Source organism: Athene cunicularia (genome assembly GCF_003259725.1).
Source record: "Athene cunicularia isolate RWA chromosome 5 unlocalized genomic scaffold, athCun1 chr5_part1, whole genome shotgun sequence".
NCBI classification, from domain to species: domain Eukaryota; kingdom Metazoa; phylum Chordata; class Aves; order Strigiformes; family Strigidae; genus Athene; species Athene cunicularia.
The window spans coordinates 44,586,263-44,708,745 of NW_020799101.1; the positions used below are offsets into that span (position 1 = coordinate 44,586,263).

Sequence of the window (122,483 nt, forward strand, 5' to 3'; positions counted from 1 at the left end):
CAGTTCTTGGACCTCATCTGTTGTTCTGGTTAGAAAAAAAAGGCTAGCAAGAGCTTTGCTGTATAATACATTAATCAAAGGGTCCTTATGCTTTACCATTAATAGATAATATCTGGGATGTGCCTTACTAGGTTCATTTTGGTTTCCCCAGTGGATATCTGGAGGTGAAAATGGCTTTCGTGTTAGCACAAGTCCGTAGCAAACTGTAGCGTGGGTCTCCCATCACCTGCGTAAGGCAGCCCTCACTCGAGAGACCATGAGAGCAGGTACTGCACGGCCAGCCACCCAGCCCCTGCATTACAGCTGAGGTGTATGCAGAGCCTTTAATGGGAACTGATAATGTTTTATAAACAGGGCTGTCATGGGCTGGAACCCAGAGCAAGGCGATCTGTAGAAGAGAAATGCCCAGCCAGGGGCGATGGGGCAGTGCTTCCCTGATGCGAGGGAGGGGAGCTGTCAGCCTGCCTGGCTTCGCAGGGCACCCATCCTGCTGCTGAGGGCTCAGCTGCAGACTTGCCAGGATTACAAAAGCTCCACATACTCCTTGTGAGAAGAAAAAGCTACCGTGGTGGCCGGAGGAGAATGGCTGGGCATTTTCAGAGCTGAAGCAGTTTCCGTTGAACACAGCTGGGGATGCCTGTGGGGTGGGGACGGCACTGACACAAGACCACAGTCACCAAAGGCTAGTTCTGCCAACGCCTTGTTCAAATGCCTTTTTTGGGGCAGGCACCTCCCATAGCAGGACAGCAAGAAAAGATTGAGACTGCATCCCTTTTTTTTTTTTTTCTCCTTTTTTTCACAGTCTGCAGGAATGAAAACAGTCCTGCTTCATCCAGTAGATGTAGATTTACAAGAGAAGAGTTCAGGGAGCTCAAATTGTCCCTCAAAAAGGTTCCTGATATCAAAACAAGGTGTGGTTGGAAAAAAAAAACCCAAAACCTCATTTGGCAACTATGTCTGCTTTTGAGTATAGTCTCTCTTCAGAGTAGCAGGGCAAAAGCTCTCTGGTCATGGTGGGAAAGCTTGGAATTTAAAGATGAAATGTTGTATAGGAGATGGGGAAATAAAACAATGGGTGATGAGTATTCATGAGAGCTCATTACACCCAAAACACTCAAAAAGGAGGTTCTGAGGTTTTGTTATGATGTCAAAACCGCTGGACATCTTGAGTTCGCAAAACCTTTAGTCAAGCCAAGAAAGAACTGGTTTTGAGGAAAATGCAGACAGATGATGGAAAAGTGCCACAGGAAATGTGATGCATTTCTTGCATATGTTGTGTTTCAAAAGTGGGTCCCCAAAGATGGGGAGAAACCCTACTGAGTAGTGGCTCCTGCGGACCTTACTGCCATTCATTGCTGTTGATGTTGTTGGGCCTTTGCCTGAGAGGGAATCTGCCAGACAATATTTGTTGGTAGCTATGGATTTCTTTAGAAAACGACCTGAAGCTTACCCAAAAAGGAACCAAGAGGCTATGATAGCAACCAAGCTTCTAAGGGATGAATTCTTCACCATATTTGGGGACCTAGACATGAAGAGCATGCAGTAAGGCAGAGGCTTTGAAGCCAAAGTATTTCGGCAGGTTTGTCGGATGTTAGTAAATACAACAGGAGGTACCCAGCATCCTATGGATGGTGGAGCGGGGAAGCTTGGCTGGTGCTGGGAGGAGGCATTGAGCCAACTGCATGGCACTCAGTCCCATTTACACTGCCTGGTCTCCCAGAGCTGCTCCTCTTGGTCTTGGCATCTGCCTGCCCCATGTTGGCATCTGAGAGACCTCAGTGTGTCTTGCACAGCACCAGAAACCTTTGAGAGGGCAACTGAATCACCCCCCAGATACTTTACAAGAGAATCACAAAAGGACCAGGACTAATCTAGCCCTTTGTCTATTCTGATGATTTTAATACCTTTCGGAGGCAGTGCAGTCTGACCCCATTTCTCCTTTTCAGACATCAGCCAGACACACTCCTTGAAAGAAGTTCATAAATTTGGGCCATTTGGCAAGCACTGGTCTGGCCTATCTGGACTCTGCAAAAATCAAGCGGAGCGACTCAGGTTTTTCTAGAAGAAAACAAATGTGAATATTGCCTCAGGCAACATGCACCTTCTCTGATGGAGGCTTCTGTGTGGAAACACAGCTGATTCCACAGCCCATGGAGATGGAGGGATTAGGAGCCCAAGGCAGATAAACCATGGTGTGTAACAGTGACCACATACATGCGTTAACACGTAAGAGGCCAGTGGGTCCTGGCCCAGGAGGAGTTAAGAGGGGAACTGAGAAGGTCCCGAAAGCTAAGAATACAGCTGTGGATGTTGAGTCTGATGGAAATTAGTTCCCTACAGGGCAAAAATAGGGAATAGCATGAGTTAGCTCACAGATTTCATTAAAACCAAAAACTTTGCTGAGAACTGCTTCTCAGGGAGTCAAAAGGAAAGGGAGCAGCAGCCGAAAGCCTCGAGTGGCATCCCAGTGGGAGCAGAGTCAGTCTGAACTGGCCCGACGGGAAAACAAGATATGAGTATGTAAATAGCTAAATTGGTTGCTCTCACGCTCTTCCTCCCCATATATTTGAGATGAAGCAGGTCCATGGGTCCGAGTTCTTCTGGCCTGTGTGGTTTTTCAGGGGTGCCCGGCAGTGGTGAGCGAAGCAGTTCCCTTTTGCTCAGCCCCATGCCAGAAGTACTGACTGTGGGCAATGAAAGCAGCAGATGAAGGCACTGAGGGCTGCTCAAAGCACACCCCAGAGCCAGCTAGGTACACCTGGAGCAGGGGGAAGGAGGGGAAAGTGGGGCACCCAGCAGTGTGGCAGGGACAGCACCGTGGTTGGCCCCAGCAGGGCTGTCCCTGCCAGCTCCTCACCCTGTTGTGTCCTGCATGAAGGGACGCCACACCAGGCCACCCCCTCTCCAGGCAAGCAGCTCTGCTCTGCAGCCCCCAGCTCTTCTGACAGAGCTTTCTCCTGGGGGCAAGACCCGTTAAATAAAGAGATGACACACGAGCTTCTAGACTGTCCCTGCCTGGTGATAACCTATAGAGCTTCTTACTGTAGTGTCTGAACTTCACGATCCATCTACTGACAGGAGGTGGAGCACCAAAGTTTTCTGTTTATGTCAGATAATGTTCTTGACAAAGTTACACATACATCCCCATCCCTCTCAGCTGGGAGTTATTTTACAAGGAGTTACTTTACAGGGGAAAGCTATTTAGTCCGGTGTGTACTACATACCGGACTAAATACTACATTTGAAGCAAATTGGACTGTATAGCAGTCGTGCTATCCCTGTTTAAAAGCCTCAGCTTCATCAGCTGCTGGAGGTGTCAGTTGGGAAGAACGGTATGATTTTAAGCTTATTTGGGAAGTTGCATCTTTGCTTTGGAAAACAGAGGGCATGAGCTGCAAATACTTAGAGTCCTTAATTCCAGGCAAGCCTCTCAGTTCCAGCAGGCACAGCACAGGGGATCTCTAACCCCTTCTCCAGGATGGAGACCTTACACAGCTTCCCCTAGCACTAAAACCTTGTCTCTGAAACCCTGACATCTTGGAAGCTACAGCCTCATAACTGAAGTTTCTTTGTAGTTTGGAGCCCCATTATCCTGACTATATCTTCCGAAAGCAAAATGAATTGCAGCAGAAAACACACATTCCCATATAGGCATGTTTGACTCTCGTGAAGTCTGCAAAATTAGGACCCAGATGTACAGTGAGGTAGTAAATCTGAGAAGACAGCGTGTGGGAAGCCTCGTCTGAGATGAGAAGGAAGGAGAAAGCAACCCACTGTGGCCCCGGCAGCTTCCTTGGCAGTCGCCCTGACCCTGGGAGCTGGGGATGCTTTGGCATGCAGAGGCCAGCTGGTGCCTAGTGACCCCACTAATGCTGGGAGTCCTCAGACATTGGAAACTGAAGTCTTTATCTGGTCTTTCCAAATTCCGTTCTCTGCAGACTGTTGAAGATAGGCTGATTTCTAAAGAGTGGGGGAAGACAGAGCAGTTGAAAAGGGGTCTTGCCTACTCTCAGCTAGAAAACTCTGAAACAGTACATACCGTGCAGACTGGTGCCTTCAACATGTATTCATTCCAGCCCATGTTTACGATTCTGTATTTTATTCTCCTCTCTAATCCATCCTGCCTGCAATTGCCCTTTCCACATGCTGTTAAGGCCTCACACTGCTTCCCACCCTGATAGAAAAGACAACTTTTAAACACGGAAGCTCTGGTTGTGGCACTGGCGTGGGGATGGTGCCTCCTTTAGGCAGAGCCCTTCTGAGCTGGGGGCAGTGTCAGCACACAGACACCCACACGTAGATCAGAACCCTCCCAAAACATGGGCTCTCCTAAGGGAGTGTTTTGGGAGACAGGGGGCATGAATGCCCCTTGCATTATATTTGGAAATTATGAACCAGGTATGATTTTTCGATGTCTGTCTGGGACCCAGGATTGCTGTTGGGATGACGTTTGCGAGTCGGCTTTGGTCAGCAGATTGTGTGTGTGTGTGTGTGTGTGTGTGTGTGTGTGTGTGTGAGTGTGTGAACTGGTGCAAGGAGTGTGCAGCTGAAAGGTGATCTGTGGCAGTGAGTGGAAGGTAGGTACGCGGCAGACACGTGAGATAAGTCTTTCCTCTTCCTTTGTTGGATGAGCATCAGCAGCAGAAATAGGTTTCTGGGGTAAATACTCATTTTCACAAGTTCCTAAAGATGATTCCTGTAAATATTTGCTAATGTTTACCTGACAGTTGCAGTCACCCATGTCAATATGATCCCATCCTAGAACATTAACTGGAAACAAAACCAAAAATGAGCATAAGCCCAGATGATGTGGATAGTTTTTAATTTAGGCTGATTTTCATGGTAATCATCTTTCAGATAATCATCCAGTTCTTCTGAGTATTAGTGGTGCTCCAGGAGCTTCACTGTGTCCAAGAGTCATGATTTTCTTGTTCTCTGTTAGGAAGTGTGTTACCAGAGTCACCGTTGTTTGTGTCTACTGTCTGATGCTCCCTACCAAAATTCTGCCTCCAGTTGCTTCTAACTTAATCAAAACATAATGATTTGGCATAAAAGCTCCCACAGCAGTTGTTTGCCTCTGGCTGGTTTTATAATACTAATTTTTTTAAACTTCATCTGAATCAATTAAGCTGTTTCCAAGAATGTAGCTAAAACTAAGCACATTTTTGATTTCTTCATGTCAGAAAAAAATCTACTGATGTTTTTTTCATAAGTTCTGGTGCATTGTGCTGTGGAGGAAGATCGTCAAACTTGCAGTGGAGCTGGGCTTTGGGTAGGAAATGTGCTTTGTGCCTTTCCTCTGAAAAATTACCTAAGACCAAGCCTTAAGGAGCTGTGGCTCTCACTCGCTCAGTAACGACAGCTTTGATTTTCACACCTAAACACACTGCAGATTTCCCATGTTCTGGGCATGTTTCCAGCCAGGTCTGAGCTCACCTTTCTTGCAGTTGCCGTTTATCCCAGTAGATGGTCCAGCCTTGCTTGGACCCAGGCAAAGTAGGGGAGCACATTGTTGGATGTAACTACAGGCACAAGGAAAGCTGTATCAGGGGAAGCAGCAGAAGGCTGGGATAGGAAATCTGGATGTGGCAGAAACTTGATCTAAAGACTGGGGAGTGTGTCGGATTGAACTAGGGCTTAGGACTGGGTGACCAAGATACAAAGGTATTGCATGATTCAAGGCACCTGCTGAGGCCAACAGTACAGAATCACAGAATCATCTCGGTTGGAAAAGACCTTGAAGTTCATCCAGTCCAACCATTAATCTTACACTGACCGTTCTCACTGACCTTTGTCTCCAAGCTGCAAAAATATTAGACAATGATAAGTACTCTCTAAAACTCAAGCTTGGAAATCTCAGAGTGGTTGTTGTACACTTGGTGGCTCTCTGTCTCAGTTTGCCACCCATACAACCTCCCCCCAGGCTCACTGTGGCTCAGGCATCTCTGTGCAACCTTCCCAGTATCGAATGCTGTGGGAAGCCCAGAGGACGCTGCTGAACAGGGTGTGGATGCCATGCAGTAAGGATTGCCTTCTCACACTGGATGATGAGAAGAAAATGGAGAACTGTTCACCAGGGGTATGGGTCCAGTATATACAATCTGAAGACCCACAAAGCAAGAAGTATGTTAGAAAAGAAATAAGAGAAAAGGCACAAAAGCCCTGCACACAGTGCTCTCTCTCTCATTCCCCTGGGTCCAGTAGATATGTTTGGTCCAGGTGTTGGGTGTAATCGTGGTGCTGAGCAGCCAGTGCCACCCCCAGCTAGCAGAAGCCAACCATCAGTGCTGGTGGAGCCACACCACACTGGGTGTCTTCTGCAGCCACACCAGCACATGGGGCAAATGTCTTCTTCGGTTCAGTCAGTCCCCAGAAAAATTTGATCCTGAAGTAGCTTTATAAAGGAACTGCAGGTGATGGTGAGAGATCCACATCTTGGGCTGGTTCGGTCACCACCAAGTGCAGTGGACAGACCCCAGTAACTTCAGTGGTCAGGGTCAAGTGGCCGGAGAGCATGTGCAGGATGGGAGGATGCTCTGGGAGTGTGGCTTACTGGGCATAGGCTGTCTGGGGGAGAAGTGAACCACAGAGGTGGAAAAGAAAGTATAAAGGCCAAATTCTCTCAGCTCATGCAAATCTACTTCTGTTTTTTTTTTCATTGTTTTGTTTTTGGGTTTAGTTTGTTTTTTTTTTTCTCCTGGTGACAATTAAGTGTGTTGCAAGGTGAAGTAGTCCTTGCTTGAAATGAAATCCCCCTTTCCTTTCCAACCTCGGCGTGCGTAGTGCTCTGAATTACTTGACAAGCACAGTTTACCCTTTGAGCAAGTCACGACTCTGCTTTCACAAGTAAGAGCTCACTTTTGTGGATGTTTTCCTTGCTCAGTACTACCTAATGGATTTTTCTTAATAACTGTCATTTACCCTGCATCCCTCTATTCTCGACTCCAAAGGAAAAACATAAGTTGCTGGCTGTGAATATTATTCATTATTCATTTACTAGAGGAATCTTACACACACTAATCTCATTTCCTCGTAGTGCCTCATTATCAATAAACCTTTGCCTCACTGCTTCTGTAAATCATTTTCATCCCTTTCCTTTGTGATCCATGTGCCTGGGCTCTTGCACAGATGTCTCATGAGAGCAACTGGCCAAGTCATACAGTATCGTTTTTACTCCTTGATAAGCTGGCAAAACTTCATTAAGAGGAGATATATTCCTCTTAATGTGATAAATACACATATATGTTTTTTTGGTTGAAGAAAGCACTGCACTTAAACCATGAGGCAAGCAGTGTTTCCCAGTGCCTTCCTGAGCACAGCGGCTTGCATCAGCAATTGGTATCATTCAAAAGATTTAGATTACCCTGGCCCCCACGGGGAAAATGCACCTTCTCTCTGCTGTGACAGGAAGGATCTGGAGCTAACCTTCCAGAGATAGAAATGCAGTAAGCTGGGGGTTAAATTTTGGGACCAAGGAGAAATGGGGGAGATTTTCAAACATCCTTTCCCTCCCTGTCATGGCCCCAACAGAAAACAATCCCAGGCGTGAGAGTGTAGCACCCCCGGTTGATGATGGGCTCCCGTCGGAGGCAGGAGCAGCGCTGGCACTTCCCCACCGTGGTGGCGGCTCTTCATGGCAAATTCCAGTGGTGGACGTAGACCCAGAGCCAGACTGGGGCAGCGGAGGACTGTCTGCCACAGAAGCTGGAGGGATCCTAGAGAGGCCAAGAGTTTATTAAACTTCAGTTTAACTGGAGCTGAAATATGTGCCTCTAATGCAGGGCAGCAGAGGTTAATGGAGTCCTTTTTACAGACATTTTATGACACTCTTTTGGGACACATATAAGAAGACTGGGGCGTTCAGAGTAATTTAAATAAATATTTGTTTAGACTGTGTAAGGGGCAATTGGAGTTTCCAGGCAAGTCAGATTTTTCTTTCTTTGCCCTTTCTCCCCAGATATAGCGTAGACAAGCTGTGGTTCACGGCCAGGCCACGCAGCACAGCTATGTCCCCCCATATCTGGAAACAATGTGGTCAGTGAGACCTTGAGGCTGCCGTGCACCCCCTGTACAGCATGGGGGGCTCATGGGGACCGAGGACGACAGCCCCTGGCTAGCAGGGGTGTCCACTGCCCTCAGACCCTGTCGGGAGTCCAGGCTCCCCCTTCTCCCTCAGCACCAGAATCTCCTCAGCAGGAAGCCCCTGCAGGGCTGAAGCACCATCTCCATCTTGTGACCCTACGGCAGGGAGATATTTTTTGCAGCGGGTGACCTGAGCAATGGTGAGAGGAGGGGTGTAGAGGTTGGGGGAAACAATCTGCTGCCCTCAGGTTTGCTGTTAGTTGTTTTGTCTTCCTTCTTGGTTGGCAAGTTCCCAGTTTGGTTGTGCTGATTCTTGCTTCAGTTTGTGATTTTCCTGCCCTCTTTCTCTCTGCCAGTAAAAGCTGATGCCAGTCTGTCGCCCAGCCCCAGTGACTGTGAAATGCTGGGACTGGTAGCCAGAAACCTAATTTCTTTCTGGAATGCTTCTAAAAGTCTAGTGCTCGTAGGAACATTAGCAATTCCCAGACCTGGCTGGCCTTTAGTTTTGCAGTGTGCAGTCAGAATGGAAATAAGTTTGAGCTGTGCTTCCAACAATGGGCAGGTTCGGGGAAGGCTGAATGTTTTTCTTCCTTCGTCTGGGCCTTTCTTTACTAATCAGCTGTATAAAACTGAAGAATAGCAGAACTATTTTGTTAAAGAACCTGGCCCAAACTTTGGCCCAATGTTTAAAGGCAACCCTTTCTGTGGTTCAGTGAGGTTCAGCCAACTTAGGGTGTTTTCTGTTTTTACTCCAGCTTTCCCGTCACTCCTGCTTTCAAGTCTCCACACAAAAATGCTAGCACCCCAATCCCCCTGAGATGCATTGCACTTGGGTAGCGATGGGGCTGCCTCAGCACCTCATCCAGACTCAGAGTCCCCAGCTCTTCTCCACGGGGGCACCGGGGGGCCCAGACTGGGAAGCACGAGGAGCAGCACAGGAGCGTTGCTGGGAGAATTTGCTGGGGCTTGTCTGACTGCCCATCTGAAGTACATAACGCTTTACTTTAAACCTAAGGGTAGTCCAGGACACACATATGCTGCAGTGCTTTGCTGGATTAGAGCCGCAGGCTGCTGCTTCAGCTGGGCAGAGCCCGCTCAGACGCCTCTCCGGCCGGTGCCTGCGAGCCTTTTGAAGTTTGTCTGTCACTAATTTGAACCAGGACTCCATAATGCAGAGGCAGCTGAGCTCTTGCTCAACTTGTGACAAAATGGCTCTAACCTCCCTCCTCCTGCCCCTCTGCTCTGCCGGTTATTTCAGGTTGCAGTTCCAGCCCTGTTACCAGCAGCACAAAACAGGCAACTGGAAGTCACCTCTGGGAGGCAGCTGAACTTCAGCAATGCATTGCTGCCTCTGCTGCGAAGAGGTTGCTTTGGCAAAGCAGACAGAAGAATGCAGAGAGACAGACTGACGGACCCACCAACCGACCGACAGCATGCGCACTGTCCGGGCAGGCACAGGCACATAGGATGGGCTGAATCACTCTCCAAGCTGGCAGCAGGGAATTAAACTGTGCCATAACCAGACATCAGAGCAAGGCTCAACTCACTTCAGGCAGTTTTGCCTCACCCGCCTTTCCCACCAGCTGGAAGAAACGTCCCCCTGCTCTCCTCTAATTAGATGGCTCATTGATACCCACTGTCACGCACGAGGGCCAGTGGGTCCTCGCTTGGCAGGCAGTTATACATGGAAGCCAACCACACACTGAGACCACAGAAGGTGGCACCAGAAATTCATGCCCCCCTCTCACCCTGACAGAGCGGGTGCCCTGCTCACCCAGCGCCCAGCTCTGGATGGAAATTGTAGGGAGAACATCCAGAACATGTTGTGGGGGAGAGGGAAGTGCTGACTGGTTGTGGGTGAAAGCTCTGGAGGAGATAACTTGCAGTGAAAAATCCCCTTTTGTCTTGCAGTGCTTAAGCAAGGTATCTTGGCCAAAGGGCAAGGGTGAGGTTAAGAGGAATACATAAATCTGCATCCGATGGGGAGGCTTATGCTTTTCCTTTCAGAGTGAGAGCTTAGCTCTAAGCCCTGCATCACCCTCCTCTGTCATTCACATCTGAACAACCCTTAGTGTTTCCACAGGCACTGAAGGGCATCGCTTGTCATCAGCCCCAGAGCTCCCCAGTGCTTACCTTTCCCCGCTGCAGGTAAGCCTGACTGCACAACACCTCGGAGCAGGGAGCAGGGCTGAATCCTGGCTGCCTTAAACACTACCGTCATGTAACTTGGCTGGAGATAACTTCCAAACATGGGAGAAGTGACATTGCCTGCCTGCCTTACTTCAGGATCTTCCAGTTCTCTCAGGGTTGTGTTTCCTTTAGAAAAATCTAGATACATCAAGGTTGCAGAGGAGGCAGGTGCTGTAGTAACACTCAGCTCAGACGGGAGCAGGACAGAGCCCCCACCTTGGGTCAGTGCATCGAGGGGTGCAAAACCCTGTGCTGCCTGTTTGCGGAGAACAAGGACTTCAGCAAACAGCAGGGGGACCTGCCTGTTCTGTCTTTCATCTACCCAAAGGGTCTGTGGACCGTTTTGGCCTTAGCTCCCAATAAACAACTACTGGCCTGCCTGTAGGTATGAGTCTATGACTGAGACAATCCCATTCAGTACTTTGCCCTATAGTAGTGATACTGTTTCTTTTTCTTTATGAGCTCCCATGTTTTGTCTTATTCAGCACTGAGCCCTGTCTTCAGAGCAGTTAGGTGCTCACATCTGGTTCTGAGGAACATGAGAAAAGCCAAGACCCTCAGGCGACCACAGCCATGGCAAGGCAATGCAGGTTTTTGCTTTGGAAGGAGGAGACTACTTATCCAGAAGGTATCAAATTCAGAGCCAAAAGGAAACTGAAAGCCCTTTCAAGCCCCCTTCCAATCCTTGTCCGCCTCATCCATCCTCCTTGGCAGGCAAGCACTGGCAATATATCAGAGGTACCAGGTGACTTCTGCTTCACATGCACTGTTTTAGGCAGACACACGAGTAGGACATAGCAGGAATCCACGATTATTTCCCAGCTGTTTGTGACATGCTCACAATGGGAAATAAAAAGAGATTTTAAAATGCAGTAGCTGACCCATCTTGACTGTCATAGTTTCAAGCAGGACTTTGCATGTAGCCTGGCATGCTGAAAACCCGCAGCCCTGTGCCTGGGGCTGCCTGCGTGGGATCTGCTGAGGGTCTGGCTGCCACTGAGCTGTACAGAGGTGAGTGTCGGCTCCCTCCACTGTCACTTAAAAACCCATCTTGTGGCTGGTCCTGGCACAGCGGAGCACATCCCCAAGGCAGTGTGTCATCCCCTGCAGCCACTGGAGACTTTCAGGTGTCAAGAGAGGAGAGTCAGGTCACGAAGAAATTCATGATTTTGTCAGAGAGAACCAAGATGCCCAGCTCCAGAATATTTGGCCTAAACAATAATCTCCTCTCACATTCGGTAGTGAGCAAGCCCTGGTACACAACTGAGCTGTTTCATTTTCTCCCCATGGAGACAATGGCAGTACATTTTCTTGCTCTTTCTCTTTTCCTGTATCGCGTTCTGGGAGCAGGAAGTCAGCTGCAATTACAGCAGGTTGCTAGAAGCATTTTTGTGCCTTCAAAATTTACTTGTCAGCTCTTTCTTGCTGTTCAAATGAATGTGCCATATGAAGAAGGACTTTGGACATAAACTGCGCCTTTATACTCTAGCCACAGCTTCTATGTGGAGTTTTCAGAACCGATTTGTTTATATAAAAGCCAGTTCTGTTAGTGTCCTTTAAATAACATGAAAGAGGAGCAAGTAGTTCATGTTGCGTTTGTACACATGATGCCAGTCTCTCCCCAAGTAGCCACAGGGTGTGTGAATTCAGCTAATCAGACAATAAAGCAATGCGTGCCCTCGAAAGCAGATGTTTACACTGGGAAAAAAAAAAAAAAAAGCAAGTTCAGAAAAAAAGCAAGTGGAACAGCAACTTCCACAAACAAATAATACACACATCCACACATTCCCCGGGGCATGCTGTGATGTAAACTTCTCAGCAGCACTAGAGTTAATATTTATCGAGCTGTCTGTTCCCAAACGTCACCAGCCAGGCACAAGAGGGTTTAAGTGCAGTCAGGACTGAGACAGTTTTGACTCGCAGGGAAGCATCTCCGAGGCACACAGAGTGGAGACAGAGTCAGTGACTTAAGTTATACACTGGCTGCGGTGCCATCAAAAGCCTACGGACCCACCAGTGCTGTGTGGCAACTTTGGCACGGTCCCCAGACAGCCTTTCTGGAACAGAAGGAGTTTTTGAGACCTTTCTGCTCTAGGCCTTAGGCTTGCTCCTGCTGTATGCTCTGCTCAGAAAAATAAGTCTCTTCTTGAAGAGAGGAACCCTTGGTGTGGTCAGGAGGAGCACAGCAGACACGCTCCTCTCCCCCTTTCATCCTTATACAAGTAGGCTTTTCTGTAGGAATTTGCTGTCTGTAATTAGCTCCCCAAGGTGGCCAGGTATTTCACAGCTGTTTTTAGTCTGCGGGTTTCATTATGTCCGCTCTTCGCTGTAGAGCCTCAGGAGGCTGCAGGCAGCAGCGCCAGCAGCTTTGGTGGGGCTCAGCAGAGGTGGATGGTGTCCGTGCGGATGGGCACATTCATGTGGTGATCTCCTCAGCACAACGGGAGGGTGGCGCATGCCATGCTGTGAGCAGAGGAGCTGCCTGGAGCACATCCCAGCCTTCCGGCAGGTTCTGCAGGGTCAACCAAATGAGCTCCCTGGCTGGGATAGATGGACAGATGTGCTTTCATACAGGAACCAGCTCTGCTTTATGCAAACTTAAAAGGGAGCTGCTGGTGGGTTGGACACGAGGTAATGTGTTCATCCTTATCCAGAGCTGAAATGGAGATGCCCCAACCAGTTTGTGCCTAGCAGCAAGGTGAACTGCAGCTTCCAGAACAATGCCAATGGCTTGTGTCTTATGTAGACTTCTACCACCTGCATTTAAGAGATCAATGCTGCTCAGTTTTACACTTCAGTGAGCCCAAGAGTGAAGGTATATTAAATATGTGATCATTGCTAATAAAATCAATGATGCCACATTCAGCTAAAATATTCTAGGTCTTCTCTCCATTTTAAACTCTTCTCTACATCTGCAGGCTGAAAGAGCCCTGACTCCCTGAACAGAAATAAACCTAGAGATTTGAGCCTTTTTATGTCTAAAATCTAGCCTCTCCATTTTATCCTATATAATGCAAAATGTGAATATTTTTGAAATGGTAGCCTTGTGCTGACTTCTAGACTGCAATGACAGACAGAAGGTAGAAGGCTGCAACAGATAACTTGGGAACAAGTTATAATGGCTTCAGCATGTGTTAAGGCAAGATCACAAGGACTGGATAAGGTTACTACAGTCAGCCAAGTCCTGGAGGTGTGCTGGCTGGGCTGTGGTGCAAATCTTCCTCGGTAAGAAGTGTAGAATACACTGCCCAAACCCTATCTAGGCAAAATTTTTAGCACTGATATTTAAGCAGGAGTTGAGAGAATGACATTAAGAGCCAGAACTGGATTTAAAAAGTCTTCTTAAACATCTGCACTAAGGTTTGTGAGGTTTGGGGTGGTTTTTTTTTAAAAAAGCATTGTTGCTATGAAAAGTAAGAGCCAGACGAGGGCTGTGCAGGCAGGGAAAGGCAGCATGAAATGGCCAGCATAGGAGGCCATAAGGATCTGGGGATGGGCAGGGGAGAAAACCCCCATGCCTACACGTGGGCAGGAAGGCAGCAGGTCCCTGCGTCATTTAACATGAGAGCAGAGAGGCAGCCTAGTGCAGCCACATGCTGCCCATGCCACATGCTTTGGCTGTGAGCCATCGTGTGCTGGTAGGTGTCCAGGTGGCCCAGGTTACACTCGGAGCCCCCCAGGGCTGGGATAGCATGGGGCTCCTCACTGAGACCATAATAGCTTGGATGAGATCCAAAGAAGGGCAACGGAGCTGGTGCAGGGTCTGGAGCACAGGTCTGATGGGGAGCGGCTGAGGGAACTGGGGGGGCTTAGTCTGGAGAAGAGGAGGCTGAGGGGAGACCTCATCGCCCTCTACAGCTCCCTGAAAGGAGGGTGCAGAGAGCTGGGGATGAGTCTCTTGAGCCAAGGAACCAGTGCCAGAACAAGAGGGAATGGCCTCAAGTTGCACCAGGGCAGGGTCAGGCTGGCTCTGAGGAAGGATTTCTTTGCAGAAGGGGCTGTTGGGCGTTGGAATGGGCTGCCCAGGGCAGGGGGGGAGTCCCCATCCTTGGAGGGGTTGAAGAGTCGGGTTGACCCAGTGCTGAGGGATCTGGTGGAGTTGGGAACGGTCAGTGTGGGGTTCATGGTTGGACTGGAGGAGCTTCAAGGTGTTTTCCAACTGAGATGATTCTGTGATTCTGAGATGGTGCCACAGCAGTGCATGAACAATGCCAAGATCCTGCAGGGTTCTTTGCCTGGAGCCTGGGGAAAACATTCCTTTGCTGGCTGTATCCTTGGGTTTTGCTGGCTGTGTAGTTGTCTTGGAACCTTGTAATCAGTGGGGCTGCAATCACAGGATCTATGTGAAGGAGTCTGTCAATAAGGATCTGTGGCTTGTCATGCATGTACTGTGCAAAGGAGACCTATCATTTCAAGTTGGGCCCTAAGGCATGTATTTGACATTTCCCAGTCTCCGTTGCCATGTAGATGCACCAAGCTGACTTTGCTCTAAATTAAATTTCATGGATACGATTGTGCATGGCAAAGATTTACTTTATCACTCTCCCAAAATAACACACTTCAGGAAAAGAAACAGATAGGAGTTGTGAAGCCAAACATTGTGATGGCATGGTGAAAACGGCTGTTCCCTCCAGGAAGGTGTCAGCAGAGCAGTGTGATGCCTGGCCATCCCGGGGGATCACCGCATGGCCATGCATGCAGCACAGACTGTCTCCTGCACCCCCTTCCTCCTCCGTGTGGTTCCCAGGACAGACACGGTGAGATCAGAAAGATGTAACCCCCCCTCCAGATGAACTGGGGATGCAGGCAGCCATCCTGCCCAAAAGGGAGAGAGCAGTCTGATGCTTGGGGCCTGTGTGTCCAGCTGTCCTGGGCTGTCCCTGCCCACTGGCAATGGACACAGGATGACTCAGGGAAGGTCTTGGAAGTGCTGATGGTCTAGCAGGCAGCCAAGGCTCTGGGAGAGCAGGGTCTAAGCATGGGAAGCCAGAAAATATTCTCATTCTACTGCTATGATGGCAAGGATGGAGTTGAGAGCAGTGGAGGAGGCACCAAGTGGTCCTGTCGGGCTTGTAAGGGTGCAGTGATGCTCACATTACCTTCTTGTCATGGAGATCTTCACAATATGTAATTCAAGGTCTCTTTAAGTTTGATTAGAAACAGACACCCCAAACTTTGTGCTGAAACTTTGAGGCCATCTCCAGTTACAGGAAGTCTGGGCATATCCATATGCAGATGTATGCAATTTGTTTCACTTCAGCAGTTACCATGACTGTTTGGAGGTCAGGGAGCCTGTTCCTAGGGAATGAGCATTACTTTTTGGGATGCTCAGCTGAGGGCAGATGCACACCATCCCCTCCCTACGCTGCCATCCGTGCTCCCTGCCTCCTGCCCTCCCTCCCACTATTGCTGCCCCTCTCACAGAGACAGCTCATCCCTGCCAGTGCCCCCAGGGGTTGGAAGGAAAGGAATTATAGAATCATAGAATCATGACCCTGTGTCTGCTGCAGCGTGGGAGCATGCGAGCAGCATGGCTGTGACACCACCGAGGGCTCTGGGCTGGCAGCAGGTCGCTTGCTCTTCAGGGCTGATGGCTTGTGGTAGAGACAACTATTGCTGCTGAAAGCCCAGCTCCCAGCTGCAGTTTGAGCCATGCAGCCGAGGAAATTAGATGAGAGCCAGAGCTTTTGTGTGTGTGTGTGTGTGTGTGTGTGTGTGTGTAGACCCTTCCCCAGCTAGCTGAGCCGCTCGAGCAGATAAGAGACGGCAGAGGGGTTCCCAAGGAAAGGCCTCAGGTCTTGCGTTTGCTGCTGCTGGAGTTGCAGGGGACCTGGGAGTTAGGGAGGCAGCCAGCACAAAGGCACAGGGGAAAATGTACTGAGCTTCCTGACATTATAAATAATAAAAAAAAACAAACAAAGGAGGAAAAAATTTCCTGGCATACTTTTATTTATTTATTACTCTGACTCTATTGACTCATAGGCAATAGTCCACTGCTGCAGACTTTCTGGACTGTTTTATTATCATTAGTTTTGAAAGTAATAAATATCACAGCTGTATCTTATGACTTACCCAGGTTGTGAGGCAGGGCACTGTCCCAGCCCATTTTGGATGGGTCTGCCCACCTGCATCCCCTGGAAGCAGCGGATGGTGCAGCTGTGAAGAAGAGGAGGCAGGGTGGCGGTCACTGGCCTGGACACCAGTCCTGGCACCCAGGGAGCATACATCTTGGCAAAATGTTCCTAAGGATCAAAGCAAAGAGAGTTGAGATAGACACCATCAGAATTTGCTGAGCTGTACACGGAGCTCCTCAAAAGCCTGAGGGCACAGTATTAGAGAAAGCAATAAACCTGAAAACGCAGTGGGGTGGTAGTGGCAGATGATAGCTCCTGCACCTCCGCTGCCTTCATCCCAGGTCTGCCTTCCACTCCTCCCTACTAACTGGGCAATTTTTTTCTCAAATCCCTTTCACAGCTCATCCTCCCAAGCTTAAACCTGGGCCTTCCTTGTCCTCGCCCAAAGGTGACGTGTACATTTCATCTCCTCTTTACATCCCAGTGCAGTCTTTCAGCTGCAAAAATGAGAAATGGGAGAGGATATGTGTACCTCCTCACAAGCCCACTCATGGGCTTTTGGCTGCAAAGCCATGACAGAGCCATTCACAGAAGGGCTAAGCTGTAAATATACAGGGAATTAGGTGGGAGGGTGTTGTAACAAGCCATGAGCGCTGGAAAAAATGGGGATTTCCAAAGGCATGGGCTAAGATGCTTGAGCTGGCATTTATGACCCTGGATATGAAAGTGCTGGGGAAAAGGTCCCTGTGGGGACATCACTTGATGGTGGAGCTATTTCCCAGAAAAACTGATCCTGGACTGAGAACACTTAAAAATAGGCTAATGCGAAATTAAAAAAAAAAAAAAAAAAAAAAAAAAAAAAAAAAAAAAAAAAAGATTAGCCAGTTAGTATGATCACGGCTTGCTAAGGAGAGCATGGATAGGAAGTACCACTGCACCCTTTCCTTCCTGGACCTTCAGGAGCCTGGCAGAGTGGCTCAAGGTTAAACCCTGCAGTAGGGCTACTGTGCTTTTTTGTCCAAAGAGCCCAGCCAGAAACGTGAGTGGGTGTGACACTGGGCTGGGCAGTATATGCTGGGTGGGCCAGTCACTCACGCCAGTCCCTCTTTTTCTGGTCTGGGACAGCTTGCTGCACAAAGCAGTGGCAGCAGGCAAGTAAGAACCACGGCCACTTGCCACGGGTCCCCGCCAGGGTCCTGCTGGCATGGCAGCACACTTGTGAATGAAAGGGACACCATTGTCACTGGGGGGCAGGAGGTGGGCAGGAGAGAGCGCTTTGCCCGTGCCTGAGGATACATATGCCCGGTTACAGAAGCTCAAAGGTGGTTTTACTCACAGCTGCTCAGCCTTAGAGAGGAACCAGCTCACTGCAGTGGTTGAAATGTTCGCCTCCTGCTTCACCATACTGCTCTCGTGCATCATGGCCCATTAGTTATTAATTGCTCGGAGCAGTCAGGCAGGAACAGCCTCCCAGGATGCTGTCAGACTCCTCTCTCATTTTTCCTTGCCCTGTGCACAGGTTGGGGTGTTTCTGTAGGTGTCTCACACCAACCTTTTCTGTGGCACTAAGCGCCACTCATTTCCTCTTTGCCAAAAGCAGTGCAAGTCGCAGAAGGCTGTGGGGGTGACCGTGAGGGGTCAGTCAGGAACACCTCTGCTGACACACCACCATCGCCTGGGGATGCCCAAGCAGAAGACAGATCCCATCGAGCGCCATGCATGGCTGCGTGGTTTTCAACTGTGTGTTTTGTGCCTCTGGTTTCCTACCGCGTGTTATTCAGTAGAGGAGCAGAGATGGGCTGGTGACTGGGAACCATCGTCTGAGGCCTGGGTTTGGATGCCTCTGTCCTCTTTTGTGGCCAGGACCAAGGAATGCAGTGCTCTGTGGGGTTCAGTCCCACTGTGGGTGGTGGGATGGTGAAGGAGGGTCTTGCTGGGCATGTGAGCGTGTTGGATTCGTCCTGGAGTGGGACTGGGACGAGCTGGCAGAGCTCACCCCAACCTCTCATTCCCTGGCTGTGCTGGCATTTGCGGGCTGTGCCATAACAGCCACCTCCTCCCTTGAATACAGCCCAGCCAGGTGCCCATGCCACCCCTGAGCTGAGCTCCAGCACCTGCCGAGGCTGAGGGCAGCAGCTTTCCTGCACCCGGGGCAGCCCTCTGCCTCACCTCCCTCCTCTTCCTCTGCCCAGGGTGCTGTAGTCTCTCTGCCTGCATTTGGGGACCAGCTGCCATGGCTAGCTTGAATTGGTTGAAGCAATCAGTTAGTCAAAAGGTTTACATCTGTTTCCTTCCCTCTCACTCCCCCACTCCTGACCCTGTTCAAACCTGCCCTTCTGTCCCCACCCGAACAGGTAAGGAGAGCAGTTTGGGAGAGGCTGACTTGCAGCCGAGCTCTGACCCTTCGGGAATGGACAGCAGCTACCTCAGCGTGAAGGAGGCCGGGGTGAAAGTGCCCCAGGACCGAGCCAGCACGGACCTCCCCAGCCCCATGGACAAGGCCGACTCGGAGAGCAACAAGGGCAAAAAGCGGAGGAACCGCACCACCTTCACCAGTTACCAGCTGGAGGAGCTGGAGAAGGTCTTCCAGAAGACCCACTACCCAGATGTCTATGCCAGGGAGCAGCTAGCCATGAGGACAGACCTCACCGAGGCTCGTGTACAGGTAACAGAGGATGTGGGGCTGGGTGAGGGGTGGGTGAGCTGCAAACGAGCCCCCACTCTCTGGGGAATGAAACCACAAACGCTGCAAATTTGTTGTCCCTTGCTGTGCCACAGGCTGGCACACCTCTGCAGTGGGGATGGACGGGGAGGGATGCCCATGTCTGACACTAGTGTCAGCTCCTTTATTGGGGCCGGTGTCCCGAGCTTCAGTGTTCACAGAGACGCCTCTTCTCCTTGAACTAATGGGATGGCAGGCTAGTAAACCTCACTGTCACCCTAAACAAAGCTATTACAAAAAATACTTCCTTCAGGAGAGTCAGCAGGGGACACAGGTTCATTGATCTGAGTGGGAGCAAGGTTTCCCACAGTATGGGCTCTGTCTGGCAAGATGGGGCTGCAGAGGTGACAGGGTGTTCAGTACCAGTGAGTGTGAGGTGATAGAGGAGAGGCAGCCCTTGTCGCCTGCTCAGCTGAGTGGGTGCTGAGACTGCACAGAGCCTGGTGATCTGGAGCAAAAAGGTGCTCCCACCACCTCGAGAGGAGCAGGAGAGTCAAACAGCCGCACTGCGGTCGCACCCACGTGAACTGACCCACGTGAACTGGCTCCCCCAAACTAACCTGGGGGTCCAGCAGAGCCAAACTCTGCATTGAAGGAGTGACTGATTCTATGAGTGCTGCTCTCTCCTCTGAGTCAAGGTTAAACCGAGGGCCTAGCAGAGCTCAGATGCATGTGAAAAAGGAGCACCATCACTTGGAGCAGACATCTGCAGCTCATGCTTTGATGGCCATCAAAGGTTCCCCTGAAGCTTAGGCTCTCATTCTCCAGTCCAGCTAATCCCGTGACTTCCATCTGCAGGCATTTATCAGCTCACCACCCACAGAACCTGCATTACCATCAAGAATAGCTGGCCTGTGGGGACATCTGATTGTACCTCTTCTACCAGGAAGATTCCCAGGTGCCAGGCAGCCTGGCTTGCCCTCTGCTCTGACCTCTACAAGTAGTTGTTGCAAACAGTGGAAGCAGTCAGGCCTTGCCTAAATCCATTTTAGTCTGCACATTTACTTCCAGTTTCAACTGGCTGCAGGATTTTTCTTTTCTTGCCTAAGTTGGTTTGCAGGACTGGTGTGCTCTTCTTCCCCACAGTTTATTTCTCTTCAGGCCGGACATGGCTGAATTTCAGTAGAAAGGAGTGTGATTCCTGCTGGTCCCGCATGCGGTGTGCTGAGCACTGCAGGATGGGCAGGGGAAGGCAGCGCTGCAAATGTCAGCTCTTTCTTTCTGCCACTGGACGCAGCCCTTGATTTCCCAGGGCCACATCACAAATGCTGATGGGGTCTCCTGGAAAGCTGGTTACCAACTGCACAGCGCATGAAATCCCTTTCACTCCGGAATGAGAATGAGGTGCTGGAGGGCAGTGAGCTCCTCCTGCTCACCTCTGAGCCAGGGTGTGCAGCTAGCATGTCACAGCTAGTGCTCAGGGCCGGCTAGCAGAGCCAGGGCAGGCAAGGCAGATGCAAGACACAAATTGTGGGGCATATGCCCCACAACTTCAGCTTTGTTTTTTTTCCGCTGGGTAACACTGCAGCTGAGGGTAGAAGCACCTCCCCAGGCAGCTGGGAGGAAATCTGGCAGAGGGTAGGGGGTGGCCTGGGGGTTTCAGCCTGCCCTGAGATAAGCAGCCCGGCAGTCACCCACCATGAGCAGCCAAGAAGAGCCTCAGTCCTTGAAGAGAAGCCTGAGGGGAGACCTCCTGGCCCTCTACAGCTCCCTGACAGGAGGGTGCAGAGAGCTGGGGATGAGTCTCTTTAACCAAGTAACAAGCGCCAGGACAAGAGGGAATGGCCTCAAGCTGCACCAGGGCAGGGTTAGACTGGATATTAGGAAGCATTTCTCTGCAGAAGGGGTTGTTGGCGCTGGAATGGGCTGCTCAGGGCAGGGGGGGAGTCCCCATCCCTGGAGGGGTTGAAGAGTCGGGTTGACCCAGCGCTGAGGGATCTGGTGGAGTTGGGAACGGTCAGTGTGGGGTTCATGGTTGGACTGGAGGAGCTTCAAGGTCCATTCCAACCAAGAGGATTCTGTGATTCTGCATTTCACTCATGCATTTTGCTCACTCCCCCAGCCCTGCCAGGAAGGACCTCATCCCTTGGGCTGTGGGCTGGCACCTAGCACCCAGCCTTGTGATGCAGGGCTGCCATGCCACCAGTGGAAATACAGACTCTCTGGCACTGGAGAGCGAGAACCAAGCAGGCTCATGTCACAGTGCTCGGCACTGTGTGTGCTGGTTGGCAGGTCCAGGGGCACCCCCAGGGTGCCCAGGGAGCTGGAGCTGCTGGCTAGCGAGCTGCTCAGCCTCGGCACGGCGGTGGCAGTCTCTGGGAGGCGTGAGGACACAGCCTGGGGCAGCACAGGGCTCTTCACTGATGGCATGGGGCTGCGCTTCCCACGAGGGAGGCTTTTGGGGCCAGAGCCTCAGTGAATCAACCTAGTGCCTGTCTCCAGCTCTGGGTTGTGTTACAGCATGTTTAGGCTTGGCTTTGGCCTTCCCACCCCTCTGAGCAGCTCTGCTCTGCTGGGGCCTCCCCTTGCCAGCACTGCAGCACCGAGAGCCATCAGCTCACAGCTGAAAAGCGGGCATGGGTACAAGGTAGCAGCCCAGGAGACCGATGGTGAAGCAAATGTCTATTCCAAGGCCCAAGGGCCTAACAAGGGCCATGGCAGAGGGTGGAAATCATAAAAAAGCCACAAGCCCCTTACTTCTTTCCTCCTGCAAGCCAAACAGCCACTGTGCACCCGGACACCCTCCGCCAAGCTGGCAGGGGCTCTGGCTGCTCAGCAGTCCCTCTCCCAAGGAAGGTACAGCTCTCTAAGGGATGGCGAGTGTCCTGGGATGATTTCAGGGAGGCCAGCTCCAGCTGCCTGCAAGGCTGAGTGAAGCCAAGCGGAGCGGCAGGAAGGCGAGGCGCCCAGCCGGTTTGAGGTGTGATGCTCCCTCCCACGGCTGAGCCAGCTTTTGGCTGGAGGTCGTCCCCTCCGGCCAGGCCCGGCTCCCTGAGGAGCGCAACCAGCCGCCACGCTGCAGGCGGGAGCAGATGCGGAGCCCAGACAGGCAAGTGGCAGCTCTGGTTTTTTCCATCCCTTTCCCAAGCTCACGCTTCATTAGTGAAATAGCTGCTGGAGATCTCGGTGCCTGGAGAAGAGCTCATGCCAGCAGCGGGCATGGGGCGGGCCACGCTGTCTGTGGAGCAGTGGCATCCCACAGCCTGGCCCCTCTCCTGCTCCATGGCTCTGCTTGGTTTCCAGCTGTCGGTGCTGGAATGTCCGACAATGTCAAAGTCCCCCTGCGATGCAACACAACGTTTTCCCCATCTGTCCCCCACAACCTGGCCCCTTGTTGCCAAGTTAAACTACTGCATGGCCCCGTTTTCCAAAGTGGGATCCACATGTAAGCCCTGTGCAGAGACAGGAACCACCCAGCCAGCAAGAGGCTGCTAGGGCTCCGAAACAAACCTGCAAGGTGATGCTTTCATGTAGGTCCTACACAGAGTTCGTATCCCATTCCTTTCTCCTCCTCTTCCAGGTCTGGGGCTGCAGAGCCCCAGAAAGAGCTCCTGCTCCATACCAGCAACTGCCTGAGCCCACCCAGGGCTGCGGCAGATGTCTGAGGCGGTGGCACTAGAGAAACATGGTAGAGACACACGTGTGTTATTCACACATGGCTCCCTCCCCTTTCATGCACACACACACACACACACCCAACCCAAGTCCACGCCAGCGTCGCTCCGGCTGCTCATGTCCCTCGGGCTGTGAGTATCTCTGCCTCCTGGCCTGCCCTGTGGCAGAGAGGAAAGAGATGGGGCTGGAAGGAGACTTCACAGCCAGGGAATATAACCCCTCAGCCAGCCCCCCTCAGAGCCAGCCTTATGATTGCTGAGACCGTTAATGAAATGTTTTCAGCGGTGACCCTGTGATGAGGCGGGGGCTTGAAAGTGAGAGGGAAATGTCAAACTCCGCTGTAGCAAAATCACCGCCTTGGAAAGAAAAGAAAAGAAAAAAAAGCAAAGCAAAGCAAGAAGTAATATATCTTGATCCCTTTTCCCCCATAAAACCCTGGGAGGCTGGTGGAAGGAGCGGAAAGACTGAGCTAAGCCTGCAGGAAATTAAACATGAAATGAAAACAAGCTCGAGTTATTCAATTCTCTCATCCCAGGCTCCAATTTCCCATTCCAGGCCACTGATAAAATGGTGTCCAGTTTCAGTGCACAAGGATGAATTCTGGCTCTGTTCTTGCAGGCTGGAAAGCAAAGGACTGGTGGCCATCTCTGGGAAGAGGGGAGACAGCCTGGCCTTTCGCAAAGGGATGGGGTCCTGGAGACAGACAGACAGACAGACAGACAGACAGACAGACAGAGGGAGGGAGGAGGGCAGCAGGGCCAGAGGACAGGGATGGGGAGAATGGCTGCTGCGAGGCTGCCAGGGGAGAGCCGGAGCACAAGAGGCTTGAACGCAGCAGGCAGCTCTCATCTGCATCGGGGCAGCGATGCTGCTGGCGGGGTTTGAGCACAGGGCGTGGGGCACTGGGCTGGATCTGGCCCCGTGGCTGCCACTGGCCCACCACCACACATGCAGAGGCCAACCTCACCCTGCACCACTGCACCAGGGCAGGTAAGAAGGAGGGGAAAAAAAATCACCTTTTCCTTAACTTGGAGGAAAGACAAACTCAGCAATGCATTTCCCAACTATCCAGCCGTGGCCAGAGGGGCGTGGTTGAGGACCCAGCTCAGCCCACCCACCTGTGCCCCGTGCAGGGCACCTGGGGCTTGGTGGCAGGGGCAGACCAGCAGCACCAGCTGGGTGCCAGGGTAGCGGCCACAGCGAGCAGGAGCCTCCTGCCTTCTTTGTCTCAGGCTGTCCCCAGCCTCTCCACCCCCCGCAGCACGTCAGTTGTGTATGCATATGGATTTAGGTACCAGCATATGGCTGAATGTTTATGGAGACATGAAACATTTTCTGTTCTGTAGATTTTTATAGGGCTGATTTGGTACGTCAGGGCTTATCAAAGCACTGTCTGCAGGAGTCAGATATATGACATTACCTTACACTCCCACTCTAATTGTTAACACTGAGATGCAGCCCACAGCAACTGCTTATCCCTGCACGAAGTACCCTGTCCTGACCCCAGAGGACACGCTGCACCGAGTGCTGCAGCCTCCACTGTCACATCCCCATCCCGTAGCAGCCTCTCTTGACAAAAGGTGACAGACAATGAAAGGAAAATGAGCTTTTGTTGGGTTTTTAATTTGCTTTTTTAAAAGCAGGTGTCTTCTAAGATTGAGGAAATACTTAGGATTAGTTGTTTTTCTGCTGACGTCTTTGCATTACGCATTGCCTCGCCTGCCCTGCTTTCCCTGGAGCACTGTGGAGGTCTGGAGAAACCCGACTGCAAGGTACCAAGCAGCCTAAAAGGACTTGGAACGGAGGAGAAAGGAGAACTTCAAAAAGTGGTCCAAACTTTGTCACAAGTATTTTGGAGCAGTGGCTCTCTGCCAGCCCTTGGAGTACCTCCAGCATGCCGAGCACCAGCACTTGAACTGAAGACACTTCTTTTTCAGCCTAATGTGATAGTTTGCCACAGCCTCCTGGCCCACCAGCTGAGCAGGGACTGCAATTCAGGAACTGCCAGTTTAAACCATTTTGCTCTGCCAGCACCAGTTCAATCAGCCTAAATGAGGAGCAGCAGAACAAAACCCTGCACTGTGGAGACCCCGCTCCGCCTCAGCCAGCCCCAGGAAACCTCCCTGCAGCTCTGGTGCTGTGCTGGGGAAGCCAAGCGCACAGACCCCGCGCTGATGGCTTCGGAGGTCACGCTGCGGGGTGGGATGCTCAGGCAAGCTGCCCTGTGTGGCCGCGCAGGTGTGCGGGCAGGCCAGCCGGTGCCTTCGGCGGGCAGCGGGACAGCCGCATATGCCTGGCATATGTTTGCCCTGGCCTCATGCACAGCCAGCGCTCTGCTCCCTACCTGCTCTGCACCCCTCTGTGCACAGCGGGGCCTCCTCCGCCTGAGGAGGAACCGGGTCACCACCGCTAACTTTGAATCTGTAGATCAAAGCGGCATGATCTGGGCCAGCCCTGGGACTGGCCTGCAGCTGGGCTGGAGCGCCTGTGCCAAGAAGAGGTAGAAGAAAAACAGACAGATGCCTGGGGCATCAAACCTGCTCCAGTAGGACACTCTTCATGTGCAGCATGAGCTCAGCTGGGATAACGTTAAGACCTTTCTGCTGGCTCTTTTTGCACCTGCTGAAAATCCTCACAGGGTTTTTGATTCGGGGTGGGGGGTTAATACCAGGTTGCTGCTTTGGGTATGTCTAGTCGGGTTGGCTTGTGAATGGCTCGGTGGCGCTGCCATGGGCACTAACCCCCACACCATCCCCAGCCCACACGGGGAGGAGGGGCCTGGGCAGGCCACAGCACACGGCTGGACCCTCAGCTGCCCACACGCACCACGGGGCTGGCGGCGGTGGGGAGCTGCGAGAGAACAGCATGAGGCTGCCGCCATGGCAGGGAGGGGCAAACTCAACCAGGAGAGCCTGAAACAACTCTTCCAGCACAAGCAAGAAGGTCAGCTCAGACCAGAAACCACAGACCCTCGGGCCTGTCTCTCGCTGGAGCAGTTCCTAGCTTTGCTGATGCAGGCTGCAAATGCCACCACTCTCCTGCCCTCCCCAAAAGCCGGCCCGCTGCCCCACCCTGTGCCCAGTGCCTGGCTCACCCCCCTGTCCTCCAAAGATGTGAGCTTCCCACCTGACATCTGGTTTCTCCAGCCGCCTGCCAAGCAGTGGATCTGCCCCACGGCCAGGCACAGGCAGGGCCAAGCTGTCGGTTAGCGATGTCCCCCCCCTCCGCAAGTCACCGTGTAAAACTCGAAGCAGAAGCGAGCGGCTCTAGGACTGCTCCTTTCATGCACTGGCGTGACCTGCACAACCCAGCCCCTGGTGATCGCCTGCATCTCTCAGTGCCTTCAAAGCGGCTCTTGATTGATGTGTTTCCCTGACTCACAAGCTTCAAGAGGCTTTGAAGACACTGGGCCAGGCTCTGATCTCTCTTAGGCTGATGCAAATCAGGAACAGTGGTGCTGACAACAGTGCAATAATCCACACTGATGTCAAGCCAGTAAAAATAAGAGCAGAAACAGAGTTTTGGTCTTTCCTCTGCCTTGAAGGCATCTGAGCAGCACTGTGAAGCAGAGCTGCAAACAAAACGTGGTGTAAAGCAAAGGGCACGCAACGCCGTAGAAGGGCACTTGTCCTTTCCTGCAGCTAAGGAGGGAAGGGGTGTTATGCTTTTTTTTTTTTTTTTTCACAGTTAAGAAAAATAAGACTGAGTGTTCATTGAGAATTGCAAGCTCTCAGCCAGTGGCATTGTCACAGCCAGGATTAGGCCCGGGGAAAGCCCCAGCACTGCTGGTTTCAGCCTGGCAGCAGCACATGGGGATGTATTCACACTTCTCGTCCAAGCCTGTCCAACAGCATGAGAGCTATGGGCAGCACCCGGGTAACACTGACTTAGGGGTGTGAGGAAGATGGGCAGCCCAGGGCAAACCAGGCTGTGACCATCCCCAGACAGGCAGGACACCGAACAATGGGCAGCACCTTTTGCCTGGGGTGGTCCCAGTGTGGGAGTGCAGGCTGGCCCCAAACCTCCAAGGGATGCAGGGCAGGATGCTGCTCCCCCTCAGGGCTTGTGTTCGGAGCCAGTGGGCTCCCTGGGGCTGCAGGGCTCCCAGCCACAGCCAGCAGCTCTCCTTTTGTTCACAGCTCCCCTGTCGCCCTCTCCCCAGGTGTGGTTTCAGAACCGGCGAGCGAAATGGCGCAAACGGGAGCGGTTCGGTCAGATGCAGCAGGTCCGGACCCATTTCTCCACCGCCTACGAGCTGCCCCTGCTCACCCGTGCTGAGAACTACGCCCAGGTGAGTGCATCCTCCCCTCCTGGTCTGACGGTTCCAGTGGCTGCTGGACACACCGCCTCTGCTCCCAGTCCCCCCAAGTGATGCTTCGCTTTTCAGGTTCATCCTCCTCCCCTCAGGAAGACTGTAAAAGTGCCGGGGCTGGGGCTATATGGCCAAGCACTGAAGGGCCAGGAGTTATTAAGCTGGGTGTCCTGCCTGGCTCCCTCATGCACACTGGCCTGAAGCAGCCATCTGAAAAGCAGGCACCAACCCCAGCCCTGAGTGACACTGTGCAGCCACCCTTTGGGCACAGCTCACCCTGATCACGTTCTGCTGTCCTTCTCCCATCATGTGTGCTGCTACCCACTAACTTCCTCGTGGTTTGGAAGAGGTCCAAAAGGCTATTTCATGCCTAAAACCCAGCAGTTCCCAGAAAGGCTCCCTGTTGCCATGCCTGGGTTTCCATGTCCCTTCTTTAGGCAGTTGGACAAAAGGTTTTTTTTCCCTTGGCAAATTCCCACAGAAGTCTCCCAGCCCTGGGCTGCGGTGCCCACAGCGTACTCAGTGACGTCTAGGGATGCTTCCCAAGGGACTCGTGGGTTTCTGCTCCAAAGGAAGGGTGGGATCAGCCTTGTTGGGATATCTGGGGCTGCTCCTGGGGCCTGTGGAAACCATTCCTGCCCAGGCCCAGGAGGCAGGTGACACAGCCGCCTCCCTGCCTTAGCTTTCTCTCCTGGGAAACCTGTTACCACAGTAGCCTCCTAAGCTTTGGGCCACCCCCCGTTTCACAACACTGCCTTCAGACCATGCCAGGGCAGACAAGAGTTCATTAGCTGGAGGGCTGGGCTCTGCCCCCACAAAGCGCTCCCTCCGCCCTGCCGATTCCTTTTCCCGCCACCCAGAATTTGCTTGAGGGTGCAGTTCTGCAGGCATGATGCTCTGAACCCGACTTGTCCTCACAGATCGGCTGGGAGCCCTCCCCGCCCTGACGCCCCGGCTGTCAGCCACCTCCCCAGCCAGCGCTGCACCAAAGCTCCCCCGCAGCCAAGTCAAGAGTGTTTGACCTCTCTCCTGCTTGGCGTCTCCCCCGAACTGAACAAGGAGCCCTTATGAAACAGCTGAGAGATGCCAAAGCAGCTTTTCAAGCAGAGGACACTCTCAGCAGCCTTTTCAGCGCTCCCTCCTCTTGCCTTTGTAATTTATACTGCTCCCTTCTCTCCCAGCCCTACAGATCAAAAAAACGCAAAATTTGCGAAGGTAAGAGATCAGAGAGGGCCCAAGGGTGAGCGGTGCAGCAGGGCACTGGGGTGAAGGGCCCTTTGCTCTCACTCCAGCTAGCTACTTGCCTTCTCCCTGCTTTTGTCCTGGGTGCTCCTGTCCCCACTGCCACCAGCAGATGCTGAGCCCCCCTGCTCTTCTGCAATATCATGCCATGAGCGACGCTGTAGGAGCCCAGATGGCCCCGCAGGGCTCTGCTCTGCAGCAGGGTGGGTGATGCTTCCTCAATGGGCAACGAGGGGCAGGGAATCTGACTGCGTTGGGGGCTGTCAGCAGTTCAGCTCCGACAGGCATGTCTGAGCGGCATGAAAAAGCCCCAAGCTGGGGCAGGAGGGCAGTTCAGCAGTCTCGCAGCATCCCGTTCTGCCTGTTCCCTCTGGAGTGGGTAGGCCCATGGAAACACTGCGGATAACACTGGGTTTTCTGTGCTGATCCCTGCTCCAGAAAGTGCTCATGGTGCAAAAAAAAAAAAAAATTGGCTGGGAGAGGGAACTGAGAGTCACTGTGGCAGAGAAGGGGCTCTGCTCCCCTATGAGTTAGTCTCCCGCACCCCCTGCCCTTGTGTGGGCTGGCATACAGATTTGGGAAGGGAGCTGCTGGCTCTGGGGGTTTCAGTGGGTCCCATTGTTGGCGGGGGCCAAAATGCCCCACCCCGTCACACCGGCTGCCCCTGGCGCAGCAGGGCCGGGGCTGAACACGCTGTATCCCCCCCCAAGGCCAGCCACCTGCTGCGTCCTGCGCAGGGCAGCCCTGACATTTCTCTTCCCACCCCCAGATTCAGAACCCCTCCTGGATTGGCAACAACGGAGCCGCCTCTCCCGTGCCCGCCTGCGTCGTCCCCTGCGAGACGGTGCCCTCCTGCATGTCCCCCCATGCTCATCCCCACGCAGCTGGCGGCGTCTCCGAGTTCCTCGGTGTCTCCGGCCCCGGCAGCCACGTGGGACAGACTCACATGGGCGGCCTCTTCGGCACGGCTGGCATGAGCCCCGGCCTCAATGGCTACGAGCTGAACAGCGAGCCGGACCGCAAGACCTCCAGCATCGCTGCCCTGAGGATGAAAGCGAAGGAGCACAGCGCCGCGATCTCCTGGGCGACATGACAGGGTTGCAGCCCAGCGCCCACGCGACACGGAGAGAGCACATGGGGACAGCCGAATAAATCCATCCGCTTGGACTCCAGACAGCAGTTGCCTCCTCGGGGATCTGAATGCAGCACTTTTAGCTACCCTAGGCATATAAAGTACATATGTTAACGTAAGTGGAGTGTTTCCAGCATGAACGTGGCAGCTCCCAGCTTCCTGGGATCAGGCAGGGAGAGGGTGGCTGTGGAGCAGCACCTTTTCCAGTGAGAGCTGGGTTGGGATGCATCCCCTCTCACCACCACCTCCCCAATAACCTGGGCATTTTTTCTACCCCGCTCCTTTTTCTGACACCAGATCTGCCTTTCCAAAGAGCAAGAGCCCGCTGGCATTGCAGTGGTTTCTCCCATCCCACCACCCCCCATACACGCACACACATACGTCTTCCTCTCCGTTGCTCAGATCTGTTCTGCCCCGGGCAGGGGACTGGATGGGGACTCTGGCACCAGCAAAGAGGCACCTCTCAGGCTGCTCCCATCCTCTTAGCGGGAGCCACAACTTCCCACAGCTGAGTGGGGAACAAGGCTAGGGAGATACCCGAGGCCAGAAAGAAGGCAACATTAGCCCACCTCCTTCCACCCTGCTTCCTCTCCATCTTGCAGTCGGAGATGAAGCACAGAGCCGTAGAGGCCTGTGAAGGGGATGCCTCTCTTCCCAACGTGGCATGGTGCTACCACGCTGGGAGTCTCTGCCAGCCCTCTGGTCACCCAGCTGGAGATGCACCCCGGCAGACGTTCGCTACCCAGCACGGCTCGCTGCCCCCTGGAGTGCCTGGGCTTTGCTTCACCGCGGTCATGGTTGATGTTGAGGCTCATGTGTGTGGTGGGGCAGCAAAGCATTTCCCCTATGTTGGGAATTACTACCCTCAATATAGAGGCAGCACCTATGGGAGGGGAGTATAGCTGCTGTGTAAATCCACAGGTCCCCAAGGAGACTGCTCTGAGAAACAGCCCAAGCACTAACACGCAGCCACGGCTGTGTGAGGCCACTGAGTTCCTCACACGCCTTGTCCTGGGGTCAGATCCATGCAGTGACAGCCCCTCCCGGCAGCCCTGCGGCCCCAGGGCCCTGCTGCACACAGCTGCTGTGGGCATCTCGGCCTGGGGATGGCCCGGGGAGCAGGTGGGGAAGGGACCTGAGTCTGGAGGAGGCAACACTGCCCTATCTCCAGCCACCTCAGATCCTCTTCACCTTGCACAGAGGGAGCAGGAGACACCAGAACTTGCCTGGTTTGCCTGAGCCAATGTGCCTCCTTGCTTTTCCCTCCCAGTGCTCTTCCCTGCACAGTGCTAACTGTTAAGACCTCCTTTGCAAGGCTAAAATCTTTTACAAGCTTTTCAGTGATCTCACAGTGCTAGGAATAATTTTGGAACATCCTTTTACCCCACTGAACTATCACCGAGTAGAAGCTGAAGGTCAGCTGAGCACTATCACCCACACCGTGCAGCTATGCAGGCTGAGCTTGAGCTGGGGCAGCCATCTCCAAGATTCACAAGGGAACTCCACGATTTTACTCCCATAAAAATTTGCGTGTCACCCTACCCTTCTCCCTCATGCTCAGTGTTAGGGGATCTTGTAGTTCAAGGTCCAGGAATATTTAGGGGTCTTGGAAAAGGCTCCAAATAAGCTACAACCAAATGTCAGGTTTCAGGTTAACAAGATAGCCAAGTATTTCTATAGTGCCTAGACTGCCATACACGACCTAAACGAGACACCGTTGCTCAGTTCAATGTAATACATATTTATTGGATTAAGGAAAGACCAGCAGTACTGTCTCTTTCCTCAGAAATGCTAAGATCTGCCTTCCTTGCTACTCACAGGGAACCAGCACGCATTTAACACCACCAGGTGTACGACCAAGGCCTCTCCCATCACAAGTAGCCAAGACTTAGGTCCCAGCTTAAACATTCAGCTGAGCCATTGGGCTTGATGGCTTAGGTGCTAAAAGCAATGCTGAGCACTGAACCAGACACCATCATGCTGACAAGTCGGAGGTGTATGTCACCCCCACCAGGCACCCCAGAAGCCACTGAGGGTCCCAAGCCACCCAGGGACCAGGGGCAGGAGGTGGTTTCTCCGGCAGATTTTGTGCAGGCGGCAGAGCACAGTGTCGAGAGCCTTTTCCCAGGTAGGCTGGGGAGCGTGACGCTTCCCAGGGTCAGCGAGCAACCCCGTGAAGGGCTGAGGCAAGCCAGCAGCAGGCAGAGCCCAGTGGGGTGGTCGGGACGGGTCCTGCATGGCCTGCAGGTACCAAAGGCAGCTCCAACAGTGCTGCAGCCATTCAAGAGCTTAGCTGCATTCCCAACTGAAGCTAAAGGGTAGCTTTTCCTCACGGACTTCCACGGGGCCAGGATTTCAACCGAGCTGTTTAACAGCCCAGAGGATTAAGTGCTGTATCCCCCATCTTGTTAGAGAGGAGCATCTCCTGGCAGCAGACTTGGCATTTACAGAGGCTTGTCCCTCGCTTTCCCTCACCTTAAAATCCACGTGCAAAGCACATGTTGGACTCACTCAATCTATTTTAAACGCCACTGCGTGTGCCTGGCCCTGGGCCTGCCTAGAAGCATCATGACGCGAGGTGGGGGGATGCTGTTCCCTACAGCCCCTTTGCCACAGGGCTGCCCTCCCAGCCCCTGCAGCCAGCAGCCCCGCTCGTCGCTGGGCTCTGCCTCCCCTCACTGGGTGCTGCCCCAGGGAGCACCCGCACCCATGGGTCACGCTGGAAGGCGCTCCCCTCAGAAGCCTCCCAAAGCAGTTATTCAGGCAGATTTAAGCTATGTGCATCTGTATTTACACACGTCTTTTTAATTAATTTAAAAGGGTTTTTAAAACTAGCTGTTAAATTAACAGGAAAACTGTATAAATATATATATATACTTTTATATATATATATATGTATCTTAATCTAGCCAACCTGCGGCTACTGCATTTCTTAAGGGTCACAGGGTCAGTGCTGTTCTTGCAATCTCAAATTACCATGATGATGCCTTTTTTAATTATTATTATTATTTTAATACCTTTCAACTCTATTTATGACTTTCTTCTCTATTTATTTCTTATTTAGTACTTTACTCCTGTCCATACATTGAGTTGCAATTCCCTGGCTTGGACTTGCCTTTGAAGCTGTGAGCTTCATCCCCGGCCACCACCAAAATGTCTCACAAGTCCCAGTCGCCCTGACACCAGCCATGCCCTGTGGTGGCATCCCCTGTGGGCGCAGCACCCACGGCACCCAGCTAGCTGGGCTCACCCAGCTGCCCTCTCCAGCCTCATGGAGGTAGCAAAATGTTCTCCTGAGCAGTCCTGGCCTTGGCTGAGCAGCAGGCACCCTACAAGGAGGCTGTCCTATGCTGCCTGTCGTTAGAAACACCAGAGACATCCCGGAGCATTGAGACGAGGAGGATATAAATAGTGAAAGAGACACAGGTTTCCAGCACTGGCTTAAAAGCAGTTGGGTACCACTCGCTGCTGAGTACTCAGAGGCACTTCTTGCCTACAAGCGGTAGTTAGTGCTTTGGTAGCAACTGCAAACCAGTGGTGAGCCAAGCTTGAGTTTGCTGGGCCCTGCAGGGCTGAAACTCTTAAGAGCTCTCAAGTGTCTGAACAAGCTCATGGAGAGGAGCGAGACAAGGGCCAGGTCAGCCCCTCCGGCACATCGCCCACAGCCAGCCTGCCCATGCTCCTGGCAAGCTCTCCAGCCAGCAGCCTCCTCTTGAATAGGCTACTCAGTTTGGGGCTCGCTGCCCCAGCACCTAGAGCACAAGGGGAAGAGACCCGAAACAGCAACGTGAAGGAGAACCAGCCTCCCTCTCCTCTAGAGCCCACGGCAGTGTGTGAATGAGTGCACATCCATTCCCTGCTGGAGCGCTCCTGGCCCGAGCTGTGAGTGTGGGCAGGGTGTTTGGGGAAGGCCACGTGTAGTGACAGACCCACGCGAGGTCGCAGAGATGTGGCACACGTGGTTTTACCTGCGCTCGGGACACAGCGCCGACCGGGACAGGCGTACCCGGTGTGCTGCCCAGGCGGGGCCGCCGGCTGGGTTTCTCCGGTGGTGGAGGTGTTTTGGGGCGGGGAGGGGCATTTCCCTGATTCCCAGAGTACACCCAGACCAGGCAGCACGTTGTAAAACACTCTCCAAACAAACAAAGGCAAAAAAAGGTAGTTTCCTGGAAAAGGTCTGAAAAATAATCAAGCAGAGGCAGAGCCCCGTGTTTATTTTGCTGCTCTGACTGACACAGCAAAAAGCAAACAGAGCGAAGGAGAAATTAAACCCAAATGGGAATGGGGGCAGAATTGGATGGAAAGTCATTCAGCCCTTTGCAGCTTCCCAAAGGGAGCTGGGAAGAGGCGACGGAGTGGCCTTGCACCCCCTTAACTCTTTGCTGGTAACACGGTTCCCCACTCCCCCCACATAGCTAGGTAGGTAGGTAGAGCTAGGACTTTTATACTACTGATTTTGAAGGACAGTTTTCAATGTATAATAATATATCGGTTTAGGTGTGCAGTGTTTGAAAGAGACTGGGAGAAAGAAAGAAAACAAACCTCAATCAATATTATTGTTTTTTTGTTGTAAAATATTGTAACCTTGTATAAACGCAACCTTTTTTTTTTTTTTTTTTTTTCTTTAGCTTAACAGCCTGGGGTAGAACATATTAAAAAAAAATTAAAAAGTTTTTTAAAAGTTCAGGAAAAAAAGAATAAAAAAAATCATTTAAAATGTTGCCATGTGAGGTTTGTGCGATGCAATGTTATTGCCTATGCAGCCATGTATTACCAGTTCATTACAGTGGAATATTAAAAAAGAACAAACAGTCTTGCAGCTTGATTCCTTTTAACTTCTTCTGAAGTTATTGCACTTGCAGCTTTTTTTTTTTTTTCCCTCTTTTTGGGGGGGTAGGGGTGGGTAGGGCTGGAATTTTTGGGCCCCAATTTTTATTTTTCCAGTTTTTGCAAGGAGTGGCATCACTGGGAAGGACCCTGTTTCCCAGCCACCCTGGCTGAGGGGGCACAAACACTGTTGTTGTTGTTTTGGTTTGCAATAAACTCCTTCTCTTCTCTCCTCTCAACTGCAATCTGGCTGGTTTGTTCCTGACTCATGACAGATGAAATGTGATCAGAGGGGCCTCCAAAATCTCACGTTAATTGAAGTTGGCAAAAAATACTAACAGTGCCCTTTTGAACTGCTGACGCAGTGCAGAATGGATTAGCCGGGGGTAGATTAACAACAGGTGGCAGCTCACGGGCCGCTGCCTCTCCCGGTACAAAGGAGATGGTTAACAGCCAGCAGCCAGGCGCGGGAACATCCTGCCAGCCAGCCCCCAGCTAACCAGGGCCTCTCTGCCTCCAAGTGTGCCACTAGGCATCGACTAGGCACGGCCATTGTCTGGCATGGCCACTGGCCACAAGGAAGAGAGGAGGATGGAGCCACCCGGCTCCCCATGCCATGGCACCGCTCCTTTGACACAGCACAGTCACGCTCAGGGCACGGCAGCACGAGGTCTCCTGAAGTCCCAAGAGCAGCCACCCGGGGCTGACAGTGGGGGGACCTTCCCCCCAAAAAGCGCTCCTTTCGCCCATGCCTCTAAGCCTCACCCACCCTCTCTTTGGCCATGGCTCCGCCGGGTGCCCGGGGGGGAGCAGCCAGACGCTGTTCACCAGGGGATGGGGCAGAACGGGCCCTCCAGGCTTCAGTTCTCCCTGCTGCGAGGAGAAGGGCTTGTCTCAGGCCCACGGGGTCCCAGGGCACAGCTCTTGCCCCATCTCAACATGGGGAAAATTTGGCTCTGGGAGGGCCCTTTCTGCTGCTTTCAATCTGTGAATAAACTCAGCTGTGAGCCCGTTTCCTTCAGACTCTACAGACCCACCAGCATGAGCACAAGGGAAGAGCTCAAGGCCCTGTACTGAGGTGCTGGGTGAATGGGAAAGTGCCATCCCTTCATGTCAAGGCAGAGCTGAGAAGGTGCCCAGCAGCTGTCAACAACCCGCCAAGACCCACAGTGCCTCTGGCCTTTCCATCAGTTGGCTGGGAGCATCAGCTCGGTTCAGATGGAGCGTGGCTGTTTTCCATCTCACAAAGAAATGGATAATGCAGGTGCTGTTGCAAGCTTATCCATTCCTCTCACTTGTAGGAGAAAAATTCCTTCTCTCCCCAAGCACTCAAAGCCAGAATCTCCAGATGTTGGCAGAGTTCAGACTGTTGAGAGCCTAAAGCCAGTTTCAGTAACATCCTGGCTGTATGGGTTTACATCAGAAATCGCTCCTAGCCTGAACATTGCCAAAGAGCTAAAAAATCTATAAACTCCCAATAGTGGCAGGGCCCAGATTAGAAATGTGCATTCTTCTCTTGAAGCTGCACTTTCCTACTGGCATTACAGGAGTTGTTTAAAACACATGGAAAAATTTCTCTCCAGGAGATGTGGCTACAGCACCTAGGTTAACACGTTCCTTCTCTGTTGGAGAATACAACTTTGAGGCAGGGCAAAGTTCGGGCAGTTTTAATGAAAAACAATTTTTTCTTCCTGTAAACTAAACAGATTTGTCTTTTTTCTTCCTCTTTTTTAAAAGCAGGTTATTAACCTTTAAGCAGATGGATGTACAATGATCTTCTCATTGGCAGGGAAGGTAACAGCCACGCAAGGTGCATCTACTTATGGCCAGCTGGAGCCCACATGTAAAGGTGTTGCATTTAATCTGAGACAAACAAGTGTTTATTATTTGTGAAAGGATCTTCCACTTTCTCTTGCTTTTCAGTTCGTAACTTACTCACAGGGCAAAGACAGATGCTCCGAGTTAGCAATCTGCTCCCTTTGCTGTAGCCTTGCTGAATTCCTGGATCTCATTTTACGGTCCTTTCTGCTTCGAACCTTTTCGTCTGCCTCCTAGTATGAAGCGTGGCAAAGGGGGCATTGTTCCACCAGCCCTCTGTCGCAGGCATCCAGCACTAACTGTGCCTAGCACCCGGCTGAGACCTGGCCCTCCCTTTGACAGAAAGGTTTTGTAAAAGAAGGACCAGTAAGTTTTCAAGCAGCCAGACCACCAGGTGAGAAATGGTGTTTTTCTTGAGTGTAGGGCTACACAGACATGCAGCAGTGAACATAAAGCATTCGGCCTGAAAACCTCAGATATTTTTCCAAGGCTTATCTACTGGATAAGCACGAGGTGTTCACACTGGGCAGGTAGATATCCCCACCCCAAGTGGCACTTTTCAGTCAGTCCCAAGCTCTGGCTTTTAGTTTTACAAGTTCCCACCGCAGCACAGAATGGGGGCCAGGAGTATAAGAGATGAGCTTCATCCTTAAAAGCACAGGGTGTAGCAGCAACCACGTCTCACCTTATGTGGGTCTGGATATATCAAGTTCTTCACACCTTAGTTGGCTTTGTTGGTCCAGCTTTCACCTTTTTCAAGTTCCCTGCCAACTAAAATTTAGGTTAAAAATCCAGTAGATGTGCCTTAATAATTAAGCTGGCATTTTCTTTTTCTCACAACTCTGTAGAAATAGTCACAACATGGATTGTTTCTCTTTATAGACACCTGAATCCTCCCCTTGCCCACCTTATCTGTTGTCTTCCCCCCTGCATACAGCCTCGTACTGAGCACTGATTCAAGTTCACAGACCTAATGAAATCATGACCAGGTTGCATTGATCTCAGTCCACAATCACTGCAGAGTTGTCAGGCTTGTCTGGTGCGGGAGAACTTCCTATTCATGCTAGCAAACAGGCATTCAGAATGAGTAAAGGAAATTTGAAGGAGAATTACTGGATCCTTTTCCAGACAAATGAAGACAGCAAACAGGCAGCCTTGCAGGGAGAACCTCTGAGCTGCACTGTTTCCAGTCGGAAACCTCCCTGCGTGCTGCTAGCTCCATGCCACTCCACTTAATTACCTCAATTGTCGCTGTTATCCTTTAATGGGAAACATAACTCGCTTTCAAAGCAACCACAAGAAGCTGCAGACAGGGGAATCCTGAAGATCAGCAGAGGTGGGACTGCATTACAGCCACTTCCATCAGGCTGAAATTACACAGAGTGCACCAGGAATGTCACTAAATGGCTTCAAGCCAGGGCAGGCTGAAGCATGCTGACACTTAAAGTCAAGGCTAACGGTCCTCTACCTTGGTGCTGAGCTACTCCAAACTCCAAACAACAGTTCAGACAAAAGTGTGGCCATTCTGCTAAAACACACACTTGTGATGCTGGTGTTCAGACCCGGTTTAACCCACACAACCCCTAAAGCCTTGCGTGTACGACAGCTTCTCTCCATTTCCTTATTTGCAGCTACAGGCAAGGAGCTGATCTTACCCAAGCAAGAAGACTGTGAAGCTCAATTTTTTGTGCTCAGATACAGCAGTTACAGGCATCATAAAAAGAATTTAAACCACCCTACATGCACTCCTAACAGCATCAGATACAACTGAAAGATCCATGACTCAAAAGTAAAGCAAAAGTGTTCCAGCTGATTTTTCTGCTAAGCAAATGCCATCTCTGTCTACATACCAATGTCAGCAAGAGGTCTGAAGTGACTACTTGCTCATGGGATAACTTTCAGATCCTACTGAAAGATGCAAAGAATACTGTGTTCAGTTTTCTGGCACTTTTGGACAGAAATTATGTCTTCCAGCCTAAAAACTAAAGAGAAAAGGCAATCTAGGCAGAACACTTGCCTAGGATTTGCTCTGCTCCTCTCAACTCTTCAGGATCTGACTGAAGTTAGCAATTGGATGCTCACTTTCTAGCATATATTTAATCCAATACAACCTTGCAGAATTATTTTTTTTCTTGCTTTAAGTACATGGATGAGACTACCCACAATTCCAAGAACTACTTGTAGTTTACATTTCAGTTTACAAAAGAACACGCTTTGCAACAGTCCTAGTAAAAATTTAATCATGCAAGCCTTTAAGAACAACGATGAAAAAACTCATACTCACTCCGTCTGATCTCTGGCTAGAGCATTTCAAGTCCATTTTCTCATCAGCACCATCAATTTAGTTTTTCTTTCCTGTACTGCAGCCCTGTTACAAGAGCAGCTTCCATGTGAAAGGGCTGGACGTAAGATTTATGCAGCACTGATTAACCATTCTGAGATCCTTCCTGATCAAAAGATGCTCTACCCGTGAGAAGTACCCAGAGTACCAGAGACACATTATGGAGAGCATCCATGCCAAATCTTGAAGGCATTTTTAACATTAAAATTGCCCACCTAAATCTGTTTTTCATGTGTCTCAGTATAGTATTTTTCCAGAGTGCTCATCACTCACCAGTACAGCCTAAAAGCAAAATGAGTCAGAAGTACTGAGCATCTCTTAAATCCCACCTCACAATTATTTTGATATCTGTGTCTCCAAGGCCCTTGAGTTTAAAAGGCTCTTGAATTGATAATTAATAGGGATAAACTAGCTGCTGCAGTAAAGCATATTTGAACCGGAGCAGCGGAAGCACTATGGATGGCAAGAGGATCAAGAGCAGGAGCTGGAGATGGCAGGAGAGAGGAAATTCAGAACATCAGGGCTCGAATTGGCATGTCCTGTAATGAGATAGCGGAGCTGCAAGGAAGGAAAGAGTCAAGATGCTGCAGGGTGAGTTGGTGATGCTAAAAATGTATCCCTAAGACTCACCATGACTGGCCGGGCAAGCACTGTGGCACACCACAGCTCCTGGCACACACAAGGAGCGAGGTGCACCACGTGCAGCCACTGCCCTTCTGCAGCAGAACCTGTGGCGCTTCTGCAAACAAAGAGCTGCCACCACGCTGGATTCCACAAGCTCCATGACTCAGCCGAAGCTCGTTTCTCAAAAGCACAGGTCTTCAATATTTGCTGTCTCTCTTCACAAAAAGAGAAAAGATCTGTTCCCTATTTCTCCAAGATAAATGCTATTGTCAAATCTTGGCAGAAAATTAGAGTAACAACTACTCTCCCCAAAAAGGTGACTGGGATGAATTCGTGCAGAACAAACTTCTACTTCAAAGACAACCATCCAACTCCAGTTATGAGAAAGACAAAATATCAACAGATCTTTCTTAGGTACACTGTGGATATTCAAGTTTAACACAGATTTATGTAGTAAACCAGCCTGTCACTGCAATTCTCCCTTCTAAATACATCCATGTTTCCTTGTGCTGCGCCAGAAGTGAAATACAACAAACAGTCCTTGGATTTACTTTTTAATATTCCAACATTAACCTCTTTTTAATAACATATATACAATGAAAGGTTAAAAACTATCTTAATTTAAAGACAGACACAAGCCCGTTCCAAATCAGACACACAGGTACATCTTACCTTTACAGATTTTGCATCAAGAACATCCCAATTATAAACTTAAGAGAAGTAGGCCTTTTTTCTTTTTTTTTAATTTTTTTTTTCCAGTCAATTGCCCGATTTTCTCCATGGCACAAACCAGAGACAAATTACTACCTAAAAGAGATGGCCCTATAAAAGCAACTGTAAAATGCCAAAGGACAAAACACGACTGACAGGGGTCACTGGGCATTCTGTGGAAGGGGAATCCACCCGGATGCTTCAGGATGCAGGCACAAGGACCTGTTGCCTTTTTACTGACCCGAGACTATAAAATCAGTTTAGGAGGGTTGGTTAGACTGTCCCCACCTAAAAACATTCCACCGACTATTTCAAATCCTCTGTGTCTTTTAAGACTCTGTGCAAAGCGTGCATTTTTTACTGGCTTACTGAGAAAGAACGAAGAAATCACAGCAGCTTCACAACTCTGTAAGGAAGATGTTATAACTCAGTTAAACTGCTGCAGCCTGCAAAAGCTGAGATCAGCCAAAACTGAAGAGACTACCACACTGTCACAGCTACTCTTTCTTTTAAAGCAAACTTCTCAAGGGAAACATGCTGGCCTCTCCCAATGCTCAAGTACCAGGACATAAATCAACAGGAAGATTCAGAAAGAAAAGTTCCCATGAGTGAACCTGAGTGGCTGCAAAGGAGAAATAGCGAGTGACAAACCTTCCTCTATCTTGTGATACCCACTGTGCAGACAGCAGTTGTTGTCACTGCAACAGCTATCCTCCTAGTTCCCCAACGCCCCCTCCCACAGCAACACAGGAATGAAACAAAGACTGCAGCGAAAAACATTTACTAGTAATTAAATGTTCCCAGAGAATCAGACGATACAGTTTACAGGCACATCCCAGGGGATTTATGAAGTGAAGCATCCCCTCAGAGCTATTGTTCCAATATGATTTTCATTCACAGCACATCCACTGCATTGGGCAATAAGATAAGTCTTAGTGGGGGTGAGACAAATAGGAGCAGATGTTTCCTGTTTCGAGCCTGACTTTCATTTGGTTTCTGTCATTGCTGCGTATCCAGCTTAGGAGAGGGGGTGAACCGTGATGCCTAACACTTGTCCTATTGTTTGGGGTCTGGCAAAATCTGAGGAATAAGGTTGCTTGCAGTGTAACAGAAAAACAGCCCATCAAGTAGGATGTCTCCGTAACTGGCAGCAATGGAAGTTTCAAAAGACAGTGAAATCATCTGGTAACAAACATTTTATCAGTGGAGCTGGAAAAGAGATTCCTTTCTCTGCACAACTTGGGATCATCTTTAATATCAAAGGACAAGAGTAACAGTCCAGGCAATTTTATTTCTAATTTTGTTGCATTTAGTTTTCTCATTCAGGTTAATTTCAGTATTGAGAAATAATTCCGATGCTCATAAGAAATGTAAAGCTTCTCCAAAAGCCTTCCTAAGCTGTATGTTTCAGTGGCAGCCTGTGGCAATGGGTTCCTTAAATTACAAGCAAAGACCCAACAGTTTTTCCAACAATGGTACTTTACAGGAGTTTGTACGTGTGCATTAATAGGGTCTCGTACATACAAATATCCCTGCACATTAAAGCGGTTAATTGGGAAATTTCTGTATATTTAAGTTTTACAAATCATTACTATAACACACTGCTTGCTAATAAAGATTCAGTTGTGAAAAACTTACTTCACATAGTTGTTGTTCCCAAACACGGCTACGATGTAACACTGCAACCTGACCGCTGCTTTGATAAGTGAAAATAAAAAAAATAGTAAGACAGAAAGATACATATTTTTCTGTATAGTACAACTAGTTTTGACAGTCACAGTCTCTTGCACGGATGCAGCAGAAAACCTGAGATTTATGCAGCAAGAAGAGGTGCAGCAATTGGAGTTCTGTCCTACAGGTCTCTGCTTTGAAGGAGACCATCCTCCCAGCTGCTGTGTGTCTCAATTTGCAGCAGAATAATTTAAGTAACATAAAATGCTTTGCCCTTTAAACCATCTCACAACACAGATTTTTTTTTGTTGCTGATGATGTAAAAAAATAAACATTTGTCTCACCATTCAGAAGAAAATGTTTGTTACACAGTTACTTAAGCCAAAAATTAAGCTCAAAAGACAGAGGCTCACCAACCACACAGGCAGTAAGTAAGCTCCTCCCAAAAGAGAGCAGCTATACACTGCAGACGGTTGCTTTGAATGGATGGATGCTTACAAACCAGAGAGCTGCAGCACATTTGATAGAAGAGGTCAGACCACAGAGAGGGAGATTCTGTTTAATTCTTCCAGGTGTGTAGCCTTCTGTGGAGACAGGCATGTGTGTGACATTTCTGGGAGGACTCGTGAATAGATTCAATCCTCTGTGAGCAACAGAGCAGGAGTTGTTCAGCTTTCCGTTACATCTTTGTGCAATGTAAAGGGAAGACAACATACCAGAATACAACATTAATTCCCATCTCCCTCAGATGTAACCCACTCTCTACCAATTTTTCTTCAGGGCCTTGTATTCCTCATAGCACCTTTTCAGTTGTCGTTTTCATCACTCAGGGTTGTCTCACAGCTGCCTTTACAAGCTGCCGATATTGGGAAAGCTCTTCAGTTTCTCAGGAAAGTCATCTTTGTACAGGACAGGGTCAGCACGGTGCTCCACCACTTTTAGAGGCATGGTCCCAAAGACAGAGGCAAACTTATTGATGCATTCCGATCTGGTGAAAGGGAAAGCAGTGTAATTAAGAACCCCAACAACTGGGCTGGCTACCAGCTCCCACACCAACATAACTGGTAGAAGAAACCTTCCCTCTTGCTCTTGGAAGTATTTCAGCCGTGCTGGCTACTAATAAATAAAAAGAGAGCCTCACTGCAGAGAGAACTGAAAAGAAGCTGGTGTTCTTTGATTTATCCATTTAATCACAGAGACGAGCAAGGGGATGCTGGCAGCAGCACATGTGCACATGGAGGTCAAAGCTTCCCTTCTCCCTCCCCCTAGAATTCCAGTCATTCTTAAAGCAATGTACATGCTGTAAACCAGAACAGATTAACTGCCAACATGTCTCTTAAAGGGCCACTGTTGGGTCAATTTGGCTCATAACAAAGGTTTTGCAAAAAACAAGCCTTTGTGAAAATGGAGTTCTTAAAAAAAAAAAAAAAAAAAGACTGGGGTTTTTCAGGCTTCTTCAGAAGCTCTATCTTCTCCCACAAAAATAAACATGCCTCAGCGTATAGGCACCACTGATTATACCATAACTTAAAAGTGAAGCTGAATTAAAACTATAAAATGAAACCAACTAGTTTATTTTCCTTGTCTAAATAAAGAGATATTGAATGGTAAGGTATCACATTAGCACAAAAAAGACTGGACCACTGATGACTCTTTCAGTTTTAATAATCTCAGGTGTCAGTAATGCTGTGAAAGGGAAGAGCTATGTGCTTCAAAAAACAAGCAAACAGATGTTTAACCTTACATCGCTCCTTTAACTCTTTCACTGAAAAGCACGGTACCTGTGGAAGCAAGGCAGGGAAAACTTGGCTCATCTCACCTCAGCCAGCACTCAGCTAAGGCCAGCTGTGTACTTTATACAGCAGCTTCTAAGAACTTCAGACACCAAGAGTCATGACAACAGTCCCCAGCATGTAACAGAGACAGCTACAAGAAAACAGGTCACGTTTCTTTTGCCATTCAAAAGGGAAAACAAAAAAGAAACGAGTACTTTGACCGGCTATAAAGGCTGACGTGCTGCAGGCGGTCCCAGAGCAGGTCTCTCACTCTCCAACCACTGCACCCTCTCCCGACCCCTTCAAAGGGTTAGGGGGTCACTATGGCTCCAGGATAATTTTCCTCAACAGACCCGGTCAATCACACCAACTGAGTGTGACAGTTTTGTGATGGGGACTGCTCAACACTGCCCCAAAACACTCTTTTGAAGTAGATGGGACAGCAAGACTGGTTTTCAAAATTAATTTCTCAGCCTCTGAGCCATCCCATGGCTCCCTCCTTAACTAGAGTAAACGACTGGAAAACACAAAGCCCAGGTTGTTAAAGTGCTACATCTTTACGCAGCTGTTTCAAGCTATAGCGGTCATATTTCAGGCCATTTTCTGGCCTGAGAAAAGTGTCAGAGAACTACTTCATATGGGGTGATGCTTGAATAAAATATTTATGCAGGTAAACGGCAGATATTTCACTTTCTGCTACCTTCTCATCCCTTCATACTACCTCCTACCTCCAGATTCAAAGCTTTGGACTAGGAAACAAATGTAAAGGAATTTAGAGTGTAAGAGGAAACCGTGTGCAGTGGGAAGCAACCTCTAGACCTGGCACAAGCACCATTTGCTCCAGGGTAGCACAAATCCGAAACAGCAAAGGAGTCATCAGCCAGGACTGAAGTAAAGAGACCCAAGTAGCTGTACAGTGCCTGCAGTAAGAAGGTGAGAAATCGGGAGGGTGAGCTTTGGGCCCTAGGCACAGAAAGGCTACAGTAACACCAAGAGCAGGAACCAAGCATTTTCTCCAGGAACAATAAGCAGTTTCTGTTGCCTCCATGAGATGCCCAACATGAGATACCTTAAATGTATCTAATTTTCAGATAAAGTCAGACTTCCAAATCATCTGTTACTTCTGAGAAAGGTGGCTAATTGTAATCCAAGTTGAATGTATTGGAGAAACCTCGTGGCAGGAAAACCACAAACTTCACAAGCGAGGAGGTAGATGCAATGGGAGATGTGCATGTGAGAAGTTTGCACAGCTGCTGGCCCTCACTGGTTTCTGGGATACAAGAATACTTCCAGTCTACTGGGTCAAATCCTGCCTCTGCCAGTGATGACTGAAGGACATTGTAATGTAACAGCTGCTTGGTGGCCGGTGTGAAATGAATTAGTTATCTCAGCCTGCTGCTGGGTAGGCAGGTGTCCACATCAGATCAGCCATTGTCACAAGCAGAACTAAGTGGCACCCTCAGAGCAAAAGACAAAACTAAATGGATAATGGAGACAAAATTGACCTCTTCTATCCAGAGGTTATACTCCCAAATTAAAGATGAGGTTGTATGAGAAAATATCAAGATGGAATCCTTCTGCAGCCAAATTTATTCTGGTGACAAGACCAATTCAAGCATACCAGTACACTATCTTTAACCACCAAGAAACCACTTCATAGTTAAAGAAATGAAAAAATGAAAAATGAAATAATCAGTTACATTCTAATCACTCTGGCTGAATGAGAAAAGTTAGTCCTCAGGAAATATCAAATTCAAAGATCAGAAACAGGCTTTTTTAGATGAAAGAAATGTCATACACAAGTCACAAAATGTGTTCGAAGGAAAGTCACCTCTTTCCAAAAATGTCATCTCCTGCACTGAACTAAATCACTTGAATTCCAAAGCCTTTGCCGCTTTCAGACAATATAAACCAGAAAGGATATCCAGAACATTAAACGTTCAAAGCTAGGTAGCCGTGAGACTGTAACGTGTCACCTTAATATGGAGGGAAGGTATTTTTCTTGGCTGTGTCGACGGTTTTGCAGATTTGTACTAACAGAAGCATGTTTGCTTCCAAGAATTATTCTTCATTTTCCTTGCTGTGCCAACAACATGCGGTTGTGCTCAACACGGAATTAAGATTGTGTGAACTCAGAAACTGAGATCCCTGTTGCCCCTGGCAGACTGGGTGAACTTCAGGTCTGTTAAGGTCTCTTAATCAGTTTCCTCTCCCTTATAAACCTAGTATTTTTTGGCAGGGTGACTCTGCACCTGCAGCCTTTGGCCAACTGTTACCTGGTCAGTTTGTCTCTAAAGGGAATGGCTTCTTATTTTGACTCTAACAAATACTTACATGTCCTAAATAAGACACTGCTGTTAATGTTGCTGCAGAAGCAGCTCAGTCCTTTGTTGTATTTACTGTACAGGCAGTTGCCCTCTAGGCTGCATTTTATGGAGTTCTCCATTTTTGAGAGCCAGATGCAAAGATGCTAAAGGCAGAAAACTTGTTGCTACTTAAACAGCACCTGTAAATACAGGGATTATGAGATCTTCCTACAGCTTCTTCCGTGACCTGATATAAAGGCTAACCTAGGGCAAGAAGGGGATTCTTGGTGCAAAGCTTTCTTTAGTTAATGTATTTTAATGATGGAGCTCGATAACCCTGGGGACTGAAGTCTTTTATTTATCTCAGAGAGATTACACAGCAGGAAGAATGGCAGTGTTGGCTTTCCCATGATTTGCTATAAATATCCTTCAGTATTGGTCAAAAAAATCTCTTAATAAGAGACAGAGCACAACTGTACCATCTTTCCTTTGTCTCTGCTGAAAGTGCCAAAAGGCTCAAGAGAACTGGTTAGTTACATGTCCCTCCTGGACAGATCTCCGCAACTGACTTCTCAAGACTTCCACGCTTACAAAACAATCATCAGGCAGTTGCTGGGCACCTCTCTGCTATTTCTGAACCAGAAACCTAACACCAAATGTTGTGCATGCCCATAACAACCCTGATAACCTGTTTGTTTCACAAACAGTAGGCTGATCCCTGGATATCTGGGCAAGTAATTAGCTCACACTACCTGCTCACTATTTCTGAATGCTAAAAACCAAGAAGTCTGGCACATCAGGAAGCTGCAGGTAAAGCTGATAATGGCTCTTTTCCTGATACCCAAGGCATTGTTCTCAGTACTCAACACTGTGAAGTTATCTGTACAGAAAGTTTTATAGTAAGATTCCTTGATGTATGCACTTTTTCCACTGAACTTCTCTCCTGACCCTGAAAACACCCAGTGTGTGTGTATACATACAAATATAGATAGATAGATAGATAGATAGATAGATAGATAGATAGATAGATAGATAGATACACACACACATATATATAGGAGCAATAAGAGCCTTGTTTACTGCTATGTTACGAAAATTTGCTCCAGGAGTTGCTATCATTTATTATCCACTTAAAATTTATAGCTATCTTAGAAGATTTCAAAAAAAGAAACCCTTTCAGATTTTCAAATAACTCCCTTATATTGAAGGTAGATAATAACAACACAGGGAAAGAAGGTATCAGGTGTAGCATGCAGTTTCAGTATGATATTAATGAACTTCAGAACGAAGACTACACCCAAAGTGTATATTCCCCTAGATTTTCTCCTTCACTCAGACTCTACCCCACCATGTACTCCTTTGGCTGGGCATATAAAAGTATGTGCATTTGCAGTCAATCTAACATTTCCCACAACCTAGTTATCTCCACTGTTGGAAACTACAGAGAAGAAAAGCAACAATTTAAACATGTTCTCAATAAACTGTCAATGAGATTTTACTCTGAGGATTCAAGAATTGGTATAGACATGGAAACATGACCTTTGCCCTACGTCATAATGCACTTTGGAGCAAAAAGCACTTTTTTATCTTCTGTTTTTACAGTGTTTACATTAATGAGAACCTAGTTCATGACTGAAATTCCTATGTGCTGTTGTAATGCTACTAGTATGATCATAGGGGAGCTCCACTGGCTTCAGGTAGTCCATCCTGTAAGCCAGTGCAGAATTACTAGACACAGGACAACCTCTTGTGCTTGCCCTTCAGCTAATATTTAAGATCTACAAAGCTTCCAGCCCCTTTCTTAAGAAGTTTTCTGCAGAGTACTTTTTACCATCTTAATGGGGTACATTTCTGCCTTACATACATACTCCATTTTTTTAATCAAGCCTTATACATCCAGTCTAAACACTTTGTCACTAACCTTGGTGATCATGCTCTTCAACACCTGGCATGATCCTTAGTTAATAATCAATCAGCCAAGCTAGACATGTGTTTGTGTGTGTTGTATAATGTGTATTTACACACTGGGCACACTTACGCACTCTTCTTGTGAATAAGCCCCCAACCTGCTAATCAGTTTTGCATTAGTCCACCGCATATATTACAATACATAAATTTACATTGCTAAAGGCCAGTAAATGGAAACAACACTTTAAGTTGCCTGAGTACTATGGAGAAGAACAGAAAAAAAGCTCACTATTAAGATGATAATTGGTAAGATAGCCATTTTATGTCTTAGTGTAAATCTGAAATGGCCTATTTTAAATGCAGGTCAGATTTTTTAAATTTTTGCACCTCTTCTGGTAGTCTCTTCCAGCACTATGGCTACCCCTGCTTGCCTACCCCATCAATTCTATGGCTGCAAATTATTTTTCCCAAAGTTTGCAGGAGAGATGCAACAGTCCAAGAAGTCTAAGGTGTAATGCCTTTGTCAGTCCTAGATCTCAGGTTAATTCCACCTAATAACTAGTATGTACATTTATTGTCAGATGGTCCTTTTCAAACCCGAGTGTTGAACAACTTTGTGAAAGTGATGAAGCTTTTCCTTAATTTTACACATTCAGAAGCCAAGGCAGAGGGAAGTGTAGTGTCTCGGTCAAGGCTGGGAAGCCATTTTACTGTAAAGCAGGGAATGCAACTATTACACTTACCACCTCTGAGTATTTCACTCTAAATGTTCACTGCCTTTCCAAATACATACTTAATTTCAAAATTAAATTCTCATAAAAATATAATAATGCTGCCACTGTTAAAAAATGTGACATACAATCATTCAGGCAAATGTCCTTCATTAGTGAAAGCAATGTGCTTCACAATCTTTGGAGGAAAGACAATGTACAAACACCAAATAATTTTATTAATAATTTATATCCTTGTTACTCTTTGGTAAGATAGCAACTGTCTGGTTTAAAAAAAATAAATCTCATACTCATTGCAGTCAATTTCCACAGTAAAACAGAAACGTGGTATTACTGAAAGTACTGCCAACAACCTGAATTCCAGATATGTGTCCTATATGCTTCGCAGCAAAGCTGCTAAGAATTGTGCCCTTCTGAAGTCCTTTCTTGCAGTAGTTCCCTTGTCAATGTCACATCATCCATTGTAGGAATGACTTATGCTGATCAAATCCACACAACTCTCAAAATTAGTAATTTACAGAAATACAGTGAGCATTTTTGATTCTAACAATGAGACACAGGATAAGATTCTAGGGATGTAGAACAAGGCAGTCAGAAGAATAAAGGGTGGTCACTCACCTTTCCACCATGTGTGTCTGGTCCAGTGATAACCCATCAATTGCTGTGCATTCTGGACATTTGAACTTCTTTCGTGGGGTCACCTGCAGGAAGGCACGCCAGATATCATCAAATATCAACAGAAGGGACATTAATCTCCTTGCACAGAGAGCAGCGCAATACCTCTGAACATGCCTGCAGTGTAAGCTGAGCTGTCAAAAAAAAAAAAAAAAAAAAAAGCAAAAAAAAAAGCCACTCCATTCCTCCATTCAGCTCCATCTGGCCCATCTGACTGCGAAATTCACAGGGGCCCAATAAAAACGGCTTGGAGGGGTTTTTCCTTCTGTAACTGAAAAGAAGCAGCGATGACAAGCTCCTTAATTCCTGTTTAATGACTGTTTTCTCACTGCCAAGGTCCCTGTATAAACACCATTTGTTCTTGCAGCCATAACAGCGATGAAATATAGCTTCCCATACTTCACCGTAACGTTAATCCAACAGACGCTCTTTTGCTCGCTCCAGTTAATAGCTGACTGGCAAACTCTGCAAGGCTCTCCGAATCGCACAGAGGTGCCAAATTACTCTGCTGTGCCCTCATACAGCTCAAAAACGTTTTCAGCAAAAACACACACTTTATCTTCTAAAGACTTTTCTAGGAAACGCAGCCACCAGTCCTAGTAAATGATGATGGACAGATGGGAAAATGGACCTTGCTAATTGAGGTAACGCCTGGTGGCCTCTAAATCTCATTCCAAGTTGACACACTTTGAAATGAATGTACAGAGTGAATGTCCAGACCTGAAAACGTGTCGAAACATGTCAGGAAATTAATTCAGGGATAAAAAGTTCATTTAAAGCTGATCTTGCAATTAACATTCTTGCAATTAACATTCCTATAAATCAGCTGTTGCCAAGCCATGACAGAGCAAGCTGTGGACAGTTGGCAATTTCTTTCCACTAGTGATCTCAAATAGTTAAAATATATGTATGTGGGCGTGTGTGTGTATATATATACACACACACATATATCTCTATATCTATAATCTAAATTACCCTTTTTAATACCTCATCTAGATGGCTAAAATAACTACCAGAAGCAACTGCTAAAAGACAATTCTCTGTTTCCAGTTAGCGTAAAAGTTTTACTAAAAGGGCCTTTCTATCATGGAAGGAGAACAAGACACCCTACCACCGGTACATGAGAGAAAAAGAAAGATTGAGTAATATATTGAAGACTACGAAATAATTTTATATCAGTATGTACATCCTGTTTTTAAAGTCTGTAAAGCTAAACTGCTGAAAAGTCCCACCTTAATAACTGATTTGCCAGTGACATTTGCTACTAGAAAATTCATGGCAATATCTTCACAATTCATATGAGCATCCACCCAATTCTTGATGTCTCCAGGCATTTTGTAGGTGTAAAGATAGTTGAAATACTGCAGGATAGAGGGAAAGAGAGAAAAGGTCATTTTAAATACAGATGCAGTAACTATAAGACTATTTTGGTCACTGAACAGCAGGCAGCTAAGGATGGATTATGTACAAACTGTGATACTGCCTTCAGCCAAGGACTACTTAGCAGATAGAAAATAATTTTTGGGTGCTGAAGTGCATAATTACTCCTTTCCTGACCAGCACACAAATTTCTTTACAGTGAGTTTTCTTTTCTTAAACTGCTAGCTACAAAGCTACCTTCACTGCAGAATTTGCTATGTAGTTACAGGTCATGCAAACTGGCAAGAGTTCTTCTGTAAGTTCATGAAGGTAATGGTTTAATTTTACAGAGAGACAAGCCAGTAGTTTTCACAGCAACTGAAAGAGGCTTAATGTATTCACACAGAACAATGACAGAAGCACATACAGCTCTTTAAAAAGGTTCATGTTGTATACTGGTATACTAGAAATTACATCACCTTGTGGTAGAACGCTGCCCCAGTGAGCACCATTGAAACTTCATTGGTCCATTCTGATTCATATTTCCATTTGTTCATCTCATGGTCCCAGAGATGCAGGCGGCCTGGATATCCAACCAACCTGTCAGGGAACTCCCTCCAAACCTGAAGAGAAAAAGACGTGACACGCTGCTATCCAGGCCTGCAGCGCAAACACAAATGTGCAGATACAACACATCTGCTTTGGGAGGTTAGAGTTACAGTGGTGAAAAGATCACATCAATTCTTCTAAGTCCCAATTCTTGGAATAGGAAACTGCCTGGAATAAGAACAAAGAAGCCCAAATTTGCTTTGGGAGGACCCTACAACGGAGGGAAGCCATACCCCACAGCAAAAGGCCACTAAAGCAATACCAAATTCCTTGTTGTAGAGAAATACAACCGACCATTCAAAAAAATTTTAACACTAACTAAAACCAAGCATGATTAAAATGGAACTTTTGATGTTAACTTCAGTAGATATGGCTACAACCTAACTACTTTCACAGCTGGCTTTGGATCTAACCAACCTGCTTTCTTTGATAGGAACAGGCTTAAAACAGGCTTATATTTTAATATTTCTGGTATTCTTTAGTGGGTGCTTGGATGGATCTACTGCTACATGGAAGGCCTCTTTGCCCTTGACTTGTTCCAGACAGCTGGATACAATCAAGATACCATCCTTGTCACTCCATACATTATTTTGTAGCTAACTATAGGATCAAACACAGTAGACAAGAACAAGGAGAAGGGCATCATTAACGCAACCCCAGTTCTCCACACTGCTGGCCACATTAAATAATGGACAATTTTTGCATTAGGTAAAAAGGGAGAAAGGATTATAATTAGAAGGGTCTGAATGCTATTTGCTTGCTAAATAAACAGTCTGTCTTTTTGCTGATCAGTAAAGAAATTAGTATTTATCTGCATTATTTGCAGACAAATTACTCAAAATTTGTCCTTTAATTCAAATAACTGCTAGGTTTGTTAGAAGAATACGAGTCTTGACTCTCCAATGCAATGTTAGGTCACAAGAGTTTCTTTCAGGTTTGGTAGTATATAAATAAACACACACAACCCCAAATTTCATTGTGTATGCAAGATCAAGAACAACATATCTCATAAATTCCTGGCGATCACTTCACTAGCAAACCTCTTTTCTCTGTACAAAAGGCAAGAGAATCATACAGTTGAATTTGCAGTAAAGAAAGGTGTTATCTGGTATTCCATTATCCTGCAAACCTCACCTGGTCAGCAGTTCACTTTGGGCACTTTTTATGTGCCAGTATATTTCAGTTGGGAGGCCTGGACTATAAGGGCTCTATGCAAGTATTTTGTCAAAGTAAATATGATAAAACAATCAACTTAAAGTTACTGCTTCTATATCTATATTTCTGTGATTCTGCATTACTATATACCTTTTCATCTGTACATCTCAACACATTTTATTGCTGTCAGTTAATATAGCTTCAGAATCCCATGATGAGAGCAGTTATTATTTCAAATGTACAGATGAGGAAACTTGCCAAAAATCATACAGGAAACAAGAATGGGAACCAGATCTTCTCACTCCCTGACTCATACTTTACCCAGAAATCAATCTTTCTAGACAGTTCTAGGGCACAAGTACTGGGATCGTATTTAGATATGACAGCGCTCTAACACAGAGGGCTCTTGAAAGCAGAGATGATTTGGAATTCAAGGAAGAGAATTCACAGGACATTGTTACAAGTTAGTGCCATCAGCTAATTTAAAAAATACAGATTTTTTGGCAGGAAAGCCAGTGAGGGCTTGAGATACCTATTTTGACATGATGTCAAAAACATTACTAAAGAACACAAAACCAAAGGTACAGTCACACCCTCTTCCAAAATTTTATTCTTCACTCTCAAAGACTCAAAAAATTAATGATTTAATTTTAATATTTTTTTAAGCCTATTAAAATGCCCATGTCCCAGCTGTTGGAAGGCAGCACCACATAAGCTACTGAGGCTCAACAAAGGATTTGACAGAACACTACAGATCTGCAGCATACTGGGCTAAGAATTCTTGTAGAGGGAATGCCATGCGTATTAAAGGCAGCTGAAAGAAAGATTAAACTCAGCTACTGCCTTCCCAAGGGACTTCAATGCCTTCAAAATACAGAACTGTGGACTCATACCCCTTCTAGTTTTTGCCCTCAGTGTCATCTTCCAAGAATGCAAATGACATAAAAGCCAACTATAAGGCATGTTACTCATTAATTTGTATCACTATCAAGCTCAACCCTATCCTATTTCTGGCCTCCAAAAATTGTCAGTTTGATGCACTGAAAAAATAACTTGTTTGCTTTAAACAAAGATTCCTTTTAAAAGTAATGATATCAAAGTCAGTGGAAAAGCTTGGCTTTTCATTATGTTCAGCACTAGCTCGTTCAATGGTAATTCTGGAAAGGCTCCAAAGAGCTGCATCCAGCTCATTGCCCAAATCCATACATACGTTTTGTGCCAAAAGTAATATATACAGCTACTGCTTATAAGGAAGCTTTCAGAATAAAAATAGTAGCAATGATTCTTATACTATGCTATTTTGTACTACTGTCCATTTTCCTGTTTGATGGTTGCCTATAATTTATTAGTCTGTTAGGAATACATTCCATTTTAGCCAGTGATCTTATTAGTTTTCTCAGACTAAAGAAGAATAGCCTGATTTAATACTGGTAAGGGACACATCCAAGGAAAAACATATTGCCAAGTGAAGAGGAGGTACGCTTCTTTACGGACAATACTATTCCAATGACTCTGCTAGACAGCCCTGAAGATAAATATTTTTGGACGAAGCATCTCCCAGATGAAAAGTCAAACAGAAGTTCTGACTTGGTAGTTTCACTAAAAATCTTCTAAGAGACACCAAGAGAAAATGTCAGTAATTTTGTTTCCAAGCTGAGTTCCCCAAGTGAACAGCTGAGCTATAACATCCTCCAGTCTCACCTCTCCACAGCAATTTTTGCCTCCCAGGCTCAACTACTCTGTGCTGCTTAGCTGTGCCATCAGCACAGCTGCCACAACTCATTCTCCATGTAGCCAGGAGGACAGAGAAGCACTTCCTTTTTCAGAATACCCTCCACCATTTATTCATCATATTTATTAGACTATATTAAGTCACATGACACTTCAGGAACTGGCTCATTACAACTAGAAAATGTTCTAATTTAATAAACAAAAAATAATCAGTGTTTCCAAAGCTATCATGCCAATGTTGACCATCCTCTACTAATGAAAGAAAACCTAACCAATTGTATTCCTTCTCTCCTCCCAGAGCCCCATCCACTTCTAATTATTCACTGGTCCTCAAAGGGATGGCTCCTGCTATTACTAAACAAAAAATAAAATGTAAACACCAAGCCCATTAAAAGGTAAATGATGCTTCACATGCACATAATTTGTAAAACAACTTCAATTTGAAGAAAAGCTTTGAATGTGGCCAACATTTACACATGGGTAAGTCTTTTGGTAAGCGGAGTTAAGATCATTCCTCCTACAAAGGAATGCTGAAAAATACACGGGTACAGAAGAATTCTTCTAAAGAAGGTGTTTAAACTTTATGATGATTTAAGTCTAGTGAAATATGTAATTCATCAGAGAGTTGATTTTTTTTTTTTTAAAAGAATGACAGAGACATGAAGCACTGAAAACCAGCTCTGAAACAGAATAAGATCATCTACTAGCAGAAGGCAAAAAGCTTCCAACAGAAAACACACAAACTTAGCAATGCACCTGATAATATTTTCTGTGACAAACCCCATAGATTCAGACAATAATCCCAATTTAGATTATTTCTATTATTGCTGTAATAAAAATACTACATCTTTGTAATGACAAAGTGCTGCACAAGTATGTAGTAAGAAATCCTTATGACCTTCATACTTGGAAATTGTTATCCCCACTTTTCAGGGCGATAGAAATGCTAAGCCATCTGCCCCGAGGCCATCTGAGACAGAGGTGGGAACACTATAACCCGTGCTTTCAGTCTCAAACACCAAACACTTCAGGAGCAGCCACTGGTTTTGCTTTAATTTTTTAAGATTATGATAATCTAAATACTCGCTCCTTTTCTTGGGTCTCTCTGATACTCCCTCTGTGAACAACAAAGATCAATAAGTGGGGAAAAAGCTGTCTAGCCTAACAGGTTTTTTTCCAGCGTCCCAAGTCACGCCTGTGATTTCATCATGTAACTTAACAGAAATACTTTTTTCAAAGTCAGAATGTCATGAGCATTCTTCTGCTACCTTAATACAGCAGCACACAGGGACTATTTTTCTGCTTGCTCCAACAGATTTACACAATGTCATAAATCACTGTACCATAATAGTTCACTTTTAACAAGTAAAAAATGTCTGACACTTTGAGTGTTACTATAATTTTTTATGGCTGAAAGTGTACAGAGATCAAAGTTTTCTGGTTTTTTTTAGGCTTGCTCTATACATTCAGACAAGTCTGTGACAGAGGGAGTTTTGCCACATGTTTAAATGTAAAGTCTCAAGGATGTTAGGAGGAGAAAAGAAAATGACTGAATGTCACGTTTCCAGCCCTTCTTATGACCAAAGCAGAAGCAGACATACTTTTAAAAGAAAACTTTCTAGTAACATTATATGCTGCTACTGTTCCCTCTGGATTCCCCTGCAAATGAGTCAAGAGCTTGAGAGATACTTTCCTGGTAACACACATAAACAGATAAATAAATTATCACAGGCTGAAGACAATTTAAACATCTGGGAGCCAGCTCAGGCTTGTCAAGCAAGTCACAGACACTCAGGGACAGGAAAGATCAATCTTCAGACCTTCATTTCTGTGCCAAAGAATAGGAACCACATCACCCACCCTCTATGAGGAGAAAATTGTGTATTTATAAAATAATCTGCTGTGCTTCTGTATTCAAAGACATTTCTATTCATTTATTTAAGGAAAAAAACCTCATCTCAAAATATAAGGATTCAAATAACCCACAGGTTTCTCTCAAATCTCTGCTCAATAAGGCATTTTAATTTTCCAATAATGTGGCTGTGCAGTAAGCTGAATTCACAGACCCCCCCCAAAATAGGATTTATAATAAAATGCAAAAAACTGCAAATGCAATAGTTTTTAGTTTGCCAGACTAAACAATCTCGCGTCCAGTTACATTCACACACGGACTGTAAGGACTGTTACTCAGTCACTGCAATCAATGCATACGGTCCGCAGAAAGCCAATAAATTAGCCAGCACAGTCCAACAGCTAGACCTGGGGATGAGGAGTTGTAAGTCCCAACTGCCACCTAATCACACTGACTGCAGGGGAATTCATGTCAACTTTCCTTTGTCTTATTTTTTTTTTCATGAGGATAAATAACCCTTTCCTGCCTCAGTGACCAGACTCAGTATATGTGAAGTTACAGATATTCTCCATTGAGGATGTTTATATTAATGCTTCAGACACACGAGCACCACAGTTCTACTTCTCATGACTTCTGGCTGACACAGCTGAAACTCAGCTGCAGTTTGAATCTCTGCTTCAAAGCCTGCTTTGCCAGTCGCAGAGATTCATTTGAAACTACTTACACTGTCACTTAGGTTTTTATAAAACTTCTTTTTATTTACTTTGAGACAGCTCAATGAAAATGAAAATCAAACTGCAGATGAAGCCAGGCTTTACACCACATGCACGTTAAGCATTTGCTATCTTTCATCCCATCAGTTCACCCTCAAAACTAGTAGTTATAAGAACCAACACAGACAAAAGTAAGTCAACCTGCAGAACTGCCAACACATAGATTGCTCTGCTGTTGCAGCGCAGTGCTTATAACATTCTGTGTAGACAACGGAGTATAGAGAAGGCGTATGTGGCCAAAAAACACCCCTTCCTTTGCTTGTCTTCTCTTCATTCCATCTTTCACACTTCATGTACTAACCCGTTACTCTTAACCTGGCAAGGGAAGTATTTCCTTTCTGGAGACACACATGATAGATTAAACCTCCGTCTCCACTACTTAACATCTTTGTTATTACATCAGCATACCTACATTACCACAAGCCATTCGTTGAGTCCAAAAGCTCGTTACTTGCTAACATTCTCTTTCACTTGAGGGGGAGAAAGAGTATTTACCACGTATGTATTGACATTAAAGAAATACTTCCAACATCTAAAAAATACCATCTTCTGTTAACAACTACATTTAAGATCGTTAAAAATGAGACAACTGACATATTTAGTTTACTTTCTACCTTTTAGAAAAGTCATTGTTTCACTCAGTTTAAATAACAGGTTCATGTTCTAGATCTCATGTATGAAGCCCAGTGTTGTTTTGCTCTTAATATTGCAGGTACAGGTGTGACTCAACTATTCAAACCTTTCTTAAAATATGGTATTACATTTTCTAATGTTTCTGATTTATTTACAAATATAGTGTGTTTGTCTTAAATACACACATAACAGTAACATCAGATTATGGACTGTGTCATATACTCAAATACAAACGGAAGACAAAAATTAACACATTCAAACCAATGTTCTGGAAGGAAGACAACAGTGTTGCTTTAAAAAAACAACTCAAATGCCCATGAAGACTGCCACCTCTTTGTACTGCCATGGGTAACTGATTTGGACAAACTCTCTTTTTGTTGATACCCTCATTACAACAGCAGCTGTTGAAGCTTTGCCATTTCAGGCATATGATACAGGCATCCCCTCCTTGACATTCTTCAGTTCCTCTTTTCATTGCACTCCACCGTACTTCAGCTTGTCCTCAAGAGGCCTCCTCTGTTCCCAACACTTAATCTCTGAAACTTGTCTTGTCCATCAAGACACATTAACTTGGATAGCACTTCTGATTTGTCTGAAAACTGTTTGAAACTGTTAAGAAGAATGCAATTCAGTCTCCAAACTGCTTCCATTACACCCATTACACAACATTTTCTGGAGTCTCTTGGCATTACTGTGGCAGTTGCTGAAAATTTTCTGTTAGCTGGCAGGTTTTTTCCATAAAGTAGTGACTGTCTGTAAAAATATTTCAGTCCTCATTGAACTGTTACGGTAAAGAGAGATGCAACGATCTGAATCAACAGACTATGCAGTGATTCCTCCACTTCATATACACATGCATTGTTGAAGTGGTCAGCCTAAGAGACAGGAAAAACCCAGTTCTCTTACCTCATAGCCAAACTGGAGTTCATCTGAAGTAAGCATAATGATATCATCATCAATAGCCAACACTGCTTCTGTTTCAATCTCATCATAGGGGAAGAAGCGGTTACTAAGTTTGTTTTCTGCAGTCCTAACAACTTTCAGGGGAACACGAATCTTTGGCCAGAGGGAATCTAAAGAGAAAAAGTAAAAGAAATAGAATTCAATAGTATACTGTATTTCTGAACAGGTCTGCACATCTGTTTTAGCTTCTCTTTACTCTTTTTTTTCTTCACATATTAAACAGAAGCTTCTTAATGGTCAATTTACATCTGATTTTCAGTTAGGCAAACGTGAGCATATGAAGGCAAGAGACAGAAGTTCAGCTACAATTTCCCTCTTTTGCTCTCTACAGGGAGTCTCACAGACAGCTATATGGGGGATAGCTTGCTCAAAACAGCAGTCTGCAATAATCACAGAACAAGAGTCATCGACACTGTGTATTTACTGATTTAGGACACAGCAAGAAAAGACACTTTAATCAACTGCAACTATTTAAAAGAAATTGAAGCAGCAGTATACAATCACTGACTGTAAGTCTAGTTGCAAAGAATTTGAATGTTAGTTCTATCAAGTGCTGAGAAAAATAAATTTTATTATATCAATTAAAAATCTAGATACACCTAAAATGTTAATTGCTGTTGACAGTTAAGGAGTAGATTCTGCGGATGAGTAATTTCTTTCATCTTCAAAGTCCTAAATCACAGTGATAATTTAAGCAAGATAAATGCAAAAGGATTATTCTACTTGTGCCCTACAGCATCCTTACAGGTACAATGCACTAGAGTACATGATCATGAAAATTCACAAGCCAAACGATGTTTTAACTAGCAACAAAAAACCCTGTAGATACAAAACTAGATCCAATTCACTTTACAATGGGATTAGATTTCCATTTCTTGCTATGTGTTTATCATGTAGCACCTTAATTTCACATTAACAGTTTCTGCACGCTTCTGCATGTATTTGAAAATTTTCAAAATCATATTCTATTACTACAAAAGTATAGAGCACCAAACTAAAAGAAATACACCTAAGGACCAAATATGAGACATTGATTCTAAATTCACATATTCAAACATATACATTTTCTAGCACAAAGCTTAACAGTAGCCATTATTACAGTATGATACATGCCAAAGTACCAATTCATCAAAAAGTAGTTTAATTAATAGCTAAACAAAGATAAATGTGATGCGTTGGTTTCTTCCGGCTTTCACATAAACATATATTTTAATGAAAATCTGAGGGAAAAGAGAGCATTGTAAGATCGCCCTTGTTCTTGTGGGCGACTTTAACTTCCCAGACATCTGCTGGAAATACAACATGGCAGAATGAGACCAGTCCTAGAATGTGTGGGAGACAACTTCCTGACTCAGCTGGTGAGTAAACGGACCAGAGAAGGTGCCCTGCTGGATCTCCTCTTTGTGAGCAGAGAAGGGCTGATGGAGGACGTGGAGGCTGGAGGCTGACTAGGGCACAGTGATCATGAAATAATAGTGTTCTCTGTTCTTAGAGAGGCCAGGAGAGAGATAAGCAAGACTGACATCCTGGATTTCAGAAGGGCTGACTTTGTCTTGTTTAGGCACCTGCTTGAAAGGATCCCCTGAGAGACTCTCCTGAAGGGTACAGGCCCCAGGAAGGCTGGGCACTATTTAAGAAGGAAGTGTTAATGGCACAGGAGCAGGCGGTGCCCAGGTGCTCTAAGGGAAGCCAATGCCAGAGAAGACCACCCTGGCTGAACAGGGAGCTTTGGCTTCAACTCAGGGAGAAAAGGAGAGTTTGTGGCCTTTGGAAGAAGGGGCTAGCCACATACAGTGATTACAGAGAGGCTGTGAGGCTATGCAGGGTGGAAATCAGAAGGGCTAAAGCCCAACTGGAAATTAATTTGGCCTCTGCAATCAAGGATAACAAAAAAAGTTTCTATAAGTATGCAAAAGAAAGCCCAAGAAAAGTCTCCATTCCCTGCTAAATGCAGGAGGAAATTTGGTAACAAGTGATGAGGAGAAGGCTGAGGTGCTTAATGCCTCCTTTGCCTCAGTCTTTAATAGCAAGGTTAGTTGTATTGATGAAATCCAGCCTCCACAGCCAGAATACAGAGACTGGGAGAACGACCCCCCTGCAATCCAGGAGTCAGTCAGTGACCTACTGCATCACACAGACACACACAAGTTTGTGGGACCGGATGGGATACACCCGAGGGTGCTGAAGGAGCTGGCTGGAGTGCTCACCAGGCCACTTTCTATCATTTCCCAGCAGCCCTGGATGCCTGGCTGACCAGGGAGGTCCTGACTGACTGGAAATTAGTCAATGTGACGCCCATCTATAAGAAGGGTCAGAAGGACGATCTGGGAAATTATAGGCCTGTCAGCTTGACTTCAGTGCCCGGGAAGCTGATGGAGCAGCTCATCCTAAACACCATCATGCAACACATGAGGGACAACCAGATGCTCAGGCCCAGTCAGCATGGGTTTAGGAAAGGCAGGTCCTGTTTGACAAACCTGATCTCCTATGACAGAGCAACCTGCTTATTGGATGAGGGAAAGGCTGTGGATGTAATCTACCTTGACTTAGCAAGGCTTTTGACACTGTTTCCCACAGCATTCTCCTGGCAAAAATAGCTGCTCGAGGTTTGGACAATCGCACACTTCGCTGGGTTAAAAAAAAACTGGATGGCCGGCCCAAAGAGTTGTGGTGAATGGAGTTAAATCCGGTCAGTGGCCCATCACGAGTGGTGTCCCCCAGGGCTGGGTGTTGGGGCAACTCCTGTTTAACATCTTTATTGATGATCTGGACAAGGGGATCGAGTACACCCTCAGTAAGTTTGCAGATGACATCCAGTTGGGTGGGAGTGTTGATCTGCTCGAGGGTAGGGAGGCTCTGCAGAGAGACCTGGACAGGCTGGAGCCATGGACTGAGCCCAACTGGAGGAGTTTCAATAAGGCCAAATGCCGGGGGCTGCCCTTGGGCCACAACAACCCCCAGCAGCGCTACAGGCTTGGGGAGGAGTGGCTGGAGAGCTGCCAGGCAGAGAGGGACCTGGGGGTGCTGATTGACAGCTGGCTGAACAGGAACCAGCAGTGTGCCCAGGTGGCCAAGAAGGCCAATGGCATCCTGGCTTGTGTCAGCAATAGTGTGGCCAGCAGGGACAGGGAAGGGATCTGACCCCTGTACTTGGCGCTGGTGAGGCCGCCCCTCGATTCCTGTGTTCAGTTTTGGGCCCCTCACTACAAAAAGGACATAGGGTTACTCGAACATGTCCAGAGAAGGGCTACAAAGCTGGTCAAGGGTCTGGAACACATGTTCTATGAGGAATGGCTGAGGGAACTGGGATTGTTTAGTCTGGAGAAGAGGAGGCTGAGGGGAGACCTTATCACCCTTTACAGCTACCTGAAAGGAGGGTGCAGAGAGCTGGGTTTGAGTCTCTTTAGCCTAGTAGTAAGCGACAGGACAAGAGGAAATGGCCTCAAGTTGCGCCAGGGAAAGTTCAGACTAGATTTCTTTACAGAACAGGTTGTGAGGCATTGGAATGGGCTGCCCAGGGAGGTGGTGGAGTCCCCATCCCTGGAGGTGTTTAAGAGTAGGGTCGATTTAGAGCTTAAGGATATGCTGTAGGTGAGAACTGTGCTAGGAGAATGGTTGGACTAGATCTCCAAGGTCCTTTCCAACCTAGATGATTCTGTGTACGAGACTGAATACCTTGTGAACAGCAGAGATGAACACTTGAGTTTCTTACACTGGTGAAATGGAGAGGATGACAATGGTAAATGATAAGAAAAATAAGGAAAAATACATTAAATCTACAAAGTGACTGCTCATAGAATTTGTAAGTAGTTCTCTGTGTCAAATGAAAATGTGTAGAAGGATACACCTTGAGGGAAGCATCACTTCCCCTCTGCTCAGCACTGGTGTGGCCACACCTGGAGTGCTGTGTCCAGCTCTGGGCTCCCCAGTGCAGGAGAGACATGGATAGGCTGGAGAGAGTCCAGCAAAGAGCCGCAAAGATGGTGAAGGAGCTGGAGCATCTCTCCTGTGGGGAAAGGCTGAGAGACCTGGGACTGTTCAGCCTGCAGAAGAGAAGGCGCAGGGAAGGTCTCATCAGTATGTACAAATACCTGAAGGGAAGGTGTAAAGAAGACTGAGCCAGGCTCCTTTCAGTGGTGCCCAGTGACAGGATCAGAGGCTATGGGCACAAACCAAACCACCAGAGCTTCCCCATGAACCCGAGGAAACTATTTTTCACTGTGATGGTGACCGAACACTGGCACAGGTTGCCCAGCAAGGTGGTGAAGTCTCCACCCTTTGAAATATTCAAAAGCCATTTGGAGATCATCCTGTGCAATCTGCTTGAGGTGACCCTGCTCAAGCAAGAGGGCTGGACAGGAAGATCACCCAAGGCCCCTTCCAAGCTCAGTCACTCTGTGATTCTGTGGCAAGAGTCTGTAAGAACTGTCCCTGGGCCTGAAGGCACTGAAATTTGCATCAGTGGTCTGAAACATATAAATTGCCAGTGCAATTTGCAAGTGACACAAAGCCTGGAGATCTGAAAAATAATGAGGACGATACAGTCATACAGAGTACTTTGGACTGCTTCATAGAGTAGGGGCATTTGAACAAAAGACTGACATAAGTTGACACACAGTTAAGCACCAGGACCAAGGCAACTTTTTCCCTAAAAGTAGCTGCTGAAAAGGATTAAGGGATCAGAGTGGACATCAGTTCTCAGCATGCTGCTGAGGCAAAATGGATTAATGCAATTTTTGCATATGTAGATAGGTTAGCAGTAAGAAACGGGCAATTTTCCCTATATACAAACACAGACAGATGCTAAAACACTGATTCTGGCTTTTGTATTTTTGAAACCATGTTAAAACACTGAAAATGGTGCAGGAAAGAACCACAAGTTATTTGAGGGCAGGAGAAAATGCCTATGGTAGAACTTGGAGATCAATCTGTTTAGCTTACTAAAAGGAGGAACCAAAAGTGGATTTGATTAACATGTACAAGTGTCTACACAGGAAGAAAAATGCCACATATCTTCAACCAACTGGAGAAAGACATAACAAAAAACAATGACCGAAATCTGAAGCCAGGCAAATTCAAAGTATAAATAAGGCAGACATTTTTAATAGCAACAGTGGTTAACCTCTGGAAGAAGTTAACAAGGACTACAGCTGATTCTGTACATCTTGTCTTTCAACAAGATTGGGCAATGTTACAGAAGATGCACTCAAGTTAGAAATCACTGGACTGAAAGGAAAGGTAATGTGGTGACTCATGATTTACAGGTCAACCCAGATGACCTTACTGCCCCTTCTGCCTCAAACTGTGAACCAATGACCAGTGAGATTGCTGACTGTCGTCAGGATGAGAACAGGCAGCTTGAATGTAAACTACTAGGACATGGGGAGCGAATACAGAAATTCAGAGAATAGCACAAGGAAATAAGATCCTTGCTTGTGTGTTTTGAGAGTGAAAAGAGGAAGGTAAAATGGGTGTCAATGAAAAAAGCCACTGTAACAGCCAAGATAAGAGAAATCCTGAGAAAATTGTTTTAGTTTGTAAATAACAACATATAATCAAATTCTGGAAGTGTTCTCAACAGAAGGATCTGAAGAACACTGGATGACAAACACCAAAAATAAATGGGTTCAACATGATACAATTAGGCACACACACTTCCAATTCCATAATGACCCAAAATTAGGTCTGCTTCCTAGACAGCTTCACCCTCTTTCCACTGTGAGTCTGTTGCACTAGGAAGATAGTTACTACCGGAAAAGAAGTCGCTCCACTCTATCATGTATAAGTAGAACTTGCTCACTGGAATGAGTGTCCACGTCCTCATTGCCACTGGGCCTCTCAGATTTAACAGCTCACACAACACTCAAATAAAACAGTTTCACACTGCTTAAAGACACCAGAGTCCAAACACTGCTTCACTGGGAAAACAAAGCAGTACTTCCAAACCACAGTACGAGTCTTCAAAAGTCAGTTTTTCTTGGAGCTGTATTTTAGAAAGAAGGGTTGGCATGCATGGGTGGCCAAAAGAAAGGATAAGAAATACAGAGTAATATTTACTGGCAAAATTTGTATTCAGTTTCCTACCCTGAGGTTTTTCCTGTGAGATTGAAAGAGTGACTGTAAAAATCTACCTTCATCTGGGTGGTCTTGTAAATCATGGCCTGTATTTGACAAGTACGCAGGTTCTTGTCCAGTTTTACTCACCTCTTTTCCTTCTAATAGAAGGCAAGAGGCATCAGACCAAACACTGATGCACACTTGAATGGCTTGTGATACTGATTAGTAGCCAGTCAGAAGGATTCAGCCATGCTCCTGATGGGCTTCAATGGAAGTCACAGTCAGCCAGCAGCTGGGGAGATACAGCAAGTGCCTTGGGGCCACAACAAAAGCATTCAAGAGCCATGGACTCTAGTTACAGTGCAATGAGCTCATTTTATTCTCAGCTTTGTAAGGTCTTTGAAATCCCCTGCTTGAACCATAATCTGAACTATGATTCCAGTAGGCCACAACTGAAATTCCAAAAATTTTAGTCTTACTAGTCATTCTAACCTCAGGAGGCAGTAACACTGAACGACTGGAACCGTTTACTGCAAATTAGTACTCTCAAGTCAACTCACAGCTTTCTTACTGGTTTACCATACAACATGCAAGTATCCGTATTTACAAGACAGTTTCAGGCACCTCACAAAGTCACAAATCATGGCCTCATACAGACTGTAGACTGCTTAATGCTTGCAAGCTACTTAAAGACCTTTGGCTAATTTACTATAACTATCCAATCATAATCCCAGTATTGGCATCAAATAATTTTAAGCAGCCTGCTAGATCCCCAAAACACTCTTGCTGTCACAAGTGTTTCAGCAGCAATCAGAATTGCCATAGGTATGTACCCATTTCTAAATTTGTATTTATAAGTATCAACAAAGTTCACATTCTATACATGTCAAATACTCTTTTACTGGGGCTTTTCTTCCTCTCACATCTGCTACACAAGACAAAAAAAAAGACAACCCAATTTCAACAAAGATCTTATTTCAGTGCAGGAATACACTGAAAGAAAAATTAAAATTAAAATTAAAAAGTCACTAGGATTGAAAAATAATTCTTCAGAAAAGAAAGCAAGCATGGATGCTTTAAACTTCTAGCTCTTCAGAAAAATCAACCATTTGATAACCTACTAACACATGCCACTTGCATAAAAATGCAGTAACAGAAGAAAAAGTAATGAAAATTATATGAAAAATAAAGGTGTAATCTTAAATTATAATCAGCATGCATCTCAGATATCAGCAAACCCTGTTAAATACACATAATTTACTAAAGTCTTGGAAAGTGTCTCAAAATGACCAATTCTCAAAGAGAGCTTTGTGACTGCAAAGTATCTGTGCTTCAAGAAACATGATATAAAGCTTCTGAATTTGGACTTAAATTAATGAACGGAAAATACGAACATTTTGGAGAAACTCTGAATAAGACACTAGGGTATCAGTTACTCTGCAGCACATGAAATGAAAGCAAGCTACTTGGTGCCTAGAGGCTGATCTGATACTGAAGGCTGCTGCACCTTCAGAGATGGAAGTGCTCAGGGGAAGTCATGACAACACCTGGGTAACCACTTTGACAGCCTGGCCAGAAATGACTATCACAAGGAACAGCAGACTACAACCAGATCTAAGCATTCAAAACCAGTCCTGCAGCAGGAACTCCAAAAGAAATATATAGTCAATAAAAAAAGACAACAGCTACTTCAGAAGTCAAAGTTTCAGAATCTATCAGGAAGGTTAAAACTGTCTATATTTAAGACCACAAGAGTATTTGTACTTTTCTTTTTTTATGCACAGGAGGAATGTGGCTTAAAGAGAAGTCAGAGACAGGGTCTGCCACTTCTGTTAATACCATGTTCCAAATTTTCAGATACTGCTTGGAAAGTTATGAGAAGCCTCAGAACTAGCAAAACATATATGGAGGAAATTCTCAGTTTAGTAAACTTTATTCTAACCAAGGTAAAAACGCATGCTTTATTCTTACAGTAAGAGGACACAGCATCATTTAACAGAGTATATATAAATATAGCCCAAGACAAAAAGGCAAATGACATCTTATGTGACAGCATGAGAACTTTTAAGCATACAGAAGTAAAAGTGCATGTTTGGACTGGGAATTATTCTTACTACTTTTAAAACCAGTGAGGACTTTCTGTGATGCAGCAGAAGACAGTTGTAAAATATAAAAATAAAGCTCTCTGGAGTGTATATAAAACCCCCATGTATATACGGAGTCTGAAGAGAATTACAAGCATCTCCTATTGCACATCATACTGAAATAATTATGAGAGAAGCCTGAACACCACTTACACTTGCTCTCTGGCAACAAGACTCAGGGTATTCTTGGCACTTCATCCTATTTAGGACTACTGATGCACTGATTGCAGGAGCTGCCCATAGAAAACAGCATGTGGTCTTCTAAACACAAAATCAGCAGTCTCACAATTTTGCCAAGAGCAGCTTCTACTTCCAATGGGCTTCCAATCCCTAACCACCGCATACATGGCTGTATTTCTGAGCAGCCCACAATCCCACCATTAAGTCCTGCAAGTCTCCATCTCGCAGTAAGTTTTTCAAGCATGATTTCAGGATGATTTCCACAAACTTCAGGATGAAAAAAGTGCTGTAATTACATTCCCATTTAAAACACTCACATAAGTGCAGCGAAAGAACCCATCCACTAAATATGCATTTCTCAGCTACAACTCCCAGTGAATTACATGAAAGACATAAGGAAGAGAAGGGAGGACAATCATGAGAGAGTCAACTTCATTATAGCCTAAAGGAATACCCTCTCACACCAAAAAAACCTTTAAATTTCCACACACCCCTAGGCTTGCCATCAGATGTCTGTAACAAAAACGTCAGTAACATAAGCTTGCAAAATGCTTATATATAAAAATGAATTCTTAGTCTGAAATCCATCCCTGTTTCTCAGCTCTTAATGAACTGTTACACCATACATAAAAGAGGGATCATTAAAAATAACAGAGTTAATAATTCTGCGGAGCCTATTACCTCTTTTCAAAGAGAAATGGCACCATCAAGTTGTTAAATAGCATCATTCTTTGTATCCTTGCTTCTAAGAAACTGAAAAGTTAGTAATATCTGAAGGGGTCCTTTAGCAACAGATGCATTGTCATCTATCTAGCCAGCAGACAAAAATGTGTTACTTGCTCTGATTAGTAATCATCCATCTCCAGTTTCAGCATTCAACCTAAAGAAAGTGAGAAATCAATAGAGCTGCTGTACAGAGCTAACCAGTATTGTTGGGACACCCATTCTGAGTAGTATCGAGCTCAGAAATGATACTTGAATATCTTGAGCTCAGCAAGTGATACTTGAATGTGGATGGTTTGTTGCATTTGCAATTGGAAGCAGCAGGTAAAGATAAAGAGGAGGAGATGGAAATACAGTGTACACTCTTGATGGAAAGAACTGAATGCTTGCCAGTATTAAAAGTAGTATGACAAATTAAAATTAGAAAGAGATCCACTTATTGGCTTAAATAAAGGCATTTTGATGACTCATACAACGATGCTTTTCCTGTTTTACTTCCTCAGTAACAACAGCTAGGAATATCTTATGACTGCTGATAACCTAGCACCAGAGTACTTACTCATTAAGCTCAGCCTTCCCACAACTTATGTGGAGCCCATTTGGAACTATAAAAAGGAAAAACCTTTCCAGAAGTTGTGCAAGGTAGACTAAGATCAATAAAAAATTGGCAGGAAACACCTCTAAACACATTCCTCTATGTACTTGCAGTTGCACAGAATCCCATATTCACTATGCTCAACTCTCATACCTGATCTTTTATAAAATCTTTTATTTGATGCTCATTCTAATTTGTCTATAGTAGTCTTTATGAATTCAACTCATTGAACATGTATGATGGAAGCCTAGCAAGTACTTTTTCAGTCTCCAAGACTGAAAGGCAGAACTTAGCTGGAATCTGAAGTTTGAAAAAACTGTCAGAAACAACATCATCTCTTTGTTACATCTATTTATTACCAGAATTCCTTCAAATTATGGCTGACTGAAAAGGTCTCTCCAGGCATTTCAACTGCTTCAACTTAGAACTATCTTTTCAAAACAGGTGTTTTCTACTTACATTACAATGTTTATATTGGTCTACAGCAATGCACAGAATTCCTTTTATATATAACAGAATATTGGTTTCTAGGACATTATTTAGAGCCCAGTTTTGTTAAGCTAGATTTCAGACTTCTTGGGAAACAACATTGCAAAATGTTTGTTAAGATGATTCATGGAAGACTAAAACCATCATGAAATAGTTCTCTAGCTAATCAAGGAAAATGGTCATTTTCCAAGTCCATGGTCAAGAAGCCAAATTCAAAACTGAAAGGGAAGTTAAAACAAACATTTCCACCAGTGCTGACTATTAAAGGCACAGTATGCAAAAAAATCTGCCACTGAAGATTTTTTAGGTTTTTTTTTTTTAATTAACACTTTAAGATACAGTAATCCATAGGATATTCAGGTTCCTTATCCCCAGTGCTCTATATCAATATTGTCCATTAATAGCACCAAACTGAAATACAAAGATGATTACTGCAGTAATACCCATACACCTTATAGTCTGTATCTTGTTCCAAGTTTATCAGCACCTTAGCTTCAGGAACCACAGACACAACCACACAAAGTACACGTTCTTTAAAATACGCTTTTCATTTTTATAAAACTGAACCTAAAAAGGAATCAAGCTATCACATATGATTTGTAGCTTGTTGCCTATTTATTAGCAGTAATGCATTTATACATTCTAATACCGTTTATGTGGTGGACAAAATAGTTTCTTCAATTGTCTGAAACAAACATAATGAAATGTCGCTGAAAATCTCTATCACAGAGTATTTTCTTGAATTTCAGAACTAGCAATTTAGACAAATATAAATGAAAGGGCAAAAGTATTTGGCTGATGGAGAAAATGAAAAAACACCCTGTCTACACAAATATTCCCAGCAGCAGGCACTTGGACCACAATGTTTATTTTAATGGACGTGGAGTAAGTGATTAAAAAAATATTCTTTTTTTCCTGTAATATTTCAAAGCTTTTAATCTTTTTAATAGTATACATGCAGTCATGAGCCAGCTGACAGTACTGATGGGTTGACAGGCTTCTTGCATGCCCTGCATGGCTGAGAATATATGCAAAATTCAGCCAAACACAGAGCAGAGATCACATCCCCTAAATCCAGAGAGTGCTTAAGATCAGCAAGATGATTCTATAAAGCTCTAAGGTTCCAGATTAAAATCATAATCGTGATATTTTCTCTGTTATTTCACACATAAGATCCAACATCTTTACCATCATAAGCCCTCTGAAAACTTCAAAATGTTTGCATCAAACAGCTGTGTTGATCATCTGTTGCAGTTCTTTTTTTTTTTCCTAAGACACTGCTCATACTTTGGGTTCAAAACCAAGAGATTAGACCCTTGGTTTCCAGCCTCACCCAAAGCACTGTGCTCCTACTTTGGCGCACAGATTCTGCAATGACCTTAAAATGCACAGTAAAGCTTCCACCCCTTTATCCATACCTACGTCTATGATATCTCTCAAATAAAACGTGTGGGAAGGCAGTGTGTTCAACTAGGTGAAATGAAGGCCAAAGCACAGGACCTTCCTGAATCAATTCCTTGCCCTGAAGCTGAATTATGGAGTGATGGTGAACACTCTCTGTACCTGTTTGTAGAGCTGTAAAATGGTAATAACCAGTTAATCTGCTGGTCATATAGCCACAATACGTACATATTTGTAAATGTTTTGAAGGTACTCAGATTAACTTAAACCTATAAAAAGCAGTTTCTTTTATTATTTATATTTTACTTTGATTTCAAAGAGACATTAACTTTCTAATTAGAAATCTCGGCACCTATCTAATAATATCGTGAATAATGATACTTACATAACAGTTTTAGACTATACGTCTCAAAGCATTTTATCTAAGACAGTATCGTTGTATTCATTTTATAGACACAGAAACAGGATCAGTAAGAAATTAGTTCCCACTCAACAGGCAGAAGTTGTGTCTGGTCAGTGTCCCACCTACAAGTACTATCTGCCCAAGAAAAATAATTGAAACATTGTTTTTAATGCTCATTAATTTTTATTTGTCAAGAACCTTGTGGCACAGCCCATGTGTCCTTCACTATGTTCAGGTACCAGTATGGCAAAACAAGTAGGAACTCAGGGCAGACAGTTATGTGACTAAAGATCAGTCATTTAAGCTTGTACTAGTCACCTCGTGTTTCCTTCACACTCAGTAGAGGAAAAAAGGCTATTTCTGGAAGGATGATACAGTTTCCCCAAAATAAATACCTAATGCAGGTTAGATGGAGGTGTTTGTTGCTCTTCACTGGTTCTACAGGAAATGCAGAGTGATGAGCTCAGACTACACATGTAGTTCTCAACCCCCCCCCCTTACACATACAAAACAAAAACACACAAAGGGTTGAAGCAACAAAAGCCAAGATTTGCTTCTGTACCAAAACACGTTCCTTACACGGAAAGGACCAGAAAATACAGCACTTGATGCTCTAGGAGGTTAAGCACCTCAGCTTTACTATAACCAATTAAAAGTGAATAGCCATAAAAGTGCAGATACTACTGTAGGGTAGTAAACCAGACTTTATCAGTGACAGTGGTGCACATTACAAACTTCAAACTCATTCCTTGCTCTAATCCATCAGAAACTTCCTGGCTTTAACAGGCTATAAACAGCAAAAGCTTTGAAGTCCAAGGATTAGAATCACTAATAGACAGACTGAATGAGAGACTGGCTGAAGAGCCAAGTGGAATGCCCTGCATGGATCTGGAATAAAACAAGTTAATTTAATCAAACTGACCTCTCTCTAGCCATAGGCCAAAAGATTACAATGGTTATAACAGCAGTAAAGGGACAAGAAACTCTAGAATCAAATAGTTATTTGCTCCAGTGTGATGCTTAGGCCAATGTAAGGGCAAAACCGCCAATGTTTTCAACTGTGCTCTCAAACCCACAATTTTAAGCTCTACGGGTAAAAAAAAATTAAACACACTTTAATTTTCAAGAATTTATAAATGTAAGATTAATAGAATGGTTTAACAAAAAAGACCATTCTAATGATTGGTTTGCTTTCACTCTCCTGTATCTCAGACTCACTCAAAGGAAATGTGGAAACAACCCATCTGGTTAAATCCACCTGCATTCAGTGCTCACATAACTGAATATTTAAGACTAAGCATTTTTGCTTTTAGAAGAAGCTTCTTACTGCAAAAATTCCAATTGCCATCAATTTATATGTAACAATTCTCACTCTGAAGGATTGCAAAACATTTAATAAAGCATTAAACTTGAGGTGTTTAGCACAGTAATATTACAGAACACTTTTTAAAGCAAACAGTAAAGCTACTCTGCTTTAAACTGGAGCAAGTTGCCAAAATGGCAAATGAGCCAAGTGAATGGTAGCAATAGCTTGGCCCTAAGAAGTTTTTAGAAGATGGTAAATTGAGACAAGTGGTCAGGGATTAATTTTTACATTGTATCTTGCCGCTATGCAGAGCAGCTAACTTTGAGGAGTGGAAAACTGCAGCAGCTGAAGCCTCTGAAAAGAGAACTACAAAGCAAGGAGTCCTAACAACACGCTTCATTCACTACAGAATACAAAAGAATCCACAATATAGCGTTGGTTTATGAGCACATATTCCTACAAGGCAACTCTTCTTGTCCCACAAAATCACCACATTTTCAGATGAGAATGACAAGATTTATACGTACAGCATACAGGAAACAAACTCATTTACAGCTACTTATCTACAGTATTTAATCAAGATTGACAAGAGGCAGCTTTAATTGCCCAGAACAATGCTCAGGATTTTAGTACTAGTGTACTTGGAAGAAACACAAGATAGGAAGCAATAAGCATGGAAATAAAATGACTGGCATTGCAGTGGCTGTCTGGCACTGGAGAGGATTACCACAGGCCAAGCCTAGCTGCCTTCTTTACATGGGGCAATGCCTTCTGCCTCTCCCATTTACTCCATGATGACTTTGTAAAGGAATTCACCAGTGTCAGGACCTGTGCTTCCAGCTGAGGACCTGGGAGAAGAGTAAGAGCAGCATGGTGTTATGAGGCAGACAGCCCAGGACTGGGAAAAAAGGGAGCTGGTGAGAGACAGAGCAGCCATGGTGCGTGCACTGGCATTACATGGAAGGAGACAGAGAAATTTGGGATTAGGATCCTGGGTTTGAAAACATAGGCAGCAAGTAACAAGGACTGGGCAGCTGGAGACTGAGGTCCTGGCACGAGGGGATACAGTATGGCAACATGCCAGGCCAGCAGGTACCCCTGCCAGCAAAGCACACCTCAGCTACTGAAAATTAAACAAATTAATTCAGAGATTTACAGCACTGAGTTCACACTGGAGTCATTAATATACTCTTGAAACCACATCTTCTTCCAAAACCTACACATTTAAATCATTTGGGAAATGGTCTGTGAATGTGCCCTCATTTTACAATAACCATGAAGTAAAAAAATTTAAAATATCATGTAGACTTCACCAGACTCACTCATAAAGACTATAAAGAGCAACAGAGTACCACATGTGTTGGAAACAGAAACATCTTTAAAAAGTCTTCCTGGGCTAGCTGTAGCATTTTCAAAACATATTCTGGTGGTGTGGGAACTTCTTTTCAGACACCCAAAATATCCCAAGTTTTCATTTCATTAGTCAAAATATTCACTTATTTTATAGTTCCAAGCATTCAAACTACTTTGCTGCTTTGAACTACATTTGCCCTAGAAAACAGTCTAGCAAAAGTCGTATTCACTGCTATGAGAGTGTCTACAGAGAAATAAAACCAAGCACTTACAAATCAAAGATGGGTCTCTCCTTACCACTCCCCAAAATAAAGTTAAGGACAGAAATGTTTCTGTAACTACTGCATCTGTCATCTTCGATTCAGAAGTTAGCAGCACAACCACTGACAAGGTTTTTTCTTTTAATCTATTTTGGCTTTACTCATTTCACTTTCAAAAATACTGCCAAAAAAATCCAAATTTATTATTTCAAAAGTAACCATTAAATGCTTTTCAAAGATAAATTAATGAAGTAGAAGAGAGGTCATTCTGTAACATCCTACCACCAGTTTCACCCTCCTCCACCTCACCTACCAGGGGGTCTTACCTTCTGGTGGACTCTTATTCTGGTTGTTCCAAACAACTAACAATTTGGATAGACTAGGCACTTTAGACACCTCTGTGATGACTCGGAAAAGGCTCTCCACCCGGTCATAGGTCAGAACTATGGCTGTGAAACCTTGGGACTGAGGTGGGATCAGTGGAAGGAAGAGTGGGTTGCTTACACTGCTCCATTTCTGTGAAGGCAAACAAGAAAACAGGAAAACAATTTGATTAAAGTTACTTGTCACAGTAAGGAGTAATTATTACAGTAGGGAGTAATTCACATAGCCAGGACCTAACCGACAGGTTTGGAATTTGCTCAATGAAGCACTTTGACTCTTCAATTCTGGCAATGGTGGACTTCAGTAATTTCTCAAGACCTTCCTTCCCCTATCTTTCTTAATTCAATTTTCATTTTTACCTAGCTGTAATGTTGCAAACGAGCTGCTTTAGGTAAAAAATAGTGGAAGAGGCAGACAGATTTGTGGAGAAGGAAAACCAAAGTGAATTTTGAACCCAGCTAGCGTGATTCAATTCTCATATACTAATCACTATTTCAAGACATTTATATTTATAGTCGGGATTCAATAAACAAAGAGAAACTTAATCAGCACTACAATTTTAGAAGCAAAAAAGAGTTAACAGTAAAATCAAAGCAGCAAAACCATAAACCTGGCATAAAATGAATACCCAAACAAAAAAGGCAAAAATGGGCACTAAGAGGAATAATGTACTAGCTTCCACAAAACTGTGTTTGTTCAATGGTGAAAAAAACACCTACTGCATTAAAAAATATAAGACGTGTGACATGCAAAGATGAATTTCAGAGAGTTATCTACTCCTTGTGAATTTTAACTAGGGCATCCCTTTTAAGACTTTAAAGGTCTTACTTCAATACATTGCCAGCATAAGGCAGCCAACTCAGCTGGCAAAAGACAAGACAGACAACTAAATTCTCACTGAATGTGTCAGCCTTCTTTGGAGCCGACAACATGGGGGAGGGAGCAGCGAAGGGACCCTTCAACAGGAATGAAAGTGCCAGCACTTCAGTCTCAACTTTTCCATTCCAGCTGATGTTCCAAGCAGAGGTCGGACACAGAAGCAAAGGGAAAAACAAGACCTTTTGGGATGAGGTGAAAAGGGGAAGAGTTGGGAAAGCGAGGTGAAAAGGGGAGTTGGGAAAGCAGAAACTGAGTGATGCTGTTTTGCAGGGAAATCTTGAATCCTAGCCTGTAAAAACCATGAACACTCATAAGAAGTTAATAACTGTCAGCAGTTTACAGAAATACTGCGAGAATCTCCAGCTAAATTCATACCATGAGTCTGCTTGTATCAGGAGGAAAGCAAGTTTTACACACTCAAAAGTTATCAGCTCATATTTGCAGGAAATAAACTCTGCAATTTTCCATTTTCTTTTTTAGTCTTTGGGTTACTTTATACACCCAGCAATCACATTCCTCATGTTTAGTGGTTAGACACCTCTAACTAGAATAACTTCAAGGAGGGGGAGAATAGAGAGCCTATTTACTAGAAGAGATCAGAACATTTCAACTATTTTAGTAAAGGAGAAAAGAGCATGATGTGAATATGATACAAATGTATCAACACTGAAGGGAGGATAAATATGTGAGGTGGAAAAGAGACACTTAAAGTTAAGCACAGCACTGGCACACTATTTTATCCAGGATGGTCTAAGGAGATGTTCCAGGCAAGGATTTGTCAGTAGAAGTAATAACTTTAAGGAGACTTCCTGAAATAGTTGGAAAGGCAGACTAATTTTCAACTACACATCCTTTATTGGGTCTGGTACAAGAAGCATTCAACACAAACTGTTGGTGAGGTTCCTAATGGAAAGCATGAAGTTCCAGTTTTTACCCAACAGGAGTAATAGGATAATGTAGAAATAGTAACAGTATAACACGGAGCTTAGATTCATGAATGAGACATGGTTACCTGTGATAGCAGAGGACTGCACTCAGTAATTCAGAAAATATACATTACTTCAGCAACTGATATGTGCAGAGACAAATCTGCTTTCAGATTATTACGTTTTCTAAAATTAAAGTTTTTAAGTATACTTCTGTTAATTTTACAAGACAACTGGTGGCAGATGGGGACAGAGTTCTGATTTTGCTCCAGCTTCAGTAATTCCTACAGCAAATCACAATATAAATGTTACCAGAGCATAATCTTTCTCATTAAAGCTTTACAAACTTGTTTCCACACAACTCCCACTCCAAGACTGCTATTACCCAAATGACCCTTGTAATGTCGAGCAGCTTCTTAGAACAACTTTCAGAACCCTCTTTTCATTAATACTTGAAGCAGAGGTTTAACATCATACTCAGTAGTATACCAAGAAAATTTTATGTTTCTGCCCTACAAGAAGAAATATCTGGTAATCTATAGATAGTGTTGTATTTACTAGTTACGGGTCAGTATTGCCACCTAAATTAATGGCTCGCACTTGAAGCTTTTCCAGCAATTTTTTTCTCTCTAGCCACAACATTTCACAATAAATTACTTGCTATATCATCCTTGGAAAAGTATTATTCCTTTTCTATCATCTAAGACTATTTTAGGTACTTAAAGAAAAAAAAAACAGATACACATGTGTGAGCACATCCATACATGCCTAAAAAATCATCACATTTTCTCTTAAAAACCTAAGATTTAGGTACAATACTTAAATTCCAACTTTTATTACTTTCAAAGGCATGAAAATTCTCCCCTGCTGGTTACAACTTAGGAAAAATAAGGCAACTTTTGAGGTGGTTTTGCTCATGCATCTACTAAAGGATGATGGAGCAAGGGAAAAGCCTGTAGATACACACTAATGGATGGGAGAACCATGCCTCTCATTTGAGAAAAACATTTCAAAAAGGCAATTAAGCATCTCTCAAGTGCCATTAAGAGCCAACCCCCTGCTGCCTGCCTGAAGAGTGTGTCTACAGTCTGAGACCTATTGACCCCACTTTCTGCAGGAAATCGGGCAAATTCAAGCCTCCATAATTTGCTAAAGTCTTCCAGATTTCTGCTTGGAAAAAGCAAACCATACAGGCAATTAATTCAACAGCAACCTAATTAAATCTCCATTATGGCAGCAAAGCATGAAATGGATAATGACACAGGGATGGGTTCTCCCAGTCACTGCTCAAGACACCAAGTGGTGAAGGAACATTTGCTCCAGTCCCATTTTTATTAACATTCTTGATGGAAATTCACAGGAACTTTCACTCTTCGAGAGAAGAGCAAACTGCAACAGTGGATTGATCATCCATCACCTTTCCTTAACAACGTGATGACACTCAGCTATGGATAAGACAAGCTTCACTCTCGCCCTCCCAGCTAATATCATTAGAAGAGACGAGATAATTAATCTAAGATTAATAGGTTGTTTGCTGTGAATCATTTTTATGGGCAAAAAGGATCAAGTTCAAATGCCAGTTTCCTAAGAGTAATCTCGTGTCACTTAAGTCTCACAGTCTCAGTTGTCTGACAGCTCTTTGCAGTTCACGTGAAAATCCAAAGTAGTTTGACCTGAATGACAGTGAGAACTTAGGGACAGCTTAAAGCTGGGGAGAGGGGAGAATTCAGGAATGGGTACGTATAAAGGGAAGGATTCAGACTGCTGCAGCTGCCCTGGGAATGCTTTCCACACATGTGCATGCATAATAATGCCTTAGAAATAAGGCACATTCCTTTACTATAGAAACATCAAATATTGCCCTCCGTGGTGATTAAAAACAACTTGATTGCATTTTAGGAAAAGTTAGTACATTAAGGACAAGGTATCACGTGAGTTGAATTCTCATTATGTGGGATGCTTAAGGCTGGACTCGATGTGGAGTCTTCAGGTTCAACTTAGCAGAGAAGTTTTAAAGAGACGGTTCTTAGCAGGATACAAAAGAGACAGATGGGAGCTTTGGGACATCAGTGAACATAACCGGACTAAGAACATAATAAATGCTAGAGCCTCAAAGGTATTGGCAAAACACCAGACATAACTAAGACAGGATCCTACCCCAAAACTTCTTATTTGGGTGTACACTGAGTATCACAAAGAGACTTGAAGAAAGACATAGCAGACACAAACTGCATCGCAGAATGCCCTCTAGGAAAACAAGGTTGCATAAGATGTGCCATATTTATAGGAAAGAGTAAAGAATTTCCCAGCTGTCACTTAGTGAGAAAACTCAGCAACAGAACTTAAGAATAGAATTTCACTGCTCTCACAAACAAGACAGTGGGTTTTCCTCCTTGTGAATTTTATTTTCAGCAACTAGACTGCTTGATGTAACCACGTATTAGTGAAACTATACAGTCTAAATAACTCACTGTCTTTTAAAAGCAGAAGCAAGGACAACACTGTGTTACTGAAACAGTAAGCAGCTCTTCTATACATCTAAGCAAAACAGATATGTATCCCCTGCCTCTGTGGGCAAGGCTTTTTCAGTTGGGTTGTTCTGAGTATCAAACCAACCTCAATGTGGTTTCAATTATGAATTACCAGACAAAAAAGCGCCTTGATTTATTCTATTTTGCTCCAATTATTCATGATAAGTTTCTATTGAATACTTTGAGAAAGTATTTCATCATGCTTCCCATCCTCAAGTGGTCATAGGGCAAACCCAAAGGAATTAACCCCCTCTACTTCGCCAGAGCCAACCGTAGTGCTTACGTTCTGCAGAATCACAAACCAAGTTGCAGTGGCCACCATTTCATGTTTTGATGAAGATTAGAAACCTTCCTCAAAAAAAATTTTAGGCACAAGACACACAGGAGTTTCTACCTATTCATTCTTGAGTAATGAAATACCTATCATCCTCCCACAGCCAGAAAAGACAGGGAGTACTGAAAAGAGGACAATGCAACACAGTGTCCTTTTTTTTTTTTTTTTTTTTTTTTTTTTTTTTTTTTTTTTTTTTTTAAACAGTTAATCACTCCCATTACATACAATAAAGCTGCACAGTTATGAAGCCACAGGAGGCACTAGGCAGTGCAATGAACAAGGTAAGAACAACAGTGATAAGAACCTCACCTCTGGCCTGCAAAATTTTTCTTTGGGTGCATCTCAAAACCAGCTTCCTTAAGATTAAAAACATATCTCTCACTTGTATGTTTAGGTGTCTACTTCTAAGCAAAAGACAAAGCAAAAAGCTCTTACAGAAAATAAAAGCCAACAGTATTAAATGGTTAGGTTCAGTCTTAAGAACTAAAATGTCATTCATGCAAAATACCTGAAATCCAGTTTCCTATTGTGTCAAACAAAAAATTTTGTTCATGTCTCAAAAATTATCATTTACAATGGAAATAAACCTACATGCTAGATTCTAGCCACACAATATAAGATAATTGTGAGGTTATCTACCACTGTGTAAGAGAAGTATCCTAATATCTGGGCTAGTAAGTAGAAGAACCAACTGTAAAATCAAGTTTCACACACAGACACAAAAATATCGCTATTTATAGCTGAATACTCAACTTGTCCATAACATCAACACTGAAAAACATATTGATAAACCAAAATTTAGTGTAAGGAAGAATACCTATCTTCTAACGTAGTAAGGACACCAAAATTTCAACCAGCTGTTTCAAACCATCACACAAGATAACTGGAAATACAGCAGGAACCGAAACCTAATATTGTTCTATGGAAAAAATACCAGGCGTGCACTGCCCAGAAAAGTGCTAGTTTGTTCTCATTTACAGGTAACTAAAAAAGCAAATGTTAATTATTTGCTTAATGCTTTGAAGATGAGGATGGAAGTACAGTTATAACAGTGTCTTATCTGGAGACTGTAAAATACTACTCAAATTGCTTAGAAAGAGTTTAATTGTTTAAGTGCCAACTGCCTGGTAACTGGCAGAAGCCCACAAAGTATTCTGTAAATGAACATCCTACTTAGGCTTTGCTAAATGAACGGCACTTTTTGCACTAAATTAATTTGCTTACTTTAGTTTAAACCAAATGATGGTGCTGTTTTCTGTCTCACTGGGAGAAATAAAATCTGGTATGTTTATTGTTCAGCATAGTGATATTCTCAAGTGATTATTAAACTATGGTCTGTATCATTCAAGGTCAAAGCTCAAAAGCAGTCCCTAACAAAAAAAACCCTCTAATGTTTTATAGGTCTACATTATAAACAGGCTTGAAAGAATTTCAACAAAAGCAACTAAAGAAATCTGGAAAAAAACCCATCTTACTGATTTTTCAGAAACACATATACATTAGCAAGGTATGATGCAAAGTAGGAGGAGAATTCAAATAATCTACAAAGAGGCGCAAGTGAGAAAGCAATTAACATCTGTTAGAGCATAACAAAGTACTTAATTGAAGATAACAGATCACATCTCAAACCCAGGTCATTAGTTCTAATCCACCCCAAACTAGTAACCATCAGAAGGCACACCGCAGAAGCTGTCATTTTCTGGCTTACTTGAACGTAACTGATTGCCCCTGCCTAATGGATAATGGTTGGGCCAAGAAACACAAAAGGCATTAAACTCCCGTGCTTGCAGCAAAAGACCATCTGAGACGTAAAGGACTCGAGCGGTCAGGAACGAATTTCAGGCCCCAAAAACATTATCTGCCCCTCTTCATTAAAAGAGGGAAGCATCTTGTAGTGCATTTCCATTGAAAGTACTGTTCCATAACATACTAGTATGTTACATGTACTAGTCCTCCACTTCCTCAACAGGATAGTGGATAAGTAGAAAAATAATTCACTTGACAATGTAGGTTTTTTCTTTAGAAAAAAAAAACCTCAAACCAGTCTTCATTCAATCCATACAAACACATAAAATTTGCTGGATCACTTCCTCAATGCAATGTACTAAGTATGGAGTTAACTGCATATGCATTTATCTTCTGTGTACCTTATACTCCCTCTCCTGCTGGAAAACCACCCTCCTGTACTGCTGCTGTATCCACATTGTGGTGAAGATACTCAGGCAACAGTCTTACTAATATTTTGAGCCAATATAAGCCAAACTAATGCCAAAAAAAGCAACCTTCCAGCCACCCGGTGCCTCCCTTGCCACCCATTCCCCCTTTTTTTCTTTTGCTCAGTAAGTTTTACACGAGGAAAATTATTTTGGTTAATCCACCACAAGTGAATTGGGGAACTCAAAAAGAAGGCAGCACATAGAATATAGAGAGAAATCATCATCCAACTGTAGAAGAGTGCAGGACTGCTTCTTTTGGCAACAGTATCTGCTTATAGCGGTTTGAAGTGTTTGGGAAACTACAGACAACACAAAGTGGGCTGGTGTTTCTTTGTGTTGAGACTTGAAAAATGTCTTGGGAACAGGAATAAAGCTTATCTATATACAGATCTAACCATGAACATGCTTCACTGATTTTAAATGCATGAATATCACTTTTAGGCTGACTGTCCAAGATAACAACCACCCCCTCAGATACAAAGATCAATGCAGTTTTGCTGAAGAGGATGTAATCATTATTATGTTTGCAGATATGTCCTAATTCTTAATTTGAAGTCTCAGAGTTCTAAATAAAGCAAAAAGAAAATTTCCAGAAAATAGCCATAAGTCCCTACCAGTCCTGCTTTGCAAATGACAAACTTCAGGCAGCTTCTGTGAAAGATGCAGCTTTCTCCCCATAGGTGTTGTTGTTACAAACTTACTTAAATCAAATATTTGAGGCCTCTCAAAATCTCTTATCTAGCACACTTACAGGCTGTAATCTGTTAAATGTTTGCTAACTCAAAATAGATTCAATTCTACTGTACTATAATTAAAAAGCAGTATAAGCATAACAGGCAGTACATGAGATCACAGGAAATAGACTGAAATCAGATGATGAATCTTAAAACTGGAAGCAAACTCATGAAGCTGAAATAGCTAAACAGAGTAAAATGTGCACCTTGGAGAACTGTGAGCTATCTTAATTGTCAAAGCAGAAATAATGTTTTTACTGCTTTATTTAACACCTGAAGCAGCTGTAACAACTGAGCAGTAGAACAATTAGCAACCAGGACATTTTTATTGAGCTCTATTTTTCTATTTTTCTCAGGATCCTAGTGACATAATAAGCAAAACTAACCCCTATAAGCACACAAAGAAAAAGAATCCTTAACCAAGGAGGCAGGCAGGTAAGCAACGATGGCCAAGGATTCTTTCTAGCTAAAGATTCTCCTCTGCATGATGATCTTGCAAAAACAGCAAGCTCTTCTTGATGTTAGAAAGGTGTATTTCTCCTAGCAAGTAAGCTCATAAAGCCATTAAAGATAGCATTTTCTGTATAAATATTCCAAAGGCAAATCCATGCTCTCATTTTCAAAACCTCACTATTCAGAGCACAGGGATCTGAGCTCTATTAACAGCCTTGTACTGACTAAAGAAATTGCTGGCTAATTGTAGTAAGGCCCTTACCTTAAAATGGTGATTGCACCTCTGCACCTACTGTTAATTTGCCTACAGCTTCCACACACTCTTTCTGCAACTCCACGTTCCTATTTAAACTGCATAATGGGAACAAGAGCATATAGAACACTGCGTCTAACCCTTACTGACCACACCATCACCACATGAACTGCAGGCAGAGCTAGAGGAACTTCATGCTGAGCCAGCTGAGTTTGAAGGCAGAATACATGTGGCAAGTTCTGGAGGTACAGTTCTGGCCCAGTTACTCACACATGTCACACTGGTATTAATGCTAACTCACAAGTGCTTCATTTTAAGTTACCTATATCCTGGTCCTGTGACCAACCTGAAATACTTTTCTTTAAAAGCTTCGGTCTTGGGAGTTTATTTACAATTTTCTCCTAAATGAGGAACACATTCAAGTCATCTTTAGTTACTTTAACTTCTTATCAGAGTTAGGGGATACAGTTGACATCTTCTGCTACCACAAATGTACATATGTACCTGCTTTCCAACTATAAAGTTCCATCCAGGCTTACTGGAAATTGTAACAGTGCTGTGAGTGGACATTAGGCACCACCTTAGATGAGAAACATACTCAGGCTCAAGTGGATCATCATTCCCCTGACAAGCAGACACCAACTATGGAATTCAAACTAGCGCAATTATTTTAAAATAAATAAATAACTAAAATTACTATTCAATGCATTGACTTATTCAATTTACTAGCAGATAGTGTATATATCACCTTCTAAATTATCTGAAATTAGCTGTTCCGAAAAATATGCTCCCCTGTAGATCACAACTGTAATATGCTCTCATCTCAAAGAGATAAAATATATGCACAGAAAAAAAGAAAATAAATCTCCAAGATAAACTGGAGAATACTCCAGTTATTTGCTTCGAATGAAAGAAAAAGAGTCAAAACCAAACAGTATTAGCTGGCTCAAACAAAAAAGAAAAAAAAAAAAAAAAAAAAGACCCTGATGGAAGGAAATTTCATACCTGCTCAGAGTAGCTATCAAAATCCCCAATTAAAAATATCACTGGATTATGTACTGCTGTTCTACAAATTTAACTGCTCTTGAACAATTTCTGATCTGAATTCTATTTTCTTTAACTGACCCTTTGAGGAAGGGTCACAAGCACTCTGGTTTGCTGATTAATATGGAGCTTACACAGCCCATAAAGGAACTTTTAACGACATTTCTGTTTCATATCGAAGCAAGAAATGAATTCATGCACATATTAAGCAGTTTTCATAGACTAGGATAAACATCAAATTCTTTCAACTGGGACATAAAACCACCAAGGAACTGACCATTCGTGGTATGAGAGAGTCACGATATGAGGTGTTAACTCCAACGTCTTGGACAGATTCCAGCCTGCGTAGTTGCACTCAGCTTTCTAAATTTTCTCTGCAATTGCACATTGATACAATATTCCTGCCTACTCCTTGTACTGGCCTAGCATGGTACTGCTGTTACATGTTCTCCCACAGTTCCAGGGTTCTGGTCTGTATGTTGCTGTGTCTGTGGTCATAAACTTTCTGCTTAAGAACCTCTAGGTTGAATGACTAATATAAATATTTTTTCCAAGTATATATTAAAAACAAACAAAAAAGGAGCCAGCTTCTTGCTCAGATTAGCTTCCCTAGAAATGGATAGGTTTCCAGTATAAGAGAGAACCCAGAAGATGTTTTTGCATTCCCTTTAAAGGCTGAGTAATGCTAAAGCAATTTTCTTCATTTCACTAGGTGATTCAAGGTGCTTGTTTTGCTAGCATAACTTAAAAGCATTGAAATGTCCTGATCCCCTTCTTGCAGTGTATGTACTATCCTGTGTAGCTTAATTTCTTCCTTAAATACTGGTAAATCCCAAGGTTTTGCCTCCAGGCAATGACAACAGTAGGTTATTAATGCCTTTGGGTAGGCAATGGAAAATCATCTTCTGAAACCCAGCCTCTAACTCTTTGTCAGCAACTGTTCACACTCTGTCAGCCTGAAGAGTTTAAAGTGAAACACAATCTACTCCTGAGCACTCCTACTCAGCTTCCAGAGAAAACCTCTCTCTAAACCACCATAAAGTGAGACAGTTAACAAGTTTGTTTTTATTAGTGAAACAAAACTAATTTTTATATTTTGACACAAAGAAAATTAACTGATTATGAGTGAAAATCATCTGCAGGCTTTTACATAGTAAAAAAATCAGAACCAGCTGCTTGGTGCAGAAGGTTAATTAATACTCCAGTGTTTCTTAACAGAGGTGGATTCAAGCAGTGAAAGTTTTTTTTTTAAGAAAACAAAAATGCCCCAGCAGAACTTTGAACATCAGTTTCTTGATAAGAGAAATTACACAGAAATAATATGTAGAAAACTGTAGGCATAGCAATAATTAGCTATTTAATCAGAATTACATGAAAGAGACTTGCAGATTGTTTAAGATCTTCAGTATTTCCACTATTTCCACTGCAGTTATGCATTTTTAAGAGCATTTTATGAGTGCTAAACTCACACAAAATTTAACAGAAATAAAGAAGTATGTGTGTATGCATGCATGAAAAATAAATAAATAAACAAGCAACCAATTTAGTGTATGCAATATTGAAAGTTGAAAGTTTGCATTTCACTGCCAGGACATGAACTGGTAGTTATTTTGCCAGTTGTCATAAAATATATTAGCTTCATCTGTGCAAGTTACCAACACAACACGTACACACACAAACACACACACAGAGAATTATTACCAAGTTTCATAGCACATACCTTTTATACGAGAAAAAAAAAAAACCACAATTTGTTTTATGAGTAAATCAAACGAATTTACTTACCACAGCTGGGGGATCATTCCATTCTTCATAAGAAATGGCAGCATATGGGTAAATTCTATCATTGATAATCTGAAGAGTAGCAAGAGCAATTGCTTTCATCGATCGAAAATATGCTTCCCAGAACCACCTTGCCTGTAAAGATAATAAATTTCACTTTCACATTGCACAGCTCCAGTGCTTAATAATCAATTTTGGCTTGCCATGCACAATCTGTAGACTATATGTCAGGTGGAAATTAAATTAGGAGGCATGTTTATTGTAGCTAGGATATTTCCAGGGAGCCTGAAGACTTCAAACTCAACCCCACACCCCAAAAAAAACAGGACCTACATCCAATAAAAAGAAGCAGCAGCATTACTTTGCAAGTGATTAAACAGAATGAGAATACTTGAAGGAATCAGTTACTTTTCACACTTTTATCATATGTTTTCCTCTTGAAAAATGTCAAAAGCAGTTTGACCATACAACAGAAGAAATTGCTGTTACATTCAGTTTTGCCAAGGCAAAGGAATCCACAAGGCAGCTCAAGAGCCAAATAAAAGCATCAAGCCTATAACTTAGAAGTCACTTTTTAACATCAATATTAGAGACAGCTGATTAGCTAGAGAATTCCAGTACTCATGAACCCTACCAAACTATTACCTTCCTACATCTTCCAAAAACCAAATATTATTTGAGTAAATATTAAGATTTTTACACAAAAGGCACATGCCTTTACACAAAAGCACATGCATTTACACAAAAGCACATGCCCATTTGCTACAAATATTAATCTAGGCTGATTTACAACACAAGCAGTGTAAAACTGCTAAAATGAAGCATGTGATTTTCTTAAAGACAGATGCACTTAATCTCAAAGATGAGTCATTTTCAAGCAAAGGTCCTGTTTGGCAAGTTTCAATCTTGTCCCAGTTTCTGTACAAGACAGAAATGCTGGAAGAAAAGCAGGGTTTGGGAATGAAAATGCTGACTTACCTGATTCTCTGTTAAGAGACATAAATGTACTTTTTAAATGCCTAGAACCATCAAATGATCCTGTAGGACCCCATCCAAGCCAGAAGGAAACACACTTTGCCAATAAATGTAGTTCAAGAGTTTTGGCCCAAGAGGTAAAAATTTTTTCCACAAAATTTTTCTTTAAGAAACCCTAGCATCCTGAAGTGTCCAAAAGGTAATTTAATTTGCATTCTCCCAGTGGTTCATTATCAACTATAAGAGTATGTGTTTGCATCTAGGTAATAGAACAATTAAAACAAAAACCATTTTTTCATTAATTGGAAGCTTTAGAAGTTTTCAGACCAAGAATACAACAACTGAAGAGAACACACAAATTCAAGCAAGTGCTATTCTACTCTTGCTATGGATTCCTTAAACAACAAAAATGCTCTACAGACAGGGTGTTTTTAATCATGTGCTATGAGAACATACAATATTATTATTTAGCATATTAAGTTATTGAAGGAGTACAAAGTTTCTGCAGGTACAGACTTTAAGATGAACCAAAAATAACTCTCATTTAGATGTTGTTTACAAGTTGCCAGTTCTCTCACTGCAGGTCATTACTTTTTACTGGAAGACAGAGTGATTCCTACATACTCACTTTGTGCTGGAGCATTCCCAGGCTAAATAACAGTGTACAGGAAAGATTACAAGTACAGAAAATGCAAATTCACAAGATAACTTACACATATTCAAGCATATGCCACCCTGTACTTTACTCTGAGTGTAAGCTATGGGATTCAGAACTAAAGACCTGTTGTGGAAACACTGGCCCTAAAAATCTACTCTATGGGTATTTCGTAAAACAGCTTCTTCAGAATAGATTTGTAAAAATTTAAAATGAAATAATCCATGGTACCATTAAAAAAGCGAATTAGGAAAGAGGTAAGTGCTCTCTTACTTTTATTGTGAGAAAACATTAACAACCATAAGCCTTACTATTTCAGAGTATTTCAAAATTTTATTAAGGATACTGATGAGTATGTTCAAAAACTATACTTCTCTGGAGCTTGTCATCCAGAGAGAGGGCAAAGCAATTTATTCCAGGATGGAATCACTATCCTCTCCTCCTCTCCCTGGTGGAAATTAACAGCTGGATAATATGTCAATTGCCAAGAACACAGAACAAAATGCATATTACATCCAACTGTAAAAGCAGAAGAACTATATAAACAGGTAAGAATAATGTCTGCCATCCTAAAACACCATCACAGTTAACCTCTCAAGTATCCTAAATAAACAAGAGTAAGAACACAAGATTTCAAATTTCATTTTCACATTAGACAACAGTTTAGAACCAGTACTATAAGCATCACTAAGTAGGAAGGCTAAATTATTTCACGTAGTCTTCTAACATATAACTTTATAAAGCAATTAAGTAGATATTGTGTGAAATACACACAGGGCTGTGTATTTAATTGTTATTAAATAACAGCATTCCTATAGCATTCTAACTCTACAATTGTTTATTAATACTGTAATATCTGTTATCTAGCTTCATAACCATCAAAGCTGGTTTTCCTCCTTCAGCAAAACTAGGATGGATCTGGCCTACCTTCTCTTTGTCAAAAAAATATTTGCAATGTCAGGCAAGTTTACATCTTTATAGCAGAAGCAAGACTGGAGAACAGGGCAGAGAGAATTTACTTTTTCTAAACTAATATTTATGTAATTAATTTTTTGTAAAGAGCTAGAAAATGTTCCCACAGTTGGTTGCGATTTTTTGGAGCTGTGTTTCTTTAAGGCAGAACTCAAAACCTTCTAAGGGGATTCGAAGTCTCCAAACAGATGTTTCAGGGTCTCATTACTTCCTCCCCACCTTGTTTGCTTTTATAAAGCAGAACTGATTAGCATGGGTTGCTAGTGTCTGCTGCTCAGCATGCTAAGTCACTAAACATTTTGGGAAAGTCTTCTATTGGGATGGTGTATGTCAATTCCATTTGAAATGTATTTTCTGCTCTACTTGGTATGGTTGAAAAGCTTATGTGGGAATGTAACAAATATGTAGGGGGGATAAAAATCCCATGCACATGTTTGGGATATAGGAGAAAAAACACACAACACATCCTCCCACCCCACCCCCCAAAAAAAAAAAAAAAAAAAGACAAAAAAAGAGATATATCTGTTTCCGACTCCTATGCCAACTTTCTTAGCATTCTTACATAATTTTTCCTGAGCTGTCCATTTCTCTTTTCTGTATCTATGAATTCAGAAGACTAAAAGTTATATACTCTAAAGTAGGTTTAATGCACCGGGAAATATTTGTAAGGTATGGCATCAGTAACATAGTAATTACATCTACCTGAAAGCCTTTCAGGATCTTGAAATAAATGATCCATAATTAAAGATCTTGTCTTCCACACAGCATTGATTATACAGACTCTACAACTATGATATGGTCAGGCCACCATTCCTTTCAACTTGAACTGAAATTAAACTTCTAGTACTCTAGTAGTCTGCTTGATGAGGTTTCAGAATTTTCTAAGGAAACATGCTATGTGGACCACAGATTTGTAGAGAATGCTATCTTTGTATACACCTAAATATTGCTTAGGTCACAGGCAATCTAAACTGTAAATAGAGATCAAACCTGTAGTTTGTACAACTGCCAAAACAACACAGATGAATATATGTTAACCTATGGGATCTTGTTCTGGCTGTATGGCTTACCAGGAATTGCAAACAGGTATTTAAGAAACACAGCTTCTCTTCCCATTCTAAATTTCTAGATAAACAGAAAATCTAGGATAGATCTAAGATGAAAGACAGAAAAGCATTACTTTCTATAACGGTTTTGCCAACATGTGGAAAAGTCAAATGTAGAGTACTGAATGACTTGACTGAGAATGAGAAATACATTATATTATTGGGTTGTCCAATGGATTGGAATTGACTGGAATCCCTTATAATACAATAGATTCCCCATGAAATTAGTTCACCCGAATTCAATTTCTGCAGAAATTTTTACAAAGCCAAGACAGCTTCACTATAAAAGCCAAAGACTGAAGGAAACAGAGACCAAACTCTCCCCTCCCTCCAAGCAGTGGGCTCTGCAGACCAAGGTCACAAACACTGGCATGCCAGTAAGTAGTTCTAAGCATCCCTTCCTTCTTCCCTACTCCACTTCCAACTGCTGCATCCTCACTAGATCAGCCATGAAAAAACACCACTTTTTGCAAAGGCTAAAATTGCTTAATGTACTGTAGAAGTATTCATTCATCTCTACAAATACATATGCACGCCTTGAGGAACATGAGCAGTATCTGTAAGACAGAAGAAAAAGTTTAGTAACTTTGTTTCTTCCTTGTAACTGTAGATGGTATGGGAAATTTTGTGTTCCTTCAAACAAGTAAGCAAGCATCCAAATGAAGAGTTCAATTCCACTTGTTTTCAGTTCAGGATTTTGTTCAAGTGGACTACGAAGAAACTAAACTGACAATACTCAGCACATACTGATACAGGCAAGAGGTTAGGATGGAAACATTTGCAGTTATTTTCATAGGAGGCAACAGGCAGCACCACACAGCCATAGGGTAGCCTACTCACAGAAAGTAACATTTATTTAGGTAAGGTGTTATTTTCCTTAGAAATAAACACACTTGGGGGCCTAGCATCTCTTTATAAGCTCTTTACAAGCCAGCATAGAATCAGGTTACAGAGCCCATTCATATAATGTTTATAAGTTCTAGTGTTAATGCCACTAATGGTGCTCCAGTGTAGAGTGCAAGTCAGATCAATGTAAATCTTTTGATTAGTTTGTGAAAAGAAAAACACTGGGCATGAGGCAAGGAAAGGAATACTTTCTGTAACATTTAGATCAAGGGGAAAACAGCTCATGAAAGGAACCTTCTAGCCTCCTGTTTTTTCACAGCCCACGATTTGGTGGGAGTTGGTAAAGTTAGCAAAAGGGGAAAAACAAGATTCGCAAAAGTGTAGTAAAAGTTAACTGCCCATAAACCACCACTTCACTCAGCTTTTAGGTCAGGCGCCATGATGCTGTAAGATTTTGCCCCACTGCAGGAGCTCAGCATTTCCAAAATGCCTTGAAAAGGTTTACGAGGCCTTGAAATACAACCATTTTCACCCTGGCTGCCGTGACTCAAATGCTTTCCCTTCTCAACGGCTCTTGGTGTTCCTGGTTTTTACTCCCTGACCAGCTGGGTTCAGGAAGTCTGGTTGAAGAAAAGAGAGTAGCCTAGCTGCTGCAGCAGCACTGGCCTGGAAGCTTAGTGATCTTACTTGTAATCCTGGTTCTGTTACTTGTTTACAGATAAATGCTTGACATAAATTAATTTGGCTTCTTGCTTCTAGTTCAGCCTCTCAGCAGTATGTGTAATATTCAACTCACAGAGATATTATGAGACTTAAGCATTCTAGACCTTTCAGATTCTGAGGTGAATAGAAGAACAGAATAAATTTAACTTTATCCTCTCATTATTTGTAAAAAGAAACCTTAAATTAATAAAACTAATATTTATCTAGCCAATGCTACTAAAGTAACTGCCTGTGGCAACCCTTTGCTAAAATACCTACCTTCAGCAGAGATATAAAAGATCTCACAAGAAATACCTACAGCTCTGCTGTGCATTTAACAGTTCTGGATGTGGAAGTTCATCCACTAAGACCTTCAGGCCCTTAAGTTACATGGGATACTGTAAAATAATCAAATGTTTTATAAGTTACTGAGACTTAACAAGTTCTTGCCCATCAAGCAAGCTACTACAATTGGTCATAGGCACCCCTCCCCCAAGCTCTTTCAGTAAGATTAGACAGGCCACTGAGGTTCAAGATAAACTGAATTATTGTATATTTGCCCCATATTAAAGATGCAGATGAGGGTAGCTGATGATATCTAATAATCAGATAGCAAGCTTGAGTTCTCAAGCTCCCTATCCCTCCCCCCAAGGTAAAATGGAACTGAAGACAGAGCATAAGTTCCTCCTTTGGAGAAACAAGCATTTTATAAAAAGTTTCCCAATACAAATTTTGGGTTCAGACTGAGGAACCTATAACCTCAAATTCCCACATTTTTCTGCCTATGAACTGTAATCTGCCCCCTCTTTCTTGACTGCTTTACTGTTTCTACAGCTGGTTCCCTGTTCCAACAACTTCCTTGCCGATCACACATAACACTTTTAGTATGTAGTTCTTCATCAAAGGTGATACCAGAGGGGTCAGCTAAAACCAGTGCCATCTTTGTTTCTTTACACAGGCTTACAAGAAGTCCTCAGAAGACTTTATACTGTTAAGAATTAGACAGCAATTTGTTCTAGCAGGTAATTTATTTCTAGAAAGCAGTGAGAATTTGGGTTAAAAAAAAAATGTGCTTATTGCTAAGAGACCTGAACCAAATAACACAATCAAGTTCAATCCACCTAAAGCTGGCTAGCTCAATTTTCTCTCTGTAATCAGTGGGGGAAAAAAAACAGGGTAATTCAGAGGGAAATCTAGAGCTCTGGTACCTTAAAATACCTCCTGAACAATGTGTTCTCCTCTCATTAAGGGAGCAGAGAGTACAGAGTAAGTGACTAGCTGTGGGCCATGATCCTTCTTCCTCTTAAAGCCTTATATTCAAAAATGTTCTGAGGGCCCTCTCATTTTCCCAGAGAGGCATGAAGATTTGAAATGAGAACAAACAAGAATGTAGGCTACATTTTTCAAAAATAATGCATGTGTTTCAGGCTATGGAAAAATATAAGACAGTCATGCTCTGAAAAGTTGTCTCACTTTTGGGGTGCCACTACAATTACCCAAAACTGGAGGTCACCTCTTTATAAACTGCAATTTGAAAGTAAAAATTAGATTCTTGTTCCCATACATACACTACTATGTAGGAACATGAAGAGGTAATCCATTAAAGCAATGGAATACTGGTAAAATCATGTTAACTTGCCAAAACCTAAAAAGTTTTCTGAATTATTCTCATGTTTTATAGAAGAAGATCAGATTAAAAGCACCTTTCAAATTTGACCTAGGCTGGTTGTGTTGTGTCTGTTTGTCAACAAGGACCTATCCAAGAAAAGCAGTAGTGTAGGCATTGTATAAGGACTGCTCGTAAGATCAGCATGACACTTGTAAAGCTAAAAAATGGGAGTAACAAGGAATTGAACTTTTGGAAGTGTCTGATCACTTCTGATAAAGACTAATCCAGAATTCAACACTGGGTTTTCCCAAAGCTCCAACCAGACGTTTCTCTACAAGGAAAAAGAGAAACGAGCAGTAGAACAAGGCAAGGCACATATAGTCGTATCCAGTTATCTAAGGTTTGCTTCTAATGGAACATGACAATGTCCTTCTAATATTGTTTCTGAATTTTCATTCCATCTTTCAACTCTTATTTCTGAGCTATGCATGATTCCCAAGTAAAGCCCTAAAAATATTCAATTCCGCTATTTAACTTATGCAACTTATATGAGTGGCCTACAGAGGAATATTCCTTAATTAAAAGGCACTTCCACAGGATGAGCAAGCAAAACAATTTGTATCATTACAGTCCTATATTTTAAGAAAGAGATTCTAGATAGACATTTTGTGGTGCTGGTTTTTATTGTAGTTCAGTCCCAAAAAATATCTCTTCAAAAGTAAAGCAGTAGGTGGATTTAATCACCTGGATTAACATTCTCCACTGTAGTAATTTCAGCCATGAGACAAGGACATTTGCCTACTTCAGAAACAACAGTGAAAACTAAGTCTTTCCACTATCCAAATTTCTTTTCTTTTTCTTTTTGAAGATGCCAATTCACAAGGGGACAGAGGTCAGAGTTCAAAACACTAGTCTTACCATTCGGATACCAGCCACTTGGGAGTAACTCACTTCTACTGGCTCTCATTTTATTGCTGTAAACTACTTGACAAATGCTGACTCATAAGAGCTAAGGGTAAAGGAAAATGTTAGTGCAAGCTCAGATATTAATCTTAAGCTTCTTGCACTGCAGTACTCCTTAAGCTCTCCTCTTTGGTGCTTTAAAAAGAATCACTTTTATCAATTATAGTAATCCATATGTACACCACCACATACTATGCACGAATGAGAATGGTTCTTTTGCAGCTTGAGTTAACAGTTTGAGTCTTGCTTCCATACTTCAACAAAATTTGGGGGGTTTGGTTCTTTTGGTTTGTTAGGGATTTTTTAAGGTTTTAATCTTCTCTTATGAACAAGAGCCTTATTCTGCTTAGAATCTGGCTCAACTATATGACGCAGAAGCAGTTATTTTCAACAGAACAATTCTCATTCTCTCTTGAAATGGTAACATTTTATAGGGTTTTGAAATCCTGCATTATCTTGACCCTTAAAATACAGATTTCTGCTATTCCTTGTCCTAGTGACAGTAACACAAGACTTGAATAGATAAAAATACCACTTAGTACTAGTGTTCTCCCCTCCCTCCATATATTTCTGCACTTCAAACTTGCTTCTTTGATTAATGAGCATGTCAACTTCACAACTCTGTTGCAGAAGGCAACACTGCGCCAGCCAGGAAACCTGACTTACTGCCCTGGCAGCCTACAAATCCACTGCCAAATTACATTTCACTTATGGTGCCAACAAATAGATACCAGCACTACGAGCAGTAAGGAACCACCCCATTCTCAGCTGTGGCTGGGAATACTGTCGCAAAGCACTGAGACCAAGACAGCAAAGAAGGCAGCAGGATGAGGAAAAAAAGCAAAGTGTCATACTTAAATCTTTAAAAACATGTAATAATGGCTCCCATTTACTGAATTCCCTTTGCTCCCAAAGAGTTTTCAGTTCTGTCTTCATATTTACAGGCAAATGACATGTGTTGACACTGCAGAAATAACACAGCTGTAAGAGTAATATAGATCCTACTCTGGCTTCCAGATAGACATATCTACATAATCATCACTGATAATGATGTAAAGACACAAAAAATACCCCACTCCCTTCCCTTCAGTTTCCAGGAATTTGCAGGGCTCCCTAATTACTCCAACTTCACCAGGCTGTTACTGTGAAGAGGCAGGCACACCTAACCTGAATAGTCAAAATTACTCAGATCTGTATCATCCCTTCTTTTTATGATAAGTTTATCCTCTGTGCAGTCACTGTTAACACAAAACCAGACCGACGGTGAGCTAGGCTTACGCTAGCGTTGATTCAGCAGCAGTCTAGAAAATAACAGAAAACAAATATGTGTATGTAATTTCAGGGAACATTTAACTACTGTATGACCACAAGGTTGGGGGGGTGGGAGGACGTTTTAGCCACATTTCTTGACAAATGATGGACAGCTCCTGAAACTGAAAGCAATAGGTTTCTAGTCCTAGGGGTATTGCCTTCAAATATGTCTGTGTTCTCAGGGTAGATCAGTTTTCCCTGCTGCAGGCATCCTGCTGAGAAGTGAGGTCCCAAGCAAAACACAGGAATCTGACTGCAAGCCTTTGAGGTGGCAGGAGCCAAGGGAGGTTCAAAGACAAGGCTGGCTGGTGGGCAGCACCTCTGAGTATTGCCGAGGTTAGAGGTTAGTAAAGCAGGAGCCACTGGCCAATAAAACAGTGTTTGGAGAGCCCACTCTACAGATAAATTGGGGATCTGTTTACACCTTTCCCAGCTTTCTGAGTTACACACACTGATGCTTCCCACTGTGATCTTGTCCTATGTCCACCAGCATCTCCCCTCCTCAGCAGCTGCCCTGCTCTCTGCTGGTTGGCTTTATAACACAGCGAAAGGATGCTTGGAAACTTTTAATCAGCATCCAGCATCAAAAATAAATAAATAAAAGCACAAATGCTTTTATTTGTGTCAACTGCTGCAACAAGATCTGTCTTGTTTGAGATTTCCCATGACTGCTGTAGTAATGCTGGGAGAATAGAAGCTTAAATTCCCTTGATTAGAGAAGCTAAACACAAAGCAAGCCCAGTGCCAATCACACACATGAAAGGATAGCTTTTTGAAGCAAGGGAAAAGAAAAATCTAGGTAGGGTTACCACCATACTATAGCGGTCAAGAATCAGCACATACCTCAATTTCAGAGCTTAAGCTCTATACCAGGAAGAACTTGCCCTTTTGATGAAGACAGGCTTTGCTCAGTTTCCTGTAAGCTACATAGTTCTATTTTATATAAGCATAAACATACACATACCCACATACACAGAGTTCTCAACATTGGACAGCTTTAACCACAGACATTACTGCCAGCATTGCTTGAATACAGATATATCTTACTGACTTCTATGAGGATAAAAGCTGACAGACTGGCAGTCATGGGGTTTTTTTCCATACCTACAGGAAAAATACAGTTTAGGATATGGTGATGCTTTCTTCCTCCACACATTAAAAATAACTGACTCAAGTTATGTAAAAATACCTCATCCTTCATTACTCAAACTGTGCATGGCTGTCTGATGAAATAGATTAAGTGATTAATAATTGCTGGTTGTGATAATATGTAGTGGTCCCACTGCAGTGGGGCAGGATTGAAAATAATCTTAAATGGACAAAATCAGTGATAGACACCAACAAGTTATTTATTTCTTCTTGGAAATCATCTCAAATAGCATGCTAAAGAAGAATATTATTTACTGCATGAAGTCAAATTTTGTAAAAAAGAGATGTAATCTCAAAGATAAACATTAAAGCTTATTATAGAAGTCCTTGCTACCCCAAAAGAGATGGGAAGTACACCACTGACTAGCATTTGCACATTTGTTCTGTATTAACTTTTTGCTTCACCTGAAGTATTAAAAATGTGAGGAAGGAGTTGCTTTCCCTCTCCCCTCAATACATATATAACATGGCACTTACAATATATGGAATTCCCCTCTCAAGAGATCCCCCGAATCACTGGCTACTAAGCACTGGTAGGCAACAGCTGAGAAACAAAGCAAGTGGTGAGAGGAAGAGCACAGAGCCTGGGCTTGGTGCTGCTAGACTACTGAAGCACTTCAGACTGTTGCTTAACTGGCATCACATGCATACTCAGGCTTAACCTAATCACCAGATTCAGGATCAGGAGAGTTTTTCCCAATGCTTCATCAGGCACCATTGATATTTTTTGTCTTTCTTTGCTACAGTGTTGGAAAACATTTTATGGTAGACTGGTCTGGGTGGGTAGGAACCAAGATAAACTGTTCTGTGGACCCCCTGGGACCAGAACTCCATTACCAGTTGAGTCTGGTTGCAGGTAACTATTTCTTAAACTTAACCATAATCTAACAACTTCTATTCATGATTCCCTACTCCACTATTAGTATCCTGGAATACACACACCTTCTATAATCCTCCTCTGCAGAGCATCTGTACAGAATTGAGCCACCAGTACAGAAATGTATTCAAAGACAGCTAATGCCAGTTGCCATTTTCATTTCTAAAGAACACTGAAACTTGTCAGCTAATGGAAAAATAAGGGGGGGAAAAAAAAAAAAAAAAAGCAGAGGGGAAAGGAAGGAGCCAACCCCCAGATACAAGTTACACTGTTTGCAAGCCAAAGGGCGTTGTAGTATATTCCCAGCACAGCCCATTTTTTCCATTTGTAGCAGATACATAATTTTCCTATATACAGGCATCTAAGAAACTGCTATATATCTGCACAATTTACAGACAAAGATTAAAGGAAAAGATATCTAAAGATTATATGGCAGCAGATGGTTTCTCTAGAACATGTCAAAGCTTTGTAACTTAAAAACCAAACATTCCTACTGTGTTGTAAGATACATTTGATTTAATCATTAAAACAGGATCCAGGACTTCTAAATTCCATTACTAATATTATAATTGGACCTTGTACAAGTTATTTATGCTTCTATCCACACATCAGTAAAATGGATACAAGACCAAAGTGTATTTACTACTACTATTTAATATACTCACATGCAAATTACTACAGCAATGCAGTGTATTTATACTACATAGATAAATGCTAAAGTTCGTAACACTTCCAATAATTAAGGGTTAAGTGAAGCAAGTGAATTTGATAAAGAAATGTGATGTGGTACAGACTAAGTAGCAGCAGAGGGAGAGCACAGGGTAACAAAGAATGAGTGGAACACCAGGAGAGATGCTTAATCATCCATTTATCTACAGCTAACTGCTTCATGTGCATGACAGAACATTTTCAAATATTCTTTCTAAAAGGAAGTATGTGCTTTTCCAATTTTTGGATCATCTGGGTTTATCTGTAGTCCATCCAAGCTGTGTATAGCAATCTGCAAAGGGTAAGTACCCAAAGTTCACTTTGAAACAACATACAGACTCTTGAAATACAGATTCTTAAAATCTAATCTTAAGAACAAAAAAAATAATAGTCTTAAAATAGCATAATTTCCCCCTTACAGTTGAAGTTTAACCTTTTGTTGTTTAGAGACTGCAAACCTAGATACAAAGGCAGCAAAACCGCATCCTATTAAAATTATTCATTGTGGTGCTGGTTGCTCTCAAATTTCTGAGCTCTTTCCCAGAGATGCCATGAAGACCACTCTGTAATACAACAAGCATGAAAACAGTTTTATTCATTCTAGAAAGCAACAGGGCAGGACAGACAACAGGAAAAAAAGAAATCTAGGGTAAGTATACTCTCCACACGAAATGTAGAAGGGAGGGGGGAGCAATGAAATTCACATATATAAATGCCAAGGATTCTACAACTCCCCTGGTGATCCTGGCAGTAAGCCAGGAAAAAGTTTTCTCTTTCCTTTGCTGTTTGCAGCAACAAATCTTTTCTCTGGGGGAGGGGTGAGAGGGCTGGAACTAACTTCACTGCATCTGATAAGATGGCAAATTGTCCAGGCCTGACATTTATGGGGGACCCAGAGCTCCACTGAAGCACTCTGGGAGGATTAAAGCAGGGTTAGCCTCCCCAGTCACACTCCTTAAAATGCTACAAACAGCAGACAGATGAAAGTTCATTTAAATTTGACGATGATGAGTCTAAAGAACCCGAGACAGAAGCTGTCCCCTGGCAGGGAAAGAACTGCAGCTCAAAGTTGATTATTCTCATTGAAAGGACTTGTAAAAATCAAACTATGCTCAAAGAGCTTCCAGTGTCCAGACATTGAAATGAAGTTCTGTTTAATTGGCTAACAAGAACTAAATCCCATCTCCTTTATGTGAGCTGCACCACCCACTGGAACTCCACCACCCATTTGCTTTAACTCTATCCAGGACTGTTTCACTGTACGAATGGGATGTTTCACACACCGGCAGTGATTGCCTGGAGCCAGCAGAAAGGCTCATATAGCTGTCAGCAAGCTGATAAGAGCTGAAATTACTCTACAGAGCCCTCTTTAAAGAAGAGCCAAAGAAGCACATTAAATGAAATGGAGGAGGGGTCTGAAAAGCCAGCCACTCATGTTGTTTTAACGTGGCACTAAAACAAGTCATTGATTTATGCATGTGTCTTCAGCTCTGTTTGACCCAGAGTCTGAACTTTTCTTCAGGTCAGGGCTGAGGCACATGGGATGTGCACTAGAAAAACCCTAATAGCTTGTCCAGGTATTCCGACTGTGGGAACAAACACTGAAAACTACACATTTTCTATCCACATTTTTCAAACTGAATTTACATCCCTTTTTTAATTGTCCACACGGGCTGAAAAGATTGTGTTGTGATTATCTGAAACTTCCATAAAAATCAAGAACGTTGCATGGCCACTAGTTGAGACAGTATCTTGTGGGGCTTCAGGAAAGTGAATTATCCATTCATACAAAGAAAGAGACTATATATCACTGTCATTATTCTCTCACTGAAGTGTTTGGCAGCCAGTAAAGTTCAGATGCATTTCAAAAACCACCGATGATCTGACAAGGTTATCCACAACATATTTTAATACCTGAGTCCTGAAGCTGCATCACTGCAACCACACCAGCTCTAACCAAATAGTCTTCTGCTCCTCTATTCTGCCTCTGACAATGGTCTGCAGCAGGTAACTCAGGAACCCCCTGACCAGACACAGCACACCACCTTCCCCAAAGTACCCTCTGGCCTCCACAACTACCTCAGGAACTTCCTAAGCCACACGGTATACCTTTGCATTCACCTCTGACAGATTTTTCCTCTCTGGATTTCTTCATTCACCCTTTACACCAATAAAAACCCTTCACCCGCACAAAACGCTGAAGCAGTGAGTCACACGGACTACCTAGTAGTTCTGGGAAAAAAACATCTCCTTTTTAATTTATTTTTAGACAAGATTTCCAATAATACAACCCCTAGGGAACATCAAATTAAATTGCATCAAACAATGCTGTCATGCCCATTCACTTTCCTCAAGACCTTCTTATTTCATAGTTCTGTATTATAAATTTTGCTCCTCATCTTATCCCCACTCATTTATCTTCAAGATCATTAGTGTTTAATCACTCTTCTCTTGAAACCTCTGATCACCCTTGTTCCATTATATCCTTTTTAAGATAGGAAAACTATAGCTATGAACTGTATTCAGTGTGCAGAGGTACAACAGATTTATGCAGTTGCATAGTATTTTCCATTTTGTTCTCAACCCCATTCTCTAAAAATTCTTTATATTACTTTTTTTGACCACAACTGACCAGGAAACTTCTATTTTCACATAACTATTTATTACAGCTCTAAGAACTCTTTTCCAAGTGACTGCAGCTAGCTGACAGGCCATCACTGCCTATGAGAGGACTGTTTTTTCCTTTCACATATCCCCTTTCTCTAATCTGTAGTGAATTTTGTTTGTCATTTTATCATTTGGTCATGCTAGACCTAAATTTCTTTGTCCTAAGATGTGCCAGTTCCAAATAAAACCCTTCCCAAAGCAGAATCATTCATAATGGGTAGCTGCAAGTGGTTTTTCTATTACTGTTAGCTTGAGCTGCAAATTTTCCCTTTAAGGTCATCTTCTTCTGGGGCGCTCATCTTCTACACATTTTATGGAATTTATCATCTCCAAGATCTCCACCTTTCTGTAAGTTTGGTTGAAACCGGACAATAACAGAAATTAAGAGAAATCAGCATGCATATTCTATGTGATCAGACCCTTGTTTCCCTAGGAAACCAGGATAAAAAGAATTCCTGCACTCAAGAACACTAGCTCTTCATTCTTATCCCATTACAGCTCACAGTCATCCAGTCTTCCAGACTAGATATTAATTCAAAATTTTTATTTTTGGGAGGTGAGAAGGGTTAGAAATTGAAAAGGAACAAGCACACAAAGCCTTTTTTTGAAAATAAACTCCTCACCTAAAAATCCATTCAGTGAGAAAGAATGCCTAAATAAACAGAGAAATAACTCTTCTATTCCCCTTCTGATCCTACGCCTTAATGAGATTGTGTTAAGACTTCTGAGTTGTTATTTAGTGAGGAAAAGCATTTACAAACGTCTGTATATTCAGATAGATTCATCTCATGAAAAGAAAGAAAAAAAGGCACAGGGGATCAGATGTAAGTTGTGGAAAACTTTTATGCAAGTTAAAGACATTTATGTATCTACTACAGTGGTGAAATGTGTTTCTAGAGATCAGTGAGCTTTCAAAGCAAAATGCTAGAAAAAAAACTCTGTCGGGAGGAAAACTATACAAGGCATGGAATAAACAGATATCCACAAACTTTTGTTTTGCTTTTTTCCTTTACCTGTTTCACTCTTCTTCAGGAGCAAGAGGGAATTTCAAATGTCACTCTCTATCGTACACGTTTATTTTCTTCTATTTCTTGCCCCCCCCCTTCTACAGCTTCGCTGTTATCTGGGTGTTGGTTTGTGGTGCAGAGAAAATGAAAGCATAAGGACGCAGCATAAAGTCTGCTGGTTCAGTAGCTGTGCAGCTGAGCTGCTTATTGACTTGCCTCTGGGTACTTCAGTCAGTGTTTCAGACTCCATATGGAACTATTTGTGAGAGGGGGATGGTTCAAGGAAGCTTCAAAGAAAATGAGAATGACAACAGTACTGTAGAAAACAGACAAGACAGCAATCCCAGAGATGCAGAAGTTTCATCCAGACTGCTATTAATTTTAGCAGCTCAAGTAGCAGAGGCTCTTTTTGATGGTCAATCTGTTGGAGTTTATAAGAGCTATCATATGCTAGTCTCCAGTTCTCATGGACACAGGCAGTACATGTAGTACTGAAAAGATGTCATATTTTTTTCACAACAGTGTAGGCTAGGCTATGAGCACAGAAACTATTCCTTTTCTGATGAGAGACAGGAAACTGAACCAGGAATTGCTGACGGCAAAAAGGCCTGCAAGTTTGACCGATAAAAGCCTAAGTTAATATGGCTAATCACCAGAGATCTCAGCACAATCAGGTGTAATGCAGGACAGTAGACATTAAATCTGCTTTCCCACACTCCAGCTCTGCTCTAACCAGTAAGGCTCTATCCTGGTTTATACCATGTACTGTCTGACAAAACAGTTGACCAAAACAAAGTTGTATTTTAGGAAGTCACAGCCCAGGTCATACCAGCTGTAGATCCAAGAAGATGGTGACTCAAACCTTAAGCACCTGCATTTCATCTTCTTCATGACAGTATTGTATGATGATCACAATCAGTGTACAAACTATAAGAAAATATTTTCAAATACGGGTTCTTACATATTTTAAATGTAGTGACTTCTCTTTAAGAGACTTCCTCTCTTCTCCAGCAGACGTACAACTAGAAGGACTTTCAGAAACAAAGCAAAAATTAAGCATAGAGAAAAGTTTACTCATTAAAAGCAGACAAGCTATTTCAACTTGAAAAAAAAAGTTACATATACATGTGTCTATATATATAAAAACCTTGATTCATGATCTCCAGAGAATCAACTGTGATAATATACTGCAAAAAGAGTACCTAATCAACAAAGAAAACTGTCAAGCTAACATTTACAATAAAATTTATTTTAATTGTGAGGTTTTCCAACTAAGGATAAGAATCCTGTCGTAACCAAGACAATCACTGAAACCAAAGTAGTTGGACCACAAGGCTCCAATCCCACAAAGGTTATCAGACGCAGGAAGTCTGAAGACTATGATGAATGCATGTTTCAACCTACTAAAAACCAGGAGAAATTTAGAGCAAGTGTTTGTTCTGTTTGGCTAAAAAGAGGATGATCTCAACCATATTCATGTCAGAACATGTCAACTGGTTTCTTAATTTACTGACAAAATATGTTAATTAGCAGGTACTGGCAAAGCATGTTTCACAAGTCTGTATCAAAAACATTGTTTCCCCTAGTGGAATTTTATGTGCCACAAAACCAGTTTTTGACATAAAACCTAAACACATACTAACTGCAAAGGAAACTGAGATGTAAAAGTATTTTCATACCAATTTTAAAAAAGCTCTTTGCAAAGATCACTTTTTCCTCATTTTAACACCAGTTATAGACCAATCTTTCTGTAGCTGTTATATCAAATTCCAAGAAATAACATGATCATTCTGATCTAACTATCTTTGTTTCCATTGAAAGGGAATGAAAGGGCTCAAATAAATTAATTTCTAACAATTAAGACTAAACTGTGATGTATGAAAACTTTGCTTGTGTTTTGCTTCATTTGTTTCGCAAGGACTCCTGACTCCTCAACTGTTTCCTTAGGTCTCTTTGTCTGTTTAGGTAAGATTGAAACACCCATTAGGCTCCCTACAAAAATCACAGATAGCAGACTCAAGGGCTTCAGTGGACACTTGGGCAACTCCTAGAACAAGATAAGGGGGACTCTAACAAAGAGACACGGAGACCCTGTTATAGAAAAACTGATTTTGCTGACTTAGGAGACAGACACCTGGACTTTACTTCACAGCACACACTCTGGAAAGTGGGTCAACTAACAAACACTGTGAAGACGACTACTTACTTCCTCCCCCGACCACCAAAGACCCTCACCTTATTTTCACTACGCATGCTCAGATTATACCCATGAATTCCACGAACTCATTATCATAAGACACCCCTTTCTAGGACAACTAATGCATAAGTATGATTTGTATGTGAACTGCTTCCCTTACTAATTCTTGTGAGCCCTTATGGTGAAGATTCCCCAGGGCGACTCCAGCGCTGCCAATAAAAGAATACCCGTGTAACAGTTATATTGGATTCTGACTGCTGAGTTAATTTTTTGTTTCTCCATCTAGTTAAGAGCAATGCTCAGTGCAAGCTAGAAAAGACTGGAAAAAACCAAACATACCACAAGATCAGTTTCAGTCAGTCATCTTCCACTTGACAAAAAAGAAGCATCAAAATATTGCATATTAAGCATTATTATTATTATCACTTGAAGCAGGAAAAGGAAGTGCTTTAAATATTATTGATAAATACGGGTTACTTGCAAAAATCAGAGTATTTTGAAGCTTTTGTTGCCCTTCCATGGCTAAGCAGAACAAACAACTGCTATAGATCACATCTGAAGCCACGTATAAATCACTCCAGTTCATTTGCAGATTCATTCTATAAATGGGTATTAGCTGAGTTCATTTTAGTAGTTCCTTGCCTGAGAAAAAAAATAGAGCACTTATGACAAATTCACTTTGCTTCTGAACTACCCTTAGCACCAGCCTCTTCAAAAGGTTTGTTCCAACTTCAAAATCTCCCTTCTCCTATAATCACTTTAGCTTTATTTTATGAATCTTTATTCATTAATTCCTGCATGATGTCGCTGAATGGAAGATGATGAAAAAAACTGAGAAGTCATTTTTGGCTAGCCATAAAGTCTTACAACACTTTCTCAAACCATTTAAATCGAAAGATAACAAGTGTGCAACTGCTCCCTACTGTGAGAGTCACGAGGAGAAGGAAACAAAAATCTGTAGCACAAGTGGATCATTACTGCATATTTATCAATGAGGAACAGCAATCAGGTTACTGGTATTCCACACAATAACCACTCACTAAGTACTTTTTCACCATATCCATAGCTGCACAGTAGAACTAAGTATCAACAAGGGAATTTCACAGATGCTTACCAGGACTTTACCCTATAAGTAAGGCTGATGGGACATGAACTGCATGGATAACATGTTTAAATATTCTCAATATGCAAACAGAAACAAATTCACAAAGACAAGAGAAAGACAGACCTTGTAATTTCATCTTAATACTCCTTCTACCAAAACACACAACTATAACCTCAACAAAAACATGAAGATGTGAGAGGAAGCTTTGGAAAAACATACTTCCAACCTGCAATCATTAAAATCACAGTCTGCAATATGGTCTGTGATGCTTTGGACCTAATGACAGTGACTACTGCAAAACATCTCTAATACAAAAAAAATAATTCCAGACAGACTAGAATTGCATTCTGGGTGATAAAATATCTTCCATTTTAACTTAATTCTACAAAGTTATAGATAATACAGACAACTTACAGATCATCTGAATTAAGGTGCTTTTTGCTGTTTTGTTTCATTGTGAATGTCTGTGGGGGTTTTATTTGGGTTTGTGTGTCGTTTTGTTCAGGTTTTTTGGGGTTTTTTTTGTCAAGTGCATTCTCTGTAGAAGGAGCAACACTATCCTGAAATTATTTTTTAGTTATATTAGTAAAATTGACATGAAGAAAATCAGTGTAACAGACTATTAACGTCAGTTTTAAAGCTTTCTCAGGCAGAACTCCCTAGTGTTAACATCTCTACGTTAATGTCAGAGAAAAAAAGAAAAGAAAGCAACATCGTGTTTTTAGGAGCTGTAACAGCAAAGCTACTTTTTCACTTGCCATTGCTGGTGGCAACTTGGTGCTGTCAGTGGGCACGGCCAAAACGGTTCATTTGTGCGAAAGGACTAAGAGGAAGGAGACCCCTGATGGCTGATGCCATAGTTGCAGACTGTTCAAGAGTGAGGTGAAACTGGCAACAGAATTCAGGCATGAAAAGAGATTTACTGCTAAATTTGAGTCTCCTTTCTCCACACATATGCAGGATCAATATGCACTGTGCAGCTTTTAGCACTGGCTAGGTAGAAATAACTAGAGAGTTGCAGGCTACACTCCGAAAAACCATTCCTTGGGTCACTTTCTACAAGGACCACACAAAAGATGACTGTCACTAAGGCCGTGTAAAGGAATTTCAGAAATATGCCTTCACAATTCTTGTAGAAATCCGACTACAGAAACCCCATGCATCTTTAAAAGTTACCCAAGATCAGAAAGTGTACTTTTTCACTACGTACCTATCTCTTACTTTTTCTATACCTCAGTACCTCATCAGGAAAAGCAATGATAAACACTATCTCCCTACCGTACAACAATATATGCTCAGGTACAATAAGGTGACAAGGATGAAAGATCCTAGATACAAGTTTACCATACATGTTAACATCTTTTTCGTCAGACATTAAATGTAATCTATATATTCCAACCACAAGAACAACAACATGGTTGAATCCTACTCCCTATTCTGACAACAAAACTCTTCACACCCCCAAAAATACTCACATGGCTAACACGCCTCATCTGTTTAGCTGGCACTTTATGGGAGAGCTCTGGAATTAAAGCAACTGATGATAGTGCCCATAACAGCAAAGCCAATAAAAAACAGGAAATCAGCATCAACTGCAGTGAAGTAGAAGACATTTCCTTTTGACTACATACCCAGCTGACACAGATTTCATTCACAAGTTTGCACAGTTCATGATCTCAGCTCTTCCAGTCCAAGCAAGGAAAATTTCCCTCTCAGAACAATTATCACTTAAAACATTTAAAACATTTTGCACTTAATGCTTCCCTCAGTTTGAGCAATTAAAATTTATCAACAGATCAAAGCTTCTCTTGAGATAAGACAGTCTTGAACTAGAAACAAGAAACAAATACACACTCTGATTTTATCAGAAACATGAGAGGAGGCGGTACACCTGCATTCAGGGAGAGCTTCTATTCCAGGGTATGTTAAGAAAACAGGGGACAAGAAAAAGTAAAACCAGTGGAAGTGGAGTTTGACTACATTGGCAGAAACTGGCAGTCTCCATTCAAGGGCAAATACCACATGATCTGTACATGAAAAAGCAGATAGTCAGAACCTCAATTTCAGATCTGCAACTCAGGATGGGGAGGCTTTGCTCACTGTGGATGTTAAAGAGCCTATAATGTATTTCACGACAGCACGCACATTAACATAGCAAGTTGGAGAAAACCCTCTCAGAGTAACTGAAGTCTGCCTACTGAAGTGTTCTTCTGCAGTCACAATCATATGCAATATTCTTAACTTCCTGACCTGATAGGTAATGTACTGATCAACAGCTGCTGTTCAACACATTCAGCTGCACCACTGATGGACAGAGACGTAAAACTGGAAGGTAATGGTGAATGAGCATGTTTAGCACAAAGAAAGAGGGATAGATAATCAGAATATTAACATCAGAGTACAATGGATGCTTCTGCCTTCCAACAGATTTCACAGAAAGGCAGGTATATGAACCTATACTCCAACCATAAAAGAAAATAATTTAAACACAGTACATTATTTTACCTGTCTTTGCATCTCTTCAATCTGTCGCTGGGGGACACTTTGCAGAATACTGTACATTTCAGGCATCTTTTCTTCAGGGATGACAACAGAGGCCCTTATTAGCAAAAAACAGAAAACAAATTATATTTGAGAAGAAAGACATTCTACTTTAAAAGATGTCAACAGCTTTTCCAACCCAGAATCTTGTCCTATTCTAATAAAACACATTCAGAAGATATTAGCAGAAAGAAAACAGTCTTCTCTCAGTGTAATTAATGATTCTGTAGCAGTTCTTTCACAGCACCAGCCAGTCTGCTCACAGATAATGCCACAAAAGTCTGTGGACTGATGTGTACAGACAATAATAAATATGGAAGGGACAGAGACCCAGAAATCCTGAAAATTCTCATCTCTGGATTGCCACGGTCTTGCTGTCAGCTGAGATTTTTTGGAGTGATCAAACAGTAATAGCGTACACACTGCTTTTCTATGTGTTATCCTAAGATCACTGGGCATAGTACATGCATGGAAAATAATCTAAGCTCTTAACACAGTGTACTCAGCTACAAAATAATTATACCTTTCAGTCTCATGTGATCTTAGGAATCATGATACAACATAAAGAATTTAGCATTTCAGTGATGCAGTTTTTAGCATATATTTTTCCTAAAAGAGCCTGAATGCAGACCAGATTGAATTCAAGCACATGATAATAAAGAAAGTCTGCTTTAGAAAAAATATCATTGGCTACAGGACAACCAAATGCACTGTCATCTCTGCCTCATTTGTTTTTCTCTTGTATTTTTGACACATAATATATCCAGGGACTGCATGTATCTTACTCTCTATTCTATTCCCTGTAAATGCCAGTACACTTGACTCAGATTCTATTCAAATCACTGAATGAAGTCTCTTATGCAGTGGTTAGATGTATAACAGTGAGGATATATACAAACCTCTTCCAGTCCAGAACCTCTGAGAAAGGTAAAATGTAGGAGTCAGCAATTATGACTGGGACACAGCCAGCTTGAAGAACGTCACTTAGCACAGCCTGTCCCAGGCGGGCTCCACGTAGAATGACACAGAATGTAGACTCCTGTCAACAAATGGTATCCAACACACAGATGAGGGGGAAAAAAAGGAAATGTTAGATTTGTATATGTGTGGTTATGTATACATCATGCTTTCCTGCTCTCCCCCTTTTAAAACACAAGACAAAAGGAAAACAGGCTTGCTCTGTGCAACCAATGTATTCTGAATTATTAGCTAATTCAAAATAATTACACAACTTTATCTTTCAGAAGCTCAAAAATAACACGAGTGGACAGATAAGAAATCAGCTAATGGGACTATTCTATGTTTTATTTTAATGGCCAAACTTCAGAATTCTAATTGAGAAAATTCAAGGGGAAAAATAAACATTTTGAAACTCAGGCATAACAAGATGAGCAACAATTAACATGAACTTACTGAGTACAAACTGTATGAAGTCAAGCTACTTTTCTTCCATTATAGGGCAATCCAGCTCTGTGGATAGCAGAGAAGTAACAGATCTCCTATTTCAACTTTAAAAGGCATTTGATATCATCTTTGATAGCATTTTCATAGGCAAATTAAGAAATCATGGGTTAGATAAAGCCCTCGTAGGCTTTATATAGCAGTATAAAGCAGTCAGTGGTGGCTCTCAGATAAAACAGTGATGGACTAAACAACCTTTTCCAGGTGGAACAGTATTCAATGTGTCTCTTAGTTAACCAAATAGAAAAATTAAGATCATACTTATTAGATCTGACAATACCTATGATGTTGTAGGATTAGCAAGCATAATCGATAATGGGATTAGAGTTTGACATTATATGGCTAATTTGACTAAATAATACCAATATAGGGCTCAACACTTGAACAAAAATAACCAACTGCGCAAATATAAAGCATAAAGTAACTGTCCTTTTCTGCAAAGTGCAAAACACAGCCATTTCCTACAAAAGGGCAGGAAAGAAAGAGTATTCACATGTCAGCAATGTTGTGCTCTTGAAAAAACAAGCCATTCCACTCACAGGTTGTACTAGAATGCAGAAAGAAGTACAATCTATGAGACCTGAAGGAATTACTCACTCTTCTCAGTAATGAAAGACCTCAGACAAGCAGTGTGTTCAGTCTTGTGCAGTGCAATTCCCGGGGTAAAAAAAAAAAAAAAAAAAAGGAAGATTACTTACCTTGAAAGTATGATCTACAAGGAAATACTGACTACCTCAACACTACTTACTCTGAAGGGGTGAGGGCAGGAGGAAGGTGGCTAAAGGGAGCTTCAAAGATATAAAAAGTTGTTGCAAAAAGGAAGAATATAATCCCCTTACATCCACAACACACAAGACAAAAAGCCATGAGTTTAAACTGTGGCAGAGAAGACTTCTTGACTATGCTGCACTCACGCTGTAAACAGGGACTTTACTTCTCACTGCCACTGACAGATCTTGCTACAGAGTCAAGATCACAAAATAAATGCTCGTAGAGTTCAGCAGCACAACAAAGAAAAAGCCCAAGTCAGTATTATCCCTAAGTCTAAGAAAGAAAAATTATAAAGTTGATACAGGGACTCCTACAGATAAGAAAATATCTGTCCTGCTTGTGTTCTGTGGCCTGAGGAAAAGGAGCCAGGACACTCAGCAGGGCAGCAAAACATCAAAATCGAACTAGGAAATACAAGGGAGTTTTGCTCTCTCTTGTTTCCTAATGCAATTGTAAGATGTTGTTTATATCCATAGAGTACTAAAAGGCCTGGACATCTCCTCCAAGAGAAGACTGCAAACAGGAAGCATTAGCAACCCAGAAGCCCAAGAGCCTGTCTAGTAGGAAGTCTGTAAAGGCAGCACTGGAAAGGATGAACTGTGATCACAGTCCCCCTTCCCCCACTCTCAGACAGGAAAAGATGGAAAAGAAGGGTTTGGGGAATGGAAGAAGCAGGGAGAATGAACACACTGACTCACTGCATCACACATCAGCAGGTGGAAAAGACTCTAGTAAGGTCTGGGAGAGGGGAAAAAAAAGCAGCCCAGATGTGGACATGTGGACACACATGCTCATCTTCCCAGATAACCATTTTTCCTGTCTAGACAAAGGTTACTATAAATACATCTCTTCGCATCACCACTGTTATCAGCCAGACATTCCAAAGAGAGATGCAGGGCTCTGCGAAGGAAAGTATTTTAACAATCTCTGCATGTGCCAGCTCTCTTCTGAGTTATAAAATCATATATAGCAAGATATAGATACCCTGACTTGCTATCCTTGAGCAATCCACTTTGTATTTCAAGAAATAAAACAAACTTTATTTTTTCCCCTTTTGGCTGAAAGTTTAGGACTCAGGGTGACCCTTTCCTCCCACTCCCCCTCCTCCACAAGGAATTTTAAACATATTTCCTACAAAACATAACAGGAGGGGTGGTAACTTTGCCTTTCCTCAGCTTGTTTGTTATTTTATCATCATTTGCTGAAGTTCAAAGACAGATTATGTGCTGGTGGCCACAGACAGAGCACAGTGGCCTATGGCATAACTCACTTCACCACACTGCATGCCAAAGCACCTCTCTGTTAGTGAACTGCCAAGAGACACAGGGGTCTGAGAACGCTATCTAGTTTTATCTTCACTGACACATCAAAAGGCCTCTGGAAGTTGGGCCAAGGCCATGAAACACATTTCACCTAGATGTTTTCATAGCTGCATGCTGACAAGTCTTCCAGCTCAGTCCGTCATATCCATACAGAGAATTCTGTAGGGTTTAACTACTAAGCTGCATATAAAAACCATAATCTGACCAACTCTCCTTAAATGCAGCAGTCTCTTTTGCTCCCAGATAAATCCACACATGAGTTCTTTAAAGTTCATTTTAATCTTCCCTCCAATTGACAAAGCTATCCTCTGTTCCAAGCTTCATCTAGCAAGGCCTGGACTGTCACATATGAGAAATCACTTCCAAATTCATGCCTGCTGAAGGTCATTTTGCCAGTTATTCGGAAGGGTGTAGATTCCAATGTTCTTCCCCAATTTTAAAGTAAGCAATTTTGTCTGGCCTCCAGAAGTTTCGCCTCCCACTGCTGCTAGTTTTGGCAGTATCTTTGTATAATTTTTTAAGTTTACATGATGTTGTCATGTGTTACTACAAGACCACCATGACCAATCTCATGAAGTTGCTATACATAAGCAGTGTCTTCAAATCACAGCATAGCCTGTCTATCAGTTTGAGTACATTGTTCTTGGCCCTCTCAGAAGTAAGAATAAATTTAGGATATAATATTCAAGCTAACGTGACAAATTATGCAGTTTCAAAACATAGCCAGCAAGTTAATTAAACACAAGGAAGTACCCTACCAGTGCTAACCAGGAACAGCTCCACAGCTAAGACAGTCACTTAGGGGAAGAGAAGTTTGCAGAAGAGACAGTCATACCTGAAGCACTTGAGGATAATCAAAGACTTGATTCTTGTGACAGCGTTTGCGAGCAGCAGGTACCCCATCTGACAGATTTGTGCATTTGTCTAGGATCAACACTGATTCCCCATTCTCTGCTTGAAGAGCTTCCAACTCAGACCGATATTCTGGGTGCAGAGCCATCTGAGATGACAGAATGAAATACCTGCGAGGACTGAAAAAACACAGCAAGGTTACCTGACAGCACTCTAGAACACATTTCCTTCTATCCTGGAAAAGCACAGCAAGATTAACCAAAAGAGGACACAAGTCCTCTTGACAGTCAAGACCGTATTTTCAGACGAGGCTGGAAAGGGTAATGATGCAATACAATTAAACCTTGGATAGTACGTGGCTCAGCATTACTTACAGCTTTGAATAAATTTGCACTTGGAAAGAGTGCTGTTACATTAGAATAGGCGCTTGCATTATAACCTCTATTATAAACTGAAATAAACATTACATAGCTACATATTAAAACAGTTTGCTACTGATGCCAGGATTGTTCTTTTGTTTGGTGTCTACAATAACAAAGTAGATAGGACACTGAATGCTGCTGCATCCTCCTCCCATATATTTTCTCATCACCTTTAATTGAAAAAAGATGCTGAACTGAGGACTAGGCTACCCTGTGCTTATTTAGTCTTGATATGGTGACAGCAGCAACAGGACAAGTTCATCTCATTAGCTGTGATTAGTTTCTGACCCTTCTGGGCAACAGAAAGGCAACATTTTCAGGACAAAGTTGAAGGACCATTATCCCATCCATTCTCAACTTCTACCATGCTCCAAAACCAGAAGCATTTAAAATGTGCTGTAATACTGAAGTGTTTCAAGACACTAATTAACACTGGAGGTAAACCACACAGGAATACACTCTCAAATTAGATGCTCACTGCTTAAAAGAGTTATCTTAATGTTGGGAAATAGCATGTCATACAATTGTTATACTCATTTGCATCTACTCTGGTTTCCTTTTTAAACGGGTCAGTGAAGTCAGACTGCTCCACCGCTCCCCACTGAATGGGACACAGTGAGTGCCTGCCCTCACGCTGCCAAAAGACCACAGGAAACACAAGGCCTGCACTTAGGATTCCAGTTCCACTCCACGTGATGCTATCTTTAATTTACAGCTCTGAAAACACATACAAACACACACTTTATAAAGTCAGACCTCTCCTGCTGCTCTTCTCACATCTTCTACTCATTTTCATGCTGGTCACTTTAGTTGCCCCAATTAACAGATGAGACTTGCATAGAATTTTTTTTAAAACATTCTTTTTTCCAAGCCTCTAACTGCTACCAACTTGCTACCATCAGCTATATATAATATGTATTTCTAACAGAGATGGATTTAAAATGTTTTAAACAATCCAACTAAAAAGGAGAGTAAATCAAAACCCCTCAGTTCAGCTCTGTGGGAGGAATAAAAAGGTATTTGCCTTAAAAAAAAGGAAACACTGCTGCAGATGAGTGATAATAAATGTCTATAACCAGCTAAAAATTATGCAGGTTTGTTTGTGTATATGTTTAAAACCAGATTTTGCCTGGAAATTGTCATCCTATGACACTCACAATCAAGCTATCAATTCTTGCTACAAAAGAAATGACATCCCAGCTCCCGGGAAATAACACACTAGTGCAGTGGAATGTAGTAATCCATCCCACGCAAGCCTGATTGCTGAACATTGTTCCCTTGTCACACTCCTCCTGCATAAAGCAATCAGAGATGCGAATGTGTCTCAATTAGTAATGCTGGCTGGCCACTAGATGGTACTCCAGAGGCTACAGTCTGCTCCTCACCAAAAAAAACCCAAAACTGAAACAAAAGTTTGGTAACTTTGAGAACATGGAAGCTCCAACACATTATTGCATCAGCTCCCACACAACAGTTTCTCTCATCCGACCTGAAACCAGACATAGCATTTAGCTGACTACATGGACATGAACAATATGACACCATCTCTCTTTACAATTGGTTCTATACATGCTGAAGCTTATCACAACATTCATGCTTTCCAGACAGAAATACAAAATTCACTCTGTGCTGGACTGTAATACTTGGGATCTATGAAGAATCAATTGGGATGCAACCAGATGCCCCGACACTGGCCTGGTCCAGCAGCATCACAAGCAGGAACATAAAGGGTGTGAGCAAAGCAAACCACTGATGCACAAGTTTGTCCTGTAACTGACTGTGGCATTTGACTTGGAGCAGTCTAGAACACTGCCCTTACTAGAGAAGACAGTTGGAGCCAAAGTACAATAACTTTTTGTGTCTGATAGCGGCAGCACCTTTTCAATCACAGTTTTCAACTTTAATAATTCATATTTTCTACAGGATGCTCTCAGAAAAAAGGACCTAAAGTTTCTGCATTTCTAAACCTGATCTTCACAATCAGTGGACATGTGATGTTACTCCCACTGCCTCAGTCTGACCAACTTCTAAAACATAACAGAGGTAAGACCTAGCTACAGTGAAACACTTTCAGCTCTGTAATTAAGAGGCTTATGAAATTATTGTAATTAAGAGGCTGTGGATTTTGTCTACCCTGACTTTAGTAAAGCCTTTGATACCATTTCCCACAGCATTTTCCTGTTGAAACTGGCTGCTCGCAGCTTGGATGGGCAGACACTTCGCTGGGTAAAAAACTGTCTGGATGGCCGGGCCCAGAGAGTTGTGGTGAACGGAGTTAAATCCAGCTGGCGGCCGGTCACGAGTGGTGTCCCCCAGGGCTCGGTTTTGGGGCCACTCCTGTTTAACATCTTTATTGATGATCTAGACAAGAGGATCAAGTGCACCCTCAGTAAATTTGCAGATGACACCAAGTTGGGCAGGAGTATTGATCTGCTCGAGGGTAGGGAGGCTCTGCAGAGACCTGGACAGGCTGGAGCCATGGGCTGAGCCCAACTGGAGGAATTTCACTAAGGCCAAATGCCGGGGGCTGCCCTTGGGCCACAACAACCCCCAGCAGCGCTACAGGCTTGGGGAGGAGTGGCTGGAGAGCTGCCAGTCAGAGAGGGACCTGGGGGTGTGATTGACAGCCAGCTGAACAGGAGCCAGCAGTGAGCCCAGGTGGCCAAGAAGGCCAAGGGCATGCTGGCTTGTGTCAGCAATAGCATGGCCAGCAGGGACAGGGAAGGGATCTTACCCCTGTACTTGGCACTGGTGAGGCCACACCTCGATTCCTGTGTTCAGTTTTGGGCCCCTCACGACAAAAAGGACATTGAATGACTCGAGCATGTCCAGAGAAGGGCAACGGAGCTGGTGCAGGGTCTGGAGCACAGGTCTGATGGGGAGCGGCTGAGGGAACTGGGAGTGTTAAGTCTGGAGAAGAGGAGGCTGAGGGGAGACCTCATTGCCCTCTACAGCTCCCTGAAAGGAGGGTGCAGAGAGGGGGGATGAGTCTCTTGAGCCAAGGAACAAGCTCCAGGACAAGAGGAAATGGCCCCAAACTGCACCAGGGCAGGGTTAAACTGGATATTAGGGAAGTATTTCTTTGCAGAAGGGGTTGTTGGGTGTTGGAATGGGCTGCCCAGGGCAGAGGGAGGAGTCCCCATCCCTGGAGGGGTTGAAGAGTCGGGTTGACCCAGCGCTGAGGGATCTGCTGGAGTTGGGAATGGTCAGTGTGAGGTTAATGGTTGGACTAGAGAAGCTTCAAAGTCTTTTGCAACCGAGATGTTTCTGTGAAATATTAAAAGAGCAGTCAGCCATAATCAATTAAAACATGTCTTCCAGACTTACACCTACTCTCGTTCTGAAGACATGAATGGATGAGAGAAACCAACACTTCCCAGGGCAGCTCATTTTAATGGCTAATTACATTTGCTGTTAGAATTAGTGCTGTATTTCCCACTTGTCTTGCTTTACTTCCAACTACAATGTCCAGGGGGCGGGGGTGTTTGTGTCTTACTCCATTACTTTAAAAAGAAAAAAATAAAACTCAGTATTCTAAGCTCTGGATGTAAATATTCCCATAATCAAATCAGCTTTCATTCTTCTTTTTCATAAGCTAATCAAAACAACCTCCTTAAGCTTCATTCTGCAACAATTTCTTCCCTTCAGAGCTGTATTTACAGGCTTCTCCTGTTCCAAACTCTCCATGTCATTTTGAAAGGACTTCAGAACCACAAAAACACCTAAACTGATTTACGAAGAATGTATTCGTAAGACATACAGAGGTAAAGATCACATCCTTGCTCCTATTCTCCTGTTACTCATTCAGTTTGCATGGGCTGATTGTACCTGAGGCACTTGTGTTGATCCCCATGATCCCTTCTATCTCTTTGAAGTCACAATGGAGGTATAGCATGCTTCTTTTATCACTGCAGTAGGGATCTTTTGCCATTACTTTGCTTTCAAGTATCCTAAAATAAACTGAAGCAATCATTTATTAGGGAATCTAGATTGCTTTAAATTACTGCCTTGCTTTACTTACAGTTTAAAGAAACCAAACAACTACTTCTATTTATATCTGAAATCAGCTCACTGGAAATAGTGAATCTAATTCTACTAGAAACACTGTCACACTGTCATATTTCACAGTTCAGCTTCTGCAGTGGGAAAAACAGAATCAGTACCAAAAAATCCTCAGTTCCTAGCTAAGCCACACATTGGTAGATGAGTCAAGGCCATCAGCAATGAAGCCATCACATATTTTAATAGCAAGTGCTATTAAAAGCAACTCTTAGGAAATTGCTCAAGCCCACCAACAAGTTAGCAGCTATATTGGTATTTTATCAGCATCAATATTAAGCATGATATTGAATATACTTTGCCCAATCCATGGGAATTGCTTTACCCAGGTCCTCTTTCTGGTAGATCCACTTCCCCCGACAACGGGCTGTAAACAGGAATACTGACATCGTAGCCTTGCCGGTAAGTCCACGTGGAGAAGCCTCCACCAGCCAGCAGAGCTCTGAAAAAAATACAGGAAAGAGACTTTAAACAGAGTATGTATACCGTGAGAACTTGGAGCGCGATTTACTCATTGTCATTACCAAGAAAACATGCTCTGAGGTAAGTTTTTCCCTCAGCTTTTGTCAGTGGCATTTTTCATGCAGTTTCTTGGTTCACTTTAGTTTTTGTGACTGGTCTTAATGCCAGATTGAATCTAGTCATCAACAGAATGCTTACGACTACATATGATCACTGAGGAATGGACCATTTTTGCATTAATCTAGGTAAATTTAATCTATTGCAGTCATTGAGATAATTTTGCCTTTTTGTAAACTTACAAGTCCTAACTCAAGTTTAAAGAAATACATTCTTGATTATTTATACTAGTTAACATAGTCCTCAATGCCTGCACTGAAATAGGGTACAGCACAGCTCTTGAAGCATTAGAGACAAGCTGTATTTCAGATACAAGTCCAGGTACAATAATGTAGTATTTTGGCAGTTTACAGTGACTCTGGACTTCTCATGGCTGGAAACATAGAGTTCTTTGTAGCTGTATTTTCAAAGTGATCGTATATAAACTAGTGAAACATTTCATTTTTATAATACACCAGAAATGCTATAAACAGAAAACATGACGACAACAACAACTCTGTATGTTCTGAAATGAACTTCCATCAGCAGAGGCTGTGCTAGAAAGCATGGGAATCATTAAATATTGATAAATTAAGATGTAATTCAACCTCCTAACAGGGTGACTGATTGTCTGTGGCTTTTCCTAGATGGGACAACCTTTTGCCACTCAGAAAAGCTTTAAGAAGCTAGAGGACATCAGCTTTTCAGTTCCCATTTCATCTCCAGTGACCAGGTGACACCATGAACACACCATCCTCTTTCCAAAAGAGATTCAGCTTTAGTAAGACTTCTATAACAGCTGCTCAAACTTTCAGTCCCATCTCAGCAAGCAGCAGGGCATACTACTCTTTAACCTGCCCCAGGGATACTGAGTCTGCTTAAGGACCATACAAAGTAGTTTGGAGAAAAGTATTTCTCCAATCCCAGTTTCTCTCTTTCTGTGTGGAAAGAAGCAGAACACAAATACACCACTACACTAGGCACTAGAAAAAGGATCTTGAAGAGCTGTGCCCACTGTGGCAGAGATGATTCCAGCCAAAAGTCTTATTATACAGGCTTGCATACTGTCACAGGTCAGACTGGAGCAGACACATGTCTCATCAGTAATCAGAACAGACACATCAGAACAAAAAATCAAGGCAAGACTGGAAGAGGCTCTCACCATCCACCAGCTGATATTATATTTTCAGATATCACTGAATGAAATCCTTAGTGCAGTGCTTGGAGAAGCAGTTTTTCTACAGCTGTTATACAACAGATCATCGTTACACCTAATTATCACCCAACACCTATCATTTTTTCCCACCAGAACATGACACCCCGGATAAACACCAGTGTAAGCTCTGCCTGGTCTAACCCCCATCAGATGTCCCACGGGACACTGCACTTCCTGCTTTGACCTGCAGCACAGTTGTTCAGCATTCAAACACTACCATCACACTTTGCCATAAATGTGACTTCACCCAAGCAGTGCAGCAAGCAGTCCTAAGTGTCATTTAAGAAGCTCTCTGAAGATCCCAGGCTCTAGATTACAGATGCATTTCAGCTTGATGACAATTCCAAAATCGAAACAACTTGCCCTTTATTACTCTTCACTCGCAACACAAACTATGGTAGGAGCAGAAATCAACTCGAGAACAGGATGATAAATCAAGTATGTGCTGAGTGAGAATTTATTTTCCAAATCAAGTGATTACGTTGGATTCCTTTCCAGTGCCCCCCTCCACCCCCCGCTTTGATGACACGTACAATGCTGTTATGACTAGGTCTCACTCTTGAAGCTGCATGTTCTGTGTCTTAGTCATGTTAATTCAGTTACAAGCAGGGAGAAAAAATTGGCTTGGGTGTTGCTGCTCTTGCACTTCATATCCCCCTCCTCTTTTTAAACTCCTCCTAATTGGGAAACTACAACCAGATTGTTTTAATTGGATCCGGTGAAAACATGACAGCACCTCATCAGCCTTGAGAAAGCAGGTGTGCGTCACACAGACTTTTACCTAAATAAACCCACAGGGAACCAACACCAGTTAAATAACTCCACTCAGAATTTCATCGTATGGTGCAGTAAGGGAGTAGAGATATTAACTCTTAATGTACTCAAGACAATCTTTAAATTGCACTTATCGGTGAGGAATGAGCCTGTTCCTGAGCAACTTTTCACCACTTCTCAGACACTGATCCTTCTTGCTCTCCAGGAAGTCCCCCAACTGGTCTGTACTCTTTCTGCCCAGCTGCCATCATCATCAGCTTTCTGCCAAACTTCACAAGTCACTGAAACCAAACTCATTAACTGAAGCAGAATGAAAAAGTATCTTAGTTCATATGTTCAATTCTACAGCTACAGAGTAGCTTTGCAAAACAAATCCTTTCATTCTCATTATTGTACCAAATTCAATATCAGTTATTAACAAATAATAAAGAGCTTATTTTTTAAGTCTTATGGCAGGAGATTACATGTTATGGCAGCTAATACCAGCAACATAGCCTCCATGCCCACAAGGCAGACTTCCATCTATGAAATTATGGAATAAAGCACTTTTACACTGTCTTTGGAAATTGGATTTAATGATTTAATAAACAAATAACCCCTTAGTGAGGTAACTTAGCCAAAGACTCTTCCAGATGTAAAAATATCATATAACTGAATTCCTCTTTGTGTATGAGGTCTTATTTTACCTGGATTAATACTCTCCAGCAAATCAACAGAACACAATTCTATTAAACCTCATGATCCACCGCCATTCAACTATGTATGATATCTGATATTGCCAAATAGAGAAGGTAGGCCATACTTCTGATGCAAACTTCACAAATATTACCCCTTATTTCACAAGCGATACACAAAATTCCACAAATCCAGTCTTTCTGGAGTTGTACTGATACAGTTCAGAGCAGTCATTCCAAATCACCTGAACTCTGCCAACGTACCTTTATTTTGGCCTGCAGCCTCTCACCCTGTGATGCTACAAACAACTGTCCTTCACGTTTTGTTAACTACCCATTCTGTAACACACGTGGACATTCTCAAATTAAGAAAACACACCCTTGTTCTGTTAGACAGGAACTAAAATCTCCAGAGGTCTCCAAAATCATACTGTAACCTCACACTGCACCACCCAGGCCCTTCCAGGACTAAGTTCACACTATAGACTTTCACAGATCCCTTGTCTTCACACCTGTGACCTGTAGTACAGATCTTGCATACAATGAATATAGTCTAACTGTTGGCTGCCTACAAAAAGGAGTTTCTACCTTTTCTCCATCCCAAGCATTGTTATTGCCTCTCTTATACATTACAGCTAGTAATCATACAGCTGCAGGGCGAGCCAGTTTGGCAAGCTACAACAGCACCTGTATGCCAAAAAATGATCTAATTTGTTTTTAAATTCCAAAAGTTAGCTTTCTAGGTATGACAAACAGAACAAACACCTACCCAAATAATACATTTTCTGCATGCATACTAAGCCAAGACACCTAAGGACAAATATAAATGGACATTTGACACAAAAAAAGTAAAAAAAAAAGTTGTGCAGTGTAAGAAACCTACTGCATTCAATTAACAAATCTACTTCTTCAACAGACACAAGCATCCACAAACACACAGTCCCAGAGCAGTCCATTTCATTAAGCAGAGCATTGTCAAATGAAAATTCCCTTTAAGAAGTAAAAAACTTAACAAATACAAGTATTTACTAACAGATTAACAGGTTTGGTTATGTAAGAATGATGCTTGACTGCCCTCTTCAGGCTAACCCACATGCACATAACATTTCATACAGGGAAGTAAAAAACTAAAGATTTGCTTCACAGTCAGTAATGTAATTACACCGAGTAAACTTAGTCTTCAAACATGTCCAGAAAAGATGTTTTGTTCTGGCACTGAAGGATGTTTTAAATCATATTTGGCGCAAAGAAATCAATATATATTCCATGCACAAACATCTTAGCAATGATCCCGTATCTCAGGCAAGATTTTGTTGACATTTGGCAGAAGAAAGTTAACCTTCAAGAGAGGGACTGGTTAAACGGGGCCTAAGTCAGCGGAACTAAGCACATACAGGCTAATCTATAGAAGAAACACATTCAGTAACATAATCTAAGCTAAATTTTCTTTGCCTTACAAACTCCTTTGCTCTTCCAAAAGTAAAATATTCTCTAAGTGAAAATGGAGCTCAGGATTCATGCCTTTAAGTTTCTGGCAAATATTTTCAAAACACACTTGCCAGAGAATAACTAAGAGCATTTGTCCAATTACTAATACAAGTGGAATAGTTAAGACAACAGAAACTATTGAAAATCACCATAGTTTTGTTGAGTAGCTGCTTTAAAATGCCCATGAAGCACCTGACTTCTATCAGAAAGTTGCAGCTACGATCATCTTTGAACTTCTAATTTGCATCAAATGGGACATCTGTAAGGTTCAGTGCAGAAACACACAAGGTACAGGTCTAACCTTACGATTCCTCACCCTTACAGCAAGCCCAACAGTTAAGAGGAAACGCTGTCAGCCACACCCTGTATAAAATTAAGGCTGGGGCTAAACTGTCAGATTTCAGGAGCAAACGTCGTCTACCAGACAGAGACTCCTTCCTGGTTTTCAGAAGAGAGGAAGTCATATTCCAGCTGTGTAAAGGTTAAGGAGCACGCCCATTGCTATCAGCTGCACTCCTGAGCTTGCTGCTTCTTCGATGGCATTTAAACCCAGATCTGTGCATTCGAACACAGCAAAACTCATACCTATCTCTAGGAACATCTAGGGCAGTGTTATAATCTGGTGGCCCTCCAGGCAGCATATTGAAGAGCAAGTGATTCGTGCCTCGATCCCACCTACAGCAAAAGAAGAAACAGACAAAAATTAGAAAGGTATTCCCTACAGATGGATGACAAGTTGTCAAAGCCTGGCTCTGGCACTGACTCACTGCATCCTCCCCTCCTGCCTTAACCTTAGTTTTTTCCACTTTGCATTCTTTAAATTCACACATTTAAGTTTCAGTAAGTACCTGGACAACTGTGCCAAAGCCTGAGCCGTCTCCTTGATACGGAGAGCGTTCTGATTGAGGACATCTATGGACGGTACAAAAAGGCAGGCCCGGTTGACATCGTCAGTGTAGAATTCACTGTCGGAGATGGCGGTTAGCAGCTCATTGTATTCCCTGGAAATGGTGTTGCTCACCGATGTCCCATATTCATCCACATACTTTTTCAGTGAGTAGATATATACCTTGATTTTGTTTTTGGGATTGAAGCCACAGCGATAGACGTCGAAGCAGGTGTGCATCCTGCAGCTGAGGTCTCCCCGCTCAGGAATGGGGCTATCAGCAGGGAGCTTGACCACGGGCACGTCATGGACACTGCGTTTTTCAACGGTCCAGTCACTGGATGACTCAATGGAGTGAGGCCAGAACTGGAACATTCCAGTGGCAATTAAGCCAAGCAGAACGATGGAAAAGAGAGTGATGTAGTAGATGCGATGCTTGGTTTTCATCCTTGGGATGAGGGCTGGACCCCGGGTGTTGTATTTGGCTGACGCACACATAATGGAATCAATTATCTCTTGTCTCTACAAAACAGAGAGAGGTTTTAGGATGAACTCTGGAAGAGTTACATAGTTATCACAACGCAAAGAAACACCCAGTTAACCCTTCTGAGACAGGTTCTTTGCCTCAGCAAATTACAGTAAATTTTTTTCAGATGCTCACATGTCACACCAGAACATAAGATGCCAACTGGGACTGCCACTTGGCAAGGACAACACAAGGCTGATCTGCTGGGCCTGGTCGTTAACGGAATTATGTTGGCCAGTTAACAACCATAAGTCAGAAAAGGACATGACTTGGGCAGCGACAGGAGGAAGAAACCTCAGAAACTACAGATGTAGCGAATCCTAGTAGGTGTCACTCTATCTGTGTGTAAGTGTACTCATAGTGAATACCAAGAAAAATATAAAATGCTCATCTACAAGTGAAAAGAACCTGGATACCCCACAAAGGGCTGACAATAGGGCATCACACAGAACTTAGTATCATGACAGCACTTCTAATGTAAAGGTGCTTTCAAACTGAGTTTTACAGAAGCCCCACCACATCCAACTAGAAGAATATTAAACTACTTCTGGCAAGAAAAAGGAATTAATTTGTCATCTTTTTCAATGTGCCTTTAGGGGCAAAAAACTGTTCTAGGAGCTGCCACTGCAGCGACACTAAGAAAAGCATTTGAATAATAGTTCAATGTAGTTTGAATTACACCCGTAGTGAAAAACATAATGTAATATAAAGTATCACAGCGTCACATAACTGTTGTCATCTTTGATGCTTCTTACAAGCTTTTACACAGAGAATTGTGGTTCCAGCAAGAGGTAGTTTATATTAACTGCAGACTGAAGAATCAGCTACTTGTTGAATGCAAAAACCTGCTTCGGTTTTCAACTAAAGCTTCTGCAATAAATAAATTCAACCTGAACTCTCCATAGTGGGAGCTTTTTAAATGTAGTAAGCAAGTTTTTCCTGAAGAAGAATGTGGTTAATATAATTACGTGTTTTCCTTTTGGATGAATGATCTTGTGAGCAAGAAAGCAAGCCTGACAGTCAACTGTACAGCAGACAATACAAATGAAAGAAGTATCAATAAGGCATTAAATGGCCTTTATAACAAATTGGGTCATGTTTATTTGACAGTTCTTAACAAAAACCAGGATGAGATGGCTAGCACATGAAGTGACTGCACTTACAGCACCACAAAAATAATCTCAGATGCTCATGAAAGGTTGCTCTCATCACTTTATGCTCACCTTCTGACTCTGGAGACAGGCTTAAAGCCTACTGTGCAAGAAAATACATGCATGACATTGTTATCAGGACAGATGTCAGTATTACTATTTATTACTATGTATTACACTACATTACTATTAGTTTTATAACTAAAAACTTTTCACGTGTTTCTGTTAACCATGTTATTCCTCCTTCCTGGTATAGCACCAGAACCACTTGCATTATGACAAAGGTTACACATTTGCAGCAAGCATTTGAGTCACTCAGCAGAGCTGCCTAGACATAAGCCTGGGAGGGAGGGAACCTCAAGGAAATGTAACTCGCATTCATGGAACCGTTTAATCACTTTCCCGGAGTACACAATCCCCCTGGGCAACCTGCAGGCACAAGACAAGGTCCGTCACCATTTGGAGTATTAGAAGTAACACGAAGAAGCCACAGCAGCCAAAGAGGTGGCAAAAAAACATTACGGGATGTAAGAGACGCAGTGACAGGCGCCTCTCGAGGGACGCCAGAGCCTCGGGAGGGCCCAGCCCGCCCGGTTCGCAGCCGGCCGGAGCCAGGCCCTCCGCCCCGCCGCGGCTCCCCCACCTCCTGCTTTCC

At 43.2% G+C, this 122,483-nt stretch overlaps 2 protein-coding genes across 2 annotated transcripts; one reads left to right on the forward strand and one right to left on the reverse strand.

Moving 5' to 3' along the window:
* The first annotated feature begins 15,250 nt into the window (after positions 1-15,250).
* Positions 15,251-29,330, forward strand: ALX4 (ALX homeobox 4). The gene is made up of 4 exons (XM_026849347.1): positions 15,251-15,344; positions 18,701-19,011; positions 26,846-26,974; positions 29,007-29,330. The coding sequence occupies exons 1-4, from the start codon at positions 15,251-15,253 to the stop codon at positions 29,328-29,330; spliced, it is 858 nt and encodes a 285-aa protein (XP_026705148.1).
* Positions 29,331-39,718: 10,388 nt separating this feature from the next.
* Positions 39,719-120,672, reverse strand: EXT2 (exostosin glycosyltransferase 2). The gene is made up of 13 exons (XM_026849613.1): positions 120,114-120,672; positions 119,851-119,940; positions 114,881-114,997; positions 110,058-110,253; positions 106,568-106,707; positions 105,633-105,726; positions 84,282-84,413; positions 73,069-73,258; positions 57,775-57,941; positions 50,595-50,738; positions 49,989-50,117; positions 48,700-48,782; positions 39,719-42,349 (listed from the first exon to the last, which is right to left on the reverse strand). The coding sequence occupies exons 1-13, from the start codon at positions 120,647-120,649 to the stop codon at positions 42,211-42,213; spliced, it is 2,157 nt and encodes a 718-aa protein (XP_026705414.1). The 5' UTR covers positions 120,650-120,672; the 3' UTR covers positions 39,719-42,210.
* Between the last annotated feature and the right edge of the window lie 1,811 nt (positions 120,673-122,483).

Coding starts and splice junctions, on each gene's coding strand:
- ALX4 (XM_026849347.1), top strand. CDS start 15,251: ATGGGAAGCCAGAAAATATTCTCATTCTACTGCTATGATGGCAAGGAT. Junction 19,012..26,845: donor TCACCGAGGCTCGTGTACAG/GTAACAGAGGAT, acceptor CCCTCTCCCCAG/GTGTGGTTTCAGAACCGGCG. Junction 26,975..29,006: donor GTGCTGAGAACTACGCCCAG/GTGAGTGCATCC, acceptor TCCCACCCCCAG/ATTCAGAACCCCTCCTGGAT.
- EXT2 (XM_026849613.1), bottom strand. CDS start 120,649: ATGTGTGCGTCAGCCAAATACAACACCCGGGGTCCAGCCCTCATCCCA. Junction 114,998..119,850: donor CTAGATGTTCCTAGAGATAG/GTATGAGTTTTG, acceptor TATTTTTTTCAG/AGCTCTGCTGGCTGGTGGAG. Junction 105,727..106,567: donor GAGGTTCTGGACTGGAAGAG/GTTTGTATATAT, acceptor TTTGCTAATAAG/GGCCTCTGTTGTCATCCCTG.